The sequence below is a fragment of the Anabas testudineus genome, chromosome 21 (assembly GCF_900324465.2).
Source record: "Anabas testudineus chromosome 21, fAnaTes1.2, whole genome shotgun sequence".
NCBI lineage: Eukaryota > Metazoa > Chordata > Actinopteri > Anabantiformes > Anabantidae > Anabas > Anabas testudineus.
The window spans coordinates 10,984,897-11,129,075 of record NC_046629.1 but is presented as its reverse complement, the minus strand read 5'-3'; the positions used below and the strand labels follow the sequence as shown (position 1 = coordinate 11,129,075).

General features: G+C 39.9%; 6 protein-coding genes across 7 annotated transcripts in view; 2 read left to right on the top strand and 4 right to left on the bottom strand.

Moving 5' to 3' along the window:
- LOC113172810 overlaps positions 1-20,895 on the bottom strand; it is a 22,429-nt gene extending 1,534 nt beyond the window's left edge. The window contains exons 1-7 of the mRNA XM_026375839.1: positions 20,650-20,895; positions 19,684-19,977; positions 18,796-19,059; positions 18,285-18,389; positions 17,751-17,831; positions 16,300-16,398; positions 487-624 (exon numbers count right to left, since the gene is read on the bottom strand). Coding sequence (XP_026231624.1) covers positions 487-624; positions 16,300-16,398; positions 17,751-17,831; positions 18,285-18,389; positions 18,796-19,059; positions 19,684-19,977; positions 20,650-20,698 — 1,030 coding nt within the window. The 5' untranslated portion in view covers positions 20,699-20,895. The remainder of the gene's footprint in view (positions 1-486; positions 625-16,299; positions 16,399-17,750; positions 17,832-18,284; positions 18,390-18,795; positions 19,060-19,683; positions 19,978-20,649) is intronic.
- Positions 20,896-22,074: 1,179 nt separating this feature from the next.
- LOC113172896 (lymphocyte function-associated antigen 3-like) lies at positions 22,075-30,116 on the bottom strand. Of its 2 annotated transcripts, XM_026375959.1 has the most exons (6): positions 29,788-30,116; positions 25,769-26,059; positions 25,005-25,277; positions 24,515-24,613; positions 24,185-24,229; positions 22,075-23,627 (listed from the first exon to the last, which is right to left on the bottom strand). In XM_026375959.1, exons 1-6 carry the CDS (start codon positions 29,834-29,836, stop codon positions 23,509-23,511), a joined length of 876 nt encoding a protein of 291 aa, XP_026231744.1. In that variant the 5' UTR covers positions 29,837-30,116; the 3' UTR covers positions 22,075-23,508. The 2 variants fall into 2 exon arrangements, with proteins under 2 accessions (XP_026231744.1, XP_026231745.1); XM_026375960.1 differs by lacking the exon at positions 24,185-24,229 and having other exon boundaries at positions 29,788-30,115.
- A 1,174-nt stretch (positions 30,117-31,290) lies between these two features.
- Positions 31,291-46,244, bottom strand: LOC113172809 (surface protein-like). Its single transcript, XM_026375838.1, has 11 exons — positions 45,940-46,244; positions 44,923-45,186; positions 44,370-44,507; positions 43,476-43,556; positions 43,314-43,382; positions 42,744-42,920; positions 41,317-41,526; positions 39,948-40,127; positions 39,304-39,486; positions 38,996-39,058; positions 31,291-31,400 (listed from the first exon to the last, which is right to left on the bottom strand). Exons 1-11 carry the CDS (start codon positions 46,172-46,174, stop codon positions 31,291-31,293), a joined length of 1,710 nt encoding a protein of 569 aa, XP_026231623.1. The 5' UTR covers positions 46,175-46,244.
- Positions 46,245-48,090: 1,846 nt separating this feature from the next.
- klhl6 (kelch-like family member 6) lies at positions 48,091-52,784 on the bottom strand. Its single transcript, XM_026377360.1, has 7 exons — positions 52,345-52,784; positions 52,099-52,264; positions 50,536-50,985; positions 50,190-50,427; positions 49,494-49,696; positions 48,774-48,987; positions 48,091-48,593 (listed from the first exon to the last, which is right to left on the bottom strand). Exons 1-7 carry the CDS (start codon positions 52,599-52,601, stop codon positions 48,295-48,297), a joined length of 1,827 nt encoding a protein of 608 aa, XP_026233145.1. The 5' UTR covers positions 52,602-52,784; the 3' UTR covers positions 48,091-48,294.
- Positions 52,785-54,136: 1,352 nt separating this feature from the next.
- Positions 54,137-60,463, top strand: LOC113173585 (immunoglobulin superfamily member 3-like). Its single transcript, XM_026377022.2, has 10 exons — positions 54,137-54,399; positions 54,756-55,130; positions 55,259-55,672; positions 55,834-56,238; positions 56,438-56,809; positions 56,965-57,336; positions 57,427-57,819; positions 57,944-58,360; positions 58,874-59,260; positions 59,385-60,463. Exons 1-10 carry the CDS (start codon positions 54,330-54,332, stop codon positions 59,582-59,584), a joined length of 3,405 nt encoding a protein of 1,134 aa, XP_026232807.1. The 5' UTR covers positions 54,137-54,329; the 3' UTR covers positions 59,585-60,463.
- A 14,782-nt stretch (positions 60,464-75,245) lies between these two features.
- Positions 75,246-141,264, top strand: igsf3 (immunoglobulin superfamily, member 3). Its single transcript, XM_026376081.1, has 9 exons — positions 75,246-76,231; positions 92,921-93,301; positions 114,524-114,943; positions 117,953-118,339; positions 120,555-120,962; positions 123,542-123,967; positions 133,920-134,330; positions 135,897-136,343; positions 136,931-141,264. The coding sequence occupies exons 1-9, from the start codon at positions 76,195-76,197 to the stop codon at positions 137,179-137,181; spliced, it is 3,168 nt and encodes a 1,055-aa protein (XP_026231866.1). The 5' UTR covers positions 75,246-76,194; the 3' UTR covers positions 137,182-141,264.
- Positions 141,265-144,179: the final 2,915 nt, after the last annotated feature.

Genomic DNA, 144,179 nt, shown 5'->3' with positions numbered 1-144,179 from the left:
CGGAAGGTAGAAATTGTTTGAAGAACCATGTATAAGAACCTAACTAGAAAAAAACAAAACTGTAGTACTAGTTCTGGTAATGTGGCTCGTTCAGGAGCAGGAGAGGATTTCAGATCCTCACTACAATCCAATTCACCAGCTGGGTCTGGATCAGGTTTAGGTATCTTCTGTGTGATTTCTGTCAGAGTCATTAGGATTCATGTTCTCATTGCTTTGAGGCAAATTGACAAGTTGCTGACCAGAGCTGACATTAGGTGCTCTGTGAGGAGGAGAAACATTTTCTTCATTTTGAGGTTTCTCCTTATTTGACCCTGAAACATACAGAAATACAAAATATAATGTAAGTAAGAAGAGGAAAAAAAATGGAAGATAAAATGAACTTGATATCTGAGAACAACAGTCTATTAAAGAAAATGTGGGACATTAATAAAAAAGGTGATAAATATTTTAATGAGAACCATTAAATGCAACAACAATCCAACTCACCATCTGGGACTGGTTCAGGTTGAGGTGTCTTCTCAGAGGCTGAAGAATCAGGTTCTTTGTGCTGGTCTGCATCTGCATCTTCTTTGTTAATGCCAGGAACTTTGTTCAATCCTTCAGCAGAAGATGGCTTGTCCAAACCTGAAACACAGAACAATTTACAAAAAATAAATATTTTAGGCAGAGGCTGAAGAATCAGGTTCTTTGTGCTGGTCTGCATCGTCTTTGTTTGCTTTCTTGTCCAAACCTGGACACAGAAACAATAAAAAATAATAAATAAATAAATGATAATAATAATAATAGTAAAAACACTTACACGTTTTAAACAAAAACAACTTCACAGCTTTGTGATTGTTAACCGACTCACTTGGAATTTGAACTCTTTATGAAACATAAACAAGTTGAAGATGTTAAATTGGGTATTGGGAAGTAATAAACAAGAATTTAATTAATTAATTATTCTACCATTTATTTTCTATAATTGATGATGTTAAGTATCCATGACACAGGAAGAAACTAAGAAAAATTACCTGTCAATGTGTCTTGGTCCCTACAAAGAGTGAACAGTAACAACCAGAAATATGAACCTGTTGGGACCTTTAAACTATGAACAGTATCAGTGATCATTTTTGTTAGTCTAACCTTTTCTAGTACATGAAACTTTGTCTTCTGGGTGACAATTTGCATCTCTGTGAAGAAGAGGATCATCTTCTTCATTTTGCGCTCCCCTCTTATTTGATCCTGAAATATAAAATACTGTATTAATTAATTAGTAACAAAAAGAAGAAAAAAAAGACACACATCTGTCCAGACTCATTTTCTATTTCTGACATATCAGTTCACATAGAGGTGAGGGTGAAGGTGAGGTCACTACAACCTTTCATCATTGATACCAACTAAATATTTGTACAAAATTTTAAGAATTTCCTTCAAAGTGATATCATATATCACTGTGTATGACCTGGACCGTCTCCCGACATTGCTATCTGCCTCTTGGATCCCTGCTCTCAGTGTAGCCTATTAGTGTTGACTTGGATTGTTATTTGGACCTTCTTTAGCTTTACGGACATTTGTTCTTGGACGGCCTTACTGTGTATGACCCGGGATTGGTTTTTCACTCGGCACCACGGATTTCTGGAGAACTGTGAACTGTGTATTGCATGAACCCTTCCTGCTTGCTATATAGCTCATCCTACAGAACGCATCACTCCTCCTCTGCTCCCAGTCTGCATGTGCTATTCTGCTGTCGGCCATCTTGGAAGCTCCGCTACATTCACAACCTGCATCTCCTCATATTCTCTTCACCGGTTCGCTATCCCCTTGCCTCTTGACTACCACTCATGAAGATTTCGGTGAGTACTCCAACGTAAACATTACCCAACAACCACCTAGCCCCAATCTAACTCTGGTCTATTCTTCTAGACCACCATACTCGCCTGACGACAGCTCGGCCCACCTGCTGCTTTTGGACAATCATACTCTGCTTTATCTTTATTGTAATAATAAAAGCTTCCTTATCTCAGTTCTCTTGTCCTGTGTGATCTCTGGCTATGGAGTCGGATCCTAGGCATAGGACAGAGATTGAGCATTGAAAACAATATCATACCTTGTGTTGTATCTTGTTGTAACTGTTTTTCCACATCATCTCTGTTTCCTTTTATAAAACAAGCTGGAATCAAGAAAAAAGACAGTCTGTTTAGTATAGTGATTTTTTTGTTCAGTATTACTGCAAATCAAGATTTGTGACAGACCCCAGAAGAACTTTTGACTATAAAGACACTGGTAAATATATATGCTCAGTGTATCAGCTAATTCTCTTCAATACTTAAATAGTGGCAAGATAAAGTAAGTGAATGATGGGTTTTTTTTTGTTGTTTTTTTTTTTTTCTTTCCAGCTTTGCACCTCTGACTCCTGACCTACTGATGGATTTCAGGTCTCCTGGTGTTTTTTAGGTCTCTCATCTGGAAGCATGCCTGTGATTTGCAGGGCTAGTAGCTAATAACAGGTTAGGTGGTGTAAACAATGGGTTTCCATGGTAATTTGTGCCTCCTGCCACATAGCAGTAGATGTTGGGGTAATACAGCAGGACAATAACCTTAAGTATCTACTACAGAATGGCTGTGTAGCCTTCTGGAGTGGCCCAGTCTGAACCCAGAACTCATCGTTTAGAGATGAACCTTAGAGAGCCATTCACACCAGATGTCCTAATATTACTGACCTAAGCAATTCTGGAAAACCTCCTCTTAAGGTCAAATCTACAGATAAAGAAAGTTCTTGCTTTGGCTTGCTGTCAAAGGTGGTTCTACCAGTACTTTATCCACCATGACTCTGTATGTTCAATAGAAACATGAGAGATCATGTTTCTTTTCTCAGCTTATAAATGTTGTGCTTGTTGACATTTGGTGAAGATCAGATCACATTTCATGACTGATTTACAAGGAAAACCAGAAAATCACTTACTTTTTCTTGACACTGTAATTATGGGACCAACGTTCCAGCAGAATATGCCTGTAACAACTACTACAAAGATGACAGCAGAGATCAGGACAGCAATCCATGCTATAGATGAACTTTCATCTGCACAGAAAAACAAATGTGAGTTTTACAGAAACTTCTATATTACAATAAATTAAAACAATGTTCCTGAGATTTTAGTCTAGATTTTAGATTTTAAAACATGAACTCATGATACTACAACCAGAGTATATATTCTTCATTAATTCACTGTAAAACTGTGTTAGATCAGTATTAATATTGATTATTCAAGTTGTTTGTATGTTTTATGTCTCTATGAAATTATCTGCTTCACATTCTATCATCAATGTAGCAGTGGAGGTACTGTTTTCTACTTAAAGCTATTTATTCTCCATTTGAAGCTTTTTGCTTAAGTTGACAAATTCCACATCATTTATTATAAATATACATTAAAGCTGATGCTGACTGAAATCTTACCAGAGTCAGTCTGAAAACAGTCTTTTGCTGTAAATGTAGTTGTTTCACTAGTCAGAGGGTTGTTCACTCTGCAGCTATATTCTTCATTATCATCGCTCAGAGTTATTGTTAACTTTTGACCAGGCCGGACAGTTCCATGTGAGATCCACTCGTACTGTAGGTGTTGAGGTTGTCTGGACTCTGCAGAGCAGCTCAGTGTTGCCTGATTTCCATGTGTAGTAGAGAAGCTGCCATCGTCCCTCTGACATGATATGGTTGGTTTGGCAACCTTGTCTAAATAAATATAGAAACAAAAATAAATGTACATATATGCAAAACTAGAAAAATGTATATATTATTCCCTCATGTTCCATGGATTTATACAATAATGTTGCATATAAAAACACTTCAAATGTGATATAAAGGACATGAAGCGCTTATTAGAACAACAGAGAGTTGAGTTGTAGTACTTAATCTCAGGTTAAGAAAACATCATGGTCAAATTATTGTTACTCATGTCATTTCTGTCATATATATTGCAATAAAGAAAAGTCACAGTAATTCCCTCCTTGGAAATTATTTACCTGATCTCTGCAATTACCATGATTCTTAATGTCAGCATGAAGTGCTGATCCATGAAATCTTCTGACAAGTTGCTGTTCAGTTTGCTGCATTTATTTTCTCTCATTCACAAGTTTTTTTAAAGGCCACTACTAATGTAATTCTCCTGGTGAAAGTTTTTTTTCCAGTTGCTGCAACCAGCAGCAACAGCTATGTACAGCTCTTAGTTTCATCTGGAGATTGAACTTGAAATAATTTGTTACATCAACCTTTAAGTCGTTTTGTCAACCTTGTTGGTAAAGTGCTGTGCATTAATGCATCCAACTGTTATGGAGCAGCAATATTATTCATTTGGAGGTCAGATAACAAATTCACTCTTGTGTAGCTCTGTTTTTGGTCTTAGTTATCCTTAGTTGAAAAGTTAGTAGAAACTTACCTATAACTTCCAACTTATATGTTTTACGATCAAACGCTTTGATTGTGTATGTTTCCGCTGTATATTCTCCACTGTCCTCATATCTGAGGTCTGAGATATTGAGTTCTGCAGAAACACGGTCAAGAGTGACCCTGTTTTTAAACAGGCCGTACACGTGATCCTGTTTTCCATCAAACTCTATCACTTTGTTGTTATTATGCTTCCACAGAATTTCATCCAGGACTCCAGTGACGTTTGGCTTCAGGTTTACCTTGAGTCCTTTGAGTCCATAATAGAGAGATAGTCCAGAAACTAGAAGCAGAAAATGGTGAGGTAAAAAAAAACAAGCAACATAATGTTTGAAAGAGTTTATTACATTTAAACAGCAAAGATGTGACGTAAGACCTCTGCAATATAAACCATAAATATGTTTTGCTGATTCAGACAAGGTTGGTATAGAGCAGAAATGACTGCCATGTACCAGGCAAAATGAGGTGCCTGTGAAAACCAGACTCAAATCTGCACTGGCTGAGGAACAGGGTCTGAGGTCATCCACAGAAAGAACACGGAGGATATCAGTCAGAGACCAATGAGTCACATTCTGAATTAGGACCAGTTATTGAAATGGTCGACCAAGACATCTGAGCAAACTTCATCTGCTGATGATGTGATGCAGTTAAAAACAGCAGTAAATACACTACTAAGCAACATGATTTTTTTAAACCTTCCACAATTAAACACAACAAACAGACTAAAAACTACCATAGACCATCTCTGTGATACAGCCTCAACAAAAATAATATCAGCTTAACATACTTATAAGCTTATAAACCCTGGAAATTATGTATTTGATAGACTGGGACAGCATCAAGGAAAAGAGGAAAGATTTGTTCTTAGGCCTGTTGTTTATTAGGCCCTATTGGTGTAAAGAGACTGTAAGAAAGAGAGACTATTTCAGCATTTAGTAGTAATACTTCTGACATCTGACAATAAAATAAGAAAAACAGTATCAGGTAAAAACAGATTTCCACAGCATGGCCACTAGCTGTTGTAAACCTCAGACACACTTTCACTTTTTAAGACAACACGACCTGCTTCAAACTATTTTTAATAAGTCGTTAAGAGTTAAGTTACGACTTGAAGACTGTTTTATGTAATTAAATCAGTATAATCGGGTAACTCACCTAATGAACAGGAGACAGTAAAATACACCAACAAATCCAGTCGAACCATTTTCGACAGGTGAAACAGAAACAAATCACATCTACGCGGATGCGGCTTTAATCTCACTTCGGTGCTGCAGGTAGATCATTACAGGAACAAATGAATGTTCCTGACCAATAGAAATGTTATTTTGCCATATTTTCCACATTTGTTTCGAAGTAAAAATGACCCGACAGGTAAACCAAAGAAGGAAAAGTGAAAGTAGATCTTAACCCAAGAAGATTATGCAGGTATTCTGTACACCTGAGTTTCCATTGGAGCTAAGAAATACCAGAAACTTTAACAGCAGGGAAACTGGTTGCGCAGGTTCTGACAGTTTTAACGCTAATTGTTGCGCAGCAGGAACTCGAGTTTGGAATAGCTGGAATAGTTTCTCGTTTCCTCTTAACTATAAACTAAAAAAATATATATATATATATATATATATATATATATATATATAAACAAATTAGTTATGCCAGAATCTTTGTTGTAATTAAGAAAGTGTTTAAGGGACGATTTTAGAGCCCCGAGACGAACAAGAAGCACACAAGACTTGTTTCTCTGTGATCATGTATTTATTGTATTTAACTTGTACATTCAGTGAACAACATCTCATTCACCCAGTGCATACACCTTTCCCTCTATGAACCGACCATTTTGTGTCTCTAGCCCCCAATTGTATTTACAGTTCTCTAGGTGCAGAGACTCTAGACACAGGAACTGCTCCAACTACACAATCACATAATCAATAATCAATTTGTTATCTACCTTTAGTCATTTGGCAGAGTTCTTGCCTAAGGACACTTACTGGAGGTGGGAGTCGTACCCCAATCTCCAGCATAGAGGATGGTCATCTTACCACTACAATATCCAGCCACTATACGCTTACAAAGCGTGACAAAAGTCTTGACTGGATCGAGCTAAACAAACCTCTTGTTTGTCTTTACTAGTTGATTTATGTCTTGTTGAGCCCTGAACCCACAAGCTGACAAATATCAAATAACATATAATAACGTTCTATCATAAGATGCATCATTATAAAATCACTTATATTATTTAGTTAGGGGTCAGAGTAGAGGCACACTATATGATGATATTAAAAGCAAGAGCATTCAGGAAATCTTAACAATAGAGTAGTAACTAGTATAAATAAAATGAATACTGTGTACTGTGTGTGTGTGTTAGAAAGTCTGGCAGTCACATCCTACAAGATGAAAAGTATCAGTTCTGTGTCAGGTGCTTTCCATCTTCATCTGTCTTTCATTCTTCCTCTGTGTATAAGATGATCTCTTGTATTTTTTGTATTTGTTTAATAACAACTAGTTATACAAAGTTTAGTAAGAATTTCATATGATATCAGCCACTTAACTCCTAAAAACCCAGACCCATTTCTACTGAAAGGAAAAGTGTTGGTGACACCCAATCAAGACTACAACTTAGTTACACAAGGATAAAAACACAAAAATACTCCACTTGAAAAAGCACAACAAGGCAACAAGACATCCAGTGCTCCATGTTGCATTTTAGGGTTACGACCTGTACAGTCGTGGGTTTTTATAGGTTAAAAAGATAAACATATGACTAGTGTCTTCTTTTAATCTCCAATACTGGATCTCAACTTTAATAAAAAATTGCGCATTGCACTAATTTTGCTAATTTTGATGCTATATTTATCTTTTTAATTTTTATCTCTGTTTTTGTTTCTAGTAGGCAGCTGTAACTGTTCTTATTTCCACCTAATTATCTGCTTCTGTTCTCCTGAACTCATGGTCCTTACTTATTTGCCATTGGACTGTTTTTGTCCTCCATATTCTCAACTCTGCCTACATATTTGTATCGATCTTGTACCTTTGCATTCTGCTGTGTTGTAATTAAAATGTCACCTTCACCATCTAGTCTTTTCAGTACTGAACTGTAAACAGGTCTAACTGATTTGAGTATTTGATGGTCGTTTTCCCCTGAATGTGCTTCCTCCTCTGAACACGGCTCAGGAACCAGCTGGGACTGGTTGAGGTCCAGGTGTCTTCTCAGAGGCTGAAGAATCAGGTTCTTTGTGCTGGTCTGCATCTGCATCTTCTTTGTTAATGCCAGGAACTTTGTTGAAACCCTTAGCAGGAGATGGCTTGTTGAAACCTGAAACACAGAACAATTTACAGAAAATTTATATTAATATAAATTATTATATATATTATAAGTTGTTAAACCACCTAGAAAAGGTTTTGAGTGTAGAAAGTTAAACAATCCAGTAAAGAACAGTGTGTGAAGTTAATAACAAGTAGCACTGAAACTATAACTAGATCAATGAATTAGTTAACTGAACAGTATTTTAAGGGTCAATTAGTCAATCAAATAAATGCCATTAAAATAACTACACAGCTTTTCTCTCTGTTTATGTGATTGTTAACTGAACACTTTTGGAATTTGAACTCAGACAAAAGGAAATTTTATACGTGTCTAGTTGAGAGTTAAAACAGTAGTTTCTGGTATATTACAGATAAAATTGTTAATTTATTTAAAAGTAACATGAATAAAACAAAACATAAACAATACTAAAATAAGAATTTGTTTCAGGTGCTATTTGAGCTAGCTTTTATTGCCTCTAATCAATGTATTTTACTAGTATGATTAAAAATCCATAGTAGGAAACATAAAATTACCTTTCGATGTGTCTTTGAGTGGAGGCTGAGTACCATGGTACTTGTCAAACTGAGCAAAGTTCTTTGATATTCCCTACAAAGAGTGAACAGTAACATATATGAACTTGTAGCATCAAAGAAAGAAGAAAGATAAAATGAACCTGATATTTGAATAGAACAGTCCATTAAACAAAACATGGGACATTAATAAAAAAAAAAGTGATAAATATATAAATGAGAAACATAAAATGCAACAATATTGTAGCGACCCTGAGGTGGGGCACATTGTTTTGTTGGTGTTTGACTGTTCCAGTTCCTGTTATGTGTTATGTGGTTCTTTTAATTGGTTCTTTTGTTTTGTAGTGTGTATAGTTGTGTGATGTCAGGTGTGCTTCCGGGGGTGGGGAAGAGGGGACCCGGGAGAAACAGGCGGGAGATTTAGAGCTTCCGGAGTGACTGAATGGGGGAGCTGAGACCTGTTGTCACTGTGTGTTGGTTCTTCTAAAAATAAAAAGAGTTGTTCACTCTGAGGCTCGTCACAATATTCATTATAATGCATTATCTATATGAACTACAAAAAGAGATTTAGGAGTTTGTGCTTCATGGATATTTTAACTTGTGCTATTATTGTTTGTAGAAAAGGTTTTAATCTTAAAGTCAGTATCTAACTTGGATCTTAGCTCTGTCTGTCACAGTTCCTTTTTTTGTCCCCGTTCTGTTGATCTTGTTTCTGTCTCCCCCCTGTGTTCACCTTGTCTCACTCCCGACTACAGCCACTTCCTAATGCCCTCGTTTGGACCACCTGCACTCTCCACTCTCCTGCACCCTAATTATGGATTTGTTTCACCTGCGTTCACCTTTGGTTTATAGTTCCCCTCAGTCATTGTTCTTGTTGCTAATTTGTCACATGTGCCTCTACATGCTGGCCTGTATCCGATTGTTTTTGGTTTGTCCTATAAAGACCCACCAGAACCCCTCAATTTCAATATTGGGAATGATGCTGCAAGATTAAATATCAATAATGCTAAATACATAGGGTAAACATTATTTTCTAAACTCTTTTAGGTCTAAAATGTCCAGAATTGAAGAAAACTAAAGAAACCAATCTGAACATCTTTAACACAGAATTAAATTTACTGTTCTCCACTATAAAGGTTCAACAAATAAACCAGGAGGCAAAGAGCAGAGAACAACTGGAAGTTAGAGATTGTTTGAAGAACCAAGTGTAAGAAACTAACCAGCTCAATTGTTCAATAATTTAAATTGCCCAAACTGAAAGCAAAATTATGGGGAAACCGATGTAGTACTTGTACTAGTAGTACTACATGTACTGTGTATGTATTTTACTGGTATGATTAAGTATCCATTGTGAGAAACAAAAGGCAATAGGCAGCTCATTCCACTATCGTGGGATAACTGAGCTGAACAGTTTTCCTTGGTGTCGACTGTGTGGTGCTGGTACCACCAGATGACGTTCCCTGGTTGAGCGCAGTGGACGGGAGGGGATGTAGACCTGAATGATTGAACTGAGATAAGATGGAGCTGTGGAGTTTACCGGTCAAATCTACAGATAAAGTAAGGGCTTGCTTTGACTTGCTGTCAAAGGTGGTTCTACCAGTACTTCATCACTCTGTATGTTTATCAGGTTTGTTCAATACGATCATGTCTCTTTTCTTAACTTGTAGCAGTGGAGGTATTGTTTCCTAATTAAAGCCGTTTATTCTCTATTTGAAGCTATTTGCTTAAGTTATCAAATTTCACATTATTTATTATAAATACACATTAAAGCTGATACTGACTGAAATCTTACCAGAGTTACAGTCTTTTGTAGTATATTTAGTTGTTTCACTAGTCAGAGGGTTGCTCACTCTACAGCTATATTCTTCGTTATCATCGCTCAGAGTTATTGTTAACTTTTGACCAGGCTGAACAGTTCCATGTGAGATCCACTCGTACTGTAGGTGTTGAGGTTGTCTGGATTCTGCAGAGCAGCTCAGTGTTGCCCGATTATCATGTGCAATAGAGCTGCTACCATTGTCCCTCTGACACGATATGGTTGGTTTGGCAATTTTATCTAAATAAACATAATAAACAAAAATAAATGTACATAAATGCAAAAAGAATTTTTTTTTTAACCCTTTCATGCATGAATTATGAAAGCCACAGTCAGGATTTTGTTCTTGGTGCTTTTATTACCCTTTGGGCATAAATAAACAAAAACTAAAGTAACTTAAGTAAAGGTTTTTTTTTCCAGTTCTTCACCTGTCCACTGGTTGACCAGTAAGGGGCAGTATAACAGACTAACGCACTAGCGTCCAAAGAAGTGGATTATATGCAACTTCTCAGTCAGAACCCATGCACATACAAGAAAACAGCTTTTAAATAGCTGTCCACTGTAGTGACCACGATGCATGAAAGGGTTAATTATTCCCTCATGTTCCATGGATTTATACAATAATGTTGCATATAAAAACACTTCAAATTTAATATAAAGGACAAGAAGTGCTTATCAGAACAATAGAGAGCGTAGTTGTAGTTTTTGATTTTGGGTTAGGAAACATCATGGTCAAATTATTGCTACTCATGTCATGTCTCAAATCATGTTAGCAGAGGAAAAAAGTCTGATACGAAAGGAGGCAAACACTTCTATACAGTAGGACACTGGATATACCAATTATAGTGCAATGAAAAAAAGTCTCAGCATTTCCCTCCTTGGAAATTATGTATCTGATTTCTGCAATTATCACCATTTTTAATGTCAGCAGATCCTGAACTGGTTGCTGTTTAGTTTGCTGCATTTATTTTCTGTCATTCACAAGTTTTTAAGGTCACTACTAATTCTCCTGTTGGATGTTTTTCTTTCTAGTTGCTGCAACCAGAAGCAACAGCTATATGCACAGCCCTTTGTTTCATCTTGAGATTGAACTTGAAATAAGTTGTTACATAAATCTTTAAGTCGTTTTGACAACCTTGGTGGCAAAGTGCATTAATGCATCCAACATTTATGGAGCAGCATTATCATTAATTGTAAGTGTAAAAAGTTCAAGTTCAAGTTCTCAAAGTTCAAAATTCACTCTTTTGTAGCTCTGTTTTTGGTCTTAGTTCTCTTTAGTTTATAAGACAGTAGAAACTTACCTATAACTTCCAACTTATATGTTTTATGATCAAACACTTTGATTGTGTATGTTTTGACTGCACATTCTCCACTTTGAGTCCATAAAACAGAGATTGTCCAGAAACTAGAAGCAGAAAATGGTAAGGTTAAAAAACAAGCAACATAATGTTTGAAAGAGTTTAGTATATTTAAACACCAAAAGATGTGACATAAGACCTCTTTAACTATGTTTTGCTGATTCAGACGAGGTTGGTTTAGAGCAGAATTTACAAAAAAAGAAGGTGCCTGTGAAAACTAGACTCAAATCTGCAGTGGCTGAAGAAAAAGGTCTGAGGTCATCCACAGAAAGAACAAAAAGGATACCAGTCAGAGACCAATGGGTCACATTCTGAATCAGGACCAGTTATTGAAATGGTCGACTGAGACATCTGAGCAAACTTCATCTGCTGATGATGATGATGTGATGCAGTTAAAAACTGCAGTAAATAGACTGCAACTCAACATGATTTTATTAAACCGTCCACAATTAAACACAACATACCAACAAATAGCCTAAAAAACTACAATAGATAATCTCGGTCATACAGCCTCAACAAAAATAATATCAGGTTAACACACTTCTAAGCTTATAAACCCTGGAAATTATGCATTTGATAGACTGGAATAGCATCAAGGAACAGTGGGATGATTTCAACTTAGGCCTGTTGTTTATTAGGCCATATAGGTGTAAAGAGACTGTTAATGATTTGCAAACTAAGATCAAATGTACATGTTACAATTTCAGTATTCAGGAGCAAAGCTCTGACAATAAAATAGGGAAAACAGTATCAGTTAAAAACAGATTTCCACAGCATGGCCACTAGCTGTTGTAAACCTCGGACAGATTTTTGCTTTTTAATACAACACAACCTGTTTTCCTGCTTCAAACTATTAAGTTACGACTCAAAGACTGTTTTATGTTATTAAATCAGTATAATCGGGTAACTCACAGGAGACAATAAAGTACACGAACAAATCCAGACGAACCATTTTAGACAGGTGAAACAGAAAGAAATCACAGCTACGCAGATGGGACTTTACTCTCACTTCTGCGCTCAAGGTAGATCATTACAGGAACAAATGAATGTTTCTGATCAAATTTGAAAAGGAATGTTGACATTTTCCCATATTTTCCAAGTTAGTTTCGAAGTAAAAATGTCCCGACAGATAAACCAAAGAAGGGAAAGTGAAAGTAGCTCTTAACCCGAGACAATTATAAAGGTGTTCGTTACACCTGAGGCAGGGCAACTGGTTTTTTAATCCCTATATTAGAGACTCAGAGAAACATCTCTAAGTCTAGGTGCAGAGACTTGTTCAGAAAGCCAGCACAAGAATCCGCCAGAGGCAGGAACTGACATGTCTGAACCACTATGATTTAAGTCTGAAAGAGACAACATAAAACTTGTTTTGTAAACCACCAAAACTAAAAAGCACACAAAAATAAAAGATTTGGCAAAACAACCATACAAAATAGTAATAGTTCAAAATATCATCAAACTGTTCCCAAAACAAGAATCCAGAAATCTTGAACTTTCTATGGTTCAAGATCTACAGTAAAACTTAGTTTGACATAAAGATAGAAGTTCAACAACACCTGTCTCGTGTGTTACTGTTTGTAGCACAGCTGTGTAGTTAATTTAAACTGTGTGGAAAACTGATCCTGAGTGTAAACAACTGGGCAACTTTCACTTCCCTCTTAGAGCAACTCATTGCTTATGCAGTAAATAGTTTGTTTCACTCCATGAAGGAAACTTGTCTAAAGTGAAAACATTAGAACAAATAGAATATTTCATCAGAAACTGATGAAACTTAATAAATGAATGTAAATAAATGAGAGTTTTCCACTACTTTCCACTCTGTGTTGCCACTAATTCAAAACCACACTGTGTGTGGTAATAATTCTGTTAAATGTAGAATTCAATTAACTATATAAATTGCTCCTGCATTAACACTAAGCTTTTTTTATTTTCTCAGAATCAACTACACAATCACATGATCATTTCTGTGAACTCATTTATATTTAGTCATTTGGCAGACACTTTTATCCAAAGTGTAAGGAGGTCTTGCCTAAGGTGGAAAAAGGTGGGATTCGAACCGCAGTCTCCTGTATATAGCAGCATGACTAAATATTGGAGGAAGAGGTTTGTTTAACTCGATCCTGACTGGATCAAGTTAAACAAACCTCTTGTTTGTCTTCAATAGTTGATTTAGGTTGAGCCCTGAACCCATAAGTTGACAAATATATTTATATTGCAGATTTATGCATTAGCGTATACTTTTATGTACAATTAAAATTTCAATGTACAGCTCATAGTCACACTACATGATGTTAAAAGCAAGACCATCTAGGAAATCTTACCAAAAGAGTACTAACTAGTATAATATACCCTAGTTAGACGTGGGTAAAGACACATACTTCACTTGAAAAAGCACAACAAGGCATCCAGTACTCCATGTCGCATGCTATGCTACCAGACAGAACACGGTTTTAAAAAAGTTTAAAAATAAGAGTTGGTGACCCCTGTGTCGCTGTGGGTTCTTATGGCTTAAAAAGATAAACAGAGATTAATAGTGTCTTATTTTAATCTCCAATACTGAATCTCAACATCCATATAAATTGCACATTGCACTAATTTATCTTTTTTGATCTCTGTCTGTTTTTGTTTCTACTAGGCAGCTGGAACAAAGTAATAACTTACAATCAATAAAGTATTACTCTATTCTATTCTATTCTGTTCTATTCTATTCTAAAACTGTCCTCATTTCCACCTAATTATCTGCTTCTCTCTTCCTGAACTCATGGTGATTACTTGTCTGCTGTTGAACTGTTTTTTTTTTCTCCATATTCTCAACTCTGCCTACATATTTGTATCGATCTTGTACCTTTGCATTCTGCTGTGTTGTAATTAAAACATCACCTTCACCATCTTTTCTTTTCAGTTTGACAAACTGTAAACAGGCCTATTCAGCAGCTTTCCCAGCCTTTTCTTGTTCTTTATCCTCACTATCACTGTCTGCCTGTTTTTCTTTTGAACTACTCTGGTCCTGATTTTCCTCAGTTTCCCCTTCGTCTTCTCTATTATCTGTCTTTGCTGAGCTGCTGTCTGACTGCACCTCAAACTTGTCTGATTCACTCTGGTCTTTTTCTTGTTCTGACTCAGAATGTGCAGCATCTGGAGAGTCTTCATATGTATTAGTGTTACTGTGGTCTGCTTCTGTGGGACTTGGAGGATGGTCAGAGTCTGAAGACAAACTCTTTTCCGTGTTTGCATCTTGCTGATCATTGTCTGATTCATTTTCATCTTCAGAAACTGATTTATCTATATGATGGTTTTTTTCCACTAAATGTTCTTCCTCCTCTAAACATGACTCAGGAAGAGGAGGAGAGACAACATTTGCAGTAGGAGACTCTGCTTCCCCATCCTCATCTGGTGTCTGCTCCGGGTCTGAAACAGAGTAAAGAAATTTGTATGAACAAAAGCTGCACTGAGCAAAACTGTAGTGGTATATCTTATATAAACAACGTAATCCATTATTTCATGGTCTGTTTTCAAATGATTGCTGCTTTCCTTTGTATTTCCCTGAGTGTTTGTTTTATCTGTGACTGTGGAGAGTGATGAAGTGTTATTTCCAAACTGTTAGCACTGTTCAGCAGCAGGAGATGACTGTAGATCCTCACTACAATCCAACTCACCAGCTGGGACTGATTCAGGTTCAGGTGTCTTTTTAGAGGCTGAAGAATCAGGTTCTTGGTGCTGGTCTGAATCGACTTTGTTGCTGCCAAGAACATTGTTCAAATCCTCAGAATAAGATGGTTTTCTACCCAGAGGAGGGGATGTTGTTTTTGTGTCACTGTCTGCTTTGTTGTCCAAACCTGACACACAGAAAACAGACATTACAATTATTATTAGTAGTAGTATTATTAATACTAATAATAATAATACTTTAAGATATAAAAAAAAGAACTTCACAGCTTTGTGATAGTTAACTTAATTTGACCTCTTCATCAAACAAAAGAAATTTAAAGATGTGTATTTGGAAATAATAAATAGGAATTAAATTACTAATTGAGCTACCAGTTATTTTCTCTAATCACTGTATTTTACTGGTATGATTAAGTATCTATGATAAGAAACAGTAAATTAACTGTCAATGTTTCTTGAACTGAAGGCTAAGAAACCAGTATATAAACTGTAGTACTAGTTCTGGTAATGTGGCTCAAACATTAATGAGAATGCTAGTTCAGGAGTAGGAGATGATTGTAGATCCTCACTACAATCCAACTCACCATCTGGGTCTGGTTCAGGTTCATGTGTCTTCTCAGAGGCTGAAGAATCAGGTTCTTTGTGCTGGTCTGTATCTGCATCTTCTTTGTTAATGCCAGGAACTTTGTTGAAACCCTTAGCAGGAGATGGCTTGTTGAAACCTGAAACACAGAACAATTTACAGAAAATTAATATGTTAAGGTTGTTAAACCACCTAGAAAAGGTTTTGAGTGTAGAAAGTTAAACAATCCAGTAAAGAACAATGTGCAATGTTTATAACAAGTAGCACTCAAACTATAACAAGCTTAATGAATTGGACTGAACACTATTTTAAGGGACAATTGCCATGAAAATAACTACACAGGTTTTCTCTCAGTTCATTTGATTGTTAACTGAACACTTTTGGAATTTGAACTCAGACAAAAGGAAATTTTAAATGTGTCTGCTTGAGAGTTATGATTTAAAACAGTGGTTTCTGGTATTTAACAAATGAAATTGTCAATTTATTTAAAAGTAACAGGAATAATAAAAACATACTAAAATAGTTAAAATTTGTTTCAGGTGCTATTTGAGCTAGCTTTTATTGCCTCTAATCAATGTATTTTACTGGTAAGATTAAGTATCAATTCTAAGAAACATAAAATTACCTTTCGATGTGTCTTTGACTGGAGGCTGAGTACCACAGTTTTTCTTAAACTGAGAAGCATGTTTTTTTTCCAAGTGAGCAACCAGTTCTGTCAAATACTCTACAAAGAGTGAACAGTAACAACCAGAAATATGAACTTGTAGCATCAAAGAAAAAAAGAACAAAAATGTAAAACCTAAGATAAAATTAACTTGAAAATTGAATAGAAGAGTCCATTAAAGAAAACATGGGACATTAACAAAAAAGTGATAAATATACAAATGAGAACCATAAAATGCAACAATATTCATTATAATGCATTATCTATATGAACTACAAAAAGAGATTTAGGAGTTTGTGCTTCATGGATATTTTAACTTTTGCTATTATTGTTTGTAGAAAAGGTTTTAATCTTAAAGTCAGTATCTAACTTGGATCTTAGCTCTGTCTGTCACAGTTCCTTTTTTGTCCCCGTTCTGTTGATCTTGTTTCTGTCTCCCCACTGTGTTCACCTTGTCTCACTCCCGACTACAGCCACTTCCTAATGCCCTCATTTGGACCACCTGCACTCTCCACTCTCCTGCACCCTAATTATGGATTTGTTTCACCTTTTGTTTTATAGTTCAGTGATCATTCTCGTTGCCAGTTTGTCACATGTGCTTCTACATGTTTTTGGTTTGTCGTATGAAGACCTGTCTCCTGGTTAGTTTGTAGGTTTGTTGTCACACTTGGTTTATTTGTACGTTGATTGTTTTCACATGGTTAATTTACATGGACTTTCTCACGGACTCACCATTTTGTTTCACACTGGATCTTGCCCTTAGTTATAGTACTTTGCTTTCTCTGCTTGTAATTTGTTTGCCCAATTTTGCAGTGATTTCAGTTGTTACTTCATATGTTTAGTTGCTAAATTAGTTTGATTGTGTCTGCATAACTGCATTGATTTTTGTTGGTACTTTCTATTTTTGGGCACCAGGATCGATTTTTGGCATTTAATTTACAAGCCAGGATTGCCCTTTGAGGGGCTGGGCTGGGACACACTTGGTGGGTGAGATGGATTTATCCTTTATTGCAACCAAATGTTCTACCACTAAGGCACCAGGACCCCTCAATTTTAATATCAATGTCAAATAGGTTAAAACATTATTTTCTAAACTGTTAAGTCTAAAATGTCCAGAATTGCTAAAAACTAAAGAAACCAATCTGAACATCTTTAACACAGAATTTAATTTTCTTACTATACTATAAAAGTTCAGCAAATAAACCAGGAGACAAAGGGCAGTGAACAACTGGAAGTCAGAGATTGTTTTTGTCTTTACTTGACGGTTGAGTACCACAGTTTTTGTTACTAATTGTTGTTAATCTAAACGTTCTTTGACATACCCTACAAAGAGTGAACGGTAATGACCAGAAATATGAACTTGTATTTTTTATTCTATGAACAGTATCAGTGATCATTTTTGTTAGTCTAACCTGGTTTTGGGTGTGAATCTTTATCTGGTGGGTGTAAAAAATGATTACTTTCTTCAGTTTGAGTTCGCCTCTTATTTGATCCTGAAACATAAAGGCATCATTAGTAACAAAAAGAAGAAATAAAAGATGCATGCAGACACACATGTCTGTCCAGAGTCATATTCTATTCCTGACATATCAGTTCACAAGGTTCGAATGAAGGTGAGGTCACTAAAACCTTTCATCATCAGTACCGTTTTAAAATTTGGTACAAATTTTAAAACGGTACAAAGGGCTTGCTGTCAAAGAAAGGGCTTGCTGTCAAAGATGGTTCTACCAGTACTTTATCCACCATCACTGTATGCTTAATAGTTTTGTTCAATACAAACATGAGAGATCATGTTTCTTTTCTCAGTTTATAAATGTTGTGCTTGTTGACATTTGTGACTTTGATAAAGATCAGATCACAGTGCATGACTGATTTATGCAGAAAACCTTTTTCTTCCCACCAACTTACAGGACCAACTTATCTGGTTAAGGAGTAATTTTTTGTACCTTTTTGCTTTCTCATGCACCATATTATGACTGCAACTATTACTACTATTACAAGGATGACAGCAAAGATCGGGCCAGCAATCCATGCTCTAGATGAACTTTCATCTGCACAGAAAAACAAATGTCAATCTTACAGAAACTTATTACATCACATTAAAACAATATTCCTGAAGATATAAGTCTAGAGTTTAGATTTTAAAACATGAACTCATGATACTACAACCAGAGTATATATTCTGTATTAATTCACTGTGAAACTGTGTTCAGAAAGAGATATATTTGATAGAAATACATTTGTTATATGAGTCTTAACATTGATTATGCAAGTTGTTTGTATGTTTTATGTCTCTATGAATCCTCTGTTTCACATTCTATCATCAATGTAGCAGTGGAGGTATTGTTTCATAATTAAAGCTTTTTATTTTCTATTGGAAGCTTTTTGCTTAAGTTGACAAATTCTAAAACATTTATTATAATTATGCGTTAAAGCTGATACTGACTAAAATCTTACCAGAGTTACAGTCTTTTGTAGTAAATTTAGTTGTTTCACTAGTCAGAGGGTTGCTCACTCTACAGCTATATTCTTCGTTATCATCGTTCAGGGTTATCGTTAACTTTTGACCAGGCTGAACAGTTCCATGTGAGATCCACTCGTACTGTAGGTGTTGAGGTTGTCTAGACTCTGCAGAGCAGCTCAGTGTTGCCTGATTTCCATGTGTAGTAGAGAAGCTGCCATCGTCCTTCTGACATGATATGGTTGGTTTGGCAACCTTGTCTAAATAAATATATATAAACAAAAATAAATTGATATAAATGCAAAACTACAAAAATATATGTATTATTCCCTCATGTTCCATGGATTTATACAATAATGTTGGATGTAAAAACAACAGAGAGTTGAGTTGTAGTACTTAATCTCAGGTTAGGAAAACATCATGGTCAAATTATTGTTACTCATGTCATTTCTGTCATGGATATTGCAATGAAGAAAAGTCACAGTAATTCCCTCTTTGGAAATGATTTATTTGATCTCTGCAATTACCACCATTCTTAATGTTGTTCAGTTTGCTGCATTTATTTTCTCTCATTCACAAGTTTTTTTAAGGCTACTATTAACTCTCCTGTTGGATGTGTTTTTTCCAGTTGCTGCAACCAGAATCAACAGCTATATGCACAGCCCTTTGTTTCATCTTGAGATTGGACTTGCAATAAGTTAAAAAATAATCACTCTTTAAGTTGTTTTGGCAACCTCGTTGGTAAAATATTGTGAATTAATGCATCCAACTGTTATGGAGCAGCCTTGATCATTAATTGTAAAGTTCAAAGTTCTAAATTTACTCTTTTGTAGTTCTGTTTTTGGTCTTTGTTCTCCTTAGTTTAAAAGTTAGTAGAAACTTACCTATAACTTCCAACTTATATGTTTTACGATCAAACGCTTTGTTTGTAAATGTTTCAACTGCATATTCTCCACTGTCCTCATATCTGAGGTCTGAGATATTGAGTTCTGCAGAAACACGGTCAAGAGTGACCCTGTTTTTAAACAGGCCGTACACGTGATCCTGTTTTCCATCAAACTCTATCACTTTATTGCCATTATGCTTCCACAGAATTTCATCCGGGAGTCGACTAGTGACTTGTGGCTTCAGGTTGACCTTAAGTCCTTTGAGTCCATAATATGGAGATTGTCCAGAAACTAGAAGCAGAAAATGATAAAAAAAACAAAAAAAACAACCAACATAGTCAGAGACCAATGGGTCACATTCTAAATCAGGACCAGTTTTTGAAATGGTCGATTGAGACATCTGAGCAAACTTCATCTGCTGATGATGTGATGCAGTTAAAAACTGCAGTAAATAGACTACAACTCAACATGATTTTGTTAAACCTTCCACAATTAAACACAACAAACCAACAAACAGCCTAAAAACTACCATAGACCATCTCTGTGATACAGCTTCAACAAAAATAATATCAGGTTAACACACTTTTAAGCTTATAAACCCTGGAAATTATGTATTTGATAGACTGAACAGTGGGATGATTTGTACTTTGGCCTGTTGTTTATTAGGCCATATAGGTGTAAAGAGACTGTTAATGATTTGCAAACTAAGAGCAATGTATGTCCTACTACTTCAGCATTCAGAAGTAATACTTTAAAGATCTGAACAATAAAATATGGAAATAGTATCAGGTAAAAGCAGATTTCCACAGCATGGCCACTAGCTGTTGTAAACCTCAGACACATTTTCACTTTTTAAGACAACACGACCTGTTTTACTGCTTCAAACTATTTTTAATAAGTCGTTTAGAGTTAAGTTACGACTCGACTTTTATGTTATTAAATCAGCATAATCGGGTAACTCACCTAATGAACAGGAGACAGTAAAATACACCAACAAATCCAGTCGAACCATTTTCGACAGATGAAACAGAAACAAATCACATCTACGCGGATGCGGCTTTACTCTCACTTCGGTGCTGCAGGTAGATCATTACAGGAACAAATGAATGTTCCTGATCAAATTTAAAAATAAATGTTGTTATTTTTCCCATAATTCCGACATTTGTCTCAAAGTAAAAATGTCCCGTCAGGTAAAACAAAGAAGGAAAAGTGAAAATAGATCTTAACCCGAGAGGATTGCGCAGGTGTACTTTGAACCTGAGTTTCTATTGGAGTTAAGAAATACCAGAAACTTTAACAGCAGGGAAACTGGTTCCGCAGGTTCTGGCAGTTTTACTCCAATTGTTGCGCAGCAGGAACTCGAGTTTGGAAAACTGGAATCTTGTCGTCTTTTGTCTATAAAAAATAGCGTATATTCCTCTGCATTTATTTATTTAATTGATACATTCAGTGAGCAACCGTTGATTCACCCAATGCCTACACCTTTCCCTCCGTGAACCGCCATTTTGTGTCTCCAGCGCCCAGTTGCCATGGGCTCGATCTGGATCCACTTGTTCAAGACATAGTTGTATTTTCAAACTTCACGCTGTGCAGCTTCAGAAAGTCTGGACCACCTGGGAGAACTGAGATTTTAGGGCCGGATGCAGGATCCCAATACAGTTCTCTAGGTGCAGAGACTTGTTCAGAAAGCCAGCACAAGCATCCACCAGGCGCAGGAACTACAAGAAACAAGGCCAGCATATGTAAGCACGCTGATGTACGTCAAAGTTTCCTCACCACTGGGGTCAAGACCTCACAAGTTGTATAAGAGGAACAAAATAGGAGATGTCTGAACCACTATGATTTATAAAGTCTTTTGTATAAAGATTTGGCACAAAAATCATAAGTAATAATATAAACTACAACCAAACTGTACCCAAAACACCTGAGAATTCTTAAACTTTCTATTGTTCAAGCTCTACAGTTAAACTTACATAAATAGAAGTTCAACATCACCTGTCTTGTGCGTTACTGTTTGTAGCACAGCTGTGTAGTTAATTTAAACTGTGTGGAAAACTGATACTGAGTGTAAACAACTGGGCAACTTTCACTTCCCTCTTAGAGCAACTCATTGCTTATGCAGTAAATAGTTTGTTTCACTCAATGGGACAAACCTGCCTAAGTGAAAACATCAGAACAATTAGAAGATGTCAACAGAAACTGATGAAACTTAATAAATGAATGTAAATAAATAAGAGTTTTCCACTACTTTCCACTCTGTGTTGCCACTAATTCAAAACCACACTGTGTGTGGTAATAATTCTAAAACTATATTAAATTGCTCCTGCATTAACACTTTGTTTATTTTGGAAACTTTTTTTTATTTTCACAGAATCAACTACACAATCATTTATTTGAACTCATTTATATTTAATAAATGTAAGTATGCTTTCTCTCAGGACACTTACTGGAGGGGGGAATCGAAATGTGGCAATCTTACCACTACACTATCCAGCGGCTATACACTTACACAGCATGACAAAATATTGCAAGTCTTGACTGGATCGAGCTAAACAAACCTCTTGTTTGCCTTTACTAGTTGATTTATGTGTTGTTGAGCCCTGAACCCACAAACAGACAAATATCAAATAACATCACAGCAACATACAAGCAGAAAAAATCTGGTCGTACTAAAAATCAGTGAGCACATAAAACATTTTTCTGGTGACATGGAAGAACATATGATATGTAAAGATGAAAAATACTGATCCCAGACTTTTGAGGAAAATAACATGCAGTATCTTTACAGTACAGTGTTATCATAAGAAAACATCATTATACAATCACTATTATTTAGTCATTAATGAATCTTCAGTGTAAAAGTGAGACCAAAGGTCAGAGTATGGTCACATTAATTTAATGATATTAAAAGCAAGAGCATTCAGGAAATCTTAACAAAAGAGTAGTAACTAGTATAAATATGCTTTCCATCCTCATCTGTCTTAGACACTCTCTCTCTCTCTCTCTGTGTATAAGATATCTCTTGTATTTTTGTAGCCTCTTAACCCATAAGAACCCAGACCCATTTATACTTAAAGGAAAACTATGTGGGATATAAAACAAACAAAATAGACCATGTGGAACACATTTCTTGAAGTGTTACTGACACCCAATCAAGAGGAGTAAACTACTTAGGTTAGGTTAAAAACACATACTTGGCTTGTAAAAACACAACAAGGCAACAAGACATATAGTAGTATATAGTATACTCCATGTTGCATGCTGCACAGTTTTAGAAATGTTGCTATATTTGTTTGTAGCAGGCAGCTGTAACAAAGTAATAATTTACAATCAATAAAGTATTATTCTATTCTATTCTATTCTAAAACTGTCCTCATTTCCACCTAATTATCTGCTTCTCTCTTCCTGAACTCATGGTGATTACTTGTTTGCTTTTGGACTGTTTTTTTCTCCATATTCTAAACTCTTGTACATTTGCATTCTGCTGTGTTGTAATTAAAACATCACCTTCACTATCTTTTCTTTTCAGTTTGACAAACTGTAAACAGGCCTATTCATCAGCTTTTCTTGTTCTTCATCCTCACTATCACTGTCTGCCTGTTTTTCTTTTGAACTACTCTGGTCCTGATTTTCATCAGTTTCACCTTTGTCTTCACTGTTATCTGTCTTTGCTGTGCTGTTGTTTGACTGCACCTCACACTTGTTTGAGTCACTCTGGTCTTTTTCTTGTTCTGACTCAGAATGTTCAGCATTTGTGTCTTGTGTATTAATGTTACTGTGGTCTGCTTCTACGGGACTTGGATGATGGTCAGAGTCTGAAGGCTAATTCGTTCCTGTGTTTGTTTCTTTCTGATCATCCACTAAATGTTTTTTCTCCTGAGAGACCCCATTTGCAGTAGGAGACTTTGCTTCCCCATCCTCATCTGCTCTCTGCTCTGGGTCTGAAACAGAGTGAAGAAATTTATATGAAAGGTGCACTGAGCAATACTATAGTAGTATATCTCATATTAACAACCTCATTCATTATTTCATGGTCTGTTTTCAGATGATTGTTGCTTTTCTTTGTTTTTCCCTGAGTGTTTGTTTTGTCTGTGACTATGGTGAATGATGATCAGACAGTGCTATTTCCAAACCAGGCTGTTCAGGAGCAGAAGAAAATAATTGCAGATGCTTACTACATGGATATTTTAGCTTTAGCTTTTAGCTTTCCATGGAATTTGAACTCTTTATCAAACAAAACAAGTTGAAGATGCCAACTTGGATGTTGGGAAATAATAAATAAGAATTAAATTAATTAATTAATCTACCATTTATTTTCTATAATCAATGTATTTTACTGGTATTATTAAGTATTAATATAAAAATATACCTGTTAATGTGTTTTGGTCCCTACAAACAGTAACAACCAGAAATATGAACTTGTAGGAACCTTTAAACTTTGAACAGTATCAGTGATCATTTTTGTTAGTCTAACCTTCTATTGGATATAAATCTTTACCTTTTGGATCAAGAGGATGATCATTTTCTCTGCTATTATTTGATCCTGAAACATTAAGACATACAAAATATAAAGTACTGTAACTCAGTAGTAACAAAAAGAAGAAATAAAAGATGCATGCAGATACATGTCTGTCCAGATTTATTTTCTATTTCTGACATATCAGTTCACAAGGATCAGATGGAGGTCACTACAACCTTTCATTATTAATACCAATTTAATGTTTGTACCAAATTTGAAGAATTTCCTTCACACTTGGGATGTGTTTGTTTCAGTTTTTTGTAATTATGGGTCCAACTTCTCTGGTTAAGGAATAATTTTTAACTTTACCTTTATTCTTTCTCTTGCACCATAATATGCCTGCAACAACTATTACAAGAATGACAGCAGAGATCAGGACAGCAATCCATGCTCTAGATGAACTCTTATCTGCACAGAAAAACAAATGTCAGTCTTACAGAAACTTATTACATTAAATTAAAACAATATTCCTAAAATTTCAGTCTAGATTTAGATTTTAAAACTCATGATACTACTACCAGAGTATATATTTTATATTAATTCACTGTGAAACTGTTCGGAAAGAGATCTAATACATTTGTTAGATCAGTATTAATATTGATTATTCAAGTTGTTTGTATGTCTTATGTCTCTACGAATCCTCTGCTTCACGTTCATTACTATCATCATTGTAGCAGTGGAGGTATTGTTTCATAATTAAAGCTATTCATTCTCTATTTGAAGCTTTTTGCTTAAGTTGACAAATTCCACATTGTTTATTATAAATATACTTTAAAGCTGATACTGACTGAAATCTTACCAGATTTAGTCTGAAAACAGTCTTTTGTAGTAAATTTAGTTGTTTCACTAGTCAGAGGGTTGCTCACTCTACAGCTATATTCTTCGTTATCATCGTTCAGAGTTATTGTTAACTTTTGACCAGGCTGAACAGTTCCATGTGAGATCCACTCGTACTGTAGGTACTGAGGTTGTCTGGACTCTGCAGAGCAGCTCAGTGTTGCCTGATTTCCATGTGTAGTAGAGAAGCTGCCATTGTCCCTCTGACATGATATGGTTGGTTTGGCAACCTTGTCTAAATAAATATAGAAACAAAAATAAATGTACATATATGCAAAACTAGAAAAATGTATATATTATTTCCTTATATGTTCCATGGATTTATACAATAATGTTAGGAAAACAGGTTAGGAAACATCATGTCCACATTATTGTTACTCATTTCAAATCCTGTTAGCAGAGGAAAAACATCTGCTGGAGTTTGCTGCATTTATTTTCTCTCGTTCACAAGCTTTTAAGGCCACTACTAATTCTCCTGGTGGATGTTTTTTTTAGCTGCTGCAACCAGAAGCAACAGCTATATACACAGCTCTGTGTTTCATCTTGAGATTGAACTTGCAATAAGTTGTTACATCAACCTTTAAGTCGTTTTGTCAACCTTGGTGGTAAAATGTTGTGCATTAATGCATCCAACTGTTATGGAGCAGCATTATCATTCATTTTGGGTTCAAAATCAAAATATTTTTTGGTCTTTGTTTTCTTTAGTTTAAGTTAGTAGAAACTTACCTATAACTTCCAACTTATATGTTTTACGATCAAACACGTTGTTTGTATTTGTTCCCACTTCATATTCTCCACTGTCCTCATATCTGAGGTCTGAGATATTGAGTTCTGCAGAAACACGGTCAAGAGTGACCCTATTTTTAAACAGGCCGTACACCTGTTCCTGTTTTCCATCAAACTCTATCACTTTGTTGTTATTATGCTTCCACAGAATTTCATCCGGTTGACTGGTGATGTGTGGCTTCAGGTTGACCTTGAGTCCTTTGAGTCCATAAAATAGAGATTGTCCAGAAACTAGAAGCAGAAAATAGTAAGGTTAAAAAAACAAGCAACATAATGTATGAAAGAGTTTATTATATTTAAACACCAAAAGAAGTGACATACGTAAGACCTCTGTAATAAAAACTACAACTATGTTTTGCTGATTCAGACGAGGTTGGTTTAGAGCAGAAATGTCTACCATGTACCAGGTAAAATGAGGTGCCTGTGAAAACCAGACTCAAATTTGCACTGCCTGTAGAAAAGGGTCTGAGGTCATCCACAGAAAGAACAAGGAGGATACCAGTCAGAGACCAATGGGTCACATTCTGAATCAGGACCAGTTATTGAAATGGTCGACTGAGACATCTGAGCAAACTTCATCTGCTGATGACGACGAGGTGATGCAGTTAAAAACTGCAGTAAATAGACTACAACTCAACATGATGTAGTTAAACCTTCCACAATTAAACACAACAAACCAACAAACAGACTAAAAACTACCATAGACCATCTCTGTGATACAGCTTCAACAAAAATAATATCAGGTTAACACACTTATAAGCGTATAAACCCTGGAAATGATGCATGTGATAGACTGGGACAGCATCAAGGAACAGTGGGATGATTTGAACTCGCCTGTTGTTCATTAGGCCATATAGGTGTAAAGAGACTGTAAATGATTTGCTAACTAAGATCAGTTGTACTTCCTACTATTTCACCATTCAGGAGCAATACTTTAAAGATCTGACAATAAAATAAGAAAAACAGTATCAGTTAAAAACAGATTTCCACAGCATTGCCACTAGCTGTTGTAAACGTCAGACACATTTTAATTTTTTGAGACATCAAGACCTGTTTTACTGCTCTTCTTCTTCTCTTTCGGCTTTTCCCATCAGGGGTCGCCACAGCGAATCATCCTTCTCCACCTAACTCTATCATGGGCATCTTCTCCCCTCACACTAGCCAACCTCATGTCCTCTGTTAAGACATCCATATATCTCCTCTTTGGTCGTCCTCTTGCCCTCCTGCCTGGCAGCTCCATCTCCAACATCCTTCTACCAATATACTCACTATCCCTCCTCTGAACATGTCCGAACCATCTCAGTCTGGCCTCTCTGACTTTGTCGCTAACACAGGCAACGTGAGCCGTCCCTCTGATGTACTCGTTCCTTATCTTGTCTAACCTGGTCACTCCTAAGGAGAACCTCAACATCTTCATCTCTGCTACCTCCATCTCAGCCTCTTGTCTCTGTCTCACTGCTACCGTCTCTAACCCATAGAGCAGAGCTGGTCTCACCACTGTCTTGTACACCTTTCCTTTGAGTCTTGCTGACACTCTTTTGTCACACAACACTCCTGACACTTTCCTCCACCCGCTCCAACCTGCCTGCACTCGCCTCTTCACCTCTTTTCCACACTCTCCATCACACTGAACTTTTGACCCCAAGTACTTAAACTCCTGCACCTTCTTCACCTCAGCCCCCTGTAACCTAACGCTTCTACCTGGATCCCTCTCGTTCAGACACATGTATTCTGTCTTACTACGACTGACCTTCATGCCTCTTCTTTCCAGAGCAAACCTCCATCTCTCTAGCTGTTCCTCCACCTGCTCTCTACTCTCACTGCAAATCACAATGTCATCCGCAAACATCATTGTCCAGGGAGATTCCTGTCTGACCTCATCTGTCAGCCTGTCCATCAGCATAGCAAACAAGAAGGGACTCAAAGCTGATCCTTGGTGTAGTCCCACCTCCACCTTGAACTCCTCTGTCTGACCTACAGCACATCTCACCACCGTCATACTTCTCTCATACATGTCCTGAACTAGTCTGACGTACTTCTCTGCCACTCCCGACGACCTCATACAGTACCACAGCTCCTCCCTCGGCACCCTGTCATACGCCTTCTCTAAATCTACAAAGACACAATGCAGCTCCTTCTGTCCATCTCTGTACTTTTCCATCAACATTCTCAAAGCAAAAACAGCATCAGTGGTGCTCTTACGGGGCATGAAACCATACTGCTGCTCACAAATCTCCACCTTCTTCCTAAGCCTGGCTTCCACTACTCTTTCCCACAGCTTCATTGTGTGGCTCATCAACTTTATTCCTCTATAGTTGCTGCAGTTCTGCGTGTCACCCTTGTTCTTAAAGATCGGAACAAGAACGCTTCTCCTCCATTCCTCAGGCATCTTCTCACTCTCTAGAATCCTGTTGAACAAACTGGTTAGAAACTCCACTGCTGCCTCTCCTAAGCACTTCCACACCTCCACAGGTATGTCATCAGGACCAACAGCCTTTCCACTCTTCATCCTTTTCAAAGCCTTCCTAACCTCATCCTTTCCAATCTCTTCTATTTCCTGCTCCACAACATCAACATCTTCCTCTCTTCTTTCCCTGTCATTTTCCTCATTCATCAGATCCTCAAAATACTCCTTCCATCTTTTCTGCACACTCTCCTGGGTTGTTAGCACCTTTCCATCTCTGTCCTTAATCACCCTTACCTGTTGCACATCCTTCCCATCTCTATCTCTCTGTCTGGCTAGCCTGTACAAGTCCTTCTCTCCTTCCTTTGTGTCTAACCTGTCATACAGCTCATCATAAGATTTCTGTTTGGCCTTTGCCACCTCCCTCTTCACTCTACGCTGCGCTTCCTTGTACTCCTTTCTACTTTCCTCAGTCCTTTCTACATCCCACTTCCTTCTAGCTAACCTCTTCCTCTGGATGCATTCCTGTACTTCCTCATTCCACCACCAAGTGTCTTTGCCTTCTTTCCTCTTTCCAGATGACACACCTAGCACCTTCCTACCTGTTTCCCTGATAACTTCTGCTGTGGTTTCCCAGTCATCTGGAAGCTCATCCTGACCACCCAGAACCTGTCTCAACTTCTGCCTGAATTCCTCACAAGTTTCTTCATTCTTTAGCTTCCACCACTTGGTCTTCTTCTCTGACTTCCCTCTTTTCTTCTTCCTGACCTCCAGAGTCATCTTGCACACCACCATGCGGTGCTGTCTGGCTACACTCTCTCCTACCACCACTTTGCAGTCACTAACCTCTCTCAAATGACCTCGTCTACATAGGATGTAGTCCACCTGCGTACTCCTACCTCCACTTCTGTATGTCACTCTATGTTCCTCTCGCTTCTGGAAGTAAGTGTTGACTACAGCCATTTCCATCCTCTTAGCAAAGTCCACCACCATCTGTCCTTCCAGATTCCTTTCCTTCACACCAAACCTGCCCATCACCTCCTCATCACCTCTGTTGCCCTCACCAACATGCCCATTGAAGTCTGCTCCAACAACAACTCTCTCTCCTCTGGGGATACTCTCTATCACCTCATCAAACTCACTCCAGAATCTCTCCTTCTCTTCTAACTCACAGCCAACCTGTGGCGCATACCCACTGACTACATTCTGCCTCCCCTCTTTCTTCGACCAACAGTAGTCAAATTTCCACCGGCACCCTGTAGGTTAACAGCACTGGTGGCGGTCGTTGTTAACCCGGGCCTCGACCGATCCGGTATGAAAGTCTTGTGAATGATTCGCATGGTTATTTTGGCAATTTCTACGCCGGATGCCCTTCCTGACGCAACCCTCTCTATTTATCCGGGCTTGGGACCGGCACAGAAGTCACTGGCTTGCAACCCCTATGGCTAGATTACCTGTTTTACTGCTATATGCATTTTTTAATAAGTTCTTAAGAGTTAAGTTGCGACTCGAAGACTGTTTTATGTTATTAAATCAGCATAATCGGGTAACTCACCTAATGAGCAGGAGACAGTAAAATACACGAACAAATCCAGTCGAACCATTTTCGACAGGTGAAACAGAAACAAATCACAGTTTCGTGGATGCAGCTTTACTCTCACATAGGTGCTGCAGGTAGATCATTACAGGAACAAATGAATGTTCCTGATCAAATTAGAAAAGAAATGTTGTTATTTTTCCATATTTTCCACATTTGTTTCGAAGTAAAAATGACCCGACAGGTAGGCTAAACCAAAGAAGGCAAAGTGAAAGTAGATCTTAACCCAAGAAGATTATGCAGGTGTACTTTGCACCTAAGTTTCTATTGGAGCTAAGAAATACCAGAAACTATAACAGCCGGTCAACTGGTTGCACAGGTTCTGGCAGTTTTACTCCAATTGTTGCGCAGCAGGAACTCGAGTTTGGAATAGTTAGAATAGTATCTTGTTCTCTAGGTGCAGAGACTGAAGCAGGAACTGCTACAACTACACAATGATCACATGATCAATTTATCATCTACATTTAGTCATTTGGCAGACGCTTTTATCCAAAGCATAAGGAGTTCTTGCCTAAGGACACTTACTGGAGATGGGATTAGAACCCAAGGGCTGTGATCTTACCACTGCAATGTCCAGCAGCTATACACAGCATGACAAAATATTGCAAGTCTTGACCCGATCGAGCTAAACAAACCTCTTGTTTGTGTTTACTAGTTGATTTATGTAATGTTGAGCCCTGAACCCACAAGCTGACAAATATCAAATAACATCACAGCAACATATAAGTAGAAAAAAGTGTTCGATCATAAGAATGCATCATTATAAAATCACTTATATTATTTAGTTAGGGGTCAGAGTAGAGGCACACTATATGATGATATTAAAAGCAGGAACATTCAGGAAATCTTAACAAAATAGTAGTAACTAGTCTAAATAAAATGAATACACAGACCCATGTCTACTAAAAGAAAAACTATGTGGGATATAAACTAACCAAATAGACCACGTGGAACATATTTCTTAAAGTGTTGGTGACACCCAAACAAGAGGAGTAAACTACACCTTAGTTACACAAAGATAAAAACACATAATCCACTTAAAAAAGCACAACAAGGCAACAAGACATCCAGTACTCTGTGTTGCATTCTATGCTAAAGTACAGTTGTGGGTTTTTATAGGTTAATTAGCCTACCAACTTCTTTGACAATAGAGTGAATAGTAACAACCAGAAATACCCATCCCATCATTTTTTAAAGATATTAAAACACTCAGAAACAGTTTTGAGTGTTAAAATGTATATAATCCAGTAAAGAACTATATGTGGTATTAGCAACAAGTAGCACTGAAACAACAAGGTGATGAATGAAGTAGTTAACTGATAAAAACTGGTCAAAACTGTTTGAATAATTAATGAATAAATCCTCCATATTCTCAACTCTGCCTACATATTTGTATTGATCCTGTACCTTTGCATTCTGCTGTGTTGTAATTAAAACGTCACATTCGCCATTTTTTTCTTTTCAGTTTGACAAACTGTAAACAGGTCTATTCAGCAGTAACTGATTTGTCCATTTGATGGTTGTCTTGCCCTGAATGTGGTTTTCATTTGGAGGTCTCCTCATGTTTGACCCTGAAACATAAAGAAATACAAAGTCTAAAGTACTGTACCTCAGTAGTAACAAAAAGTAGAAATAAAAGATGCATGCAGACACAAATATCTCTCCAGACTCATTTTCTATTCCTGACATATCTCTTCACAAGGATCAGCTGAAGGTGAGGTCACTACAACCTTTCATCATTAATACCAATTTAATATTTGTACCAAATTTGAAGAATTTCTATCAAAGCGTTCTTCATATATCACATTCACATGAATGGCTCTTAAGAACTGGATGGACTACACTGATGGTAGTTTTTCAGTGTTTTGTGAAATCTTACACTTTAAGGACACTAGCAAATCACAGCTGTCACAGTTCGAACCTCCTTGCTGCCTGTCTTTCCCCCATGCCCTTATTTGGGCAACTTCCTGTTTCCTCCTCCCAGCCTGATTACCTTCACTCACCTGACTGCACCTGGTTTCCCCCAGACTACATATACAGACCTGCTCACCTTTCACCCCTGTCAGAAAGTCTATTCTCTACCCCTGAACACTATCCAGCGTTTCATCTAGACTGACATATTTTGGATTTTTCAGACTCTGCCTGCCCTGGACCCTGTCTCTTGCCTGATTCCCCTGGTGCTGTGAGTTCTGCTTACTCCCCGTCATTCACCTTGCTCACAGTACCAGACCTGGACCTGTATCTACCTGATTCCCCTTCCCGAACGTGCACCCCTTCGACCCTGTCTCTGTGTGATTCCACTCACCAGACCTGCCTAACATGAACCTGCTGTTACGTGAGTGTCCTTCCCTGATCTGTTCTCTCCTGTGTTGTTCCTTTCCCTGCTTCAATTCTGTGTGGACCTCCTAGTGTTTTTGACCTGGACTGTATTCTGTTGTGGACCTGCTGGACTTCCCTTTGAACCTTCTCATTGTGTATGACCTGGATTGCCTCTGACCACGAATAATAGCCTGCTGGATTTATTGTTGTTCTGCCCTGTTCATATCCCCTGTGTATTGGACTGTCATTATAATCTGTATTTGGATTTGGACTGTTTCCCCCATCATACATCTGCAAACTGTTATCACTCTCCTGGACTCATTACACTGTTGCCAGCCGCCATTCCCGGCAAACACTTTCTCCATCTTCTCCACATGCTCTCTGTTGGTTGGCCATATTGACCGTGACCTCACACAGCCATTTCCTGTCACCGACTACTTTTGGTTCACCCAGACCTCCACATTCATTCTGCACGGACAAGTTACTTATTTAGTAACTTATAGTTATTCCCTTGTACCTTTTGTTGTAAATTAAAACCTTACACTCTTCCTGTACTCCGTTTTATCTCTGGCCATGGAGTCCTTCATCCAGCTCGTGACAATCAGCTAATTCTCTTCGGTACATAACTAAATAGTGGCAAGATAAAGTAAGTGAATAATTGCCATGTTTTGCTTTTTTTTTTCTTTCCAGCTTTGCACCTCCACCTCCTGACCTACTGATGGATTTCAGGTCTCCTGGTGGTTTTTAGGTCTCTCACCTGTAAGCATGTCTGTGTTTTGCAGTGCTACTTGCTAATAGCAGGTTAGGTGTTGTAAACAATGCTGTTTCCATGGTAATTTGTGCCTCCACCTACATAGCAGTAGATGTTGAGGTAATGCAGCAGGACAATAAGCCTGAATATCTACTACAGAATGGCTGTGTAGCTGAGAGACACTATTTCAGCATTTAGTAGTAATACTACTGACATCTGACAAAAAAATAAGAAAAACATCTCCCCCACGTAAACAAGTTGTTAAGAGTTAAGTTGCAACTCGAAGACTGTTTTATGTAATTAAATCAGTATAATCGGGTAACTTACCTAATGAACAGGAGACAGTACAGTACACGAACAAATCCACACAAACCATTTCAGACAGGTGAAACAGAATATGTCTTTACTCCCACTTTAGCGCTCCAGGTAGGTTATTACAGGAACAAATTAATGTGCTTCATCAAATTTGAAAAGAAATGTTATTTTTCCCATATGTCCCACATTTGTTTCCAAGTAAAACTGTCCCGACAGGTAAACCAAAGAAGTGAAAGTAGCTCTTAACCCAAGAAGATTATACAGGTGTTCGTTACACCTGAGGCAGGGCAACTGGTTTTAATCCCAATATTTGCGCAGCAGGAACACAAGTTAGTATAATAGGCTATAGTATAATAATAGTATCTTGTTGTCTTTTATCTATAAATTAAAAAATATTAAAATTATTAGGGCGTGACTTTCAGATTCAGGATCCCAACACAGTTCTCTAGGTGCAGAGACTTGTTCAGAAAGCCAGAACAAGGGGTCAAGACCTCACAAGTTGGATAAGAGGAACAAAATATGTCTGAACCACTATGATTTATAAAGTCTGAAGAGACCACAAAATCCAAAAAACATAAATTTGTTTTGTAAACCCCCAAAGCTAAATAGCACACAAAAATAAAAGGATATAATCAAACTGTTCCCAAAACTAGAATCCAGAATTCTTAAACTGTGTGGAAAACTGATCCTGAGTGTAAACAACTGGGAAACTTTCACTTTCCTCTTAGAGTAACTCATTGCTTATGTAGCAAATAGTTGTTGTTGTTGATGTTTGATGTTTGACTCAATGGGACAAACCTGCCTAAGTGAAAACATCAGAACAATTAGAAGATTTCATCAAAAACTGATGAAACTTAATAAATTAATGTAAATAAATAAGAGTTTTCCACTACTTTCCACTCTGTGTTGCCACTAATTAAAAACCAAACTGTGTGTGGTAATATTTCAGTTATATGTAGAATTCAATGAACTATATAAATTGCTCCTGCATTAACACTAATTTGAAAGCTTTTTATTTTTACAGAATCAACAACACAATCACACTCATTTACATTTAGTCACTTGGCAGATCCAAAGCGTAAGGAGGTCTTGCCTAAGGTGGAAGAAGGTGGGATTCGAACAGCAGTCTCCTGCATAGAGCAGCATGATAAAATATTGCAGGTCTTGACTGGATCGAGCTAAACAAATTTCTTGTTCGTCTTCAATAGTTGATCTATGTCCTGTTGAGCCCTGAACCCACAAGCTGACAAATATCAAATAACATCACAGCAACATATAAGCAGAAACAATCTGGTCAAACTAAAAATCTTTGAGTACATGGAAGAATATATGATATGTAAAGATGAATAATAAGATTTTGTGTTTTTAAATAACACTGAGTATCTTTACAGTACTGTGTTATAATGAGAATATATCATTATAAAATCACCTATATTATTTATTCATTAATGAATCTTCAAATTGTCATAAGTGAGACCAAAGGTCATAGTATGAGATTTCAGTGATTTGGTGACTTTCTGTTCTACTGTAGTGTCTTGTCCACATCTAAGGAAAAGATCTTTGCTTTTCTTTAGATGCTGTTAAACTAATAGATGAATACTCTATATATTGCAGATTCCTGCATTAGTTTTTACTTTTATGTACAATTAAAATTTCAATATACAACTCATAGTCACACTACATGATGTTAAAAGCAAGACCATCTAGGAAATCTTAATATAAAGGTAATAGCTAGTATAAATAACGAAAACCTAGTTAGACGTGGGTAAAGACATATACTCCACTAGAACAACAAGGCAACAAGGCATCCAGTACTCCATGTCGCATGCTATGCTACCAGACAGAACACGGTTTTAAAAAAGTTTAAAAATGACAGTTGCTGTGGGTTCTTATGGGTTAAAAATATTTTTAGTCTTTTAGTTTCCAATGCTGGATCTCAACATCCATAAAAATTGTACATTGCACTAATTTATCTTTTTTGATCTCTATCTGGTTTTGTTTGTAGTAGGCAGCTGGAACAAAGTAATAACTTACAATCAATAAAGTATTACTCTATTCTATTCTATTCTATTCTATTCTATTCTATTCTAAAACTGTCCTCATTTCCACCTAATTATCTGCTTCTGTTCTCCTGAACTCACAGTGATTATTGTTTGCCATTGCACTGTTTTGTCCTCCATATTCTCAACTCTGCGTATATACTTGTATCGATCTTGTATATTTGCATTCTGCTGTGTTGTAATTAAAACATCCCCTTCACCATCTTTTCTATTTAGTTTCACAAACTGTAAACAGGTCTATTCAGCAGCTTCCAGTGTCTTTTCTTGTTCTTCATCCTCACTATCATTGTCTGCCTGGTTTTCTTTTGAACTACTCTGGTCCCGATTTTCATCAGTTGTCTTTCCAGTGCTGCTGTCTGAGTGCACCTCACACTGTGAGTCATACTGGTCTTTTTCTTGTTCTGACTCAGAATGTGCAGCATTTTCGTCTTGTGTATTAATGTTACTGTGGTCTGCTTCTGTGGAACTTGGAGGATGGTCAGAGTCTGAAGGCAAATTTGTTCCCTTGTTTGTGTCTTTCTGATCATTGTCTTTCTGATTCATTTTCAGCTTCAGAAACTGATTTGACGGTGTAAAGGTCGTTTTCCACTAAATGTTCTTCCTCCTGTGAACATGACTCAGGAAGAGGAGGAGAGACAACATTTGCAGCAGGGGACTTTGCTTCCCCATCCTCATCTGGTGTCTTCTCCGGGTCTGAAACAGAGTAAAGACATTTGTTTGAAAGGTGCACTGAGCAATACTATAGTAGTATATCTCATATTAACAACCTCATTCATTATTTCATGGTCTGTTTTCAGATGATTGTTGCTTTTCTTTGTTTTTCCCTGAGTGTTTGTTTTATCTGTGACTATGGAGAATGATGAAGTGTTATTTCCAAACTGTTAGCATTGTTCAGGAGCAGGAGATGACTGTAGATCCTCACTACAATCCAACTCACCAGCTGGGACTGATTCAGGTTCAGGTGTCTTTTTAGAGGCTGAAGAATCAGGTTCTTTGTGCTGGTCTGTATCGTCTTTGTTGCTGCCAGGAACATTGTTCAAACCCTCAGAATAAGATGGTTTTTTACCCAGAGGAGGAGATGTTGTTTTTGTATCACTGTCTGCTTTGTTGTCCAAACCTGACACACAGAAAACAGACATTACAATAATTATTAGTAGTAGTATTATTAATATTAATAATAATAATACTTTCAGATAAAAAAAAAAAAACAACTTCACAGCTTTATGATTGTTAAATGAACACTTGGAATTAGATTTCTTTATCAAACAAAAGTAATTTGAAGATGGGTCAAATTGGGAAATAATAAATAGGAAATAAACTTATTAATTGAGCTACCAGTTATTTTCTCTAATCACTGTGTTTTGCTGGTATGATTAAGTATCTATGATAAGAAACAGTAAATTAACTGTCAATGTTTCTTGAACTGAAGGCTAAGAAACCAGTAAATAAACTGTAGTACTAGTTCTGGTAACGTGGCTCAGACTTTAATGAGAATGTTAGCACTGTTCAGGAGCAGGAGATGATTACAGATCCTCACCACAATCCAACTCACCAGCTGGGTCTGGTTCAGGTTCAGGTGTCTTCTCAGAGGCTGAAGAATCAGGTTCTTTGTTCTGGTCTGTATCGTCTTTGTTGCTGCCAGGAACATTGTTCAAATCCTCAGAATAAGATTGTTTTCTATCCAGAGGAGGAGATGCTGTTTTTGTATCACTGTCTGATTTCTTGTTAAAATCTAACACACAGAAAAAGGAAATTGCAAATAACAATAATAATAATCACAATCATAATAATAATAACATACTCAATAATACTTTGAGATAATAAACAAAAACAACTTCACAGCTTTGTGACTGTTAACTGAACCTTTGGAATTTGAACTCTTTTGTCAGGGTTCCTGCCTCATTCCCGTCCTGTTGGAGTTTTTTGTCTCCCCCTGGTGTTTCCCTAGTCTCCTTTCTCTCCTGGATTACTGACTGACTCATTTCACCGGTGTGTCCCTTTTGTTTTATAAGCTCCTCTCAGTCTTCTGTTCATTGCTGGTTTGTTGTTCATCACATGCCCACTATTCCCCACATGCTCATCACTCTACACCCTCCATGACTCTGGTTTGTTCGTTCGTCCGTCTGTCAAACAGTCAGTTACGTATCTTCTCGTTTGTTGCAGGATCCCCTGGACTTCTCCTTTTGTTTGTTGGACTTTGTTTCTCTGCTTGTAAGTTTGTATTTAGTCTGCTACTGCAGTGATTTTTGTTTGTTACTTTGTATTTCTTTGTCAGCGAGTTTGTAGTTTGTGCTTAGTAGGGCTTTGTTTGGTTAGTCGGTTCTTCGTGTTTAGTTTATTGCTTCGTATTTTGGCTGTGTTTCTGCAGTGTTTTCAGTTGTCACTTTGTATGTCAGTTTATGGTTTTGTTCGTACTTTTCTACCGCGCTGTTTCGAGTCTCTTTACATTGTTACTTTGTTAAGCGTTTGTTAACTCCTCGTGTCCCCTGTCTTTTTGTTAATAAATATATCCTTTTGTACTTACCCGTTGGTCCCTGCGAGTCTAAACCTTACATCTTTATCAAACAAAGGGAGTTGAAGATGTCAACTTCGGTGTTGGGAAATAATAAGAATTTAATTAATTAAATTAAGTATGTATGGTAAGAAACAGTTAATTAACTGTCGTTGTTTCTTGAACTGAAGTTGAGAAACCAGTAAATAAACTGTAGTACTAGTTCTGGTAATGCGGCTCAAACATTATTGAGAATGTTAGCACTGTTCAAGAGCAGGAGATGATTAAAGAGCCTCACTACAATCCGACTCACCAGCTGGGTCTGGTTCAGGTGTCATCTTAGAGGCTGAAGAATCAGGTTCTTTGTGCTGGTCTGCATCTGCATTGACTTTGTTGCTGCCAGGAACATTGTTCAAACCCTTAGAATAAGATGTTTTTTTACCCCAAGGAGAAGTAGTTTTTGTATGACTGTCTGCTTTCTTGTTCAAACCTAAAAAACAGAACAAAGAATTACATCTGTTTTTAAAAGATATGAAACCACTCAGAAACAGCTTTGGGTGTTAGAACTTAAACAACTATATGTGATATTAGCAAAAAGTAGCTCTAAAACAACAAGGTGATAAATTAGTTAGTTAACTGATGAAAAGTGGTCAACACTGTTTGAATAATAATGAACAAGTCCTGAAAAACAAACATCACAAACATACCTACACAGCTTTGTGATTGTTAACTTAACAGTTATGAATTTTGAACTCTCTCTCTCTCACATTATTTATTTTAAAGTAACAGTCAAAAAAACAACAATTATCATCATATTTTACTGGTATGATTAAGTATCCATGGTAAGACACAAAACAATTACCGTTAGATGTGTCTTGGCTTGATGGCTGAGCAGGACCCCCAAACTGGAGAATACGATCTTGGACACTCATTACAAAGACTGAACAGTAACAACCAGGAATATGAACTTGTAGGAACCTTTAAACTATGAACAGTATCAGCGATCATTTTTGTTAGTCTAACCTTCTTTTGGATATAAATCTTTACCTTGTTGGTAAAGAAGAGGTTTGTTTTCTTCACTTTCAGCTCTCCTCTTATTTGACCCTGAAACATAAAGATATAATACAATATATAAAGTACTGTAACTCATTAGTAACAAAAAGAAGAAATAAAAGTATACTGAACAAAAATAAGATAAAAATAAGATGAGCATTGAAAACAGTATCATACCTTGTGTTGTATCTGGTTGTAACTGTTTTTCCACATCATCTCTGTTTGCTTTTGTAAAACAAGCTGCAATCAAGAAAATAGAAGGTCTGTTTTAGTATAGTGATTTTTGTTTAGTATTACTCCAAATCAAGATTTGTGATTAGTGTGACTATAAGGACACTAGTAAATATATATGCTCAGTGTATCAGCTACTTCTGTTAAGTTCATCAATAAATAGTTGCAAGACAAAGTAAATGAATATGCATATTTTTGCTATTTTGTTTCAGTGCTTCTTTCCAGCTTTGCACCTCCTGATCTAACAAACTCACCAGCTGGGTCTGGTTCAGGTTCTGGTGTCTGATTAGAGGCTGAAGAATCAGTTTCTTTGTGCTGGTCTGCATCTGCATTGACTTTGTTGCTGCCAGGAACATTGTTCAATCCCTTAGGATAAGATGTTTTTTTACCCCAAGGAGAACTAGTTTTTGTATCACTGTCTGCTTTGTTGTCCAAACCTGACACACAGAAAACAGACAGTACAAATATTAATAGTATTAGTATTATTATTAGTATTAGAATTAGTATTAGTATTAATAATAATACTAATATTTGAGATATTAAAGAAAAACAACTTTACAGCTTTGTGACATTAAACTGAACACTTGGAATTTGAATTCTTCATCAAACAAAAGCAATTTGAAGATATCAACTTGGGAAATAACTAATAATAACAAGAATTGAATTACTAATTGAGCTACCAGTTATTTTCTGTAATCACTGTATTTTACTGGTATGATTGAGTATCCATGGTAAGAAATAGTTAATTAACTGGGGATGTGTCTTGAACTGAAGGCTAAGAAACCAGTATATAAACTGTAGTACTAGTTCTGGTAACGTGGCTCAAACATTAATGAGAATGTTCAGCCCTGTTCAGGAGCAGGAGATGATTGTAGATCCTCACTACAATCCAACTCACCAGCTGGGTCTGGTTCAGGTTCAGATGTCTTCTCAGAGGCTGAAGAATCAGGTTCTTTGTTCTGGTCTGTATCGTCTTTGTTGCTGCCAGGAACATTGTTCAAATCCTCAGAATAAGATTGTTTTCTATCCAGAGGAGGAGATGCTGTTTTTGTATCACTGTCTGATTTCTTGCTAAAATCTAACACACAGAAAAAGGAAATTGCAAATAACAATAATAATAATCACAATCATAATAATAATAACATACTCAATAATACTTTGAGATAATAAACAAAAACAACTTCACAGCTTTGTGACTGTTAACTGAACCTTTGGAATTTGAACTCTTTTGTCAGGGTTCCTGCCTCATTCCCGTCCTGTTGGGGTTTTTTGTCTCCCCCTGGTGTTTCCCTAGTCTCCTTTCTCTCCTGGATTACTGACTGACTCATTTCACCGGTGTGTCCCTTTTGTTTTATAAGCTCCTCTCAGTCTTCTGTTCATTGCTGGTTTGTTGTTCATCACATGCCCACTATTCCCCACATGCTCATCACTCTACACCCTCCATGACTCTGGTTTGTTCGTTCGTCCGTCTGTCAAACAGTCAGTTACGTATCTTCTCGTTTGTTGCAGGATCCCCTGGACTTCTCCTTTTGTTTGTTGGACTTTGTTTCCCTGCTTGTAAGTTTGTGTTTAGCCTGCTAGTGCAGTGATTTTTGTTTGCTACTTTGTATTTCTTTGTCAGTGAGTTTGTGCTTAGTAGGGCTTTGTTTGGTTAGTCGGTTCTTCGTGTTTAGTTTATTGCTTCGTATTTTGGCTGTGTTTCTGCAGTGTTTTCAGTTGTCACTTTGTATGTCAGTTTATGGTTTTGTTTGTACTTTTCTACCGCGCTGTTTCGAGTCTCTTTACGTTTTACTTTGTTAAGTGTTTGTTAACTCCTCGTGTCCCCTGCCTTTTCGTTAATAAACATATCCTTTTGTACTTACCCGTTGGTCCCTGCGAGTCGAATCCTTAAATCTTTATCAAACAGAGGAAGTTGAAGATGTCAACTTGGGTGTTGGGAAATGATAAATAAGAGTTAAATTAAATAATTAAGCTACCGGTTATTTTCTGTAATTACTGTATTTTACTGGTATTATTAAGTATCTATGGTGAGAAACAGTAAATTAACTCTCCATGTGCCTTGAACTGAAGGCTGAGTACCAACTTATTTGACAATAGAGTGAAAAGTAACAACCAGAGATAAGAACTTGTAGCACCTTTAAACTATGAACAGTATCACAGTTTAAATATTTTAACGATAACCATAAAATGCATCACTACTCATTAGTGTTCATTATCTATGTGAACTACAAAAAGAGACTTCAGATCCTCACTACAATCCAACTCACCTGCTGGGTCTGGATCAGGATCAGATGTCTTCTCAGAGGCTGAAGGATCAGGCTCTTTGTGTTGGTCTGTATCTGCTTCTGCTTCTGCTTCTGCATCTGCATCGTCTTTATTGCTGCCAGGAACATTGTTCAAACCCTCAGAAGAAGATGGTTTTCTACCCAGAGGAGGTGATGTTGTTTTTGTATCATTTTCTGATTTGCTGTCCAAACCTGACACACAGAAAACAGACATTACAAATACTATCACTACTACTACTAATAATAATAATATCAATATCAATAATAATGATGATAATAATGGTAATAATAATAACTTTGAGTTATAAAAAAAAAACAACTTCACAGCTTTATGATTATAAACCGAACACTTGGATTTTGAACTCTTTATCAAACAAAAGCAATTTGAACATGTCAACTTGGGTGTTGGGAAATAATAAGAAGAAGAAGAATTTAATTAATTAAATTAAGTATGTATGGTATGAAAGAAATTTAAAGATGGGTATTTGGAAATAATAAATAGGGAATTAAATTACTAATTGAGCTACCAGTTATTTTCTCTAATCACTGTGTTTTACTGGTATGATAAGTATCTATGATAAGAAACAGTAAATTAACTGTCAATGTTTCTTGAACTGAAGGCGAGGAACCAGTATATAAACTGTAGTACTAGTTCTGGTAACGTGGCTCAGACATTAATGAGAATGTTAGCACTGTTCAGGAGCAGGAGATGATTGTAGATCCTCACTACAATCCAACTCACCATCTGGGTCTGGTTCAGGTTCATGTGTCTTCTCAGAGGCTGAAGAATCAGGTTCTTTGTGCTGGTCTGTATCTGCATCGACTTTGTTGCTGCCAGGAACATTGTTCAAACCCTCAGAAAAAGATGGTTTTCTGCCCAGTGGAGGTGATGTTGTTTTTGTATCACTGTCTGCTTTCTTGTTAAAATCTGACACACAGAAAACAAGACAGTACAAAAAAAACAACAACAATAAGAAGAAGAAGAAGAAGAAGAATACCTAGAGATATTAAACAAAAACAACTTCACACCTTTGTGATTGTGAACACAGGAATTTAAACTCTTTATCAAACAAAAGCAAGTTGAAGATTTCAGCTTGGGTGTTGGGAAACAATAAATACGATAACCCATGCATGTACATCACATTTTGGGTTCTTGTGTGTTATAGCTGATCACAACTGTTACACAGCCTTTCACAAGTAAGGCAGTAGGCATATGGTGTTTTTTTTTTATGAAATTCTTTGTGAAAAGATGATGGTTAATTTTTATACTTATCAGGTTCACAGTCACTATCACAATTTAAATATTTTAAATATTTTAACAACAACCATAAAATGCATCACTACTCATTAGTGTGCATTATCTATGTGAACAAAAAGAGATTTGAGATCCTCACTACAATCTAACTCACCAGCTGGGTCTGGTTCAGGTTCAGGTGTCTTCTCAGAGGCTGAAGAATCAGGTTCTTTGTGCTGGTCTGTATCTGCATCGTCTTTGTTGCTGCCAGGAACATTGTTCAAACTATCAGAAGAAGATGTTTTTCTACCCCGTGGAGAACTAGTTTTTGTATCTGCTTTTTTATTCAAACCTAAAAAACAGAACAAAAAATTACATCTTTTTTTAAAAGATATCAAATCACTCAGAAAAAGCTTTGAGCTTTAAAAGTTAAACAACTATATGTAATATTAGAAAAAAGTAGCACTAAAACAACAAGGTGATGAATGAATTAGTTATCTGATGAAAACTGGTCAACACTGTTTAAATAATTAATGAATAAGTCCTGAAAAACAAACGTCATTAACATACCTACACGGCTTTGTGATAGTTAAATTTACAGTTTTGAATTTCGAACTCTCTCTTTCTGATATATTACTAATAAAATAATTTATTTTAAAGTAACAGTCAAAAAAATACAATCAACATCATAAATGTATTTTTCTGGTATGATTAAGTAACCATGGAAAGACACAAAAAAAATTACCTGTCCATGTGGCTTGGCTTGACGGCTGAGTAAGACCCCCATACTGGAAAATAAGTCCTTTGACATCCACTAAAAAGAGTGAACAGTAACAACCAGAAATATGAACTTGTAGGAACCTTTAAACTATGAACAGTATCATTGATATTTTTTTGTTAGTCTAACCTTCTATTGGATATAAATCTTTATCTTGTTGGTAAAGAAGAGGTTTGTTTTCTTCACTTTCAGCTCTCCTCATATTTGACTCTGAAACATAAAGAAATACAAAATATAAAGTACTGTAACTCATTAGTAACAAAAAGAAGAAATAAAAGATTAGCTTCTTGTTGAGAATTATCTTCTATGTATAAACCATTTAGAAGTTGACTTCTGATGGTAGTTTATCAATGTTTTGTGAAATCCTACATGTGACAAACAATTAATTGTAAAAATAATTGGTTAGATAAACTAATACTACCTAATACTGAAGAAAAATAAGATAAAGTAATAAACTAATAAAACATTTGTTAATTGCAGCCTTACATCTGAGATTGAGCATTTATAACAGAATCATACCTTCTGTTGTAACTGGTTGTGACGGTTTTTCCACATCATCTCTGTTTCTTTTTGGAAAACAAGCTGTAATCAAGAAAAAAGATGGTGTGTTTTAGTGTAGTGATTTTTGTTTCGTATTACTGCAAATCAAGATTTGTGATAGAACCAGAAGAACGTTTGACTATAAGGACAAAAGTAAATATACACTCTCAGTGTATCAGCTAATTCTCTTCAGCTCATAAATAAATAGTGGCAAGATAAAGTAAGTGCATTTTTTTGCTATTTTGTTGCTTCTTTACAGCTTTGCACCTCCTGATCTACTGATGGATTTCAGGTCTCTTGGTGGTTTTTAGGTCTCTTCACTGGAGGCTTGTCTCTAATATGCAGGAGTGGTTGCTAATAGCAGGTTAGGTGTTGTAAACAGTGCTTTAGAGTTTGGTAAAGATCAGATCACATTTCATGACTGATTTATGCAGAAAACCACAATAGTTCACTTATTTTTTCTTGCCACTGTAATTATGGGACCAACTCCTCTGGTTAAGGAGTAATTTTTAACTGTACCTTTTTGCCTTCCTTTGTAGTATAATATGCCTGCAACTAGTACTATTACAAGGACGACAGCAAAGATCGGGCCAGCAATCCATGCTCTAGATGAACTTTCATCAGCACAGAAAAACAAATGTCAGTCTTACAGAAACTTATTACACTTAAATTAAAACAATAATTCTGGAGATTTCAGTCTAGATTTTAGATTTAAGATTAAAACATGAACTCTGTCGTTTCTCATGACTCACAACAACCAGAGTATATATTCTGTATTAATTCACTTTAAAACTGTGTCTGGAAAGAGATCTAATACATTTGTTAGATCAGTATTAATATTCATTATGCAAGTTGTTTGTATGTCTTATGTTTTTATTAATCCTCTGCTTAACGTTCTATCATCAGTGTAGCAGTGGAGGTATTGTTTCCTAATTAAAGCTATTTATTCTCCATTTGAAGCTTTTTGCTTAAGGTGACAAATTCCACATCATGTATTATAAATATACTTTAAAGCTTATACTGACTAAAATCTTACCAGAGTTACAGTCTTTTGCAGTAAATTTGGTTGTTTCACTAGTCAGAGGGTTGCTCACTCTACAGCTATATTCTTCGTTATCATCGTTCAGAGTTATTGTTAACTTTTGACCAGGCTGAACAGTTCCATGTGAGATCCACTCGTACTGTAGGTACTGAGGTTGTCTGGACTCTGCAGAGCAGCTCAGTGTTGCCTGATTTCCATGTGTAGTAGAGCTGCTGTCATTGTCCCTCTGACACGATATGGTTGGTTTAGGAACCTTATCTAAATAAATATAGAAACAAAAATAAATTGACATAAATGCAAAGCTACAAAATACACTCCCAATTGACTAAATGTACATGGATTTATACAATAATTTTATGTAATGCAAAAACCAGCATGTGGTATAGGGTTTAAAGGGCATGAAGTGCTTAACAGAACAGAGAGTTGAGTTGTAGTACTTGGTTTCAGGTTAGGAAAACATCATGGTCAAATTATTGTTACAACAAAGGAAGAAACTCTGAAATGAAAGGAGGCAAACACTGTCTACTTCTATAAGAGAATTCCATTCTTAAAAATAAAGGTGAACATTGTCCTGGAGAGAAAAGCCTGTGTGTTATAGACCAGTCTTGGCTGAATGTCAAGGTACAAGGTCCTGTACCACCCCTGCACAATCTCACCTCTACAGTTTCTCTCTATTCTTAATGGCAACAGATCCTCAATTGGATTTTCTCCTGAGAGGTCACTGTTCCACTGAAGCTTCTCCTCAAAGTGACTCTGTATGCAGCTGTATTTATTTTCTTTCTTTCATAAGCTTTTTAAGGCCGATACTAAATCTCCTGTTGGCTGTTTCTCTAGTTGCTGCAACCAGCAACCTTCAAAAACAGCTGTATGCTCAGCCAGCTTTCTCTGACTAAACAGCTAAATCTATGCACAACACATCAACATACAGATACAGATAAATACACATATAACTTTTTAGAACATGCATCAGATTCATTTAAGTTCTCAGGTGAAAATTTAGTAGAAACTTACCTATAACCTCCAACTTAAAAGGTGTACGATCAAACACTTTTTTTGTGTATGTTTCTACTTCGTATTCTCCACTGTCCTCATATCTGAGGTTTGAGATACTGAGTTCTGCAGAAACCCAGTCAAGAGTGACCCTGTTTTCATACACATCATACACCTGTTCCTCCTTTCCATCAAACTCTACCACTTTGTTGCCATTATGCTTCCACAGAATTTCGTCAGGGATGTCCATTGACATTTGGCTTCAGGTTGACCTTGAGCCCTTTGAGTCCAAAATTTGTCGATTGTCCAGAAACTAGAAACACAAAATGATGAGCTCAAAATCATCAACAACAACAAAAAAAAAAAAACATGCAACATATTGTATGAAAGAGTTAAGTAGATTTCAGCACCAAAGGATGTGACAGTAACTGCAACTGTAAAATATATAAAGGAAAGAATTACCAGTGAACAGGTTTAGAAATGTTATATAGTCTAAAACATAAAATTCTGCTATAAATGCAATTTGTGTGAGGCTTGTAATATTGTAAAATAATGTGAAAATCTAACATATGATCAACTTGAAGACTATACAGTAGTTACTAATGGTGGGAAACAGGAATATTTTTTACGTACAGTATGCATGTTAATGTTGGCCGGAAAAGTATCAGCTTAAAAAAACAACACACACTTCGTAAAAGGGTGAATCATTTAAAGCAATAGATTCATAAGTGGTTAAAACTAAATCTAAAATACAAATTCATGGCTAATGAGCACATTGCACACAGTTCATTGCAGAGGTCGTTAAAGTGATCTCTCAAATGGACTGTTCACACGTGTAGAATAAAATGACTTATAACTATTCTATAAAACATCAGTAAAATATGTATTAACTATAAATAAAGTAAACTATAGCTTATGAAACCCTTCAGGAAATAATGCACCAACAGGCTGTCCCATTACAGAGCAGTTGGATAAATGTCAAATGTTTATTATAGGTGTAACGTTATTGTAAATAATTTGCATAGCTCAGACCAATAAAGAAAATATGATCAGGTGTAGATTTAGGCATTTTCCTAATTTATACATACATTTCACTTGCTATTAGAAACCATGACCCCTTTTAATCCTTTGAAAAACGTTTGAATAAATCGTTAACTTGACGTGGCCTGAGAAGAAAACATATATTTATATATTATTATTTATTATTTAATCAGCATAAATGAGTAACTCACCAAATGACCAAATGGCTGCAAAGAGCAGCAACAAATCCAGACAGGCCATTTCAGGAAGAAGAAACAGAAAGTAATCACAGGTATGAATCTGCGGTTTGTTTTCACTTCCACGCTGCAGGTAGGTCATTAAAGGAACATATTAATGTCCCGGATCAAATTTATAAAGATAAATGTTGTTGTTTTCATTTTTTTCTAAGCAAAGCTACACCACGTGTAAATAAAGTACAAGTGAAAGTAGACTTTGACACAGGTAAAAGCCTACACCTGAGTTTCCGGTTTAGTTTCTTTCACAATAAAGGATTCTTCTTACGTGTTGTAGCAGTGCAGCAACACCGGAGGCTCCGAGAGCTGGTCAATAATGTTGATAATATCTGGAACAGATCATTTATTATGTCTTACTCTGGTTAGTGTAAAGACAGTCAAATCCATGGAAGTCATCAGTCTGCACCGGAAGTCTTAACTGGTTAGTGTTTGAAATCCCCACAAGGTGAAAGACACGCCCCTCTTAGGTTCTTAGTCAGGGAAATACTTAAAATAGTATCTGTCTGTCTCTCATCTAAAAACTAGGATCTATAAAATTAGTATCTAGTATTTAGGATAGAGTTTTGTTCTTTGTTTTTTGTAATTAAGAAAGTGTAGAAGAAGCAGATAAAATTTGTTCCTCTGCACTCATGTAGTCTTGTATTTAAATTGCGCCATTCAGTGGACAACGTTTGATTTGGTTTTACTGTTTAACTATAAGGTCAAAAAAAGCAATCGACAATTAAAAACGTTTGTTTGTTTGTTTGTTTGTTTGTTTGTTTGTTTGTTTGTTTGTTTGTTTGTTTGTTTGTTTGTTTGTTTGTTTGTTTGTTTGTTTGTTTGTTTGTTTGTTTAAATCCATTTTAAATATCCCAGTGGGTGTGATGTCATGTGTGATGGAGAAAATACAGAAAGACTGTCTGATTTAGCTGATCTTTCAGTCTTTATTTGTGCACTGTTTCAGTGAGTAGTAATTAAATTTCAATCCCTTTTGAAAAACAAAGCAAATTAAACACCCAATAAAAATAAAATTATGTAAGATCAAATGTTTTGTGATCACATGATGTAATTCACATTTGAAAAAGTCTTTCCTTTCATACAGTTTCTCAGTCATAAGTCTGTGTCATTGACACTCTGAAGTAGGTGTGATTCTCTGGATGTGTGTGTAGGACTTCATGAGGGTCACACTGCCGTGGTGCGACACTCCCATAGGTAAAACACACTCCTCTGTCAAAACTGCTCGGGCAACGTCCCAGCACATCACTGTGGAGATGACTTGGTTCTTGTTATCCCGCCCCCCAGTGATGAACAGTTTGTTGTTACAGGCAGCGATGGCGCAGCTTGCCCTCTCCCCCAGACGAGTCACAAGAGACCAGGAGTCAGACAGAGGAGAGTAACAGTACATGGCATGCATGGCGCCACCTGGAAACAGTAACCACATTGAGGTTAGTAATAATGTATACATAATGATATCTGATGATTTAATACAACCTGAAGAGATGACACTGTGATCATTTAATTTTGAGATGAATAAAGAAGTCCTGAAAATGAAAATGTTCAAAAGAACTATAAAAAAAAAAGGTACATTCCACCTTAACTTACCAACTACGTAGATGCAGTTCTTGAATGTAACAGCATTAGTGCATTTGGTTTCAATTGGAATAGGGGCTCGCAGTTGCCAACAGTCTGTCCCAGGCTCCCAGCATTGAACCTTATCTGTTGCCAGCTTTCCATTTGGCCCTCCACCAATTACATAGATCCATTTGTCAAAACCTGCAGCAGCAAAGGAGCTCACACCTACTGCAAGAGGCGTCACCTGCAAGTACAGTAGAGTTTAGTACATAGCTTAGTACTGTTGACATGAAAAGTAATGTGAAAGATATTGTTTGCTTGCAGTGTTTTTTTATGGAGCATTAGATGTAATGTAATGTTCAACTTGAGAACACATAATATGCACAAAATATATAAATATAGTAATAAAATAAAAACAGAATTAGCTGTAAATGTGTCATTCAAATCTGTGAACCCGTTAGCATGTTGCCTATTTACACATTTTACAAATATCTCAATATGAACATTTAGCTAGATTCCTGTTTCTGGTCATTTAATAAATTTAAATTGAATGAGGTTTGAAATGAGGTCCCGCTGTGACTGGAGAATTTGTGATAATTCTTTCATCGTGACAAGCACTTTTTTTTCCACAAACCCTTACTCATTTGTTTATCTGGACATGATAAATAACTGGTTTAAGAAACATTTGTTTCATACAGTCACACAAAAACACAATAATTAATGTCCTATAAAAAAGTGTTTTATGTTCACCTGTGACCAGCGATTGTGAAAAGGATCGTAGGCCTCTACACTAGCGAGTCTCTGAAGTCCATCAAATCCACCCAGTGCGTACACCTTCCCCCCGTGAACCGCCATTTTGTGTCTCCAGCGCCCAGTTGCCAGGGGCTCAATCTGGATCCACTTGTCTAAGGCACCGTTGTATTTCCAAACTTCATGCTGTGTCTCTTTACCTCCTGCAACAATTATTATAGAAAATTGTCACCTGCGTTAGCTACCTACCATAGCTTTCACCCCAAAACATCAATGTGTCACAGTACAGTGGGCAACAACATTCATTAGTCACATTAAAAATGAAAAATCTATCAAACCAGTCTAAACTTTCACAGTGTACATGTTGCAGAACATGAGTAAAGTGTCAGTTCCTGAGTTGGGAAACACCTAAAACCACAGTGACTGTTACAGCAGAAGACGTTTTGTCTTCCTGTTGTTTTTTTCTGTCGTACATAATGGGCTTTAAAACACTACATTAAAATGACTAAAACAGCAACTTGCTTATATGATGAAAATGCTAAATATAAGACTAAGTGGACAAATAAAAAAAATAGGCAGATCCATATTCTTTAGACAGTTGAATAATTTCACTTTTATCTTCACTGTAGAGGATAGTGGGTCATTTGATATTAGAGTAACTGAGCATTTCTATGAATAGTGTTTCACTTCTCTCACCAGATATGTACAGTTCATTACGGAAGGTGACGCAAGCAAATTCCACCCATTTTCTGTTTTGGGACTCATCCTCCATCTCTGTGATCGGCAGCCTGGCAACCTCCAGCCTGCTGCGTCTGAGGGGGTCTAGACAGGTCACAGTGGAAACGAAGCGTTCATCTTTAGTGCAGCCTCCAACGATCAAAAATACCTCTGATAGAAAGTGCTGCACACGAGGTTTGGTGCGTTCAGAGACAACCTGCAAATATACACGTACACAGCACATTAAGCAATAAGGAAGAACGTGATTTTTATACCACAATGCAGAAAGAAACAACAGAAACATACTGTTGACCACAGTACTGACCTCCCTGCCAGAAAGATGAAAGGTACGTGTCTCTTGTAACAGAGGCAACACCTCACTGCAGTGACATATCAGTTCATCCGACTCCACTTTTTCCACAAAGTATGCCGGCTCCAGTAGTGGCAGTCGCACGTGTGAAAGCAACCTGGCCAGTAAAGGATAGCGTTCATCCTGACGTGCTCTCACCCAGTGCATGAGAGCCTCAAATACACACTCTTCACACTTCACATCAAGTTCATCACTCTGCAGGATAGTCTCCAGTGAGTCTGCTGGCAGCTCCAGGAAGTCCTGTTGCTGGACCAGCTGGGAGAACTGAGATGTGATGTAATCCTGAGCCCTGGTTTTTAGGGCCGGCAGGGCGTGACTTTCAGCCAGATTCAGGATCCCGACACAGTTCTCTAGGTGCAGGGACTTGTTCAGAAAGCCAGCACAAGCATCCACCAGGCGCAGGAACTACAAGAAACAAGGCCAGCATATGTAAGCACGCTGATGTACGTCAAAGTTTCCTCACCGCTGGGGTCAAGACCTCACAAGTTGTATAAGAGGAACAAAATAGGAGATGTCTGAACCACTATGACTTATAAAGTTTGAAGAGACAACAAAAAAACCCAAAAAAAAGGATAAATGCAATTTTATGAAATAACAATATAATCGAAAACACAGTCACAAATTAAAATCTATTAGATAAATTTTGATTCTAGCTTAAGATGCACAAGTAGAAGGGGTTGTTATTATTTATTAGCAGTTCATAGTGTTTCTCGTTTCTTTGCTGTTCGAAAACATATATTTCTCAAATTAATTTCCTAATATTTTGCCATACCGCAAAATAAAAGATTTGGCACAACAACCATTAGTAATAACCACCATTAGGTGTGCATCATCAAACTGTTCCCAAAGCCAGAATCCAGAATGCTTAAACTTTCTATTGTTCAAGATCTACAGTAAAACTTAGTTTGTCATAAAGATAGAAGTTCAACAACACCTGTCCCGTGTGTTACTGTTTGTAGCACAGCTGTGTAGTTAATTTAAACTGTGTGGAAATCTGATCCTGAGTGTAAACAACTAGGCAACTTTCACTTCCCTCTTAGAGCAACTCATTGCTTATGCAGCAAATAGTTTGTTTCACTCAATGAGGGAAACCTGTCTAAAGTAAAAACATTAGAACATTCGAAGATTACTTAATAAACTTAATAAATTAATGTAAATAAATAAGAGTTTCCACCACTTTCCACTCTGTGTTGCCACTAATTTAAAACCATGCTGTGTGTGGTAATAATTCTGTTACACTGAAATAGAATTTTCCACTGAATCAACTACACAATCACAAGCTCATTTTGGTGATTACACTTACACAGAATGAGAAAATGTTGCAAGTCATTTAGACTTGACTTGATCTAACTAAACAGACCTCTTGTGTGTCTTTACCGGTTGATGTACGTTTTGAACACAGTAGGTTTTTATGCAGTTATTGCACTATGAATCACTTTTTTATAGTCAGTGGATACAGATGATGTTTGATAAGTAAACTAATTTAGAATTATCTTTAGTTTTTTTGTGTTGTTTTACCTGAAACTGACTGGCGGCCTCTAGTATTCTTTGGACATTTGAGTGTGTGAGGAGGGCCCGACTCGTGTAGGTATACTCCAGGAGAGACCGCATTGTGCCACTGTCCAACCCTTTAATTTCAACACACTCTTCGTGACTCTCCTTCAGACCACTACAAAACATTGCCCTAAGAAGAAAACAAGGTTGATTTAGTAAGAACGGTAGTGACATTACAACAGAGGAATGACCATGCTGGTTTATTTTTACCTAAAGTACTGACTGGCAGCAGCGAGTATAGCTCTGTGGCAAGGAAAGTTGTGTCCCTGAACACTCAGTATCACATCGGTCAGCTCTCTGTTCACTCGCAGAGTCTCCATCCCTCTCTGCAACTCAGCGGGTAGACCTCCATCGTCCCAGTGTAACTCACTTACACCTGTTACGTTTTCTCTCTCCTCATTTGCGCTGGACTCATCTCCAAGTAGTGGCAAAGGATAGTCTGTAGTCTTCTCCAGTGAGTCGCTCATGTTTTACGCCAGGAGCTCTTCAGAAGCTGCCGCTGCTCAGAAGAAAGTGAGCTGCTGCTTTGAGTGCACCTGCACGAGTATAAAGATAGAAAATAACCCCCCTGTGGTTTAAGCTTGCTGCAGTTGTGTCGCTCTGCGATGTGGATTTGTTTTTTCCTGTCCTGCTCATACTTCCTATTCCTGCTGTATGAGGAACATACGCATGTAGCAGCGTTCGTCTCTAGACACTTCCTCTTCTTGTGCTGACTACGTTTCCCCGAAGTTACCAAATTTTCCTCTTTTCTCTCAACCACAATGTCTCCTCCATCACATGTCACCAAACAGAAATAAAATTCAGCTGGTTGGAGGTGTTTTGTTGCAAAAACACTTGGGTTCCCTGTGTTATTAACAAGGACTCCCTTTTTTTTTTTAACTGTCTCGCTCCATCATCTTGGCACCTAGGTGGGACAGAAATGGTTGTAATTGTGACAAGCAAGCATGTGACCAGAAGGTTAGCGGAAAGCCACACACGTGTGTGGAAAGCAGCTTTTGCTCATCTTTCTTTCCACCTGCCACAGGATTACTGATGAAAAAAAGCTTTTACGCTAACATCACATGGCAACATTTATGTTTATTATTGTACATGATCCCTTAGAAATAAAAAATGAAAATCACCACTGTGAAGCTTACACCAATAGGATTATGTTGCTTTACATTGCTTATACCATTTAATAATACATTATTACAAAGATATTGTTTTATTATATACTGTATTATGGTTTGTAATCGTAGTAAAACACTAGAAGTAGTAAAAGTACTGCATGGATTTTACCACTACATAATAACACTTTTACTACAAATAATAATTTGTAGTCCTGTAATGTAAGTGTAAATTTCCCTTGGGGCTCAGGGATGTCTGTCATAAAATCCCTTTAATCATAAGTAAGATACATGTAATTCTGCAGCATTTGCTCTGTGAGAGCAACAACAGGCCAGAAACTGAAAAGTGAAAGAGGTCACAGCTGCACAGATTTTAATGTTTCTCTCTTTCTCCACTGGGTGGCGCTCTTGTGTCATGGATGAACAACACAGATTCAACTCGAAAAATCAAAACTTACTTCCTGTTTTTTTATATTTGGCGAAATATATGTCAAACTTTGACACGAGCTGTTTCCTAGCAACGCAATTAAACCGCAGACCCTTTATGTCCAATTAGTTACTCGGCGATCTGATCATGGAAATATTATTTTGGAAATGATGTAGTCACATTTTAGGCTATTAGAAATAAAAAAAGCGAGGTTGGGCTTAGACTTTGCGCCTGTGGGCAAAAACTTTCGATTGAGGGAGAGTGAGCAGAGGACAGTCACCTGACATCCTTTGATTTGTTGTAGATGTAATATTAACACCTGTCAGCTTGGTAATCGTGAATGATGTCGTGTCATTGACTTTCAGTCGCATCCGATCATCATGTCAAACCACCTGAACTCTAAGTTTTCCGACCACAGACGAACCGTATTCACACCCACTGCGCCTTGAAGGCGGAACAAACGCCGTGCGTTTTTTCTACTCCACCACAACCTTGTAGCCTACATGTTGAAACGATAATACATTTTCAAGCGGTGTAAGTTGTGTGCAGTATGCAGGAAATATGTCAGACTTCCTCATGGTCTGTCTTCAGGAAACAAAGTCAGTCACTAAGGTCACAGGCACTATGGTGCGAACAGCGTGACAGTGTGCAGCTGATTCAGGATGAAGGGCTCCATGTACTCGGTTCCTAAGACCACTTTACTTCTCTGTCTGGCTCTTCTCATGCACTGTGGTAAGTAGGTCTTTATATTCTTGCAGTTTAATTGAATTCAGTGGAGTGATCGTGCTGAGCAGGAGGTTCATTTGAGAAATATGTTCTTCAACAGCAAAGAAAAGAGAAACATAAAGACTGTCATGTTATCATGAGGATGCTTCTAATGCACTTACCAAAGATTTCTGTGATTAAATCAGTATAACAAATATAATTCACACTATAGATACTACACATTATATAGAGAGTTTAGCTCTACATGTGCATGCAACACTGAGACATGCATATTTAAAATATGATGTCAGTGAAGTTACAAAGCATCACTAACATCATATGTGTCATATTCAACATCTGTGTTTTTCATGTATTCCACTCAGGAGAAGCGAGAGTGCTCACTGAGGCCCCGGCTGGACCTCTGTATCGAGTAGTGGGCTCTCCACTCTACATCTCCTGCAACGTGAGTGGGTTCGTCAGCGAGAGCTTACAAAAAGAATTTGAATTCCGTATTGTGAAGCCTGCGAAGCCCGACTTTGAGATCAACATCATCAGCACTAGGGACCAAAGCTTCAGCTATGCCATGTATCTAAGCCGTGTGAACAACAAGAATATTATTGTGAACCGCTTGTCTCCAAACTCCGTCCTCTTTGAGATAAAAAGTCTACAAAAAGATGATGAAGGGGAATACGAGTGTACTGTAATCAACGTAGAAAGTGTTTATATGGGAACCTACAGTGCTAAGACAACTGTTAAAGGTAATCAGTCTCCATTATACTTGTCAGATTTGAAACCTACTATTCAATGCAAATGTTTCGCCGTATTGTAAGTTCACAAAATGAGTGACCCTCATGTCTTTGTCTCTGTTTCTAACGTGGTGCCATAGTGATAGACAATTCCCTCAGTGTTTCATCACATGACGCCACAACAATGAGCTATAATGAGGGTGATGCTCTCACGTTAACATGCCAAGCCTCCAGCAACACCATCCAGCACACCCACCTGTCTTTTGCCTGGTATCTCCGGCGGGACGGCGAGGACAGTGCGGAAATCATTTCCCTGGACAGAGATTTCACACTGAGTGCGGGCCAGGGGTTTGAAAGGCGTTACCAAGATGGACTTATAAGGTTAGATAAAACTGAGGAGGCTACATATTGGCTGAAGGTGGCTCAGCTGCAGCTGTCGGACCATGGTAGGATCTACTGCCAGGCCCAGGAGTGGATCCAAGATCCTGACCGCTCCTGGTACTGTATCACACACAAGAGTGGAGCGGAAATTGCAGTGAATGTCAAAGCCAGAGGTTAGAAGCAATTACTGAATTGATATATAGCACATCTTAATATGAGTCAACAGTGACATTTTTGCTTTTCCTTTTTGCAGTCGTGTCTTCTTGACAGGATGTGTCTATGAGCTGTGTATGTCTGACTGTGCTCTTTTCTTTTTTTATTTCGCCTCGACTAGAGGTGGTGCCAGACACTTCGTCTCTGGTGGTGAGAATCTCAGCACAACAGTCAGTTCTGCATGAGGGGCAGGAGCTGTCGCTATCCTGCAATATAGACACAGAGAAACTGAAGGAAAGGTTTTTCTCTGTAGCCTGGCTCAGGGAAAATGTTGAGCTGGCCCAAATTGGCCCTACGGGCATTCTGTCTGTGGGGTCTGAGTATAGTGGCCGAGAAAAGGTGGGAGAGCTCAAGGCCGCTCGGACTGGGGACAGAGATTACCGTCTCACATTGCAGCCTGTCAGAACTGAGGACCAGGGAGAATATATCTGTAGAGCATGGCCTCAAGAGAGAGGCCAGGATGGTGCCTTTACTCGAGGAGCAGCCCAGGACTCCAGCTCCCAGCTAGTCACCATCTCTGTGACAGGTCAGGGTTTAATTTCCTTTATATAATTCAGAGTAATTTGTATCTATTGTAAAAAATAAATTAAATATTAGTTATATAAAGTTAAATGTCATTATTAATATTAATATAAAAACTCGAATTGTAAATGACATTATGTTAAATATTACTACATTATTTACCACAGTCGTGACCATGTGTCTGTTGCCTTGTCTCGTTACAGAAAGTGGCATTTCAGTTAACATGAAAGGCAGTTTGAGTGTCAATGAAGGTGACAGGTTGAAGCTCATCTGTCAAGTGGATGGAGTTAAAGGTCAGCTCTCTGTCACCTGGCAACACAAACCAGCATCCACATCAACAGCCCAATTCACCAATGTTATCAGTTTAAGTCAGGAGGGTGTTATGGAGAAGGAAGGGGAGTTCAAGAGTCGCAAAGTAACGGCAGCGCGTCCATCACCTGGCAGCTTCACCCTAGAGCTTGATGAGGTCACACCCTCAGATTCAGGTGTCTACCAGTGTACTGTGTCTGAATGGAAAACCAGTAGCAAGACCAGCAGCCATTCACAAACTGCAGCTGTGACAGTGATGTCTACCGGTGAGTATATATATTCAAAATAAACAAATAATGAAATGGCAATATTGAAATATGAAATGTAGTCTGAAACACCATTGTTTTTGTGATCACCAGCATCTACTTACTTCCCCACCACTGCTGATTGTTTCGCTAATTATTTTGAATTTGTGTCACAGATGCATTAGTTAAAGTATCTCTGAAAAGTCGCAACACCAGAGTTACTATTGGAGAAAATGTTGAGTTGATGTGTCAGGTCAGAGGACCCCAAATGCCAGTAACAGTGACCTGGAGCCTCCAGCGTGATGCTACAACTCTAGATAACATCCTGACGATGTACTATGACGGTTCCATCAGCTGGTCCGGAGACCAACGCCGGTACCAACTGAAAGTAGAGAACCAAAAGATGCAGGTCATGCACTATCTGCTTATTAACGGTGCAACCCTGAGAGAGGCAGGAAGCTACCAGTGTAGTGTGTCTGTCTTCCTGCACAACGTGCACAAGAAACTGCCTCCATCCAACCTGCTGGCTGTGGTGGTACAGAGACCAGGTACTGACATGTAGTAAGAACTTTAAGCAATTTAGATATTAACTTTTTGTTTGTCATCACATATGTTATAACTTTTTCTTCCCTTTCTAGTGAGCAAGCTTGCCCTGACCTCCCCTGCCAACCTGAAAGCAAGTATCAGCACTGACATCGAACTAAAGTGCTCAGTTGCCAAAAAATCCTCAGCATCCTCTCGCTATGCAGTCACCTGGAAGTTCCAGCATCAAGCAGAAAATAAAGTAATTGTAAGTTCGGACAAGGATGCAGTGGTGACATTTGGGCCCCAGTTAGACCTAAGGCTCAGACAGCGAATCAGCACAAGAAATTCTCAGGGCCCTAGTTTTGCATTGTTAATTCGGCAAGCTGAAGTCTCGGAAAATGGCTCATACACGTGTGAGGTGGCGGAGTGGCTACAAGATCCTAATGGTGTATGGTATCAGCTCTCATCAACCAACAGAACCACACTGGTAACACTTATTGAACCTGGTAAGTATACTGTACCTCACTGAAAGATTCTCCTCATTTCAGTAACCATGTGACATATAGTACGTTACTGACAGCATTAGCATTAAAATAATTAACAAATTAATGCTTTACTCTCATTCTAAAGCCAATGACCTTCATCTGAGTGAGACAGAGGAGAAGCGGTTGGTTGTCAAGGAGGGAGATGAGGTAGAGCTCAAGTGTAACATCATCTCCATGGTATCCAGTCCTCCTTCTTTCTACAAAGTTGTCTGGCTCTACTCTAGACACAGTTCTTCCATCGTGAACGTCCCTTTAGTGGAACTTGATCACCAGGGCCTGTTGAGGTACCCAGAGAGCCAGGCGCTCAAAGGCCTGCAGGGGCGACTTCATCTGTCCAGACCTAGTCAGAACAGCTTCTACTTAGGAATTCAAAGGGCTCACGAGGGGGATAATGGGACCTACCAGTGCCAGGTGGAGCTATACCAGTTGGATCATGAAGGTCACTGGCAGCAAAAGGCCTCAAAGAAAGCTGGCCCAGTCGCGCTGACTGTAAATGTTACAGGTATGATCACGTCTTTTACAGGAAGCCAAATAAGTGTGTTTGTTTAAAAGTAAATAATGACAACAAATATAAATAGTTTGCAACTGCGTGTATGCACACAGTTATTTACTTTCTTACCACGGTTTAGATGAGAATTTCAGTAACTAATTTCAGTAAGAAACTCATGAAAACTTTACATTATCTGCCCAACCCTGACAGTTTATCAGTTGTACCCTTGTATTTTTTTTTTTTTTTTTGCAACCATTTCATTGACGTGCTACATAACCGCACATGTGCAGTAACTGTTCCCCAGATGAATAACTGCTTCTCTATTGCTGCTGACATGTGTCTGTGGCCCACTAGTGTGGTTTTAAGCCGTTTCTGTCCTATTTGTTCCTCTTTACTGCTTCTTTTAGATTGCAGAGTTTGTAAAGGTTCTTCCTTTTATCTACCAGTGTACATGGGAGTTAAATGTAAAGTAATATTGATTGCTTTGTTAAACTAAAGTAAATTTTTACACGTGCTTTTTCACAGAAAAAAATCTGTCCATTGAAATGGATGAGCTGGAGTTGAATGTGAGCAGAGACTTCACAATCCCCTGTAGCATCAAGACACAATCAAGCGGTGAATCAGAGTTTCAAGTCACATGGTTTTGGAAGAAAGAGAAAGAAAGTAGACAACGCCCCATATTCACATCTTACAGAAACTGCACCTTACAAGACAGGTCTGAGAAGGATTACCAGCTCAGATTTTATCGCCCTTTGCCAAACCTATTCAACCTGACAGTCCTGAGGCCAGTTCCTGAAAACAGTGGTCTCTACTTCTGTGAGGTAGAGGAGTGGCTGCCGTCTTTGTCTCACGGTTGGAGAAAGGTTGCTGTAGAAAAGTCAAAATATCTGGCTGTTAATGTCTATTCAGATGGTAAGCAGCTGTAATTAACACATTTCACTCTACAAATGCCAGCAGTTGAGAAGTTAATCATTGTGTGTATGTGGAAAGACACTGTGTAATATGTTGCAATGTGTGTTCTTTGTTTTGTCTGAAGGAGAAGCAGACTCCAAAACACAATGCAAGTCAGATACCTGGATGTGGATCCTTGCAGCTCTGCTCGTCTGCTTACTGTTGGTTATACTAGTGCTGATGCTGAAGATGTGTTGGCCCAAAATCTCAGGAGGAAAAAAGCCAGTCCCATCGCTGTGGACAGAGCAGCTCCCTCTTGACAACAAACCAAGCGCAGAGGATTGAACCTCATAGATCAGAAGTGGAGAGGAGACCAGAGGAGAGGTGTTGGCAGAGGAAAACTGCTCTGGAGTTTGTTTTTTAATGTTTTATGTTTTCTAATTTAAAAAGTGGCCGTGTACATATTTTTTTTATCCTTTTTTTTTTTCAAGTTCAATAATTCTTGTTTAAGTAAATCCGTTGATAAAAACGGAAATAATTTTGCCTTTTATGAATTAATGAATTTCATTAAACCATTAAAATTAAACAGGCGCTTTTCATTTTACAGCTAAAACTTATTTGCATAATCACCAGCTTCTTACTTGCAATGGACAGTAAGCAGCAGATCAACTCTGTAGCTTTACACATACAAAGCAACATCTGTGACTGACAGATTCCTTTTTATGTAGCAATGTATGAAGTAGCTTGCTGCTGCACTTTGTCCCGATGTGAACAAGCCAAAGAGCAGCATGTTTTAGGAAGTGGCTTAAGCATGAATTGTGGCAAGATTTAAATTGTTTCTCTGTAAGTGAGATGCTGATGATTAAGCGGAAGGTGCTCTGTGGTTGTCTAAGAGACAGTGCCATGAGTGTATGGTTTTGCAAATTCTGCAGAGATGTTAGTTTTGTATGACCAATATTTGTGCAGGCAGCTGACACATATAATATATATAATATATTTTGTATCAATATATCATTATATATATCATACTTGTCTTGCTAAAGTTTGCAAGGTTGTTTGGATGCTGAGAACCTAGTATTTGCATGTGATTCCGGTTGCACAGTTTCACTTATGTGTATTAGTGTGCCTCAAGTATTATAATGTCTTTGTGCATGAACAGTCTGTTTTACTGAAACAGTATCAATTGCATTAAAAGCCTGTTTTTCAAGATGCTCACATTCATGACACTTAAACAGTGTTGCAGCCTTTTTTATACACAAGATCCCTGGGACAATGCACACACAGCTTGAGCATTTGAGGCCCAAGACTCACTCAAGTCAATAACCTAACTCCAGCTGAGCATGTCTCTGTCTTTCTGAAGGCTAGCCTGATGGTAGTATCCATCTAAACAAGCAAGAAGTTGAGATAAATTCAGGTTTAGACCTTTCAGTTCCTCTAAATCACAATAGCATCACGGCTTCCCTGTCAAACATCCCACAGGCTGCGCTGTGCATTCTTGAATCTTTGCCATAATCCAGTTGCAGATGTTCCTACTCAACAAAATTGGATGGTGGACAATAATCAAATCAAAACAAAAGAATAAGAAAGTAGTCTCTCTCTCTATTCCCTCTCTCCACTCCTCTCCCTGCATCAGCCCTATCAATGTTTAACACTCCATCTGTGTTAGAGGCAAGAATAGAATCCATTTCTTCCTTTTACTCGTGAGCAAACACGCGTAGACACCAGAATACAGTACACCCCTACAGAGAAAGGCACTTGTCCGATGAGTGTATACCAGTTATGTACAACTTAAGGTAAAACAATGGTTTCTTGAAAGCTATGAGAGGCTAAAAGTGCACTGAAGAACTTCAGGGCATGCTGTAGTTCCCTCGGCTCCAGAGGGATGATGATGTTCTGTCTTTGGTCTTGAATTATACCAGCTCTTCACAGTCTGATGGACTTGCTCTCTCTTCTACAGCCTTGCTCTTAACTTTGCTGTAATTCCACTGCATTGTGTTTCCATGGCAATGCCCATCAGAGTAAACAAAGAAACACTGAATTTGGGAGGTGATTCAATGCTTGTGTCTGTGCAGCACAGGCTAGATTTAGTGGGGACTAGCTAGTTTGCAAGGTGGTTGGGTCCTTTGCCTTAATAATGTCTAAAAACGAACATGCTAAACTGTTTTGTTCATCGCCGTTTGTTTTGTCAGTTGTTATCACATGCGGTACATTTTGCAAAACTGGATTTACAAGACTTCATCTATAATCTTTCTCTTTCCAAAACTCATATGTGTTAGGAGGCTTTTTGGTTTCCAGTTTTTCAGCATGGAGCTGGATGCTTTAAGCTGGTTATCTCTATTGCTATGATCTCGTTCCAGATCTGATTTGGAATGAGCTTGATGCTCTGTCCTTCATGTGCCATGAATGGACTGGATCTGTGAAAACGGTGTATGATTGTTCCACAATATCTTAGACTACAGCTCCTACAGGAGCATGAATGTTGTTGGAAATGCACCTCCAAGCACTCCAACAAAGCTTATACATTGATTGGTAGTTTTATCACACGTGTATAGACACCTGTGGTTAAAGCACCAGCTACATATTTACAGGAAATGATGAGACACTATTTATCTGAAAGCAAAAGCCACGTCATTTATTCACTCACACACTTGGAAACAGGCCATTTCAGTAAAACAGTGCCAGGACTCATTGTTCATGCCGTTTGTCTGGTTTACTGACACACCTTAGTTTGTTCCATGGTGAGTCTGACTTTTAATTTACTGCCACCAGCTGGTCAAAACTTTTATTTATTGACTGAAATATCTCCACCAGTTAAGATGTCATATTATGCACAGATATTTATACTTCCCCTAAGATGAACTTTTGTGAGCACCTGAATTTTATAATGGGAGCGTGAATATAAGTATAATGTACCGAAGGGATAATATTGTGTCAAATGTAATAATATAACTGGAAGGTAATCAGAAAAATCTGGAAGAAAAGGACCAGCGGGACTGCATCAATACATCCATCCTTGTGTTTCTTTACTTTCTTTCCTTTTATTAATGTTTTGCATTTAAGTAACAGCCCGAGTGATCAAAGTTCTCCCTAGAACACCATCTTGAACAAGAGGGTAATGTGTACTGGCAGAGGTAGGGATGACATGAGGGGAGAGAGACACTTTATACTACCATCTGCACAAATTACGTAACGCCTCTCCTGAAATCTGAAAGTCTTCACTGGAGCACTTTTTGCCTCCTCTCACCTCAGCTCACTGAATCTCTTTACTTATACCCTCAACTCCTCCCTTCTCCCTTGTGGCCCAATCCTGCCTTTGATATTCCCTTTTCTCACAAGGAAAAGGACGCAGGGCCTGACAACTGCCTTCTGCTCCTCGCTCAAACCAAAAGCTACACGGTTTTTACTCTCTCGATCTCTCTCCTACTCTTTTCTCTCTCTACATATCAGTCTTATCATCTGTCAGCACTAGAGAGAGCTATTGTTACTCAATCAGTGAACAGGTTAATACAGAGAGGGCTGAGTCCAAGTGCCTCAGCCCTTCTTATTGCAGAAGCCAATCTGAGAACCTTTAAGACAGTGGATTTCCTTCTCTGTGCTTACCTGTTGAAAAAATAGTTGTCTTGGTCCTGAGAGCCAGGTGAGCAAGTGTTTGTCTGTACAAGTTACGGAAAAGAGGAAAGATGCCTGCAAAGTTGGGAAGAGACCTGCAGGCAAATCGGCTGTAAAGAGCTTGAGCTCTCATAGGATGTGAGGGAGTGATGGTGACACCTTAGACTGCACATTGTCAACTGGAATACGCACTTTGGAGAAACGTCGAGGCAGAGTGAGCGTGAGTGACAGCCACAGTCTCTTCATGCTAACACAGAGGGAGAATTACCTCATTTATACAACCCCACCCCAACACACAAAAATATAGATACACTCTAAACTCTCTAAACTGTTAGGAGCTGTCTGACTTTTCTTGCTGAGACCCAATTGTTTTCCCCAGAGACGGCGCCGAAGGGTAGAAGGAGCTGGAGAGTCCAAAATAAAAACAGCTTAAATGGTGCAATATGAAGTAATAGCCTGTTCTGCTCCCTGTCAAGGGAGCTCTCAACAAACTCCGAGCTCCCCCCTTTTTTTTTTTTTTACTCTCACAGCTGTACTCTCATGTAGTGGAACGGCACAGATGAGCGCTCAAATGCTGTTTTATCTTTGTGCCTCCTGTTATGATAATGTTACCAGTGCGTATGCATTTGCCTTTCATGTTCGGGCGTCAGTTGGTCTGCGTGTGTTTGTGCATATGCAGTCGCTGCCACCTTTTATCATATTTTCAGTACACTTTTCATCTCACCTGAGAGAAGACGAAAAAAATAATAGATAACTGTATATTTCATTATTAAAGCACACATTGGAGCATGTATCGATTAATGTGTCAAAATTAAATCAATATACACTTTTATTTTTTGTGTTGCACAAGTAGGCACATCAGTAAAATAATTATTTATTATTAAACTGATTCTAAATTGATCTTCCTCCACAAATCACTCCATTTAACAATCATCATAAACATTTCCATCCCACTGACAAACAAGATATAGATTTTAATTTTTTATTTTTTTTTGGATCAAATGCTGACAAAATGAAAACACTCACACTGTGCTTCTCTACAGGAGACAGGTTTTTACCAAAGAAATAACACTCGATAAACAACATGTCCACTAATTGATGACGCATATAGCTAAAGTCGTGTTGGCTTACAGCTGATGTGTTGTCATGAGGACAGTGGTAGCATGAAGTCTGAGATGTCAGCCGGCGCATGAGTTTTTAATTCAGCAAAATGATTGCTGACTGAAAGTGTTGATTTGAACTTTCCTGGTGGAGAAAATAGGAAAACAACAGTTAAGCCGGTTCAACGCTGTGTACAGTTGGACGTTATCTGATTTCGACACTGACAGAGCTGCAGCAGAGAAGAGGCCTCTTAACTGAAGGATAACAGCAGAGGAAAATGTCAGCTGCTTCCAAAACATCTGTTCATCGGTATCTCGGAGTAGTGCAACAACTCCAGCTCTGTAGCTATCAGGGAACTCTAGGCCATGCGGGCTTCTAATCAGCCAGTACATCAGCCGCTGGCAATACTCGTCAGATTCTCACATCCAGAATATTTTCCTGGAAGGTAGACAGAGGAGAAATGTCATGGTCAGTTTGAGGTTAACCACATTGCACTGTTTGTACTGACTGTGTGAAGGGTGCATGAGACCACAAAAGAGCTGACTGAGAGAGTTTTGCTCTAAGAGCTAATAGGAAAATCTCATTTAAAACACGTACAGCAGTGACTTGTGGTTATCTTCACTTTGCCACTCACGATTATTTTCTGCCATTATGTAGACCGCAGTGAAACTCTTTAGTGCACAATAATTGTGGTGAAGATTTATTGTATGTTCTTTTTTTTTCCAATACTGCAACCTTCAAACTGTCATGGTAACATCATTAGCACAATAAAAGCAGCTGAACTGAAAATGAATAAAAACTTTCAGTTGCCTTAAGCCAGACTATTCCAGCCTTCGTGGATTACTGTATTTGCCTGCGCGCCCAAATGACACAGGACAGACTAAGATGACGTGCAGCTCAAATCAGACAGATCCATCAAACAAACACAGGCAATCTGATACCATTTGCTGTTTTCTTTGGATTAGTTCTGCACATTTGAGTAGCTGTGCAGTGCCACCAGGACACCGGCGTCCCTCCTGGAGTGAGATAATTGTGTGTTCACAGGCACAAATGTTTTTGTTCTCTGCACCGGCATGTGTACATGTGACAGTTCTTCTGCGCCGTCTAAGCAATTTATTCACGCCATAATGCCAGTTTTGACAGCTGCCTCGCCTGTGACTAAGATATCTACTGTATGCTAGTGAGCCGATGTCTTCATTAGCAGTGGTTTAAACGCTGTCACCCCCCCCTCCTCTTTCTCAGTCGCCAGCAACGACGCTCTGCTGCGCCCATCAGTTCCCATCAGCCTCGCTCTGCATGTGAGGAGCTCCCCCAACTGCTGTTGCACTAATTCAAGTTGCTAATTTGCTGACAAACACTGTTCAATTGGACCAAGTGGCTGGCACATCCCATGTTTACATTAACACATGCACAGCAACTTTCACATGGCCACAGAGGCACACAATTTACATTACAACGTTTTCACTCAGTGTGTGAGTTTTATTTATTTATTTTTGGTATACTGAGCCTATACAGTACTTTATTCTACTCCTCTAACGTCTTTGTGCACTACTATACTGACACTGACTATGTAACCTCACTAAAACACAGGGCTTGATTAGCATCCCCCTTTTAAATCACCCTCTCGCTACCATGGTAACCAACTTCTTGTGAATCTTAACAGAAAAGAAATGTTTTTATAATGTAAATGAAGCAGTTATGACTGACATTAATCTCTAGTATATCTAATACATGATGCTTATTAGTTCATTTACTGTGACACTTGCATCTGTTCCGTGACAGTCGTCTGGTCAAATCAGGTAGCTATGACATGTGAGGCTAAAACGCTTTAAATGTCTCTCTGCCTCTCTCTCTCGCTTTCCGAGCAGCTGGTAGATGTGATCTGAGGCAGGCAGGCCCGTCACACGTTATCAGGGTTACAGTGTGACACAGTAGGCCTTCAGGGCAGAGAGATGGTCTGGTTCACATCTACATGTAGGTATATCATCATTTCCAGTCCAGAGAACAGCCAGGCTCAAAGTCATGATGGAGGTAATGAGAGGTCCCATGATACTTTTATGACACATATTCTTTTATTCATCATCTGCCAGTCTCTGCCTAATTACACACAGTACATCATAGAAGCTGCTCTTTGTTTCATTTCATTTTTGGTTTGCAACCTTTAAATGACAATTTGAGAAGCACCCAGCAGGCACAAACACAATATGCACAACATATGTGCTGCTGCTTACTTCCTTTGAACTACGCTCTACTATTCCAATGCTGATGGGTCGACTACTTACTGTATATACACTGTAATACTGTGAACGCTATTACAAATCAGTCTTTCCTCTTTTCATCTTTCTACTCAAAGGAAAAAAATGTACACTGATTCAAATATAGGGCAGAAAATTGATGGTGCACGGAAAGTTTGAATCACTTTGCACCTCTGGCGACACAGCAATCAGAGATGTGAAAGCATGTGATTTTTTTTATTTTATTTTTTTCAGTTGATTGAAAACATCACTGATTGGCATATGGCCAAGAGTGCAGCATGCTTGACAGTTTCATCCATGGAGAGAATTTCAATAGGAGTTTTCCGTGTTAAATTAATTCAGTGTTTTATTCTTTAGGGACTCAAATTACCCAGGAAACCTGTGCTGTGAACTAAATTCTTTATAGGCAGGTATTTAAAGGCTTTAACTCACTAGTGGTGCTGCTACTGAAGTACAAACATTTTCTTAGCATTTAATAACCTGTTTACAACAGTGATAGGCAAATCTGCTGCAGACACTGCTAACATGAAAGGTTACCCCCTGGCGAACTGAAAGCAGAGGAGAAAGCATGTAGCCTGATACATTTGTCACGCTTTTGTCACCATTTTTCCAAGCAAAAATGTATTTGTAATGAAGCTTATGTGGGTTTTGACCCTAGTTTACGGTCACTTTTCAACAGCTGCTGTCCTTTCAATGAACCATGCACGGTATATTTACACTAGACTTGAGCTGATCAAGGAAAGCTAGGATAAAGCCTTATTATAAGCTAGTTTTAAAATTAGGCTCTTCAAACTGTACTGACAGTGGTCTTCAAACAAGCTGGAAGAGCTGAGATACAGGTTTTACTATAAGAGAACTCACAGGTTTTTCACCCTCAGCATCTCTCTGCCACAGTAGGCCCATTAAGCGTCACGAGGCAGTGTGCAGTAATTGGTGTTTCTGTTGGTAAGCAGCTGCTTTCTCCCAGAGCTATGCCCCACGCTGTGCTGGAGACTGATATCAGAGCAGAAGAGAACACATGATTGAACCTGTACAGTGAGCGACACATCACTCAGATAAACACCTCCGAGGATGAGTAAACTTGAATACTTTACTGACAAGATTCAATTATCTGTTTTGTTGGGATGAGATTTGGTTTGCTTGTTTTTTTGCTCTATGCCCTGCACACCTTCAGTCTACCTCTGTGAAAATGAGCATGAACAATCCCTCCCCTGAAAGGCTAATAGCTATTGCACTTGCAGTCACACACACACAGTTTCCTGGTTTTCTGCATAAATTGGTCATAAAATGTGATGTGATCTTAACCAAAGTCACAAATATCAATAAATATGATGTTTCTGTGTTGATGCAGAATGACTTCAGAGGCACTCTCCCTTTTTGAGTGGACAGCAGAACTCAATAGCGATGCTGTGAAATAACCTGAAGAGTCTAATTCAGGTCTAAACCACGCTACAGGAAACACCTGCTTGAGGTTATTGCTGCTAAAGGTGGCTAAATTAAAACACTGTTGCACTGTTATTTGCAAATAGTTCACTTACTGTTCTGTGTTAATGTATTGAGCACACTTAATAAGATGACACTAACCCAGCTGGAGGATGTTCATACGTTACATTTTTTTCAAAAATGCTGTGTATCATCAAAATTGGCGTCTCAGTTTACACAAACAGCGAGAGGGTGGTTGCCCTTTGATGTGGTAATAAGCTGTTTTAAATTCATTCACAGTCATTTAAAGAACATGTGCTAAGAAGAGCGGAGATACAGGATGGAGCCCCGAGGAAGTGAGAGTACAGTAAGTGCTGGAGTAAGATGGTCCCATAGCAAGATTATCTGCAGCCATGCAAACATGAGTCTATGGGTGATGCGTTAACTGGGTCTACACTTTTTGTTTTATTTATTTATTTTTTTTACTTATTCATGAGTGCATTTACAATATTGGGACTTGTTTGCACGTATAGCTGCCATCAGGATGGAACCCATTTACCAGTTTACAGTATTTTCCAAAAAAACTAAAAAGCGATTTGATATATTTCATATAACACGAATCCACTTTTGATTGAGTGACTCACCAGCCATGCAGTCCAAGTCAATGTGTCAGTGAGAATCAGATTCATTAGTTTCCTGAACTTCCTGTAACATTTACAAATCTTGGAACTAATATCCCCTGAAACATTTAATATGCCTGATCTAATATTATCTTATTTGATGTTGTTGGCTCCAAATATCTTTCTGATTAACTATGACCATACATTTTACTAGTAAAATCACTTTACTAATCTTCCTACAGTAAAAAAACATCACAACAGACACTACTTTGTCTGTAGTGCTCGCAATTTCTTTTCAATTGAGGTTTGTTTTGAAGATTGAATTTTGTGCACAGTCAACAGATGTTCTCAGGGGCCTGTATGTAATTTGATATTTTGCAGCATCTCTGCCTCTACAAAACAATGTTGTTCCAGCTAGAAAGTCTGTCAGCAGGAACAAAGCTCTGTGAATTCTGAAGGACACGACAAGCACATGAATGTATTGCGGTTGAGAAAAAAAAAAAAAGAAAAGCAAATTCAGTTGCATCAATACTGAGAAGGTGTTAGAGAAAGTGTTTTGCATGTGAGTGTTAGCTTGAAATAGGGTTTCCATTAGATGCAGTGTTTGCCATAGCAGGTGCACGTGTGTTCTAGCTTGTGTGTGCGTGTGTGCATCTCTCTTTTGTGTGTGTATGTACACACAGATGAATATGCAACTGTGTTTGTTTAAGTGAGTGAAGTGCATGACTCAGCCTGAGGTAGGAAGGCAGCTCGTGTTTCTTCTGCTTGGCAGGCAGCAGAGATAAGCTCGGACTGACCTGATCATTTAAGAAGCCCTGGGCTCTACCTCTGCCAAACAACACGCACATTCAGCTCAGAAATCTTTATCTGTACACTCACAACCTCCACTCAGCTGGTTTAATTGATGATGGTCTCGATTGTCTTGAATGCATTCAAAATAAAAGGGTAATACATACAATACATACATACATACATACATATACCTTGTGTAAACTCAACACTGTGAAGTCAGAGAATGACATTGGTGCTGACATTGCCATGGCTATTATAAGCTTTTACATTAACAAACCCTTATCTGAGTCACTCACTCTACACCATATTTATTGTGTGACTTATTTCGCATCAGTGCCATCAATACCTCAATGTGACCTTTAACAGGATTTAATACTTGTGTCCTCAAGACTGTGACACTTATCCCATCTCAGATTGCACTGACAGTAATGATGTCATGTTGTTTTCTCGGCGCTGTTGCAGGAAAAAGTTCACTGTTTTTTTTTTTATATTTTATTTTTTCTTGCTCAAGAAATGTGGACGAAAGTTTTGGTCGTGAAGAAACAATGGCTCCTTGCTGGCAACCAAAAGGTTCCTTACTGGTCTGTGGTGTCTGAACGTAGTTAGTTTATAGTAAAGTCATATTATGTCATGTTTGTATGTTTTATCAATACGACGTGACTAAATTGAGTGACACAACAATGGCTATGTAACCATAAAGGAATGGTTCACTATATTGGGAAATACATTTACGTGCTTTCTTGTCAGACTTAGCTGAGAAGACCAATTTTACTCTCATGTTATGCTGATAGATTTTCAGCTAAATCCAGAGGTAGTCACTGTCATTGTGTTTTCGCTTTTGTTTTGTGAGCTGTTCTTGTGTTTGTCACTGCATGTTGTGAAATATTTTTGTATTTTGTGAAATGTTATTGTGTTTTTTTCTTTGTCACTGAGTTTCCTGTTTTTTTTTTTTTTGTGATTGGCACCTTCAGTACATGCCACCGTAGACTTGTCAGTACAGTATATGCTATGTGTTTGTGCAGTCTGAAGGGGGAGTTATAGAGTAAACCTGAAACCCTGGTTGCAAAAGTCCCTTCAAATATTCTGTAATTTTTCCAGACGTTGTTTCCAACATAGTCAAATTAACCTGAGCTACAACCAACAACAGGGATGTTTTATCCCCCAGTTTATTAATTTGATTAATTTAAATGATTTAGTCAAACAATGTAAAAAGTTAAGCCATATAAAGTCAGCGATGACAAACAAACATTAACAAATTAAAATGAATAATAATTTAGAATACCTGCCCCTCTTTTGATCTTGGATAAAGCTGAGATCGAGCCATGTGGTGATGTATTAACTGTGCTTCCCGAAGCCTTTTTTGTCCACATACTTCCTCTTCCAGCCATGAGTCATGTCAGTGAGTGTGTGGCGAGGATGAGTTACCTTGTTCTGCGTACACAAAGCAAGCGCTCCAGTTAAGTGTGACCATGAAAAGCAAATCATGATTTTCAGCTAGGAGTTGATAGATAGCATCTGCTTTGTTGTTGTTACCCAGCAGCAAAAAGGACAAGTCTGTACCTGTGAGGGATGATGATGAAATGTGTGTATGTGTGCTGTGTAATGCGGTTGGTGTTTTGGGGCGTAAAGTAGAACATCTTCACATGGTGTGTAAGCTCACCTTGATGCCCTTGTTGTCATGAGCCATTCCCTGGGAAAACAGCGCATGTGTATGCGTGTGTGTTTGAGTGTCTCACTTTTGTGTCCGGTACAAAACAAATGAATAATGTATGACGTTCAGCTGTGTTTTCAAGTTGGACGACACCCATGTAATCAAGACAAGAAGGAAAGACAAAGGCAGACAGGCAGAAGTGGAGAAATGAATGCAACGCAAATGCGTGAACATTACTTAAATTATTTTTTTAATGAAAATCCCAGGAAATTAGTTCTGCTGCACGCGGTGAAAGAACAAGTGTACACAGCTGTCCATCCTCATGACACCGGAGGATTTTTTTTCGACGTTGCTGCCAGAAACTGTCATAATTGTATCTGACTTGTTCTGTTGTACAGTGTGGCCCGGGTGGCTCTGCTGCTGACAACGCTTGTATATGAACACCTGGTGTAACACAGTGTAATGATACCTAAGCCTAGCCAGGCTGGGTGAAAGGATGCATTGCTACTCAGATGTTCGTGTATTTGTTCACGTCACTGAAAAGCCTTTAATTGTCACATTCAATGAGAATAACCATTGGCACTGAAATAAATACAGGATATTTCCTGCAACCACCTGTCAGTGAGTGATTATGAAAATTACATGGACTTTATTCCGGCGTCGACTCAGCTGTAATTTGACAACAAAGGGGACTTAAATAAACATATACTAATGGTGCTATTACCACCTGGACACGTTCACACCAGTTTCATTATAACTTAACACATAAAACTTGTGTGTCACTTGAAGTTTGTATTCAAGCTCACATGCACGTGAGCAGAAATCCGTAGCAAAGTATCATCTTAAATAAACAATCAAACACACGTATAGGTGCTGATATATGTAATTATCAAGTAATCATGGTAATCAGCTTTCAATTGGAAAGAAAAAAGTTCAAATCTGAGTGACGTGTAGCAGAGAAATGATAAAGGAGAGAAAAAGTCTATCAAAGCTTTGGAGCGGAGAAGGAGACACAGACAAAAAAATTGGTCGCTTGACAGTTATTTCATATTAATATCCTACATTAAGAACCCATATAATGAATAATTAATCTGCTGGAAAATGTAGTGACTTGCTCTCCTGGCAGCCTAATGCAATGTAAAATAAAGCCTTGTGACTGTTGCTCTGAACGTATACAACACTAGTTTGATGCATAATGCTGTGAGTTTGAGGAACTGAACTTCATTTTAGAAAAACACGGTTTAAAACATAAAGGCAAAATTGAATCTTTGACTGCACCAGCCTCAGCTGTATATAATCACAGGTTAGTTGACAATGCAGTGTGTAATCTTCCAAGCCGATGTGAAGTGTGGCATGAGAAATTGGACTGTATTGCTCTGACTGTGTAGTGACTCAGCTCACATTAAATCCTAGATGGAAGAGTGGCACTCTTGAATCTGGTTGGTCCCAGCTGGAGCGTTGCTGTCTGCCTGCTGTCTGTCAGTCTGCTGACAGCGAAAACCCACAGTATATACAATATGTCAGGTCGTTTCCTGTCACTATACAGTCTACAGTCATGTATTAATGGCTACCTAACAAAGACAGAGGTGTCACGTTGTTGTGTTTGTGTGATTGTCAATGTGTCTCTATTTACTGATATATTGTGAAGGACAGTAGCTTCGCACAAGAGTTGTCCAACACGCTTCAGCTCATAGTCTTACTTGTACTAATGTTTAATTCAGAGGAGCCAAATATTACACAATAACTCTAGTTTGACAATGAAATGTTAAACTTTCTCTGTTCTATGTTTATCTTCTTCCCATCTTTAGCCATCTGGATTATTTCCACATCGCTTTGTGCCTTTCTCACTGTCTCTGCTATGTGTCTCTGGTATGTCTCACTTCTCTCAGAGAAGTTTCCTGGAATTAAAACGACCACAAGCAGTTTTAAACGTTTATTAATAAAGAACCTTAGTTTGCTTATGTATAATTGTCTAATAATTCATTTAATGTGACAGGGCTGGGAGTGTGTGCACTCTTTTGACTCTTTACAATTGAGTTTGTTGTATACACTGAAACACACACACAAAAAAAAAATACCTCAGTATTTGTGGAAAATGTCAGGAAATGTCAGATCTGTTTTAGTATACAAGTCAGATATCTGCCTTCCAGAAACCAGAGTCCAGGTGGGTGCATTGCATCAAGCAGGATTACTTCAACTTCGACTTCTCTGAACATTTGTTAATAAATAACAGTAAACAATACTTACAACTATCTGACATATCATATATTCAACTGTAATTTTCATATTCACTACTAAACTAACTTCTAAACAATGTAGGTAAACTACTAGTTTAATTACCTTAAATTAGTCAATTACTCCCCAAAACTGGTGGGATCTTTTTACACTATGTCAACGAGGAACTTCTCTGTGTAATTTGAAGCAACGCTTCATTCCTGTGTCCATGTTTGTGCTGTTGTATGCATTACTATGGGTATGTGTATGGGAATCGCCTCTATACACTCCTCAGCGTAATACATTCATGTGAGACTAGAGAAAGATTCAATAAATCATTCATATGCTTTTGGGATGCACTGTGAAAATGTGTGTATGATGAAATGAGTGAACAAATCTCTGTCTTTTGCCACATGGAGTCTCTCTCAGCTACACTATGTAACTTTGCTGACACCAGCTCAACCCGGAAAGTTGTGGGATACTAAACAATTCCATTTAAAATAGAAATTAGCACGTTAGCACAAGTTTCATACACTGCTCCACAATTACTCTTGTAAGAGTGATGTGATGATCAAGAGTTTTTCCAAGTGATGGACCCTGTTATAAAGTGCACACAATGCAGACTCCTCTGTTTCCATGGAGACCCATTATCATCTCAAGCAGCCACTATACGTGCATACATTCCCCTGAAACCTTTCTTTTTTTTTCATTAACCAAACACTACTTGTGGACAGCTGCCAGAACTAATGTGAGGGGTCAAAGGTGATCTCATTTTCAGTGCTAACATGTTGCCGGGCTCAAAGAACATCACAGCTGCCTTTTAGCTGCCTGCATGTGCTAACTGTGCCATTGGCCGTCAATGCAATAAGAAGTCTGTGGAGAACTGAGCTAATTTTAGGTGCAGCAATATGTAGACCAGGTGTAATGCACATGGCCTACCTAGCCATCTCTGATTCTCTGTGTCATAATTCAGCAGCACAGGACCTAGATAGACCTTTGTTGAAGCTGAACCAATAGCCCTCGTGTTTATATCAATGTCTAATTCCATTCTGGTTTTACTTTTTTTGGCAATGGTGTCTGCTAAAGTATTTATTTTCCTCTATATAAACATGCTAGAGTCTGCTTTCTGTTAATACCATGACACAGGTTTAGACAGGTTTTTTTTTTTCTCCATAACTTTCAGTCAGATGTGTGGTTTGTGTTTATTAATGTACGGCACTCTGTAAATACACATATCTTAGCTCCTCAGACCCACACCTATTCTACCGGTTGTTCAGGAAGTTTTATGTGAGCTACAATCCATGAGAGGAGCAAAGGGAGAAAAATCATTTTGACTGCTTCCAAAAGCTGGTATTCATGTTGTAGTCAGCCTGTGTTCGGAACCTGCAATTCCCAGAAGAGAAAGAGAATACCAGATGGGTCTATTTCAATTACTTTTTTGTATGCACATGCAAGGGCCTGCTCATTTATTTATACATTACACAGGAGAGAGCTTTGAGTTTCACTAAGTTGGAGCTTTTTGGATTCCATATTTCTGTCCTTTTCCAGAAGCTGAGCTCTTTTCGCAGCTTCACACCAAAGCAGTATTAGCTCATTGTGCTATTTTCTGTTTCGCAGCAAACTCCCATTCACCCTGTCTATTTTGAGAAGCTCCTAATAATGCAGCCGAGTTGTGCAAATCAATAAATCGGTGCATATGTCAAAGTGATGCGTGGCTTAGCCGCTTATGATAGGAATCAAAGAGGGAGGAAATTTGCAGCTTTCAACTTCTGAAATGTTGAACTATAATGTGTTGGAAGAAAGTGTTTGTTCTGATATTTCCTAACGTTCCCAGGCAGAGTGTCACCTCATTATGCTGATTGCCTGTAGTGTGTGTATGTGAGGATGAGGCAGGGGGGAAATAGAGGGGTGATATAAAATGTGTCCCCATCACGGAGACTGTTGGGAAAATAATGCATTAGAAGGGGGAGTATAAGAGTAGGCAGTAAAAAAGCCTATATTAAAAAGAGATGTGTTTCTTTTCTCTTTAGTAGACCCTATCATTTTACACTTAATGTGCGTTATATTATAATTTTCTACTATAATGACTCATGTCTGCCTCAAAAGGTGGTTAAACTTTGCCCTGTAGCTTTAGAGATTTAATTACCCTCCACTTCGCTTAACCTATTCAAACCATCAACCTCCTGGCCTAGAATTTAAATTGAGAAATGCAAATTTGGCCTCTGTCGTAGTGGACGGTGTGCCACAGGGCCGGGGCGTGGTTTTTTCCATCCGGGGGGGGGGGGGGGGGGGGGCAGGCACCACGCTGCTGTTAACTTTCCCAACTGCCGGTCAAACAAAAGTGTTTCCAAGCAGGAAACAGGGAAGTAACGCAGGGAGAGAGAGAACTTGCAGAGCCAGATAACCGCATTTATCACATGGCTCCTGACTGAACTCCAGTGTTAGGACTCCTGGGAAAAGTGGCACTTTTAACCCGTCTTATCGCAAAAATAACGTGCGTATTACGGTTCCATGAATTAGGACGCGCCGGGCTGAGGTAGAACAATTGAGGGAGCCAGTGTTTGGAGGTAAAGTGTTCATTGATTCATCTGATTTATTGTGTCAGAGCACAAAGCCTCGTCGGCTTCATCTGGAGCGCCCGCCCATTGGGTTTTCTGCGGAGCGATAGTGGGAGATTGATTGTAGTCTGTGGGATTTGCCCGATCCTGTTTGGACTGCGATTTGCGCTACTATCAGAGGAAGAGGAGAAGAATTAGCGACGACTCGGATCAGCCTGACTCCGCAGCTCTCAGATCTCCTTCTGTCTTTGACCAGGTGGCCAATCCAAATACGCCTGAGCCACGCCGGACTGGTGTCTTTTATTATTATTATTATTATTATTTATTTTTATACCGAGGAGCTTGTGAGTGAGCATCGCTCCGCAGTCTCTGATGCGTACGGGGAGTGGGTTGGGTCGCCCGGGCTCCTGGCATACGCACACGTCGTCCGCGATAAAAGAAGATAGGTGAGGGTGAAAGCGTAGAGAAAGCGACACCCGAGGCTTTTGAGCAGAAGGACGCTTGAGAGGGGAGTCGGACACTGGCAGACCGCCGGGCTCGCCGGCTGTGGACCTTCAAGACACACACACACACAAAAAAAAAAACCCCGGCTGCTTTTTGTCGCCTGGGATTCGTCAGGTCTCCTTTCTGATTCGGGACCTGCGGGTTCACCACGTTGGTGTCAGACCCGATCAGACGTCGCCTCCCTCGTTAGAAAGGAAACCTTGGAAGTGGATCTGCGGGGCAACACACAATGGCAACCGGTGCGCTCCTTGCTTGTGCGCTGCTTGGTAAGTGATCAGAAGAACCAGCCTGTATTTGTGCACGATTCTTCCCCCCCCCCCCCCCCCCTGTGTGAGTCGATTCACGAGGTGACGAGGTGCAAAGCAGCGTCTGCTGTGTCTCAGACATGGCACACCTGTATGAGACGTGTGCATCTTAACGGGTTAGTTGGAGAGAGAGAGAGAGAGAGAGAGAGAGAGAGAGGGAGGGGGGCAACTACTAGTCATCGTGAGTCAGGTGGAAGTAGAGATCACTGTTATAATAACAGATGTCTGGGAACAGCTGTGTGTGTGTGTGTGTGTGTGTGTGAGAGAGAGTGAGTGAGTGTGTTGAACTAGGTTAATGTCATATTTGGACTGTAGTCACAGATTAACCCTAACAGTCTGACCTATAGCGTTTAGCTGATATTGACAACCTGATATTGTCTTTAAACCCTCACACACATGCACAAGCACACATGACAGACACACCTGGATCACACACACCACCAACGAACCCACGTTGTGAAGTCGCCCACTGGGTCTGAAGAGACACCGTGCCATCTCTGCCTTACAGTAAATCAGATCTCAACTCGAAAGCCAGGCGCCGTGTGCAGATCCCACATATTTGTCATCTAACCTGCAAACGATTGGATTCACAGGCAAGTACAAGTACGGAGCATTCCCACCCGATGGCGCACGGTGACACGCACAAAACATTCATACATGGGCACGATTGCTGACACGCACAAACATCCTGCCTGTGAACTGTCCCAAACAAACACCAGATGGCTTTTCTGTTTCTGGACTGGGAGGCCTGTCAGTGCTGTCGGGGGGGCGGGAGTGGGAGTGCAAGATTGGCCCACTGGAGGCCCACTTGGCCAAGAGGATTACCAGTGTGCTCCTTGGTTCACGTCCCCTTTCAGCCCATCAGAAGTCACTTTCACTGGGATGGGCGCCGGGTGATTAGTTTTTCCAATAAGAAACACGAGCTGTATTGTTCACTGTGCAGTAGGGAAGACTGCACACTGTCACAATACTGATCCTATCTGTAATGTAGGCAGGATAAAGGAGGGTTTTGTATTATGTAATTATCATGAATCATTTGGTTAAAAGAAGAAACAGTTTGAGGTGGTGAAGAACACGTCACGTATGAGGACAGAGTAGGTTTTGTTTTTATGCAGCGTGTGCCCGTATGGATCATGTTTACAAATCACAAAGGCCACTCGTGATATTTTCTCATGCTATAATGATGCGTTGCCAGAATTATTAGTCAAATTAAGAAGCCCTGTGATCCTCCTGAGCTAAAGATGAGAACTTTGATGAACAATCTATCTTCAACAATTCTGATAATCAGTTTTATGTTGTTTTTTTTTTTTAACAGGACAGTTGGAAAAACTCTGACTTTAACCTTTCAAATGTAAAATTTTATTCTCTCAATAGTGAACTGAATGTCTTTAAAATCAGATTGTTAGTCACACAAAACAGCATTTTGTCAGATTAGGTTTTGGGAACTTGTACAGTGTTCACTATATAACTATGATAGTGGCCACTTTAGCCACACTGTAAATGATCATAGTACGCTAATACCACATCACAGGATAACGTTTGGGGAATTACCACATCAACGATTTATCCCTCTTCCAGAGGGAAACATCTGTGTGCGCCGAAATGTGATTGTGCCTATTATTTCGTGCGATCAGCTGTCTCATATTGTCACGTGTGTCAGCGGGCACACGTGTTCACCCGAGCATTTCTCTGTAATAAAGAATAAAATAAAGGTGGGTGACAGCTGTGTTAGATGGCAAGTGTAATAGTCACTGTTAAGCCCAGAGGTGCCATTTTCGAAATTTTCTGGCAGGCAGATCTTATATCGAGGTTATTTATGCTGCTGAGTTTGCAACCAGGTGTTAGTGAGTGTGCATCTATGTGCTTATTTGTGCTGCCAGCGTATATGATAAAAAAAAAAAAAAGAGTTGCCTGAAGGAGCAAATGTTTATTAGCTTCACAAACAGGATGACTTCTTTCTCCCCCACAGAGAGTGAGAAAGATGTCATGTGTTTGGTGTAATATTGTGTGTGTGTGTGTGTGTGCTTTAGAGTGTTTGATACCTGAAGTACCCAAGACATCCCAGTTTATAGAACTATATTGACAGTGTTGTGTGTGTGTGTGTGAGGCTGGCTGGTTTAACTGTGAAATGCCTGAGTGGTTTCCATTTACCAGGCTGACAGGAGACCGGCCTGCAGTTGCCTGGGTTCTAATGAGCTGCCACTGGTCCTGTTTATCAGCTGGTCTCAGAGCTGCTTCACACTGAACAAGGGGGAAAACCTAAACATGACAAGACACATTCTGCCCTTTACAGAAATGACTGCATTTGTCACAACGCGATTCTCTATCGGCGTCTTTATTAGCTGTAGTAAAATAACAGTAACACAAAGCACAAGTGCTTTTTAGCCAAACGAGTAAAAAAAAAAAAAAAAGTTTCAAAAACACTGACATGATCCTTCAGCATCTCTTTTCTCCTTCATCTGTTTCTTTTCACTCTCCCCGCGTGTGCATTGTTTATTTTTAGTAAGATTGATACTATTTTTGGTGAAACAATATCCTGTTATCTTAGCCTGTTACAGCGCTATTGATTGAAAAGAAAAGTTTAGACCATCAAGCTCCATGCTTATTCACAGATAGACTGTAAAGCCAAACGTATAATTGTCCCAATCAGAAGACATAAAGATACTTCAGATCTCATCTCCATTTGAGAGATAACTGCTGTGCCGTGTTGAATTTCAGAACTTTTGTACATTGTAGGAAAAGCAGCACTTAAAATCACTTAAGTGTAGATTTTATTCCTCATGTGTCCCTGTGCTGTGACAGTTATCACAAAAGCCCTGAGAACCGGTTAGTGGGAATCGCCTAATTTCCCGTCTCAGATATACTCATTAAAACATGTTCATTCCATAATGACACCACTTAACTACTTTCCATCAATAAGTAGTCATGCAAGGTTTTAAGGAAAACTAAATGGAAGTTAAAAAGGAGAATAGTTGGTGTTTAAAGAAGTTAGATGGATCATTTTGGGTTTTTAATGGCATGTTGAGGTCAGCTCCGAGGCATTTCAAACTTTGTCAGGATTCAAAGTTTGCAGCGCCACTCCCTGATGCCCACCCCAGCCTCTCCTCTATACCCCAAATAAGAATGACAACTGGAAACCCCCCTACCCAAAATGACAGGAGGGTTTTTTTTTTGTCAACTTGTGTGGTGGGGTGAGCCATGCTTCATCCTCCTGTGCATCTTGAGTCAGCTGTTATCACACATGCATGAATCCTTTGCATGTGTTCGTAAGCCACAGCTGACACAGGCCAGAGTGCTGTCTAGACAGTGAAGCATAATGTAATAACTCACTGTCTAGGCGTTTGTACAACTGTTCTATGTATGAGTCCAGGCTGTAAGTGTTTGGACATGTTATCTTGTATACACTTCTGTCCTTCAGGACATTGTTCAAAACAAAATTCAAAACATGTATAGAAGAGGGTTTTAATCAACAGAGAGAGAGCTATGTGGGCGACTTTGTGCGAGTGCAAAAAGGTTTTCAAACCTAGCTGGACAGATGCACACGAAGTCATACGAAATCATTATATTTAATATTTTGTGGAAAATTCTTTCAGTGTCTCCCTGACAATTTTGACACGTTGGCACTGGTTATGCTCTCCCAGGCCTTCAGTGAAGCCACTTTCAGCTTTTGCTTGTTGTGGGGTCTCTGTCTTTTGTCTGCTCTTGAGAAAGTGGGATGCATGCTTAATCGGATTGAGATGAAGCTTCATTTCGAGGCAGTTGGCTGAATCTGGGAGCGCAGAATGCTCCTCTGTGTCTCTGTATTCATCCGGTTGCTTACATCAACAGTCAAATCATTAACGAATGTCAGTGTGCCAGTGCCTTTTGGCAGCCCTGCACGCACAAGTCATAACAGAACTATCACCATCTCTGACAGACAAGGTAATGCTCTGGGTCACGGATTGTGCCTTTTCTCCACAGAGAGATTGCTTCACCAGTCCGTAGAACTCGGTTCTACCAGGTTTCTACCAGTTTTCCTCTGTATGTTTTTGTGAACTGTAACCTGCCTTTTCTGATTATGAGGCTAACCCGGGGTTTCCATCCTGCGGTGGATCCTCTGAGGTTATGGTCATGAACACTTTGACTTGCAGTGCAGGAATAAATGGGATTTTCCTCACTATGAAAATGATTTTTGCTCCTCCACAAGATGTTTACTCGGTTTTTCGGGCTGTTTGTCATTTGCTAGTTTTTCTGTGTATATCTGCTTTTTTATTATTAGAAATGACCCAGGTACCTTTCATATCTCTCTGACAGATTGGTGCTTCTCTTTAGCCTTATTCTAATCTTCGTAGCATGTGCGCTCTTTTGTGCATGACATAACACTGAGATGACTATTTAGAAGCTTTAGTTTGGGCACAATGCTATAACATACCCAAGTCTAATGTATTTTTCTTGTAAACCTTCTCAAATTAAAACTGAGATTTTGCACATTTAGTACCCATCATTTTGTTTCGGTTTGAATATTCTGAACCAGGGAGCCTGAAGAACATCAATACGCTGTGGAAAAGTTTAGCGTGTGTGCACGTGATTGCCCCAACTTTTGTTACTCATTATTTTTGCCTGTTTTTGCCACCAGAAAAAGAGGACCTACTTCTCTGTGATGGGAGAAACATGGGCTTATGCAGCTGTCTGATTATGATACTGTTTGCTCCCCCTTTGTGTTTTTCTTTTTTTTTTTCCTGTGCCTGCAATATTTTGTAGTTGCATGCAGGCTTGTTTGCATCATAAGCATTAGACCCACATCGTTGTGTATACCCATGACAAGACGCCTTTTGTGCTATTGTTTTTCTTCATATCATAACGCTGTTGACTCAAGTGACAAAATAAAAACAGAAGAGCAGAAACAAGATTGTCAACTTGGCTGTCATCCACCAACTGTGGGGTATGTTTCCAGTAAATGTTCATTAAAGTTGGTATGCCTAATGAAAACACAGGCCATTCATAGGTCAGATGTTTGTCTTAAGGATGTCTCATTTGTCATGGATCAGTAGAAATAGATGAGGGGTGGGTGATTGGGCTAGCATGGATGCGATTTTGTGTTCGTGGACAAGTCAAGCTACCCACACTGTAAGTTATTGCCCTGTAATACAGGCTTCGCAGTCAGCTACCACTGCAGTGTCGCTTCAACACCACTGTCCTCTCTTATCAGGTTCCCTCCTCTCTCTTGAAAACTTGAAATGTGTGAAGGAATTAAACAACTTTTCCTCCATTTGAGATCAAGGAAGAGTCAGAAAACATTAGAGATTGAACTGCCCGAACTTAATTGCTAGCTGAGCAATAAATCAAAAACTAAAGTTGGTTGTAATCACAGCTAGATTTCTCATGCAATGTCTGTTTTTTTTTTTTTTTTTTTTTTTTAATGATGATCCTCCTCTGTGACCCAGATCTGAGCTGTAGTCTCTCTCCACTTCACATGGGGAGATGAGTGACTGTGTGAAGTGAAATCAAGTTCTTGAGGGAGACTTTCCTGCCTTCCATGGTGGATCAGGAGAAGTGGCTGTGGCTGGAGACAGCATTTCGCACATTGCAGTTCTTTTCCGACGTTGTGCGGCTGCGCTTCTGCATCTCGTCACGCCTCCGATTGTATCTCGTGTTTTGCGATAACACATCAACCATCAACCCTTTGGCTATTTAGTTTGTAAAGTGTTGTTTTGGACTGATTTGAATACATCTCTGCCTCTCCTCACTCACACACTTTAGAAGGTACTACAGCTGCCTCCCCCTCCTCCTTCAGTGAATAGCCCCTGACCTCCCTCCCCCTGCTCTTTTCCAAACAATACTGTGCCAAGCCCACCTCCTCTTCAAAGAACACTAATTACAAATGCCCTCAAATTAGTCAGACCAGATATTTTCATCTCCTTTACAGTGTTGGATGAAGAATCTGCATGTAACAGCTACCTTGGACGTCTTTCTTGACCACTTAAAAGATGAACCCAACCCCCTTCCCCTCAGGCTTTTGTCTGCTCCTCCCCCCAGTGCTGTTTGAAGTTGGGAGCAATGATGACTTGCTAGTGAGAGGCTTCCACTTTACTTCTACGCACATGCTCATTGGCCTCTAGTTTTGCACGTTGACATTATGCATTTTCTAGCCCCTTGGCCTTAACTTAACCTTATTCTAACCTTAACCCTAAGACTATGTCTTCGCCCTTTGAAGGCGTGAATGGTCCAGAACGCCCCTTCACAATGATACACAAACACACACACACACACACACACACAGAACCACCCACAGCACTCTGATGAGCCACTGTCCTCCAGTGCAGCTACGCTCCACTGCTGCCTGCTTGATCCTGCACCCGAGCAGATCCCACGCTGATGGGATACACACCAGGCACTGTAACTATGGCGACCGCTCCCCACCTGCACACCGCTGATGCATATTCAGTAATCGTTTGCATGTTGAAAGACGCGTGAGCACCCGCGATTCAATGTCTACATGCATGTTAAAATGTTTTCCCTTTTATAAAAAAAACTTTCTTACATAATGACGAAGAGCACTTCACTCACGTTCATTTGCTGTTCTTCTTTTCCACTTTACACCTAAATCCGAAGAGATCCATGTGCGTGTTTGTGTGTCTAATAGCTTATGCATAAATGCATGAATTTACAAGCGCATGTCTTTTACTGCCTGAAAGGCAAAATGACTGACAATGGCAGAAAAAAGTCTGTTTGAAGTAGACTAATTAATAGTTAATTAGTTTCCTTTCCAATCTGCAGCTTAATGCACAAACGTGGGAACTGATAGCAAGCTGCCAGTCACACAAAAACTAACCACTGTACATAAAGTAGATACAGCTGTCAGGCTTAATTGTGCACAAGCACAAGATGGATAATGACCGAAGATAGTGTAGTGTTTTTTTTATAGCCTCGTTTTCTTTTACAGCATTCAGTTGAATCTGCTGTAACAGTTGTTCATGACAGGATAAAAAGGGATGGGGATTTTTTGTCTCTTTTTTTGTTTTGCTTGGGTTAGATTGTAGATCATAGTCCTTTGTCATTCAGAGAGGGTGGGGATGTGTGTGTTTGGAGGGGGATGGGAGGTTGGATAGGACTGTGTTGGGGAGATGAGGTTAGTGGGGTAGCAGGTGTCCATATAGGGTTAATGGATTTCCTAATGGGAATAGATGGAGGCCCTTAATGTACTGGAAGTGTGTGCATGTGCGTGTGCATGGTCTCATAAAAAAACAGTTTGACAACTCGCATCTGTTCTCTATTTTAACCTCTCTGTCTTCCCCTGTGTTTGTAAACAGAAATAAACAGTAGATGGGATAATGTAGTATTTTCTATGAAAAGATAATTGTCATTTTAACTATTAACCTAAACACTTCACAAGTGGCACAGTCTGTTCATCACATACAGACTCAATGTAACCATCTGTCACTGTAAATGTTTACCAATTTAGATTTTACAGGTCTGTATTTACTCTTTGCAGTATGCAAACAAACATCATATGCATATTTATGTAGTTATATTGATATCCTCTGTGTCCAGATGCTGTTGAGTAGCACAGAGCTGTGTTGTGCAGGTTTTAAAAATTGTTCATTTGTCATTTTAGTGATCTGTGTGGCAGAATTTAAAAGAAAGTGGAGAATGGCAGAAAATGATGGAAAGTGTAATTACTTCCAATATACAGTAGTTGGGTTTATTTATGTGAATCTGATGATTGATTGCTCTCATTGAAGCTGAGTGAAATTCTTCTATTCTTGTACTGTGTAGTATGGTATCATACTCTAGCCTTATTATGATAAAACGAAGTGATTTACAGTGTTTGAGTGTGGGTGTGTATGACTTGGCTTGTGACTGTAGCAGTTATGCAAGACAATGAGTCTTCTTCTTCTTTTTTTTTTTTAAGGTGGCCTTTTGGTTCCCTGCTGTAATTTTTAGGCTTTTATTACATTTATACCTCGAGGTGTTGGTGTAACTGTGGCATATGTGACAGTGGCATAGTAACTGAATTATAGCTTTGTACAGGAGCTCCCTGTAGAGTGTTGTTGCATTGCAGCCAAGCTAAGTAGCAGGGTCATGTAATCATTCTCTAATAAAGCTCTAAACTAATCATATTTATATTTCCCCTATCGCCATGTTGAGGGACAGAGCAAAACAGTAAAACGGAGCATTTGAGAAACGGTAGCTTTGCAGTGCGAGTAGGAGGAAAACCATTTGTCTCGTTTCACTGAGAATTTTGATTGAATATGTTTGATCAAAAAGTTATTTAAAGGGATCAAAGGAATCATTGTGTACTGATTATCTGTTTGGAAAGATCACTCAATAGAACTCGAATGCCATTTTTCCTTGTGGTCCAGCAGGAAGGCGAAGCAGCTGAGGGTGTAGGAGGGAGGATAAAGAGGCAGCTGTTCACTAGAGAAGTGTAGATTATGATCTCCTCTGTATTGTTGACACTATTGACAAATACCACAGGCACCAGAAAAGAAAGAGAAAATATGAATCAGCCAACATAGAAAATAACATTTCTGATAAGCATGCATAGCCCTATATAAATACTCTCAGACACCAGATGGACAGTATGGAGCAACACATCGACTCAGAAGTATGAACTAGTCTTGAAACCTCCCCATTGCTTCCATTCTGGTCTCACCAGCTGAGCAACAGTACAGGTGGGGTCTTGACTGTTGTAGCCTAGGAGCTCCATAAATTAAGTCTAGTAAAAAAAAATAGAATGGCATGATCCCAGAATAACACAAAGCACGAGTTCATAGAGTTAAGACTTGAATTTGAGTCACAAAAATGAACTTAATTCATGGTCTTGACTACTGAGTGACTTGAACACACAGACACATTTGTCATGTTTTATAACCAGTGGAAAATGAATGGATTTTCATTTGAATCTGAATAGAAACACTCAGGCGAGACTTGAAACAGGTACTTGTACTGTAGATGCATTTTTGTTACTCTTGGCGTTGACAGGTGAGAGTCTACCTGTTTTATTTTATTGCCCTGTTTCCAGTCTGCTTAGCTCAGCCAAGCTAACCCACTGCTGGCTCTCACCTTATGTTTATTACACTGAATTATCACATTGAATGAAGCGGAGTGCTATCCATCTTCTCACATAATTAAAGAGAGTTAATATCCCGAAATGTCAAACTTGAAAAAAAAAAACGAAAGAGGAACTACACAAGATATTTGCATGTGGACTTATGTTCACATGCAAATATCCTTATAATAATGCAAATCTTTATGTGAGGATAGAGCGAGTCTCAGAGGAAGGCTCTAAACATGCAGTAGATTTAATGCACTATGCATGCATGCAGTGGTATAGTGTGTTCTCAGTAGGTGGGTATATTTAAGCGTGAACTAACCCCTTGACCTTCTATTTCTAACCTGACACTTTTTTCATTTATGTAATTTCTTATTTTAGGCCTACTTATTTACTTTGAAGATAAAATGTAATATATGTCATTTTTTATATTGAATTATTCATGCACAGAAGTTAAGAATAAATATTATATTATAATGCTACTAAATGGTAAAGTGTTTCTAATTTTAACGAACTTTTTTACTTCTGCTTTTGACTAAAACACCCATAATATTTGAAACCTTTTTAAATAAAAAAGCTGTTAAAATGTGAAGCACAGTTATACATTACATTATACATACACTGCCAAATACTTTATAAAATGGTAAAAACTAGTTCCAGTTGAACAATGCTGCTTACAAATTAATGTACAGTATCATGATAATAATAGCAGAACAGACACAGCTCACTTTTATTTTTGATACTTTTATATTGTGCTACAATTTTCAATAACCTATGCATATGCATTACTGTTACAGGAACAGTACTTCATTCGCTAATCCACCCCGTCTTCTTGTGATGCAACACTGTTAAACATTATGTTTGCTTCATTTTCTCCTGGAGATGCTTCTTCTACATCTCCTGTCATCAGTGTAATCGCTGTCAGACAGTTTGTAGTTGTGTGAACTGTGGCGCTCAGGGGTTATGAAGCCATCATCAAGTGAATCATTTGTTCCTCAAGTTTGTCTTTCAGGCAGAGCGTCTCCTGGTACAGATTTAACAGGGTACTTATGTTGCCTGTGGGGAGTCACCGACTAAAGACGGAGAACAAAAGTCTGCTGTGCGCAGTAAACGCCAAAGATTAATGTACAAATACAAACTGTAACATGATTGCCTGTAGTCTGCTAGATGTGCACTGCTATATACCTTTGTATGTGCACTACACCTTCAGATTTGCTTCTTTCTTTGTCATCTGTTTCCTGTCTTCTAAGACACTGAAAAGTTTGATAAGGAACACCCTTACATGCTGCTGGCTTACAAAAAAAAAAAACCCTCAGTGGATTTATCCCTTCATGTTATCCTGACATCTGTACCGGTAACATCAACTGCCTCCCTTTACTTGAGCCATACAAAGATGAAGCAGCGCCACACAGTATATTTACTTCATCTTCCTGCTCTCTGTTCTCTCTTGTTCCTGCTCTGATTAGAGCTGTGTGGGTGTAATGGCCAGTTGTTGTAACTGTTTGTCAGCTGTTGGAGTGGCCTGCTGGCCTGTCTAACTGGACAGCCTGGGCAACCTCTAATGGACTTCAGAACACTTAGTCTCTCTTTCGTGCTGTATTTCTCAGTGTCACACACACACGCAGTGTCACCCCTGTTTTCTAGCTGACAGGCATCTAGCAGCTAGAATGTTTGTTTTCCCTTGAAAACATTAAAATTATTGAGCTGCTTCCTCAGTGCTGAGGAAATATGCAGGCTCTCTTTAACTACATTTAAAAATTCAAGTTATTAAATCAAGAAGTGGACATAAGATTTGTTAGAGATTTACCAAAGTAGCAAAAAGGGTCAGAGGTTGGTAACGACAGCCCTGCTACACTGATTTCTACATTCTGACGCAGATGATGATGATTATCACCACGGGAAGGATAAGGGAATGGAAAAAGAGCGAGAAGAACGAGCCCTGAATTGCAATTGTTGCTGCTGCCTTCAGTCCATCAAAGATGCAGGAGTCTGAGAAATCTTTGTGGAAGGAAGAGTGTGTATTCTCATTAATCCCAAACATGGCCTGTACGTACAATGACCAAGAACCTAAATATCCATTTTCTCGCTCGGTGACAGTGTGACATTTTTACACGTCTACATCGGACCAGCATCAGCAGAGGCAGAAACGTGCTCGTGTCAAATCCATGTGAAGAAGATGAGATGAAATGAAAGAAATAATGACGCACCTATTTGGTTACATAGTTTCAGGAAACAGGAGTGTTTCACAGTGTACCAAGCCCAAACGCTCTCTAAATGGTAACGTTTTCCCTTTACATGAAAATATCTCTTCTTCTTCTGCCACTTTCATCTCTCTCCCGCTAGTTTTCCCTCATCTTGGAATCTCTGTGTCTCTCTCTGGTAATGATGTTAAAAGGGTCAAACGCTTTCGGGGGTCTAGAGGGATGCGGACGGAGTGATTTTTGGAGAATGGTTAACCAATGTTGAGAACTGTGGGTCTGTCTTCATCCCTGTCCGGTGTTTAATTGTCTTTGTCAGACATGCAGGATATGTGGAGCACATACTGTACGTCAGCAGCACATACAGTATATTCACTTAATTCCCTGTATTTTTGTGGTGTTCAGCACCCTGGAGGCAGCTGTCGATTTCTCTTTAGCTTTTTCCCTTTCCTCTTTTTCTTTTTTTTTTTTTTTTTTTACCCCTCTCCTCTCTCCACCTCTCCTCTCTCCTCATCGCTACCTTGCTGTCTGAAAATCTTCACAAGATTTCAGATCTGTGGGATGAGTTTGAACCTCCCTTGGGGAGATAGGACATTGACTGGGTCCATTTTTTTTTAAAGTCTAGCAAGCATGTTCATAATTAATTCATCTTCCCCTTTCTGGAGTTACTTCAGTTCTGCCTCTGTTCAACTTTTCCTAAAAGTTTCTGTAAGAGGTTTTTAAGGTGAAGGGTTTCTGTTCATCTACACCATTAGGGGCTGGCAGAATGTGTCCTCAACCATCAACAACATTTACCAATTTGTTTTATTATTGAAAAACCCTGAAAACATGTTTTTTTTTTCTATGTCATTAAATATGAATGACCAAATAAGTAACAAGTTAAAATTCAGAAAAATAATATTAATTAAGAATCTAGCACAGCAAAACCCAAGGATTGTGTGGCCTGCATGACCAAACGATCCTTTAAACGTTCTCTTGCTTGTCTTTCATTCATGTGTGTGTTTGCGTTCTCTGATCTAATAATGAGATTAATGTGCTCACGCACAGGAGCAAAAAAAAAAAAAAATTGGATGTGCTAATGTGTTCATATTATCAGTGTCACATTCTTGTTGAAAGATAACGGCAAATTATTGCTTCCAGAGACAGTTTGTCTACTTTAAAGACATCATTTCAAATTTAGTTTGCACAGAAACATGTCATTGAACAACACTACCAGCAATTTTTGAGCGAGGCTCACCGTTCTAACTAGTTTGAGAATATCAATTATTTCAGTTTGATTAATAAGTTTGAGAGCTTTCTAACGTTTATTGGGATTTCATAATGATGTCTACTAGAAGCTCTGGTCTGAATATGACTAAGTACAGCAGAGCAGGAAGAGGGAGGGCTGGGTGAAGCTGAGTGGAGTCTAATTCTCATTGTGGCAGCTTAAGTTGCATATTGTAGCTGTAACAAGTGGGGACAACATACAGTAGGAGAGAGACAATTTGCGTGTGAGTAGGTGTCACTAATATCATCACAAAGGATCGATGGCATACGTTATTGAGATAAGGCTGCCTTTTTGGTTTTCTCTTTTGGAGTGTAGTACATGTGTGTTTATGTAATTAGAAATGAAAGCAATGTGAGAAGAGGTGATTGGCAGCTCAAATATTCACATTAGCACACCTCTGCTCTGCTGTGAATGTCTTCTATATTACTTACACCCTGCAGTGTTATTATTATACACCTTTCTAGGTGTATAATTATCATGTGTCATAGAAGAGTGATGATGAGAGTAGTAGGCATGAATGCGAGTGGACTTGCAGCCGTTTCCACTGAGAATAAGATACTGACCACAAATGATTGGATTAGTGTTTAACCCCCTTCCACTTAGCATAATCCTCTTTGCAGCTTTGTGTGTAAGCATTGGTGTGCGTTTGTCATCAGCTCCCATTGCTCTGTATGCTCATGCTGGCCGACAGCAAGGTCAGTTGGAGAGCCTGTCCATGGTTATTCATCATCAACTGACATGGGACGCATGTTTCCTGTGTCCAGTCAACAAACTGTGTGGGAAGCAACTGGCTGCAACGAAGACACGCAGGAGAGGGAAGCCAGAGAAAGTTAGGGTGGCAGCAAGAAAGGCATCTGCGGTACGCGGAGATGGAGATGAGTGTTAATAATAGAAAATCTGAGGCCTTGTTAAGCAAATATGGGCACTCAGCAATCGAGGCAGCACAGCCAGAGGTGAAGAAGTGGGGAAGGTTGTGGGCAAAGGATTATTGTGGAAGGATGGTGGAATAGAGCAATCAGTTGATGGTCTGCAGGGTTTGGTATGTCATTGTCAGCCTTTCCAAACAGCCTGCAGAGTGATGGGCACTTTGAAGTTTCACAGAGCTGCTTAAATCCTGCCTGAAAAGATGCAGAGAACCGCGAGGCACAGAGAACAGACAGGATATACAGAGAGAGACGAAGGACGAAGGGAAGGATTGATGATGGGTGAAACATGGAGGAAGGGAATGAGAGTAATCAGAAGTAAGGAGGCAGCTTGTTTCAGGAGGATGACAGGAGACAGGCAAGCAGAGGAAAGCTCCAACACAGTATGAGTAGTAAGGTTTTTTTGGACGCATGAGTAATATGTTTCCAGCAGTTTCTAGATGAGTAGCTGCAACATGAGAAGCAGTGATGCAGCGGTACAGCTCTGAGCTGATCTGAGCTGGATGTGGGTAGACTGGGTGCCGCCAGATTAGCACACTGACATCACAATGAAGAAAAACGGGGAACTATGGTCTGAGTCACACTGGATGGCTGCTTCTCTTACCTAATGTCAGCCAGTTTCAGTCTCATGGAGACTGACTGTCAGTTTGCCGTTTGCTAACTGTGGAGTGATGTTTACTGACTCTTCTTCTTAAAATGCCAGTGACCGGTTGTAGCCTATAGCTCTCTTGTTGTGCTCCAGTCAAATTCGACCGATTTTACACAAACTCTGCTTGAAAAAAGTTTATTATAATATTAAATTATGGTGTGTTGAAATGTTGCCCATCATGGTCTTTTTAAGGAAATTAAATTAAGAACAAATTATCTAAAATTGACTCTAGTTGTAAGACCCCCCCACTAGTGTGCATGGACTCATTTGCTGTAAAATTAGTGTCATTCTCACAAACAGTTGCAACTTTTATTTCGATCACAGATGAGCTGTATACTATGTTGAGCAATATAGCTGGGAACTAACCCAGGGACTAGTTTGCAGCAGTGTGGTTGGGTAGAAAGTACAGATGCCACCACTAAGATAGGGTTGAAATAACTAAAACTGTATTAGTCATATCATGGGATATTTATCTACATCTACTTGCAGGCATTTGAGGAGTAATACGCATAACATGTATTTAGTTTCTAAAGTGGATTATTTATGCAGTTCCATTTTTATGTACATACAGATAAACAAAAGCAAACAACTAACATGATTAAACTGGCTTGGCTGTATTTGCACAGGAAGCTAGGAGATGTTATATAATCTAATAGGGTTGCATGAAAAATGTAAGCAGTGTGCATGTGGGAAATAACATTACCATACAAACATAATTTTTAAAACACATTTGGTTCGCTAGCTATTTCAGTTTATCATTTCAGGCCTTGTTAGATATTCCTATAGGGTTCAGTGACATTTCAGTGAGCTAAACTTTCTTTTAAAAACTTTCCTTTTCCCTTTTTCACAAATATTTACCAAGTTCACTTTTTAAAGTAGAAGCATTCAAGGGTAAAGTTACATCTTGATTCGTCCTTTGGGGCTACTTTAGCACAAAATCAAAGCATAAAGAATGATTAGTTTAATCAGTTTTTACTTTGCGATGCTGCTGTGACTGAATTCAGGGACCATTTAAAGGAGGGACACTGTATCAGACATTTGTAAAGACTTTATCAGCGTTTCAGAGGGATATATCTCCAAAAGCAAACAACTCCAAGCAGAGCAAGTGAACAAGATATATGATCAATATAGACATATATGCATGTTTGCTCACCCAACTCAGTCATAAATGAACAAAACGCATATGGACCTTCTTTTATTTCCCTTCAGTGTGCCATCTCAGTGAGCACAATCCGCAAAGGTGATTTCATTTTTCAACAACATAACCTTTTATTGTAGCAAAGACACATAGATTCATGCGTGTCTCGCATGAACACACAAACACGGGAGTAAATGGATTCACTAATAACAATGAATGAAAGGTTGGGATGTAGTGGAATGTTACTATGGAGGAAAGAGGATGTTGAAGTTAAAAAGCTGTTCTGGTGAATTATTAATGCCAAGTATTGTGCCCACAGAAACAGCCTCTTACAGACTTTCTTTCTCACACACACACACGTGCACACACGCACACATGCACACACACAAACACAGCTGCAATCTCCAGTTGCTTTTGCACACAGGAAACGGCATACTTGTCGCTCTGTCTGGATTTGGGGGGTATGTGTAAGTGCTTTGTTGTCTCTGGCCCCAATGAGAGAGATGTTTGTAGTTGTTCTCTGAATAGTGAATGCACTGTGTGTGTTTGGTGTGTGTGTGTGTGTGTGTGTGTGTGTGTGTGTGTGTGTGTGTGTGTGTGTCAAGCACGGGGTTGAGGCAAGATTCACATATGTCGGTTGCGTAAATATAGGCTGGAGACCAACGTAAAGATTAGTAATAACCAGTTCTTACAAAGGTTTAACACCTGCTGTAGAGTAAGGCTCTCAGTTTATTTCGATACTATGAACATAGTTCATACTGTAGTTCAGTCCACTAATGACAGGTTTTAGTAAAATGAGAACGGTGTGACAACAAAAGATTTGTCTTTTATTCTCCCGGAAACACAAAATCTGAGAAAGAAATGTTTCAAATCACAATACGGGCAGCACTGGTAAATCAGCATTGGTTTCGCTCTAATGTGTAATCTGTGCACATCCAAAACACCTGTACCTTGTACAGCTTGACACACTTAACATGCCCTGCTGACTTGTGTTTTACCAGCTCCCACTGACCTTTCTCCTGACTCCCAGATGGCCGCCCCTCTCGCTTCAGCGTGTTACAGCTGCAGTGCTGTCCTTGTGGTGAAGGGTTAACACGTGAGTGCGTGTAATAGCAGAGAGTATGATTCGATGATGGCTGTTTAAAAAGAGTTACTGGGAACATTCGAAGTGGTTAGTGGTGTTCAGAACTGTGCGTTTCGTGTGAGTGTGTATATGTGCACACCTTAACCTCAGTAAATGCTCTCCAGAATGCTTAGCTGCACATGTCATGCTGTTTCTGTATTTCCTGGGAGATGTGAGGTGCATAAACTCTGCCACCGCTAAATATTTAATCTGCAGTTTTGTAATCCATGTTCTCTCTTTCCTCTCTCCCTGGCTTCACCCCATCCCCTTTTGTCTTTTTTTTCCCCTCCATCTCTCTCTTCTCACCTATGTCTATAGCTGGTGTTGCAGTGGCTCAGAGAATTGTAACTGTGCAGAGTGGACCGCTGATACGTACCGAGGGCTCCCATGTGACTATCTGGTGCAATGTGACGGGATACAAAGAAGGTGTGGAGCAGGATTTTGAGTGGTCTATGTACCTGCCATCAGCACCTGACCGGGAAATACGCATTGTGAGCACGGCTCAGCAGAACTATGCCTACGCTGTGTACGCCCAGAGAGTGAACAGTAAAGAGATCTATGTGGAGAGGCTGAGCCGTGACTCTGCTGTGCTTCACATCACCAAAGTTCAGGCCAAGGACCAGGGTCTGTTTGAGTGTTACACACCCAACACGGATGGGCGATACCTGGGATCCTACAGCGCACGCACCAACCTCACTGGTGAGTCTCTAAACACATGCACACATGTAAACAGTCAATGTACTGATAAACCACATGTCAATGTTATAGCTGTTAAATACAAGTCCAGCCTCAGTCAGAGGTTTCTGTATAGATGAATTCAACACTGAATTTAAATCCATCTATAACCCACCAAACATAATCAGCCGATAAACCCCATGAATGGTAATCCCCAGCTAATTACCTGTCCAACAATTAATACATCACAAGAGGGCCCAGGGCAAAACTGCTGCTGGTTTCCCCGGTTTCTCACATACTATGTTACATGTTTTGTGTATAAATCCCGCTACCTTTAAGGAACCAGTCAGGTACAGTATCATCCTGCAATAATGGTATCAGTGAAACTGGGAGGGTTTCACATAAACGTGGCCTCATGATCCAGTAACAGTACAGCACTGCTTTGAATTACTAGTACATATTGAGCTTCTTCCTGTAGTGTGTGCACTGTACATTTCATGTCTTGTTGTAAGTAGGAGTGGATTGATACCACTTTTTTCCTCTCCTAAACAAATGAAAATACATTTGTTAAGAAGATACAGTGTGCTTACAGCCATCTAAAAAACACAGTCATAGTCAGTTTAGCATCCTGAAAACCTCTCACTCACTGCAGTTAACATTTAAGCCATAACAAAACAAAAACGGAGTGCCACACTGGTTTACCATGGTGGAACAGCTATTATAAATGGAAATGGAGCAACAGACTATTTGAGTGACACAACAAAGGTCTACTTGTGCATGGTGGAAGCAAAACACCCTAAATACTGTGTTTGCGTAGCTTGTTATCCGGCCACTTAAACCACGTCGGAGGACATTTTTTCAAAGGCTGCTACTGCTGTGAAGTAGAAGAGAGAATTTCACTTCTACCAGAGAAAGGAACTAATCTTCCTCTTCTACACGTAACATGAGGAGTATAGAGGGTACGCTTAAGGCTCTGTGAGCTTGCAATCCGATTGTTGTTATAACTACGACAGCTGTACTTCACTTTGTTTTATAATTTTATTACAGTTCATTTAGATTTTTGTTATTATTTATTGTAATTCCAAGTAAATTAAGGGTATTATTTTAATCACAATCCAATCAATGAGAGTTGGTCCAATCAGAAATGAAAATGTTATAATCAGAACATGTCCAGAAATGTGATTTGTGCACCTCTTGGAAGGAGTGGGAAAGGAAATGAGGGCCAAGTTGAGTCTCACCTGTTCTGGGTGGGAAAAAAACAAGCTTTCCCCTCTATCGCTCCCTGTCTACTCATATATCCATCCAGCCACCCACTCAAACACACAAACACACATACACACACTCAGATACACACTCTTTAACACCAGATACTTACTAGCTAAACATTTAAGTTTCACTGATTCATCACCAAGCGTGTCCAAGTGAACCCATGTGTGGCACTTTGACCTGAAAATATCAATATTTGTTTGCTTTCTTTTTGGTCAGCATCAGGTCAGGTTGTGCTTCTCAAAGTTATTGTGCACTCAACAGATCAATAGCCTTGGTTTTTCATTCAGAACGTGTTATTATTAGGACCTCAGCAGTTGTAATTTCAAGCACGAGTAGTATGATCTGAATGTGGGGCAAGGCTGAGGCACAGGGCAAAGTAAAACAGAACTGCTGATAGCACACAGTATTTATAGATCTGTATGTGAGAGGGACATGGACAGAGTTCATGAGCAGAGGTGTTGAGAGACTTTGTTATCTGAGCCTCTTCCTGTGTGTCTAACATTTTAACCCAGTTTCAGAGGTCGTGGGTACATAGAAGGGTCTCTCTCGTCTTTTCTCTGCCCTCCCTCTGTGATTCAGCAGCAGCAGCAGCAGCATGTCTTTATCAACTGTTGTGGGCAAACAATACCTTGGCCTCCTCCTGCTCCCCCACTCAGCCCTCTACTCTTCCTCATTTCCCTGTTTTTCATACTGCCATCTGTCTGTCTCAATTCATCAGGCCTCGCCTCTTTCTCTTATTTGTAGATACTGCCTTTACATTTAGTCATTTTGGCAAATGGCTCTATCCAAAGTGACTTACTAGGTACAAAAGCAGGCAGGGTAAGCTTTACATTACATTACATTTAGCCATTTGGCAGATGCTTTTATCTAAAACAACTTACAAGGTACCGGGCAAAGGCAGGGTAAGTATAAAGAGGTCTTGCCTAAGGTCTCCTACTAGACCCTTACCCCTACCACAGCCACAACTCGAATGCTGGTCTTCCATATGGAGGGCAGCGATGTTACTACTACACTATCCAGCTGCCTTTAAGGGTATGTGTTCCAAGGGTGATGTTAAAGGACAAACACAGGAGAGTATTATACAGGGAATATGGGAGTAAGGATATGATGAAAAAGGGCAGACAGAAGAAATGTGTCGGTGTACTTGTCTGATAGTGGGGTGTTGGGTTAATTGTAGGGATAAAAGACCACACAACCACGCACATAATCTGTGCCCAGAGTGAAGCATTAAGACTTACTCACAGGAAAGTGTTTCACCCAGTCACCTTTCTGTACAAAGATCAGGGGAGGGTTTTAATATGGAACTTAATACATGATGCCTGAGGAGGAGAACTGTTTCAGAAGTGCACCTGGACACTGTTTACCCTGCTACTGTGATGCTGGGCTTTAATGTGTAGTATTGTCTGTCACACAGAATCGGACACCACCAGCTGTGCATGTGGTTTACTACCTGGAAAAATGATCTCTGCTTCTCTTTGTATGTTGGAGATGTTTTTTTTTTTTTTTTGAAGGGAGTGAACAGCACCGTAGTAAATTAATCAAATGAAAATGTAGCAAGTGAATAGAGAAAATGCTCTGTTCACTGTGTAAGTGCCAATTCGGCCTTTGGCAGTGTGGTAATATTACACATGTGAAAAGAATAATTGGGCATCACGGCACAATTTCTGGATTATGTCCTCTAAATTCTGGAGTGACGCAGAGATGCAGAAAAATAATTTCTCTGTAATACAGGGAAGGGTTTGAGTTGATTTCTTTTGTTATTTTCTTCTTATTTTTGGTTCAGAAGGTAGGATATCTGACTTAGGCTGCTTGATTATGTCAGAAATCATAATTATGATTGTAATTAACATGATTTCTCATTGACTATCGATACATAATATATTTATTGACTTTTAAAAACAGTGTCTTTTTACCTTGTAGACCTAAATAGCTTATAAAAAAAAAAAAAAAAAACTGACCGACCTGGATGACAGTAAATAGTGCTATTTGGACAAGATTTTATAACGGTCACATCTATGTTCTAACATGCAGCTCTCCCACTTAAAGTTTGTTCAGAGTGCTAACCGTAACATTAACAACGAGTTGAGACACAGACATGCCTTTATTCACCTTACAGCAAACTTGGCAAAGGCCTGCTAACCGCTGTACAAAGAATAAGATGAAATCTATGCACTTGAAGGTAGATGGATCCTTTATTAATCAGAATATAGTCTAGCATGTGTAACAAGTGCATCAGCAAAACCAACCAACCAAAAACATAAGAGTCCCACACACTGTGTTACTTAAGCTTTAATAGCTGTTGATTAACGAGTGCTCATTTGGCTCTTATTCTGAGGTAATCAAACTTCCTGACTTATAACAAAGTTTTAACTAAAGACCATGCTTGCCTTCTTTTAGAGCAGCCTTGGAGCCTTGGAGCTATAAAACTTAAGCCTCCAAGGCTGCAAGGCTGGATCTTGTGAAGATCTTGGAGGTCAAAACCTTCCTGTAGTTTTTCTCCGTGTGCTTCTCCATTCTCTGATCTTCATGATTGACTAAGCTAAATTGGTTCCATGTGAGTGTGTGTTTTGTGGGGTTTCTTTCTTTGCACGTGTGTGTTTGACTTCCTCCTACACATCAGATTGCAGAAGAAAAGGACAGCAGCCTGACATGGCCATCATGGTTGTCCTCATCCTACGCACCAGCCTGCGTGTGAAGTCCAACAGCTAGCAGAACAACAAGCCCTTGTGGAGACAAGTATCACACTGCTCTTACTTATGAAGCTCCCATATACCCTCGCTGTCATAGAAAACACCAAAGGAGTCACCGTGCTGGCAGATATGCACATTCTAGCCTACACATTTGGCAGCAGTCATCCGATCCCAGTCTTGTAGTAATGGAGCTGGAGAGCCAAAGCCTTGATACATTTTCAAACGGAAATATTTTCACTCCTTTCTGTTATTCGCCACCACTGGACCAAAAGAAGGGAAGACGGCGTCCATTTTCAGATGTGTGACACTAGAAAAGATTAAGTTTGACGGTGAGTGGATTTGAAGGACAGAAAGTGAGATGGATGGCACGTAAAGGTAGAAATGAGGAAATTGGAAAAGAGAAGAATGGGGACAGAAGCAGCAGTATTGGAAATGGGTAGTGGGGCGATGCTGAATAGAGTGTGTGACCAATAAATAATGAGCTCTTCCTCTCGACTCCAATGTGATTGGTTACACCTCCCTGAGGCATTACCCACAATACATCTGGCGCTATAGGGAGGCGTTTTAAATAGTCGGTGCCTGATGTGACTCCTAAGGTTAATGCAGTTACTAACCGCTACACAAGTTCTGAACACAATTAAGCAGCACAAATTGAGGAGACCGAGAACGAAAGTGAAGGAAAAAGCAAGAGAGGAGACCTAGGAATTTCAATTAAGGATAAAAGAAACTGTTGTACAAATCATTTTCAAAACATGCTGCAGCAAATAATACATTTTTCGCAGTCAGTTGTTTTATTTTCATTGTATTTGTGGCCTACATTTTTTTTTCTTCAATTTTCAGTGGTGGGAAAAAGAATTGTTTCACATGCAGAAGTATCCCTGCTCCAAGCTAGTAATCAGTGAACCAATGCTGACCCAAGGTCAAAATGCAGTAATCTCCTTTTTGTTTTGTATATTTCTGCACGTGTGCAACCTTCATGCATGAGCATTTGCGAAGCGGACAAAGAGCAGGGTTGCTGATTTTTCTTAGCTTAGCTGATGCCGTGCACCGTTAAACATATAAACAAAGCAGCAGTGGCTGAATCATGCTTCTGCTGAGCTCAGACTTGTGAATGTGTATGTGTCTGATTTGTGTCTCTCCCATGCGTTTCTTTTCACAAGGGGGTCTGCGCTGCCAAGTTGCACTTGTCTACTTCACCTAATGAGATAGACCGAATGGGGGGATGTCATCTCCCATTCTATCATTTGCGGTGGTTGACACCGAGACCCGCCTCTCGTTTCCCTCTTCTCCATGCTGTCTCCCCAACTGAATCCTGCTTCCTCCATTAATCCAGATCTCCAGATTTTATTCTGTCTAGTCCCCTCCTCGGCTCTCATCTGATTTTATGGTTTTGTCAATACAGCTGTTAGTTGAGTTTCATCACAGAAGAAAGCCATGAGGGTGATTGAAGCACCCAGCAAAAGAACCAACATTTAAATAAAGACAGGAGCAGGAAAAATGGTTGTAAGATTCCTTTACGTATGGGTGAAGCTGGGTGGGGACAATGAAAAGATGTAGTAAGATTTACTGGAGGGAAATGTGAATACAGGAGAGGGCGTGTAGATAAATAAACAAGAGAAGCTGTATTTCTGTTTCTGTTGGTATTGATTGGGAGCTTAGGCCTGCGTGCGACTGGAGATTTTTATCTCTGTCATCTCTCCTTGCTTCTAGCTTTTGCTGCTCACATTTCTCTTGCCATTTCATAACTTATCAGTTTATTTTATAATTGCATTCCCTTCTCTTTGGTGCATGCGTATATGCACATGCTGGCTTTAAGCTGACGACCAGGCAGGACTCCAAACATATTTTATCACTATGTGTGGTTTGCCATTTCTTCACACATCTCATCTACTTTAGCAGGCAGTGCTGCTACTAGCGTCCAGCATACACAGACACGCGCATACTACATACACATGGGAAACACAGTTGCAGTCACACGCTGTAGCGAGCCGTCAGTCAGGACAGATGTTGCACCCATAATTGAGTCTGAGAGGGACAATGCTGTAGTGCTCCCATTGGAACACAGGCTTTCTACTGAACATCACTGAAGAGAGCTTTAACAACCCAGTGGATCACTGTGGTTGACAATACAACTGCAGAATAGAAAGTGTAGAACTATGAATAAAAAAGTGCTCTTGAATGGGGAAAATCAGACACCTTAATACTCTATAGACCTGTAGGCCAGGCTGTATATGGTACGAACAACACTGCAAAAGTTTAAGACACTAGGGGGTTTTAGATTCCTATCCATCAACATGCAGTACCACTAGGGTGGGACCTGATTGTCCCCAGATTAAATCATTAGCATGACAATGAGTCCGAACAGACAGCCAGGGTAGTAAAGAACTACATTCAGTGACAAGAAGAACCCACAGAGGATGGTCACAAATACAGATTTATTTATTTGTATTATTTACTGCACTGTATGAAGTTAATTCATAAATAAAAAAAATATTCATCACATTTATTTAAAATGTTCTCACTTTAGTTTTAATGCCTAAAACTTTTGCGCACTAACTTGCAGTTTGGGCATTGGAGGGTGGGTTGTAAAAATAAAATGTATTCCAGTTTAGACATTTTTACACCAAACCTAGGGCCTCATAAAGATTGTACTCAAAGCTGGGGCAGTGAAATTGCATTCAATTTAGAAGTGAAGCATTTTGAAGGAGAAGCTACATTATAAATAAATAAATAAACTTTTCAGATGTGTAATTTTTTCACAAAAGGGTCTAAATCCAAACAAGGTACCCAACAGTACCCAGACAGCTGCCTTCTATAACACATACATTCACAAAGTACTTTGGATTTTTGACAAATAAACTGTGTACATTGCTAAAGTACAGGAGATAATGAGATATGAGAAGTTTTAGACCTGATCCAAAATGGACCTGTCACTGATATATATATATATATATAAACACATTTTGAAAAGGGAGCCAAGCATAGTAGGACAGGCCCTGAAAAGACCTGAGGAAAATTAGACCTGATCCCTTTGCTGTTCTTTCATATAGATAAATAACACAAACACATAGAGAGAAAAGGCCAACGATGGCAGCAGAATGATGCACTACCCTTGACAAGCAGGCTTAATGCAGACGCAATAGGCTTCATCCCCCCCCCCCCCCTGCATTTCACAGTTCACACTCTTCACAACCCACAAATAACACATTGTACTGACGATAGCTGGGATTTGCCAGCATTTACTAAGATATTAGATGCATAGCCTAGAGACTCACAACACACAAGTCCATTAGACCGAAAAGAATTTGGATCCATTCCAACTCAGGTCCCAGAGCAGGTGTCAGCTACAGTGGACCTCTGAAGACCTCCAGATGAGGCAGCATCATGTTTTAGCCCAGCCTCTTGCAGGCCAATTAAGAAAATGTTACCATTAAGCCTAGTAGCACACAGACACACTTTCGAAGCGTACACTGTATATAGCAAATTCTGGCTGTTGCCCTGGTGAAAATATAAATGATGTCAGAGATGCTCTGCATTTAGTTCATCGCCCACACTACTGAGATAGGCTAATGAGAAAGGATTTAATATGTAAACAAATGTGCGTGTGTGTGTGTATGTTGGTGTGCGTTGACTGTATATGTTTTTAAATGTTTATATAATAGGCTAAAGATGCACCACTGTTCCACTAGTTGGTTTGATTAGCTTAGCTAAGCGCTAACCCCTCAGGGGCCCGCTGCCTCTTCTGTGTGAGAGCAACAGAGCACAGCCACAGTTTGAATATGATATTCAGCATGAATATGGATGGGAACGGATGTGCTAACGAGTGTTTGTGTTGATGTCATTAAAATGTGTGTTGGTAAAGAGTGGAACTTGCAGTATAATAGCCTCCATGTGGTAGCAAGTGTGGCCGAGGATACTCGGGCTGCTGCAGCATTGTTTGATCTTGACAGGTACTTTGAAGCCTCATCTGAACACAGGGACGGGAGGTTTTCTTGGCTCAAGATGTACATCTGGTAACCCATGCTGACAGAATGAAACACCAGAATCATCACACATTCTTATGTAGAGAGCATCCACAGATATTTGCACCCATGCACTCATTCAAGTATCTATATACAACAGCTGTTACTTTGTTTAATAACTGCACCCAGGAAAATTAGTTTTATTATAAAACCAGCTATTTGTTGGTGCCTAACATAGGTTGTGAATTCGTACATGGTAGCAAGAGCAGGAAACCCTATTAAATAAAGAGCAGAAAGCAGTAGATATGATGTTAAATGTCTGTTGGCTGAGTCTTTATTGCATGCAATGAAAATGCTCTAGTAAACTTCACTGGTATCATCTTACAGCTTCTTTGCATTGGCTGGGGCAATCTGATACCTTTCATTTTTAGTATGTAGTGTTTACTGTGCTGTTGGCACACACTGTTTTGTTTAATTGCTGCAGGTTTTGTGCATGAAATTATAATGGAGCGGAAAACCACACCTACGCACAATGCTAAGAACAGTGACCATGGGTGTGGTCAGTGTCATCAGATATACTGTATCTGTTATCCCGCAGTGTTCTAATGTAAAGCAATGAGTTTCCACCATACGAGATGCAGCTTGGAGTTACTCTTAAGGAAATTACCAGTCGCCTCTTTATTGGTGTGCGTTTCTCTACTGATACCAGTTTAAAGATTAGTATTGCACCCACCTCATTAGCATGCTAATCACCGCCTCAATATTTGCAATGGGAAACTGAGTTTTAGTTAAAACGTCTTATGTACTCGAGTGTGGGCTGTAGAGCCAGCCGCGGGCTGTTGCTGGTGTAGAACTGAAAAGTAAAAGTGCAGCAAAGCCTGGGAGGCTAAACTCATTTTGGTGAAGCAGCACCAAGGCAAGCAAGCTGATGACCCTCAAGCTCCTTCTCAGGGACATATCGCTATCTAAAATCTGTAGTACAGAATCTAATAATGCACACACACTCAGAAAATATCTAAAAGGCTTTAGCAAGGACTTTCGACTTTGTGTACAGACATTCTGCACACATGCATGTGGGCATGCATGCGCACGCACACACACACACACACACACACACACACACACACACACACACACACACACACACACACACACACACACACAAAGGCATGGCTTATCCCTCCCTCTCAGCTGACTGAGGCGTAGACAGCAGACATATGCGGCCACCTGTGCCCCCATGCCAGGGTGGCCACTGTGGGATGTGGGTAGAGAAATGGGTGTATGTGTGTTGTGTGTATGAGGGGGGTGGGGTGGGCATGGCATATGCCTCAGTGTTGGCAGCTCAGACAGACAGTTGCTCCCTCATCTGCTGCCATGCTGGACGGGTGCCTGGTGATTGAGCAGTGCCCACCTCCCTTAGTTGCTATCCACTCAACCCCTGCCTTGCACTGTGCTCTAATCATTGGATACTCTAGAACTTGTGCAATTGTGTGGCTGTGCACAGTACAAAGGGTTTTAGCTATAACTGTATTCCTGGACTTGTGCCGTGTACCTTTTTTTTTAAAGGTAAAAGCATGTGGTACTGGCCGAAAATCAGGGCTTTGTAGATTGATGAAAACACAGTATGGTTTGTGAGGTTTACATGTGCACACACATAGAAATGGTCAGATGGCAGAGACTATAACTGGTTCTATCCTCAGGGAAGTCTTTAATTGGTCACAGTGCTTTACCATCTGGGGCTGGAGCAACGGATAGAGGGAGGGATGAAGAAGGATGGCAGGAGTTCCTGTAAGGGGTATAGAGAGAAAAAATGAGAGAGAGACTCTAAGTGCAGCACAGGGATGAAGCTTATTAGTTTTAATACTTGCACCTCCAGTAATATTAGAATTACAATATACTTGATAAATGCTGTTTACAGTGGGCAAGAGGGAAGGTGCACGCATGCAAGTGATTGTACATGTTGTGTTTGTGTTCCTGCGTGGTGCATTTCTGTGTGCCTGTAGGTAGACAGGTTATTGCAAGGCTGTGTGTGTGTGTGTGTGTGTGTGTGTGTGTGTGTGTGAGTGTGTGCGTGCGTGTAAGTAGTAATGACTCTTGGCTGTATGTTTGTGCTGATGTTGGCAGACGGAGCACAACCCTGCACATGTGCTAACAACCTCCAGGACAGCAGTGATTGAGAAGACAAACAGACACACACACATAGAAGTGTGATGTCTGTATGTAGTTTCTTTTTTTCTCTCTTGCACACAGAGTTTCCGCTTCATGAATACAGGAGCAGGTGTACTGTAAGGTGGAAAATGGCAAAGAAGTTTTTTGATGGATAAAATGGAGAAAGTGGGTCTGAAGCTGGTGAAGATAAGAAAAGAGGAAGGGTGATCCTAAATGTGGCGGATGTGTAGTTGGAAGAAATATTTCATGTGTTTAGGCATGATGAGTAAATCTTTGATGCTCTAAAGGATTTCAGTCAACGATAGCTTTGCACAGAGCTCTTCTCAAACGCTCTTAGGAAGATTTGTCTTTCATACTCCCACCTCTCTTCAGACTACCCCTCCTCTCACGCCTTGCCTTTTAATCTCCCGCTTACTCTCCATCTTCCCAACGTACTCACTCAGGATCATTTCCTGGCTGGGCCTCAGCTAGAGGTAGCGCCATATTGTGTAATTGTGTGTGCATCTCATGTCCTCATGCGTGTTGTTGTTGGAATTAAATCCACCTCTTCTGCCTTTGTGTAAACAGCGGCTCATATTTGAAAGCTGCTTCTTCACCACGGATGCCTCTCTTATCACAACATTCAGCCTTTTAACTCCACGTCACCATTCTCCTGCTACAATAACAAAGCCCACTCCTTCACTCGCTGCCCATTTTTCTTTTCTTCTCCCACTTTCTCCTTTTGTTATAACCCCCCCTCCATGCATGTGCTGTTCAGTGACAAAACCTGGACACATACACGTACATCCAGTGAATCATAGTGAAACCTGAAAGGTGCTGGTATGAGGCTATTTAATTATTTATCTATAGGGCATTTCCTGGAAAAAAACAGGCTGCTTAATTTGGTACTATAACAATGAAAGTAAAGTTGGAGTTTACCTTCATTAGAAAGATTTAAAATCAGCATTTATAATTTATAATTTTATTTATTCCCCCTGGGTAGAAGCTTAGTGAGTTGTAAATCCAACATTGGCATTGCACAAAAGTAGAATTAAAAAATGCAGGATAACTGAAAATGGCTGGCTTGACCTAGTCTGATCAGCACATCCTGGCTTAATCTGTTGCATGTTTACCGAGCCGGGATAAGAACATGCAGCTAAGTCAAGCCAGAGTTAGATAGCTGGGATAAATTACGGCATTCTTAAATAAACCACGTGTGTCGATCACAGAATGACTGATTAAAAATGGAAAAGACCGGTGCAGCATACTTCTCCAGCTGAACAACAGCTTATTATGGAGACATATGAAAAGGTGAAACATGGAAATACGTTCGCTATAATTAAACGGCAAGAAAAAAGCGTGGCAGATGGTAGCGATCTGACTGAATGTTGAAGTATTCCACAAATAGTAAACAACCAGTGCTCCACAGAAACCATCACAACTACAGCCTATAGTTGAAGGAGTTACTTGTCATTTTCACTAATTAACAGTTGTACACTTCTACTTAAATGTGACCAGTAGAAGTGAATTTACTCGAGAGATTTAACGTGAAAATTAACTGCAAACACTTGTACACAGTGTGAAACCATCTAATCTATTCATTGTATTTTATGTTGTTGTTTTGATGTTTTTTTTTACTACATATTGCCCTCATCATGAACTGTATTGAAACCATAATTGTGAACCCACATGAATGATTGTGAAAATGATTGGAAAAAAAAAAAACATAGGCATGTTTAAATTAATGATGAATATATCTGCATTTTAATGCAGTATAACTAAAAGAATGCAACATATCTATTGAACACCATAGAATGTCTGGAAGGTACAATCCTCTCCATAGTCACTTAATTCAGCTTAATTTAACCTGCTGTCATGTAACTAAGGAAAACAGGAAACAGGAAAATCCCTGTTTGGCTGCACAGACTACATCTACATGGTAACTTGGGTTTAATTTATCCTGGTTTTGTACAAGGAAGTCGTGGCTAAATTCAGCTGGGTTAGCTGAAAAACCCCAGCTTAATCCCTTATCTTGATTTTGTGCAACACTCCTCAGGTAGTGTATAGTAAGTTTGTCACAGTTTGCACAACACAACATTGTGTATTGTTTATAGCGAACTTAATGCAAGAATTTCAGCGTAACTTTAGAAATATGGTATGAATTCAGCACAGAACAAGCAAAGAATAGTAAATGATGAAAAAGCAACTCGGACATCTTTATCTGAATGAACAGTGAAATGTGAAATGATAAAACATGATGTAATAATGCAATTGAAATCTTACTGTTAAAGTCACAGAACATATATAGGTCACTAAAACATATTATCCATTACCGGTAAGTATGTTATACTGAAATGTAATGTTAATAAGTAGTACACCCTTTAGGCCTTTGTGTAATTCAGCGAACCAGTACAGCTGAGACATAGTTCTGCAGGATGAGCAGAGGGGAGTACCTCAGTCACTTACACTACTCTGTGTGTGTCAGAGAGCAGCTGTCCCCCCAGGCTTGGCTGTATATGTGTTTTGGTGTTTATGTGGGTGTATGAGAGAGAGAGACTGCATGATTTTGATGTGCCTCTCCTTCTACCTTTAGGTATAATGAGCTGTAGTACCCGGTGGGGTGACTCTGTTTCTCTCTCCCTCTCTTTCCTTCTTCCTCTCACACACAGAAAGCAGATGTTACTACTTTTACTCATTTTATGACCCCCAACGATAAAAAGGGGGTCATTGTCTGACTGACATGTAAAATACAAGCTGGTTAGAGAGGGATCAGCTTTCAATAAAATGTGCCTGCCTGGCTTCTGAGACAGTCATGAGGCATGCCGGAGGAGGAAGGAGGCTGAGAAAAACAGAATAAGTGATAATTGGGTGCTGACAAGCAACTTGTCTAACGAAAAGGAAACTCACCAGATAATGTGGTGGAGAGAGGAGGCGTGGATGGGAGGGGGTTGCATAGATGGAATAAAGCTCAACTGAGGAGAAAATTGTGTGGAGAAAAATGGGACAGAGTCTGAAGAAGAATGGTGGCATAGGAGACAGGAAAGAATGCTTCAGAGACCACCTTTATTAAATGAAGAGGCCTTTTCCTTTCAGTCATTGTGACCTCTGTGCTATAGCACAGGAGACACACACACACACACACTTAGAGTGATGCTCCATTAGCACAGGGCCTCACAGCTCCTAACTGAAAATCTCATAACAGCATCTGTAAGATCTCTAATATCCTCTCATCCTGTTCCTCTATCCCTCCTTATTTCTATTTTATCTCTTTTCACATTTTTACAATATTGGTTATGGTGTGTTATGATAGTACTGTGGGGGAAGCCTCTTTGATCAGATGAGATAGTGGTAAGACATCCAACTAATAGAGTGCTTTATTTAAAAGGCAACGTATAGATAAAACAATTAAGAAAGAGATCTATAGATTTAAAAAAAAAAATTCAATTGAACAGATTAGTTTTCTGAAAATCTTTATACATTCTGTAGTTTAAACTGTGAGGTGACATGATTGAGGTATGTGGTGAATCAGTGGTCTGTGATCCACATACTTAACATTTGTCAATATATATGAGGGTGCCAGTTTGAACATTATTTACAGTTATTTATTTAGAGAAATTGAGTGAACATCGGATTTTTCATTTCCTGGTTTTCTGCATAAATTGGTTATGAAATGTGATATGATCTTTACCAAAGTCGCAAATATCATCAAACACAATATTTCTAAACTGATAATACAAAAATGATCTGTCATGTTTTTATTGAAAACACTGATTAAACAAACAAAATGATGGTGGAAAAAGAAGTGAAACAGTTTTTCAATAACTGGCCGTATCACCTTAGCAGCAATAACTTCAAGCAAGCACTTCTTTTACCTGTGGATTAAACCTGCACATTGTCCAGTAGGAACTTTGGACCATTCTTCCTCACAGAATTGCTTCAGCTCAGACATATTCTAAGGACGTCTGGTGTGAACAGCTCTGAGGTCATAACACAGCATCCTCATTGGGTTAAGGTCTGGGCTCTGACTTAAAAAGTGTAATATCGGATATTAGCTAATGTTTCCAAAAGAGCCAGGTATCAAAGAATGGGGCAATCCAAATGGGCCAATCCATGAGGGAGCTCTATTCACTTTAATTTTATGTTTTGTGATGTGTGCTATGTCATGTGCCAGCAGCATGTGCAGAATGCATTTGCTTATTTTTTATTATATGTGGGAGTATCCAAATCTCGAGATTGGCAGGGGTTGGGCTTAAAGAAGTAGGCAAATTCTTGATGAGGATTAGGACTAACAGTAGCAAATAATTGTCATGCAAAATAATAATATAAAAAAGACAATATATTGACATGCCCATACAACACACAGCATTTTCAATATTTGCATTACATAATACATAAATATGTGAAATCACAGAAACCCACAGATGGAGTGTTGTTCTTACATCTTAAACTCAATTAGTTGCCAAGCTCATCTGATCATGTGCCTGTGTTGTATACACCCCCTGCTGTGGACCCAGATCCCACGCCAACTCAACAACCATCTTCTTTTTTTTCTCACCCCTTTCTTCTTTGTTAAAGAGGGCTCCCACATGTATCTTTTCTGGCTGCGAGATGTGATCCTTATTCTGCCCTTCTTCTCGTTTCTCGTTTTACTATGTATTCTGTCCTTATTATCAGTACAAGCTCTTGGGGATGGTGCATAGACCTCAGTTTGTGAGAGTTTGCTTTATTGGTTGCTCGTGGTGTTTTGTTTGAAGATCTGCTTGTCTCCTGAGAAAGTGCTCACTCTGATTGCTGTTTGCCAGATTTGCGTTATTGTTGGTGCCTGCATGAATTTTGGGTATTAAAGTTGGAGCGACAAGTAAACTACCTATATATAGGCTACAAACGGAATAATAATAATCTCACTGATGTGGTTTTTCCACTTCCTGCACAAGAATCATCAAGCATTTGGGTGTGTGAGTAGGGAGGGTAGTGTCGCCGTTGTGGGCTATATCAGGCAGAAGAGCACTACCATTTGTTATTCATCTTTTCTCTTTTCTTCCCTTTCCTCTTAATCTTCATCCTCATCTTTCCTCTTCCACCTACTTTAACCTGCCCTCTCCCAATTTTCCAGTTGAACCCCTTCATCCCTCATTCTAACTCAACAGCTCTCACAGGCGAAGAACAAAGGAGTGGAGGATGTGAATGGGCAGGATAATGGATAATAAGTATGAGAAACGCAGGTGTAGGCGCAGTTTCTGTATTTATCTCTCTTTCTATTACGTCCTGACCTGATACGCCTGCATATGTTGGATGCATCCTGGGTCAGTAAGTGTTTGGTGATGACGCTGGATTTGCATGAAGTGGAGCAGAGGATCGCCCACTTGCTCTGTTTTCCTCTCAGCACTGCTCTCACTTTCACAGAGTAATTAACAATAATTACCCTACTGGCTTTGCCAAATGTCCATTTGCTTTGCAGCAACACACACAAACTCACAGGCAAACACTTAAGGCTATTACACATTGAAAAGTGGAAACCATGTCGGCTGGGGCTGAACATCTCCAGTACTAGGTGGTAGTAGTACTGTGAAGAATACCATGAACTACAGGCCAAAGGTACAGTAGCAAGAAAATCTGAAAGAAAATTTGTTTGGACATGTGGACTAGAGCTTTGATTGACAAAAAACACTCAAACTTTTTGAGAAGAATACGCTTTATGTGAGCCATGCCTCACCAAAAGAAGCTTTCAGAGGATCTACGATCAAGAATTGTTGATTTACATAAAGCTGGAAAGGGTTACAATGTGATGTCAAAGACTTTAGAAACTCACTATAGTTAGGCAAACAATCTACAAATGGAGACAATTTGGGACTGTGGCTACTCTACCAAGAAGTAGGCGGCCAGTCAAAATGACCCCAAGAGCACAACAAACACTCTTTAATGAGGTAAAGAAACAACCCCGGGTGACAGCCAAAGATTTGGAGGCATCATTAGAACTGGCTACCATCTGTGTTCATGAGTCTACAGTGGGTAAAACATTGAACTAGCAGGGTGTCTATGACAGGACACTACGAAGGAAGCTGCTGCTTACTAAAAAGAACATTGCTGCACACCTGAAGTTTGCCTGAAGGTGTTTTTTTTTTTTTTTGCTGTGGGCTTTAGCTCTTAGTTCCATCTAATGGAAACCGTAATAGTACAAAACAGAACAATATTTTAATGTAATACGACAATAACATGCTTTCCTGTTTTTGCATTGTGATTTGAAAGAACAAGACTGTCCTGCACATTCTCAAACTCAATCACATCAAACATGTTTGAATTGAATTTTATTTGCCAGCTGTTAGTTGAGCTTTTCTGCCCAGCATTCACATCCATCTTCACTAATGCTTTTGTTGATGCATGCAACCCCCCCTGGGGTCGGTTTTCAAATCTTGTGCAACAGGATATTATGGTAGATTAAACACATACAACAAATATATATGATGTCTACATGCTATTGGATATACAGTGTAGCTATTAAGGTCTTCCAACCAGCTCTCATATGAATTTCTGTTAAATCCTCACCAAACTGCCAGCAGGCACAAACTAATTCACATATGTCAGTGAAAAGACTCATTATGAATGTTCCCATTGACACACCTTTGATATCTACTGCTTCATTTTGACTGGCCGGTTGCCAGTGGAAGATGTTTGACATTTTCAAATTAAGACTTGATTTAGCAACCACAAGAATCTCAGAGAAATAAACAGAGGCAGCTTCAAGAGCCATCTCATGCACTGCTGAGGGATGTTAAAGTTTGGGTGCATGCAAAATGTACAGATCAGAGTTCAGAAATTAGCGTCTTTCTCACTTTGGGTGTTGTGTTTGTGAAATCTCTTTTCCTCAGTTTTTACGTCCTCATGTCCCCCACACTTCTATCTCTGTGTGACTGGACTTAAAAGGCCAGCTTGAGGGATGACAACCGTCGCTCACTTCAGAGGGCTGAGAGAGTATGAGAAGATCGGGAATGGAGAGAGATGAAAGCAAAAATTGCAGATGAGGTAGAGCAGGAAGAGAGTAGGTTTAAAGATTTATAAAGGATTGACAGCTTCTGTATCAGTCAAAAAAGCAGAATAACATTTTTCCTTCTATCTGAAAATGTGAAAAATGACCGGGTTCATCTGTAAAATGTTTTTATTTTATATTTATGAATATGTTACAAATAACCAACATTAGCTTAAATCGGCATAAAGTCTGTAGTATATTGTTTAGCTCATTTAGTCAGAGTTAACACATGCTTTTTTGCAGCTTGGTGAAATGACTAAATGTGATTCTAAATATGCTAAAAATGTAGTGAATGGACACATTCCCATCAACGTAGCACTTTTTCTGGCACTTCTGTGCGGGTTAGGGAGAGAAATTAATTAGGTTTATTAAAACTACATAGATATTAATAATATCCGTTGTTTGCACAAAGGAGCAAATTTTAACGCGTGTGCTCGTGTGTATCAATCATGCAGGGGGGCATCGATCATTTAATACTGTTGTGGGTGGTCCTGTAATTGTCAACTAATCCTGTGAGAAGACCAACACTACTGTGATACAGTACCTCTCCTTCATTACTTTGTGACTGCCTGTAACAACATTCATTCTTAATGAAGATGTAAATCTAAGAGAAATACTATATAATTAGAAATTTCCTAAAACAACTGAGCACTGCACCATAGCATTTTTTTTATTTTTTTTATCTTTTTCCATTTTGGTAGGGACTATTTTCAGCTGGATAGTGATACACATTTTGTGTGCCCCAAGTATTTGCTACAGATTTAATATAGATTAAATTAATTTAAGATTTACTTATCAACTACCATGACCATGTTTGTCGTAACCAAGAAATGCACAAAAAATGTGTGAATAACAACTGCATTTTCCACTTATATGCCTACACTATATCGGGTTTTGGCTGCACCTACTGGTAGAATAAATCATTTGGGGCTTGGTTGACTTCAAGGAAAACATCCCCAAATATCCCCAGATTTGTCTTTTAATACTCTTGTAACACTGTTATTAGGCACACAGCAGTTATGGTTAAGATAGGATAAGTCAATACAGTGTCTACACAGCAGTGTGTGTGTGTGTGTGTGTGTGTGTGCACTCGCTTTTGAGTTTGTGCCCAAGAATGCCATCTCATGCTGTTCTTAATCCTTCCCAGATTGAGGTCAGTGGGGCAATTTGGAGGATCTTGGTGTGTTTACAACCTCAGCTTGACCTTTGGAAATGCTGAGATTGGTTGGTGTAATATGATTGGTTCTGTCTCCCAGATACATCTGTATGTAGCAATCTGATTGGTCCAGAGGAATTGAGTTGAAATCCAAGTGGTAAATATCTCTGTAAGAAGCAGGCCAAGGGGCAGGAAGAATCAGCTCCTGATTTTTTTTTTTTTTCTATAGAGGGACTGGAGACAGTTTCAGAATAGAGTTGGTGTTGGAGGGGTGCAGTTGTTATAGTAACTCCTGGCTGTTCTCAAAGACCCTCAGCATCACGTGGGAGGGTTGCTATGGCAACGGCAAGTTGTAGCGTAGGTGTGTTGTTGTGGTAACAGTAAGTCTAGGCTGCCGTTCAGTCAGTGTTGACTGGAGAGCCAGAGTGAGAGAACTTGGCAACACCAGGTCCATCGAGAGAAATCAGAGTTTAGATGCCAAAACCTGTGATGCTCTGAGAGCAATATTAGGCTAAGAGAAACAAAGAGCATGGTAATATGTTTGAATATTTCTGTCACAATAATTTTTCTGAATCATCACTTTAAGTTATAGACCAATAACATGATCATATCATGGCAAAAATAATTCCACAGAAAGTTAGAAAATTATAATAATAAAGAGTTATCACCTAGCAGTTTCATTTATTTTTTTCATTTGCATTTAGTCATTTGTTTGCCTCCCTTGCTGCCAGACTGCCTATCAAGCACTTGATGTACTGGAGAAGTGGACGTAATTGACCAGACATTGTCAGTATTTTTAAAATTACTTTAAACTATCACAAGAAGCAGTTTGTTCTTGCCTGGACTTATTATACATTTCTCCCGAATGCAGCATCTTGTTAAGAGTTCCACAGTGTCCGACCCTACCGATTACTCACTTTATTTCCTGCCACTTCTTTTGATCATTGTTTCTTTTTTTAAGTATCTTGTTAAACTTTAGCAACCAGATGTCAAACTTCTTCCCTCCGCCTCCTCTGTTGCCCTTTTTTATCTTTCTGCCTTTGTTCCCTGTTTGTTTCATTAGTGTTTTTGGTGGTGTCTGTCTAACCCTGCAATCCCCATCTCTCAATGTTACTATTTCTTTCACAGAGACATAGAAATACAGCTTATTCAATTCAATTCAATTCAATTCAAATTTATTTGTACAACACCAAATCACAACAGAAGTCATCTCAAGGCACTTTATAGTGTAAGGTTACCTTACAAAATATAACTGTATACAGAATTATATAAAAAACCCAGTAATCCCACTTGAGCAAGCACTAGGCAACAGTGGAGAAGAAAAACTAAAGCAGAACCAGGCTCATAGTGGGCGGCCATCTGCCTCGACCGCTTGGGGTGAGTGGAAAGAGGAGAAAGAAAAGAACAGCAGGCAATAAAAAACAACAACAAGCAGCAGAAACACTGGGCAGGTTGGTAGAGCCAGTAACTGCACTTTAGAGATATACAGCTTTAAGGCCGAAGGATACGTGCAGAGGAGAACAGAGAGAGGGAGACAGAGGTGGAGGAGGCACAACTACGGGAGGGAGAAATGACAAAGTTAATGGCATACAGCGATGGCATAAATTCTTATGTAGAATGCAATTGCATACATCCAGAATAAGGCATGAATTGAAAGCTGCTGTCCTGCATGTAATGTGTTGAGTTGTAGCAGGTGAGTTGAGAGCACAGACCGTGCATAAAGATTTGTACTTTATAGTAAATCTATGCAGTCCTCAAATACGCTGATCTTCACTGTGACAGTCCCTGAAGAGACAAAATAGCCAAGCATCTTGAGAAAGCATTCCACTAGCATAAGCCCACACAAGCACTTCCTTTTTCTGGCTTCCAAGAAGGACTCACAATTGTTATGGCATGGCAAGAAAGCTTCTCATGCCATTATTCACTCAATTCATTTTATCCCTGTCTGGCTTAAATGGTTTACTGCTGTCCATTGTAAACACTGATGTTTTCTGTTTCTTAGGCGCTGTTTACGTGTAAATATATGCACATATGAGTATATGTTTGTCCCATACGTGACTGCATTGAAGTTGGGTATTATATACACGATATAGAGATGAATGCATGAGGTTTTAAAATCTTCATCTGTATGAAGTAGTCACTACAGTATGTAGTCAGATTTAGGTCCTCACAGCATGAGTAATGTAACACCTTATATACACTGACACAAACATGTATAAATGATATACAGCGGCACTCTGGTTTACATCCAAAAATACTTCTTAAGCTAAACTATACATGTTTATTTCTGTCGATATGTGGAGTGTTTCCAGCCTGTTTTCTGAAGTTATCACATCTTCGTGTTTGTTGCTTCCGTGCACTTTACTGCCCCCCTTTTTCTCATCTCCACTGTTTTCAACCATCTGGCTTGATGTCCGTCCTCTATTCTCACTTCAATTGTAGACAGAAGGGCTGAATCTTATTACAGCGGTTTAAATTGGATATCTGTACAGTATATTTAGCATGTGGGATCAAAAATATTTGAAATGCTTTTTTAGAAAGAGTACAGGTTTAAGTTACAAGTGTAGAACTGTTATGTTTACTTCAGCTAAACCATATAGGATATTATAAGAGAGAAGTTCCTGAGGGGTGTCTGGAGGCATCTGGCTGTGTGTGATAGAGAAAATGCCCTCAACTCAGAGTGGCATGTGGAAGTCATGTATAAATGAGGAAACAGAGGGCAGTCTCCTCCGAACAAATTCCTGCTTGCATTAACACCTTTTCCTCACCGTGGGGAGTCCATCGGATTTTGAATCACCTCCAGCTTCTTCTATAACACGTCTGTTTTCTTGTGGCTATTTGTCTACCTTTAACAACAAAATCATTACATGATATTTGAGGATTTTATATATATGTGGTGTTTAAGGGACAACACTTGTTTCCAAAATGACTTATTCTAAGCTGCTCTTACATCCCCATTGCTAACTTTCTCTCCCTATTCTTTCTTTATTGTTGCAGTCATTGCTGACTCGTTGATAGTAACAGCTCCAGCCCAGACTCTGTCCAAGGTGGAAGGCGACACACTACAGCTTACCTGTGAAGTTTCTCGGACCACAATACAGCACACTCACTTGTCAGTTGGATGGTACCTTCGATCGCCAGAGGATGCAGCTGCCCCGCCTCAGGAGCTGGTCACATTGTCGAGGGACTTCGTTCTGCGCTCCGGGGGACCGTATCGGCAGAGGATGGCAGCGGGGGACCTCAGGCTGGATAAAACCAGTACTACTTCCTACAGGTTGACCATTCACAAGCTTCAGCCCATGGACCAGGGCCTGCTCTACTGCCAGGCTGCTGAGTGGATTCAGGACGCAGATGAGAGCTGGTTTGCCATGACCCGCAAGCAGAGTGATAAGACTCAGCTCCGCATTCAGCCCACTGGTGAGTAAAGGGAAGCAAGGAGAGAGGGTAGAGTAGTTGGTCTACTCTTAGCCCCCAGCCTTTTGACAAGCACACATGCACGTGGACTGGATTCCTCTGATTGCTGATCAGTATCACACATTAAGCTCATTAGCTTACTAAAAAGGGCTTAACTAAACCTCCACAGACTCCTCGCTTTTGTGTTTGTGTCTGTTTGATGGGTCCCATTACAAGCACATCCAAGAATAATTTAACCATCTCCAAACAGTGTGGGTGTTTGACACGGGAGACCTGTGTCTTCTGCTTATACGATCTCTCCCGGCAAGTAGTGCCCCAGAGATCAGAAGCCAAAAATGGGATTTTCAATCATTCCTCGCCAATAATCACACCAGTCTAGTTAGTGCCTGAGCACATTAATGGCAGAAATCATGCTGGTTTAATGCGGTTGTCAGCTGTTAACGATTGGATTGTCTAATTGGGAGGAAGGAAGTCACTGACTGAGGGAGGGAGGGGGAAGGCAGGGAGACATGGGGTTTAGTAAATTACCAGGGGCACATGATGGAAGTAAATAGGAGAAGCAAAGATTTGATTGTTGAGGTGGTTGATAGAGGAATATAATAAGTTGTCAACATTGAGAACTGATGGACCAGAAACAAAGATGGCTTTATTTTCACATGTACTCATAATATCCCATCCGGCTCAAACCCATGACAGCAGCAGTGCTGTATTCCACATACATAAAGAATTTATTTGTACTCGCCAAAGAAAGGGCCATGGAGATGGGTGATAAACTGCTCTGACATTAGCTCAATTACCAAGGCAGCACACTGTGTCTCGTGCCAGTAAATCACTTCAGAGTGAGATCGTTTTGCCTTTCTCCATTAAGCATCAGATCCACCCTGGACCAATACAACTTGATGGTGCCCCAGATAGTGCTTGGTGGATGAGAAGGAGATTGGGAACTTAGATGTAAAGCAGATTTGTCAGATGAGTTCCTGCTACTTCAGGGAGGAGACAAAAGGCACAAAGAGCTCCACTCTCAGCACCCTTCGTCACTCTCTGTCTTCTTTGTAATCTATTATGGATGGAGGTGTTGTTGCGTGACACAGAGAATACAGCAGAGTTGTGCTGTGATTTGCAACCGAGGTGTGGGTGCTCGAACTTGAGTGTGGGTGTGAATGTATTTTGATTTGTCTTTGTGTACTTAGTTATTTCATCACAAGGGCAAAAGCTGCATACCTTTAGGCTGAACTCGGGTATGTTGCACCTGTTCAAGAGCATATCTGACAGAAGGAGCGAGAGAGAGAAATTTAGAAAGTAGAGTGAGCAGCTCCTCCATTAGACTCCTATTATAAAAGATGGAGTGGATCTCAAGACAGCCCCATCACTAGCTAATCACCCACAGACAGAGTCAGCGAGAGAAGCAGCGGACAGAATCCTAATGCACCTTTCACTATCTGTTTTCGCCATCTCTCTCTGTCTTTCTCTTTTCTCTCACCCCTTCCCTTGTTCTCCACTTTCACATCACTTCAAATTTCCTGCAAACATGTCTCATATCATTTTTTTTTCTCAGTCTCAGTTTTTTTTTTTTCTTCAAACACTAACACATTCATGACCTATGTGGTTATCTATCCCCATCTCTCCTCTCAAATGAACTCTTCCAATAAAACATGGTCCTAATAGATCCCCATGCTGAGTTGTGACAAGTCCTTGTCAAAGCAGGTCATGGCCCTTTTAACTTTGCTGCCCTTCCTTCACAATTAGTCACAGTGAAAGTTTATAATAGAAGATGTTGTCCTGTCAGCAGGACTGTTCTTCTTTTTGGGCATCTGTAGGTTATTCTTCTGAAGCGTATGCCATTAAGTGCATGTATGGGTTTTCCAGAAAGTAAGCAGGTAATGATTATTTTATTATTGACTAATGTGTTTTTTAGATGTTTTTATTAATATAAAGATATTTTAAATGTTTTATGTGAATATTTAGTTTGTGCGAGGACTCGTTTGTTTTTCTATGTGAAAACTGCATCGCTTTTCATCCCATCATAATGTCTCCCCTGCATAATGAGCTTTATACAACAGCAGGCTTTGAACTTTCCTACATGCATGTGTTTCTCAGGAAGTCAGTTTAAAGTCTTTGTAATTACAGCTCAGGGCTACCGCCACCACCTCGCTGAGAGGCGAAGCAGCCGTTTCTGATACATGCCATGGCCATCATCTGGAAACTAATGCAACAAATAAAAGCCATACACACACGGGAACATAAGGGCACATGCGCAGACAGCAAGTGTAATTTAGCCAAGTGGAAGGTCTAGCACCAGCCTTGTTTACTCTGTCAGTTCTGACTTGCAGGAGGAGGAAGAGGGGAGCGCCTGACTCTGTTGAAGAGAATTTTAATTAGATGTGTTTTTTTATTGCAGAGGTGAAACCAAGGGGGGCGAGAGAGCAGAGCTCTCTGAAAGATCAGCATTTTACTCAAGTGATGCACCGTTTGACCTCAGCCTTCTCTGGTTTCTACTCTCTCTGGCACTAACTGATGCTATTTTATTGCCCCCACCCAACTCTGACCAATTTAAACCCCACCTTCACCACCCACTCTCTTAATCTTCTCACTCTCTTTTTCTTTTTTAGCATGCAGGTTCAGTATCTCGGGCTGTGGAAATTAAGAAAACAGAGCACTATTATGCATTTTAATTGTTGCCCACATTCAGACATCATAAACAAGTTGTTGTGAACATAACAAATATCACCTACTTCAAGAGATCTCTCCAACACCTACGCTTGTTTCATTCTGTTCCTTTGCTTAATTAATAATAATTGAATAATTTCATTATTAAATCCATGTTCAGGTTTCATAAAACTACCTTCTCTTAAATAGCCACAATTATATGTTATATATATTTTTTCCCTTTCCGTGAATTATCATTATGTTTTTTAAATACAGTACATAACTCTTTTGTTTTCACCCTCCTGACCACATTCGTTAATTATCTGTTTAATGTTCCCTCTGTTTTTACCCATCTCTTTCATTCAGATCGGGACTTCAGCATCCAGGTGAGCACGGAGCGACGGTCCTTCACGGCCGGTGAGCCGCTGGAGCTTCGCTGCACCATTGAGGCCCAGAACGTCCCTGAGCGTTTCTTCTCAGTGTCGTGGGTCTTCAGCAGCTCACCGGTGGCCGTGGTGGGCCCTAGTGCCGTGCCTGTCCTGGGCCCCGATTACGTTGCCCGTGAGGCGGCTGGTCAAATGACCATACGTAAAGAGAGCACCAACGTGCACCTGCTCAAGCTGCAGCACCTACGCCCTGAAGATGCTGGGAAATACATCTGCCGAGTGACAGAGCGGGAGAAGACACCCACAGGAGACTTCATCGACCGCAGCAAGAGGTCTCGCAATGTCCAGATTACAGTCCAGCCACTTAGTGAGTAATTGTCTGTTTTGTCTCTACCTTATTTATCTTATCTTTAGTTGTCATTTACTCGAAGAATTATGAATTTTTCATAATAACAGTGTTATCTTAATAATACCAGCGAGGAAAGTCATGTTGTGCTCCTGTCCATCCTTCTTTTTTTTTCTGTTTCTCCTTCTCCCTGTCTCTCCAAGGTGGCCTATAACAGATAGTCACACAGCCTCTATTGTTAGCTCTTGGTAAGAGGAGAAAGGATAATGCTGCTCTTATTCCTGATGTATTTTCTGTTTGAGTGGATTGCTAAGGATTGGTAATGCAGCATTATGGTCCTTGCCATTTGCTTGGTTAAGCTGGGAGGAGGGTAACACTAGAGTAGGATAATGGAAAGCAGACGAGTCCAGACTCAAGGAGGCTGAGCTAACAGCCATGAAATGGCAAAGAAAGGGCCCTATCTCTCCAGGGCCCTCTAAGTGGTTCCCTAGGCAAAATCAATGTGTTCTGCTGGGCCAGACCTCCTCAGCTGGTTTAAGCAGGGCAGGCTGATGGGGTTGTGTCAGGCTTACAGCTGATCAATGTAAATTTACAGGCAAACCTTTAAAACCTTGCCTTGAATCCTCTCATCTGTCACTAAGATTTTTTCTCTGTTAATGCCAGAAGGAAAACACCCCTCCATGAGTTCAGGTTATAATCTCCTCCTTATCATGTCTCTGTACCACCATATCTCTTAGGACAGGAATAATGTATGGAGTTAACTCCCACCAGTAGAAAAAAAGGCTAATAACCACAGAGTAGCATTTCCTCTCAAGCAGCCAATGCTACCTTCTCCTGACCGCTCAGCATCCCTTAGTCCTGTCTCAGCCAAAAACAATGGCCTCAAGCCTGCAGCAGTCTCCAGGGGACCTCTCTGTGTGGGAGGTTTTGTTTTTCAAACAAAAAGACCTTAATGGCCTATAAAAGATGTTTATGGGGTTTACACAGTCTAATAGCCACCGTTATTATTAGAAGAACTTCCATGAAGCACAGTAATAGTCATTATTTCACGGACAGCCAGCTCTTCCATATATGCCTTCTCTCAGGTAAACAGGAGGTTTACAGAGAAGAGGTAAAGTTGAGAACAAATGAGTGTTGATAGATGAGTTTACATTTGCAATGAGAAAGGACAGAAAAGCCTGCATATAATACAGGATGTCTATCTCTTATAGGAAGGACTAGATCAAGGGTTGGGGAAAAGAAAGGGAATGAATTGTAATGAAGGAAAAATACTTCTTGTAGCTCAACAATCAAAGAAAGTGCAACTAGTGGGCAAATGTGAAAATTCAAAAAGTAAAGTTCACAGAGAAGGAAAAAGAAGAGAAAGTTTGAGAAACTAGACAATTTCAAGGGAAGTAGGATGTATGTATCTGCATTTATAACAGTATAACAATCTCCTTGTCTCGTCTCAGACTGGCAAAATGATAGGATACCAGTGTTTAGCTGTAGAAAAAAACTATGAAGCTGTTAAAATGAAACACAGAAGAAAGGATGAAGAGTTTTCCTTTTGTTCATTCGAGTGTGATAGAAGTCAGAAACGAGTTTATTCCATATTCACAGAGAGCTTGTGCTTATTAAGAGGGCTGCTGAAGCCGAGAGTGAAGCAGCAGAGCTTTGCCTGAAGCGGGGGGGGGGGCCACACCCCATAGAGACAGCAGTGTTGGCCCTGCAGCAATAAGAGAGCTTTTGGGTCAGCCAGGGCTCTATAATGCTTGATGGACACTGAAGTAGTGAGAGTCAAGATAAAGCAAAAAAAAAAAAAAAAAAAAAAAACAACAGAAGAGCCAGTAAAGACTTTTATCCTCATCCTCCTCTGAAGTGCAGCTGAACCCTATGATCTGATCCTTCTCTCCTGTGACCATGTGGGGTCATTCAACAATCTGGACAGGGTTTGGAAAGAGAAACTCAGCCCACACATAGAAATGCACCGGGGCATCTTACTAGCTTTCACTCTGGCGACCACTTACCCTCACAGGTGTTCTTACCTACACACTGTGTTATACTCCCAAGAACAGGCTCAGCGTTTCGTTTTATTGTCCCCGCTGCACTGTCCTTGCTGAAAGTTTAAGACAGCAAGTCTTTTTTCTATGCATGAGAAAGAGTTAGAAATTTTTGAGGAACCTTTTTTTTAAGTTACCACCTCAGAAATATCCCTCTCATGCCTTCTTGTCTCTCTCTCTTATCTCTTCCCTATCAGAAAGCAACATCACGGTGTTACTGTCCAGTAACTCCTCAGAAGTTCTAGAGGGTGATGTGATCCAGCTGATCTGCTCTGTCCAGTCCGTCACAGGCCCAGTGTCTGTTGTCTGGCAGTGGACGGACAAGGAGGCAACTGGACCTCCCCAGGAGGTGGCCTCTGTGGATCGTGATGGCACTGTATGGCACAGCCCCACCTATAAGGAGCGCTCCAGTTACGGGGAAATACGTGTGGAGAAGGTGCGAGCCGACACGTTTTCTCTGTCCCTGTACAATTCCTTACCTGGGGATGAGGGCGAGTACCGCTGCACAGCCACTGAGTGGTTTCACGCTGATACGGAACCAGAGTTAGACTGGGAGAAGATAGGAGAGATGTCAGCCACAAAGACTGTCGCCGTCAAAACTGTCGGTAAGTTATTTCAGCCAAATTTAACCTCCAATATTGTGTGTATTCTAATGCATCAAAGTCAGTAAGGCATGTAAACACTCTGACACATTGGCACACATGCACATCATGCGAAAGAGAGGCATATGGTTTGTGATTTGCTAAAGACCGACGAATGGCTCAGGCAGAACATGCAATTCACATAGTAGAATACACCATGGTTTATTCATGCACCGCCCAGGGGAAAGAGCTATTATGACACAAAAACACACACTCAGTCTCACACTCGCGCACAACCACCTGCCACATGTTGAGACCTTGACACTCATCATACAGTAGTTATGCGCACACGCGCACACACACACACACACACACTCACGCATACGGATTAGTCAGAATTATTAGGACGGAAATGCAGCAGCAATGTGTTTCACAGTCTGTGGGTCTCCTCTGTCAGTGCTTAGTTAAACTGAACATCCTCGGTACAGGCTGAAGAAGCCACTGGAGCAGAGCAGTGAGGAGCTGGCAGGCCAGGAGCACTGGGCTCAAGACACATACACACAACCAAAGGATTAGCTCCCTGCAGCAGCGGTGCTGCAGAGAAGAGATGTCAGTTTTTAAGTGGCCATTTGTTAAATTCAGGCAACAACAGAAACATTAGTTTGAGAAACAAGGGCCGTATTATGCAAATGATGGAAAAGAAGTCCAAAGCTGTTCGTCTCTCTTCAGTCACACTCCTCAACATGTTCTCTCCCTCTCCCCATGCTTGTTGATCAAAAGATTTTCTAAATGCACGCTCTTGTGTGACGGTCAATGTGTGTGTTTTACTTTGTCTCCGATTTGTTTTTGGTCCTCATTTTTCTCACTTCAGCTTCTAGCTGCAGATTTAATGGACCTACACTTTGCCATTCAGATAGAGTGCATGTTTTTTTCTGTGTAATTCTTCTTCTCTTACACAACTCTTGCATTACCTTTTTAGCTTTTGTACCGAATGATAAATAAAAAGGGAAAATGTGTGCTCCAGTTTCCCACTGAGGTCAGATTGGGCTACACATCAACCTATTTTATGAGTTAACCAGACTTTAGACTGAAACTCAAGATACAGTATTTCAGATCAGTGTACCTTAATTTAGTTTATAGCTTCCTCATTTATGAATTCCGTCATGTTGATTTGACCTGGATGCGATGGGACAGGGATGTTTTTTGTTGCAGCAGTGAAGACAGACGTGCTTGGTAGAGTGTCTTTTTTCCAGCTGATTGGTTTAGGGACCCTCAGGGTGTCTGCAGTAGCAAGTGTGTGCAAGTGAGATGCCTACTGTATATATAAATATACATACCCACACACAACCCAATGTATAGTAGATTCTTACAGACACACTCTCCCACTCAATCACGCACTTTGTTCAGTGAATAAAACAAACATATTCATGTTTATTCATACAAACAAAAAGAGTTGCATGAGAAAGTGGATTGGCATGAAATCCTCTTCTCTGTCACAGAGGCAGATAAGACAGCAAAAGAAATGGATGTATAGAGGGGAGGGGGGGAGGGGGGGGGGGGGGGCACAGGGGATGAAGGAAAGAGAAGGGAGACTGTCTAATAGAGAATTATGGTCCCAGACGGCTGTCCCGGCAGTAGCCAAGCCTCAACAGAAAGCCATTGATTACACACTCTGAAGGACACAAGGGATGATGGCTGTCAGAGGAAGAGCGAGGGTGAGGGACAGTGAGAAAAAGACAAGCTGTTGACAAGAACACAATGCAGAAATGTGCAGTCTTAAGGAAATAAATTCATGGATCTGGCAAAATAAGACTTCATCAACACCTCTCCATTCCACCTTCCAGTTTCTTTTTTGCCTGTGTATGATGGTCTTGCTCATATTCTCACTCAATCCTTCACATTCATTGAAATGCCCCAAAATAGACACAGCAGGGCCAGGTTATTAAAGGGCCGTGGATAAAAGGGATTTTTTTCTTCTTTATTTAGCTTCCTCTCTCCCCTCCTTGCCTTCCAATGAAGGTGTATCTTGGCAATAATATATGGAGTTTTTAGCTTAATGAGGATAGTTTAGACTTGGCAAGGAGCTGGGCATAGATCGAACATCAGCGCTTAGAGGAAATCTCTCCCCTGGGTTTTCTTTGTTGCATCACCATTAATTTTGAGCTGCGCTCTCTCAGTCAAGCCCACATACTCATACTTGCACACAAAGAAAATGTAGTACGTACACACATACATATAATCTAAATGTCTTTAGGCAGCGAGACCTTAATGGTGGAGGAAAATGCTTGTGAAGATTGAGAACTGCTTTGCCAGTAAGACAGCACACTTTAAGTAAATACCATCTGTATTTATTCCAGCAAAAGGCTTTGTTCCTCTCAGTGGCCATGCTTAAGGTAGACTTAAAAGGAAAGTTCCTTCCTGCAAATAATTATGCACCCCACATCATTTGCTGAGCTTTAAGCTTTTAGAGAACAGACTCAATCACACACCCAGACTGTGTTGTGTTATTACATGCAATCAGCAGTACTTTGTTTGAAGGATTCATCATTAGTCAAATAAAAAAGGCCTTTAACAGTGTGTATCTCTCTTCTTTCACCATCTAGAATCCTCTTTCATGGTGTCTGCCTCATCACGGACACCATCCGTGACCTTTGGAGAATCATTTGACCTCCTGTGCCTGGTCAAACCCCGTCACAATCCCCGCGTCCCCACTTCTGTCACCTGGCGCTTCATGCCCGCTGGAACAGGAGCTGACGACAAGGGTCAGGGAGAATTCAAAGACCTGGTAACTTTCACCCGTGAAGGCACACTGCAGTGGGGGGAGCAGTTGCTGGGGCTAGGTACCCGCACCACTGTCGATCGCTCCCACTCCAACACCAACTTCCGGCTGTCAGTGACCCGGGCGGGGCGTCGCGAGGCGGGCAAGTACCAGTGCACCGCCAACCTCTGGAGGAGAAACTACGACAACAGCTGGAGCAAAGTAGCCAACCGCACGTCCAACTTGCTTGGCATCAGTGTTCTACAGCCAGGTAAAGCTGCATGGCTGCTTTCCAGGCAGACACACACTTAATTGGAACGGACACTGAACAGCACACAAACAGGGATAAAAACAAGTACACACAGTCTGTCACATTCACACACACACACACACACACACATACACACACACACACACACAAAGTGAATTCAGCAAAGCTTAGAGGATTTCTTCCTGCCCTAATTGCTCTTAGTCTCTGGTTTAGCCACTAATTGGAGAGTGTGTGTCTGTGTGTGTCTGTGTGTGTCTGTGTGTGCAGAGCAGGGTGGAGTCTCCTAATGGAGCGCAGTGAAAGGATTGCTAAATATCCCACAGGAAGAGAAAACTGAAAGAAGTAGAAGTGAGGGAAGCAGAGGACAGAAACAGACAGAGTGACAAAGTGTGATGAAGAGAGCAATAGATCCGTCCTTGAACCTTGTTCCTCAATGGAGACATTAACCTGGCCCTCTGTACTCTGCACGAAAAAAGCCATTCAGACGCAGTGCAATTAGTAGTTGAATACAAATAGCAAACACACAGAGACACATAAACCTGTGCTGGCCCAATTTAGCCCAGTCTGGTGTGCCTCCACAGTATGATACTTCATTTATTCAGGTGAATGAGCCTGAGGCAAATACTCCTGCTGATAAAAACTAAGCATTGCTGTTCATATTACAAAGCAATCTAGTAAAACATTGAGGCGCCAAACTACCAATGGGATCCAGATTTGCTGGCATTGGCGTAAAGAATTATAAGCAAGGTGTCTAGGTGGTATGAGATGTATAGCTTAAACTTGTAATAGTATTAGCAATCACACAGAAATGCCAAATGTGTGCATGTAACGACGAGATGTGTCTGAGCGAGATGGTTTTTCCTGGTTGTAAGTCTCTTCCATGTTCAGGTGAGGAAAAATAAGATGCTGTATTAAATTCAGAGGCAGGCCGTAATGATCAGTAACACTTTCAAAGTGGTTCAGTGGTAGTCATATGTGTGGGATACTGTAGATACTCTGATCCCTGCTGCTATTGATTCAGATAGAGTCAGTGCTTTAGTTGAGCTTGACTGAGCATGCTCCTACCTTAACTATTCATGCAGAACACTCAGTGTCCCCGGGCCCCCATGGAGTTATTTAGAAATCGACTCATCATCCCAAATGCTCAAATTTACCTTACCCTCATGTGCAGTTCACTTTGTTTATCCATAACCAGAAAAGTCTGAGCATGCACAGAAAGCCACACACACACACACACGCACATATCCACATATTCATTTTGCAGGGGTATAAATCCTGGGTCCTCCTCCCTCTCCCCTCTCTTGCTGTGTCTCCATGACAAAGTGATCAGTTACCTTGGTAATGCCATCAGTAACCGTGACGATGTGATCAGTTGCTGGGTGAAAGCCAATCAGTTGCCGTAACGGCGGGATCATTCTGTGTGTAAGGGCAGCATCTCACAGGAGAGGACAAGTGAGTTATTCCTTTATCTCACTGAGGCCCAGCTCAGCCCCGGTCATGTTGCGTTCGTCTCCTCCACCTCCTGTATTATTTTTTTTTTTCCGCCGGTTGTGCAGTCAGACCTTCATTTAGACTGATGATTCATTTATCAGAATGTAGGCTGTCTCTCTCTGCCTCACGCTTCTCCTCCCCATCTGCTTTTTCCTCTCTGTTTTCCTAAATGTTAACCACTTCTGGCTAAATGAGTGGCTGGCATTTTCATTCCTCTCTCAAAGAAGTGGGAAGATGTTGTTGAGCAAACACTATCTGACCACTTACATAATTAAGGTACCCGCTCACATCCATACATGTAAGTGTGTGCATGTGTAAGTTCTTGCATGAATGCGCCTACGTCCGTGTTTCTTGGGATGCGCCTCTGAGAGCTTTCATATGCTTGTGCTTATATGGGGAAGCTTCTGATACCGAGCACCAGAACAGCTGAATTGTTTCTCTCAGCTGTCTGATGGTCCATTACACAACCATCTTGTAGTCAGAAGTAAGATGTGCGTGTGTGTTGCTAACATAAGAAGGTTTTTAAACTCAGAATGACTATCTTCATTAAGTAATTGTAGAACTTTAAAAGCGGAGAGTGAAATGTAGCATCAGAAATAGCAGCCGTGATCCAACTTCCATCTGTCTTGGATCAGCAGACAAAACGTTGGACGTAGATAAAAGCTAACCAAACTGACACGGGAGCAGTCAGATGGTCAGCATATGATGTTTTGTCAGACTAGTGTGCAGCCCAGTTTAGGCCTGCTTGTTGTTTTAGATTGCACGAACAGCATCTTGCCTCCATGCAAGTCCCCTGGGTCATATGGGAGGAGTTTACAATCACATGTATGCGTACACACGCTCACAGAATATTTTTATGGTAATTGTGAGGGCAACCCTGGGCAGCAGTTGGCTTGAATTATCCACTATGGGCTTCGTGCAGAGACCAACTGCACACTTAGGATCACAAACATAATCATGCTCATGTTTAAACACAAGCGTGCAGTACATGGATGCACACTGGGGGGTTACCTCCCAGAGTAAAAGTGTAATTATCTTATGGTAGAACACGATTCAATATTAACCCTCGCAGCAGAGGCTCCCTCACAAACACACAAAAATAACATAAACACACAGTATACACTCCGCATACAGTGTCTAATATTACAGCAGTAATATTAGATTTCACCTGATTGAGTTTTCTCTTTGTCTCTTTGTGAAATGCGATAATGGCAAACACATGTTCTGCATTGCAGATCACCAGGGAAGCCTCAGTCTCTACGACACAATCTAATATCATCTACTCATAACTCAAACTACACAAAAGCCTGCACACACACACACACGCACGCACGTTTCAGATCTCTGGCATACAAGCACACAAACTGAAAACACGCAAAACTAATTATGCAGAATCTTCCCTAATGGAACCGGAGTTTAGATTAATGATGGTTTTGGGAGTTCAATACATTTTTCTCATCATTTGTGTGAGTGTGTGCCTGGCATGAGGAGTGGGATATTAAGACCGTCTGGTTATTGGCTGAGCTAGAACGATGACGGTGATGATGGAGGTGGGGGTGGGGGGGGATTGTCCCACTTAGAGTTTCTCTTCATCTCTCCTCACACACCTACGCTTTGCTTGGCTACCTTGAATTCACGTAATCAAACATCACGACACAGGATGGATTTTGTTTTTTTATTTTTTTGTTTTTTGCTTATTATCTTGCGCTCTTGTTTTGCTCTCTTGTGGATTAGCGAGGATGGGATATTTCCCTCTTACTTTCTCCCGTTTCATCTTCGTCCTGCCTCACATACACTCTCTGTCTTTCTGTGATAGTTCTTGAGAGCATCTTTCTATTTAATATGGGCTGGCACGAGCAGATGCTGAACGTGCTCAGCTTTCATGCCAATGAAGTACTTGCCACCCAGCTGTTATTGATAGCACTGGCGTCACTGTGGTGATTGGAGATTCCTGCTTATCGGGGCATGGAAAGGAGCTGTCTATCTTCATTAAGGCCTGGCCTATCACCCCGCTGCTCCTTTTTTCTTTCGACATTTTATTCTCACTCTCCCCATAAGTCTCTTTTAATGTCTTACTTCCACTTCACTCTCACTTAGCTGCATGTTTCCCTCCACACACGCCCCCAGCTTCTTTCTCACTCTTGTGATTTTTCAATATTTTATAATTCCCTCCTTCCCCTCCTCCTCCTCATGATTCTCTCCATTATGTTTACATTTTTCTTCAAATAGCGTCTTCACCATTGTCAGTATTTCATGAATAATAAGGACAAGGCAGCTGTGCTTGTTTGCACACAATAGCAGCTTTATCACAGTGTTATAGTTGGAGACAGGGTTGTAAATTTCTTTTGTGCCCTGTTTTCGGCTGCAGCGCGTACAGTTTGAGTTTGCCCACGAGCTCACCTGAGGCAGAACTCTGTGTATGCAAATGCCTGTGTGTCTGCAACACACCACCTGCCCTGTATATGTTGCATATGGAAACAATCAGGGTGCACTCACAGTCTGTCTAATGCATGCACCCATGAGCACAAAGGACAATAATAGGTGATAAATTGAAAAGCCTTTGAGGGGTGCACTGAAACAGAAGATAATTTCATAAAAGGTTTTTGATTAATCACGTCTTTTTCAGACAGTCAAGGTCAGGCTCCTTCCTACATGCCTTCCTCCTCACAGGAGCAAACCCTTACACTCTCTCAAGAACACAGGCACATTTTTCTGTCGAATCCAATCCAATCTAGCTTCATTTCCTCGTCCGTCCCAGTCTGCAGGCACAATGAGATTCTCTGTGTTGTGTCTCTCCATCTCTCTTAAGCACCAGCATGCACATGCACGCTTGTGTGTTCCGTTGCTGCTGTAATTGAAGTCGTAACTCAGAGCTAGCTACAGTGCTGCTGCTCCCCATGTAAATCAGGGGCTAATAGTAGGAGCAGAGCTGGAGAGGTTCAGCAGTGCCGCCTCCTGAATACACACATACACACTCGCCCCTCTTCTCTAGCCTGCGCTAACTGAAAAAACACTGTTCTCTATGGTTTAATGAGCATAATGTGTTTTATGCTTATTGGCAGACCCCTTTCAAACACACACAGGCGTGCACACAGTTTGATATGTCTTTATGCTCTCCCCTCCATGCCAGCTTGTTGGGAGCTATTAATCTCTAAGAGTTCCCCTGCCCTGACCCCCTGTCTCACCCCCTTCTTGTGCATCCCTTTTCCTGTATCCAGCAATCACACAGGAAGGAAGGAAGAGGGAAAGCGCAGTCAGTACATCAGTGTTGTACCATTGGTTTAAAATAGATATTATAATAATGGAGTAAGTGTGTGTGTGTGTGTGTGTGTGTGTGGCCAGAGCATGCATGTCTTTATTTCTTTGTGTGGACAAATTCCTCTTAAGTTCGAAGAGTCTTTTCAGGATTGAGACTATGTTTTAGGGTTAGAATTAGGTTTTGGTTAGGATAAAGTTCAGGGTTAGGCCTTTAGTTGTGATGGTTCCTGTTAAATGCACAGATCCCTATAATTAGCCCAGTCTTACTGATATTGTGGAGGAGGAGGGTGGTAATATCCTTCTGACACAATGGGATCATAGATACATCGCAGTCATTAGCATCGAAATTAGGCTCCCAGTTTGGCAGAGGACCCACTTACAGTCAGGGAAACCCCATCCCTCATTACTTCTGACTAGCAGACCGCTCTGATCTATGCCCCCTGTGACAGAGTCCAGATGGGAGGGGAGGTGTGCAGCATTTTTATGTGTGTGTTTGCGGGTTTGAATGTGTAGATACAGAAGTTGGCAAGGACCGAAAAGCCAAAGCGAGCTGCTGTGCAGAGGATCAGGGCGTGTCTAAAACTCTCAGTCCTGACATGCTCGGAGCGCTGGCTGTGGATCAGCTCAGGGCTGTGCTAATGCTAATGCTAAAGGCGGAGCAGGCAGCCATTAAGACCGTAAGTCCTCTGGAGTGGAGCTGGAGAGACTGCCTGCTGCTTTCCGAAATCCCCCCCGGAGCATGTTCTCACTTTCTGTCTTTTACATCTCTCATCTTTTCCAGGCTCTCTCTCTCTCTCTCTCCCCTCCCTCCGCATGCTCACTCTCACTCCTCCGCTCTCTGTTGGTAGGTTCTTGTGAATATCTGTTCAGTTTGGTGCTGGAGCCCTTATCTAGCTTGTATTTCTCTTATGCTGTCTTCTTTACAAAGTATCATCCCTATCTCTGTTCCTGTTTTTTTTATTTTTTATTCCTTCCACTTCCTGTCTCCTTCTCTATCCGTCTCTTGCGCGCCCAGTGGTCATTAATTACATGTATCTAAAATGAGCCAAACATTAGGCCGAAAACCCACCGACACCTCAGGTGATCGCGCTTCAGTTTGATCTCATTAATATTCACGAACCCACAGGTGAGGCTGCTGAATATTCATCTCAATGTCAAGTGATTAGGTAAAATGATCAGAAGAGACATACTGCAGATCATAGTAACACATAAGGGATGAGAAAGGTGATAATTAGTCCTGACAATCATTGAGATGAAGGGGAAATAAGAGAGGTGAAGCAGATATGTCAGCTAAAACATTTAGGTTCTGTCTTGTATTAAAAAACTTCACCTGCAGCAGTGGCATGAAACATAGATAAAAGAAATGAATTGGATTTCCTCTGTAGCCAAAGAATAAAGGATAACATTCTTTGATTTACAGTCTTGGGATGTATTCTCCTCCTCTGAACACTTGGCCAGGCATTTTCCTAGCTCCTTTGAAGTTATCCTAAAATTTTGTTACAAGCTTTGGTTAGTGCACGCCGACATGCCACAGTAGCATCCTTAGCTGTACAGTTCTCCTCCCCCTGGACTTAAACTTGTTTTCATCTGCTCTGCTTCATAAACAGCGGTTGTGTGGTGCAGCTTTTGGGGGTTGGAGTGCACTTTGCTGTCTTTCTTCCTTATCAAAACTGGGCTACTGTTAGTGGCCTTTGTGTACTTACTTCCACTGATAAATAAAAGGAATAAAGACAGCTTTGTCTCAAGCCTGCAGTTTTCTGTAGCTATTAAACCAGACAAATTGGGCACACATGGGGAAAGGGCCAATTTGTCTGTGCTGTGCAGTTTTTGTGTACTTTAATGACGGTACATGTTCAGCAAAATGCTGAAACACAAGCATCTCCAGTGGAGCTAAGATATTTGTGAGGCAACAGGCACTCTGTCTGGACATGGCTCATATCATCACATCTCCATTCCACCAAATAAACAATTTTCCTTTTTTATTGGACTTTTAATTACACTATATTTAATTATGCCTCGTGTAAACAAAAGGATTTGGCCTTGTATAAGCAAATCTCGTCTTTCATACTAGATCTGTGAGGTCCTTAAAAGTACATCTCAGCCACGCCATGCTGTTCGTGGAGAAAGGGTTGCCCTGGAGACCACCGAAGCAGGAGAAGCGTGTGAGAAGCTACCAACATTTTTAACATCAAGGTTAACCTCAGCATTATTGAGTTTTGCTTTCTACCTGATTACACAGTCTTTCCCCTTCTCCCCAGGAAAACAAACAGACAAAAACAACAAAGGAGGAGGAACAATAAGTTAAAGTCTGGTGCATATAAAATGAGAACATGCACTTTTATTCTCTCTCAGTCCAGATTTGACTGGCATATGAACTAATGCAAAGCAGAGAGAACAAGTGTTTCCAATTATGGAATTGTCTTATTTTGTGGATGCACCCTTGAGGCTCATTACAGAAACACAGTAGCAAGGAACACGTGATCGCACTCAAAATAGGTATTGACAGCACTGCTGACACACAACAACACAGAGCTAGTATTGCTGTTGGGGGACTGTACACACATGATGAGCGGCCTTGTTAACATCGTAGGATTGATCTGGCTCCATATGCTGGGTCTTTTTCTACAACATTATGAATCTGCCCTCTGAACGTTTACACAACAACTAATAAAAAAAAATACTATTCATACATCATATAGAATTTTTAGTATGTTTACTGCTGCTTGTGTCAGCAGATGCGCTGATGTAAGTGTCGTAGGATGGCTGTAGTTGAAGGGAGAAACCTTGCTCTCTGTGGGAATGGACACGTGTCAGAGGATGTGACAGGCTGGTCTGTGAAGTTGCAGATTTCATGCTGAGACATTTCATAACACGAGAGAATTCTGGAGGGAGTGGAGACTTTAAGGTTGTTTTGGGACAAAAAAGACAGTTTTTCTTCTTCTCTTCTGCGTTTCTCCCCAGTGTGCCTCCACTTTATTTGTCCCTGTTTCTTTGCTTGAGTGAGTGGTTAGTTATAATAACATGTAATAGCTCGTGATGCTGCCTAATAAGGCTTGAATAATTAGCCTATTTTAGCTTTGAAAAAGCATTTCTGTAAACACTGATGTACGGCAACAGGCTTCCAGCCCCCATATTTTCTCCTGGCTCCGGATTCAAACTTCAAATGGGAACGGCAGAGAATTACTTTGTCCCGTGCCAATCCAATCCTGCATGGTTCCACTTCAGGAGGTTCAGAGGTAATTCTGCAAAATAAAAAAAGAAAAAGATTGCCAGGATTCTGCAAGGCTCTGCAGTAATTCCGGATGGGGAGATTGTCAGGCTTCCTACCAAGTCTCTAGTGGGTGCCTAGGCAATGATGATGACTAATTTGAGATGCTGGCTTGGAATTGCACTACACAACAGGGTGGTCTGGTGATGCCTTTCAGCCATGCATCTTCTGAATGCAACCAATTGTGTACACACTGTATATAAGTTGCAAATGTGCAGAATCACTAACAGCGATCATGTGAGCATGTTCACCAATCTGTGGATAAGGGTGAGGGTTTCTGGACAGATGGCCGAGACCCCAGGCAGTGAGTCAGTCTTAGCAGGAGCAAAGAGGGTACATAGAATTCAAATCCAGAGGGTTTTTTTTTTAAGCATGCAAGCTTTATAAGGGTCAGATTTGTGTCAGTAAGTGGAAAAATATCACTTTAGCAAGTATTAAGACTTAACTTATTAAGAAAACATCCACCTATCCATTATGTAGACTGAGTTTTTCTACAGAGAGCCACAGACTGGTCCCAGGTTATCACAGGCCTGACACACAGAGAAACAATCAGCTGCACTCAAATTCACACCTATGGATAGGTTCGAGTCACAAGTCAGCCTGCATGTCTTTGGATTAAGGGTGTAAACTGCTTCAGGGAGTCTCCCATATACTGTAGTGTCATGTGTGTATTCACAAATCGCCTGTGTTAGTCATAGATTTCTAGCAGATATCAGTCCCCTGATCCAGAAATGGGCATGTCATTCTGTAGGGAAGAAGTGTAAACATACACAGCACTTGCATTCCTGCTGCTAAGATCAATTAAAGGAAATTGTTTCCCTGAAACCCAACAGTCAAGGTTCAGGTCTGTGTCAATATCTGTGAAAAAGGCAAAAAATCAGCTTAGAAATACACATTTATTTGCAAGTATTCAAGCTGTGTGGTGTTTCTTTGAGTGCAGGTAAATACTCCTGTGATTCTGTTTCTGATTCTGATTGTTGGAGACATTTTTCTCACTAACAATAATGTCAGTTGTTTAAAGATCTCCTGAGGTAGCTGTCGCAAATTATTTCATAGAATGTCAAACGTAAATTACGGCAGATCTTACGGCATGAAAAATGTATTTCTGCGTGTGTTTTGCTTGAGCATTGGAAGGTGTGAGTTCTTTTTTTGCTTTGCGTCTATGTTTTTATACATCGTGTGTCAGGGCTGTGTGTGTGTGTGTGTGTGTGTATGTGTGTGTGTGTGTGTATATGTGTGTTTTCCACATTCCCTGTGTTGAACTAATCCTTTCCCCAAGCATTTGACAGCAGGGCTCTGGTCGCGGTCGCACCTGATGTACCTGCAGCTAATCCTATCCCACAACCAATGTCACTGTAACCAATCCTGTCACAGCACTCAGGGCAGCCTCAGCTCCTTCCTGACATCTCAGTCACACCTCTCTATCATCCCCTCCCTCTCTCTGCTCTTTTCCCATCCTTGCTCGGCTTGATAAATACATTCCTTGTTCCTTCTCTTTCTGTCAGACTGGCAGGCCCCCTGCCCTGCTTTTGTCTTGTATCTTACCTAATAATATCCATAGCTCTGCTTTATAGTCTACCCCCCTCTCCATCACCCTTGTCTCTTCTGCTGTTCTGCATCTTATATTACATTTCTGCCTTGATACCAAAAAACCTCTCATCCCTACAGCTTTGATTTGCCTGACATTTCCTCCTCCTTTGCCTTTCCCTCATATTTCTTTCTTTCCTCTTTGTCACCTGCTGTACTCACCCACGCACCACTGTCTTTACATGCCCTGCTGCCACCAGAAATAAACCCAGCTACAGGTCCTGTGTCACAAAACAGAAATTGCATTGTGTACCTGTCACCGATGCTCACATATTCCAGCACCCAAAGGAATGATTGTCTGCTTGTTCCTTTTCCCTTCTGAACGCCCTCTCCTTTAATTCTTTGCAGAGAGTAAGCTGCAAGTGCAAAAGTCCAACCAGTCTCTGGTGTACCTGGAGGACAGCCGTGTCAGGATCAATTGTTCAATCACCTCCCAGACCAGCCAGGATTCACAGCATGCGGTGCTGTGGTACGTAAGGCGAGCAACGGGGTCGGAAGCTGATGAACTCCTGCTGAGAATTGAACGCTCAGGGGCCTTTGAGTATGGTGCCTATGCAGACGAGGAGAGACTGCGACGTCGTGTGCAGGCCGAGAGGCTTTCGCCCCGTCTCTACGTGCTGACGCTGAACAGGGCAGAGAGCAGCGATTCTGGGACGTACTACTGCCTGGTGGAGGAGTGGCTGAGCGACCCAGATGGAGCCTGGTATCGACTCTCCCGGGAGTCCTCAGGGTTCACGCAGGTTTTGGTCAGACAGCCAGGTAAGCAAGCTGTCAAAACCGCTGTTCTTTCCACAAAATGCTTATTTATTACCAGTGCAGGGATCTAGCAGATGCCACTTTAGCACCACATATTGTCCAGCTTTAGACCAGTTGAGCATTGTTAAGCCAGCCCCTACTCCAAATTGCTGTCCCCTCACCTTGCCTCGCTCATGATGCTCTGCTTAAGGCTTCAAGACTGCCTTACTCTGATGACCTTACACCTGCCCCAGGCACAGCTAAGGTGGCAAAAAATGGGTTGAAATCATGCTGGCTGTCATATGCCACGCCAGAGGGCAAATCCTGGCCCATATGTATAACGTAATCTTCTTTCTCTGATGTACCTGCTGCCACCCAGACTCTGACATGCCACCATGTAACCTATAATCTCAAGTACCTTATTCCTCATATCCTGTTCTCTCCTTGGCAGAGTTTTTCCCTAACTCTTACCACAACATTTTCTCCAGTCCTCTCCAAATGAAACTCTGTGCCCCAAAATGCAAATTGATAACAACCCATCCTTCATTGGCATTCTCTTTTTTCTGTAACACTAGTTGAAGGTGACTTCTTTTCAAGCAGAAAAATATAGCAGTTCTTCTGCCAGGTGTGCTGTTTATAATTCAGACATGATATGACATCTGTCCATCTAGGGCGTAACAATCAAAACATTTAGTCATAAACCAGCATGGAAAAAAATACCTATTTTTATTATAGACAATGTACCAAACCTACAATTATGGGTGTGGTACAATTATGAGGCTGCAGGGCAGACATTGAAGACATCCCTATGTGCACCTAACCTGAATTCCTGATTCCTGTCATTCTGTGATTCACTTGATTCAAAAGTTAACACAATCTCAATTATTAAGAAATTAGGAAATCATAAGGAAAATCATAACCACATGGATTTTTACTTTTTTGTTGTTGTTTTTTGGTTTTTTTTTACAATTTATTATTCAATAGTAGAATGGGCTGTATAAACATCATGGATATTCATTAATGTGCTAAAAAATGCATTCAGCTAGGAAGTCAGCCAGAAATCTGCCTGTCATGAGGGGAGATGTGAGCCAGCATTTTCCTTTTTTTCTGCTCTGCTGCTGTTCTCTCGGCTTCTTGTTTTAACAAGAAGGCCGTTCAAACTGTGTGTGTGTGTGTGTGTGTGTGTGTGTGTGTGTGTGTGTGTGTGTGTGTGTGTGTGTGTGAGCAAGCAAGCCAGGCCTTTACTGCCATTTTTTTAAACTGCGGTGGAACTGGGTCATTGTACCAGCCCTGAAGGGCAGTAGCATACCCGTACAGACAGACACACTAGCCTTGGGGTAGGATCTAACCTTGTTAAAAAACTGAAAAACTGGTGATAGCTGTGGGCAGCACTGAGGGGTGTATTTATTTTTCTCTTATGTTGTCACATTTTGAAAGTTTTGTGTCCCTGCATGCATAATTATTTGCTGTTTTTGTGGTGTTTAAAGGCATTATGAAAAAAACAGCCCTGTTACCTGGAGTGCCTTTTGTGACTTATGCTCTATTACTAAACTACAATACCCCAATTATTCCCTCTCTTTCCCTCTGCAGAGGTTCGGCTGCAGGTAGAGGAGATGGAGTCAAATGTGACTGTGGAAGAGTCTGGTTCTATCCGACTGGGCTGTAGCATACCTTCCCAGTCATCCCGAGACTCCCGCTTTTCTGTGTCTTGGTATGTGGAGCGCTCTGAAGATGAGGATGATGAAGACCAGCCGGGTGATGAAGGAAGAGAGCGGGAGTGTGTGTTTTCTATCGGCCATGATGCTGTTTTTGGAAATGGAAACTGCAGCCCCAGAGAAGAGGCGGGGCCAAATTCTCGCCTACAATTTGAGAGGATGACCTCCGATCAGTACAGCCTGACCATTCAAGGGGTGCGGCCAACAGACGCAGGCAGATACTACTGTCATGTGGAGGAGTGGCTCCTCAATCCGCGCAATGCATGGTACCGCCTGGCCACCAACAACTCTGGGTTCACTATCGTCAATGTGCTGCAACAAGGTGAGTCCTCAATTAACTAAATCCTCCTCTGAATGCAGATGAAAATAACCAGAGGTATGCTTAAATCAATTGCTGTCTTCTTATATTATACTAGAAATGTAAGACCAGGCTGTTGAGATAGTGGAATAGGATGTAATTAACTTCTGCTCTCTTTCAATGCTTTGTCTCACACTATATTCTTTCATATTAACCCATCCTAATATGTTCTCATTGTTGCAGAACATCTAACAAGAGAATATTAATAGTTCAATTAGGGTTTAAGCTTTCTACCACTCTATATGCCATCCCTGTCCTGGATGGCCTGGCTTCTCCAGTCACACTTTTTTTTTTTTTTTTTTTTTCCGTTGGACAACAAAAGTCAAAAGCAGAGCCGGAGATGGGTTCAATACTGAAATCTAAAGAATTCAAATGGATTAATTCAACAGGGTCAACAACTAGATGAAGGTCAATTATAGTTGTAAGAAGTGTGTTCCTACAAGAGTACAGTTCAATCAAAAGGTTTTTGTTTTTCCTTTGTTAATCAATTTTCAGGACTATACCAAGGATATCTTTTTTAAAAAAACAAAATGTCTGTTCACTGTCCACAGTGTCCACCCTCCAGTCAGTGGTCTGCTCCAACGACTCCCTCTTCTACTTTGTCTTCTTTTACCCCTTCCCCATCTTCGGCATCCTGCTCATCGCCGTGCTGCTGGTGCGCTTCAAGAGCCGCAACAACAGCAAGAGCCAAGAAGGCAAGAACGGCGCCCCCCTCCTGTGGATTAAAGAACCTCACCTCAGTTACTCTCCCACCTGTTTGGACCCACCTGCCCTTAGCCTGCACCCCGGCTCTGTTGACTAAACGGGGTCTTCCTTTCCCGTCTCGCACATGTCACAGATCCAGCCAACACAATGCCAGGGAGCAGATCTAGACTCCACCTTCAGACCTTACCGTCTTTCACTGCTGTGTTGAATTAGTCAATGAGTTGATCAGTTTTGAAATTCCTACCCTGGTGGCTGCCTGTTTTATGTTAACTGTGTGGGTGTGTGTGTGTGGACTAGAATGAGTTTGCTGTGTTAGCAAAATTAAGTGTATGAGTGTTAAATGAAGGGCAAGAGAGTATTATGAGCCTCTCTCATTTTTGTTTCCTGTAAAACTTAATCTCATAGCTGCATTTTGATTTTTATTATTTTAAATATTTGTCTATTTTTCAAAGGAAAAAAAAAAAAAACTGCGCACAGGAGATCATTGGCCAATTGGGGAAGAACATTTAAGAGAAGGAACTCTATAATCGACTCCAGCACTGAACGGATGCCAAAAAAGTCTCCACACTGATCCAAGAGCGGCCACAGCCTGGCCCACTATGTTGGTTGCCATAGTGATGCTCTGTGCCCACTGACTCCGTAGCTGATGACTTGGTTTCCAGCCTGTATAGAGACAAAGGCAAGGACACACAAGTCTGTGTCCTTAGTGAGGATGTGTGTATGTGTGTTGGCCCACCTGCTTCCACAATGAATTTGCCTTGGCAGAGAGAAACCAGTCCCGGTGCACCACTTAAACACTGCCAGACACTCTGGCCTTAGTGGGAGACTGCTCCGCTCTTCTCTTCTGTTCTCCTCCTCTTCACAAAGAGACAGTGAAAGAAGGAGAAGGAGTGAGGTCGGCAATGATGAAGAATAAATGAACCGCGCTCCCCTGCTGAGGTTATATGAACTTTGACACAAGGGATGTTTTTCAGTGCCAAGCCCTCCATGTTTCTACACTGTCCTGTGCAACCAGTTTTGAAGTTTAAAGAGAGTCCCCTTACTCCCTGCTGTGGGTTCATGGGCCTTGTGGACAAAAGGACAACTTTTACACTCATGTTAAATCAGTTGAATAGTCCTTAGATTGCACAGTGGGGGTCACTGACTGAAACTAAATTCTTGCACATTTATTTAAGTTGCCCAGTATGACTACTCCAGCCTGTCTTCGAAATATATGAGAAGCTCAAAGAATGCATATTAGTCCAAAAAAGTATTTTGATTTGTTCAGAACCACACTGGAGATGTGTAGGTGTTTGGAGAAACACTGTAAAATTGGAATCTGCACATCATAAGAAATCAAATCAATGGGCCTGGGCAAACTTTTGTGTTTATTTTAAAGATTTTTCTATTTATTGTTTTATACTACTTTGCATAGCTTTGTAAGATTTTCTTTTTGCTTTGAAAATTCTCTAAAAATGTGCTGCTTGTGTTGCCGGGCAACTGCACCAAGCAGATTATGTCAATAGCCTGTGTGTTGGCAGTGTGGTAGAAGTAGAAATGCTAGATTTGTCCTGCGCATTGCAGTCTGTAGCATTTCATACCAGATTGTCAAGTTTGGTCAGTGTCAAAACACTGTATATCTATACCTATAATGAAATTAACTGTGGCTGTACATGTACAATAGTTTAACAGACAAGTCACAAAAATGGATTCACTTAATGCTTTTTGCTCGAGTCGCGTTTATTTAGTGAAATGTGATGTAACACCTAGTTAGGATGTTTGATCAAAGACGACTGAAACTGAACTGTTAAAACGTCTTCTAATCATGGATTCTAGCCGAAGGCGTCCTCCTCAGTTCCCCATCACGTAAGGCACAAGGGTTGAAATTCTGTGTCACCTTCCCTGGAATGCAACAGGAGAGGTGTGAAATCCTCTACCCAACCCGGGTCTAACCCTTTCACTGCCAGACTGGATATGAAAACTTGACATTGTTGTCCCAGTTGTGTCAACATGTATATTGCATGACAATATTTCAGGAGGAATTTTGATGTTTTGTAAACTTTGAACTTTTTGAGCATTGTATTTGTGTGACAGAGCAGTGCCCAACCCTGCCCCTGACTTCCTGAGCCAGAGTCAACACGAAGCCCACCCCCTCGTCATTTTCAGTGTTTGACTGCCAATGATGCCCTTTGAACCTGTTAATTAATCTGATGAATGGGTGTTGTGAAGATTGTGTTTGATATTATTGCTCACATTTGTCTTTTTAATGCTTTGCTTTTATGCTGCACTTCATTAAACAGATTTATGGAAGAAAAAAAAGCCAAAAATGACATAGCTAATGAGAACAAGCCAATAGATTTCAACTTTCTTCACTTGTTTTCAATTTAACCAACCCATTTCAGGTAGATTACACTATTCCAGGCGGAGAAGTGCTGGTGATCGTGATGCATGTGCTGCAGTTTCACCTACAACTAAACTGATCAGTGTCTTCAAAGAAAAGAACGATCGATTTGCTGTCTGTCTATTCATTATTAACCTTGTTTACAAGTGTTCTCATAAAAGAGATACTGATATGGAGAAATAATCTTTGGAAAAGAATTTAGTTTTTGTGCAGTCCTCTGTACAAGGTATCTTGGATACAAGGTTCTAGATAAAAACATCATACAATGAAAGGAGAAGTAGCCCACGTGTCGAATGTTACAAGCTTCCAAGTAGGTAATGGGGCAACATTTTGACTGTCAGAGAGACAAACACTCATGTAAGAGGAAAAGGAGAAGTTCACCTAGAGTTGGATCACGATACAAAAAATACAAAAAAACTCATATACTGCAAAATACATATTTTTGACAAGTGCAAAAATGGAGGAAAGTGTACACTGTTAATGTGAATGATTAAGATAACATTTCACCTTTCTTCTTCTTTTTTTTTTTTTTTTCTTTCTTGCCCGAGAAAGACCGTAGTGGTCGCAACATTGCCTCATTACATGTTACATTATGTGGTGTGGGAGCCATCTCTGTTTTTCAGAGACAAACAGTCTTTAGCCTCTTGTTGCTCTTTGATATCAAATATCAAAACAGCAGGAAAGCTATTCTGTGCATTCTGAGGCCCTAGAGTCACTCAGGATAATTGATGAAGGTGCTGCAAAGGTTTAATACAGTCCCCTCCAAAAGTATTGGAACGGTAAGGTCAGTTCCTCTATTTTTGTCGTAAACTGAAAACATTTGGGTTTGACATCACTAGATGCAGATGAGACAAAGACCAACGTTTCAGCTTTCATTCCCAGGTGTTTGCATCTGGATCCGATACACAACTTAGAACATAGCACCTTTTGTTTGAACTATTTTTCATGTGAGCAAAAGTATTGGAAATCATAGACTCAATATAGATTTAAGTGAATAAGACTTAATATTTTGTTACAAATCCTTTGCTCGTGATAACTGCATCAAGCCTGTGACTCAGTGACTTCACCAAACTTTCATTTTTTGATGTTAAACCCCGGTATTTTTAGTCTACAGCAAAAAAGGGAACTGGCCTCACTGTTCCAATACTTTTGGAGGGGACTGTATGATTTAACAGTACTGGCTTTGAACTGGCAGGATAGGAATGGGATATCAGTTTTGCATAAGCTGGAGCTTGTTTGTTGGTTGAACGATTGCCTTTCAGAAATCTTGAATTGTCACAGACACACAGGGTGGATAAATGGTGGCACAAAACAGCTGCTTCAGCGTCACTGTGTGAATCACTTAATTCTTCCAAAATTCAGTACATACTTGAGCCAGGAAGTGGATAGCGTGGTGGTATAGTGTGATGTCACAGTGTGAAGTCACAGTGTGATGTCACAGTGCCACGTACAGTCAAACTCTGGTGGTTTTTGTTGTTTGTTTTTTTGTTTTTGTTTTATAGAGGGTATATGAATATCATCCATAGCTGCCTCCCAAGATTCCTCCAGATATTCTGACAGTGTTGAAGCTGTGTTTTGAGGGCTGCATGTATTGGCTGTTTATTGGCTCCAGATTTAGGTGTAAAATAGTTTGTGGTGATGTTTTCAGTTCAGCCAGTGAAACTTTATTTTCAGTGATGTATTTTTATATGACCATGTTTTCTTTTTTCTTTTGTTATTCAATCAAATAGCTGCCATCGTGACCATTCAAAAAGGCACTTTGCTATTGTCAGTTTATTGCAATAAAATACATTCAGTGCATCTTCCTGTTTTCCTTACAACCATGTGCATTTAACAGTATGTGGAGATGGGTTATTAAAACAACATATTGATCCAAGTTCCCCACAACAACTGTGATGTACTTAAGTACTTCCAGCATGCTTCACACCCATCTAGTTCAGCTTCTGTTCAGCAGAGTCTTTTGGGTTGGCATGAGATTCTGACCCTTGAGACACTCAAAGTGAAGGTTTATTTACTCTGTGTGTTCACTCCAGTCTCTCTGTGCATGTGTGTCTATTTTAGCAAAGAGGAGAGAGGGTTTAGGTCAGCATGTCACTGGATGAATGATGCTTACAGGGCCTCCTGGCCTATTTTTAACCTGTGAATTTATATGAACTTATCAATGCGCATATACCCAGTGATGCTGAGGAGGAATGTCAGAACCCATACTATAAATCAAGGTAACGCGTAGCATTCACTGCAAGAAAAATCAGAGTTTGGTGTTGGCTTGGTGTTCATTGTCTCAGTTTTGGGATGCATGCAGTTTCCCCTGTGACAGCTTTTGGTCGACTCTTGACAAAACATTCTGCCTCGACTGAAACAGGTCCCACACTCAAAGATCTATTGATGCTGCTAGGCACTGATAGCAAGCACACTGATACTGCTGATGTTATTGTCAGCCAGCCTCACTGCAACTTCACAGGATGCAAAAACACCAAATACTTCCCCCTTTGAGCACCGTCTCCCTGTCCCACTTTCTCCCTGATTGTTTTGTTCTCCGTCTGTTTTCTACAATGCAAACCCTATGAGCAAAAATCAGTTTTTCCATAAAAGTAAGCAACACTAACAAATCCATAGTCCTCGCTGAGGATGCAGACACCAGAGGGCACACATTGGCAGACAATGCTTAATGATCCAGAGTGGCAGGGCAGCATGCAGGCAAATGGATTATGATTTATTACCGGTGAGAGAGGTAGTGCTGAAGAAAGTGCAAAGACAGGACATGGATTCCCCTGCTTTCACTGGGGTGAGCTGGGGATCGATTTTAACAAAGACAAAGCAAAGAAATCCATGAAGACTGGTACACAGCACTAGTACATGAATGTCAATAGAAAAGGGATATATTTGCTTCTGTTCAAAAGTATTTTGACTAAACACACAATGAGCACCAACTATAGTACATACGCTGGCTAGATAGGTTGTTCTGTACTTAGAAGTGAAGCCGTAAGTGAGGCAGAGCTACCAAATTTCCAGGTTGTTGAGTGACTCTCCTGTTGAGGCCTGTGCAGGCTGTGTTGAGCTCACCTTCATGTGGCATGACTCAGTGATGTGAGGTGTGAGTCAATAAAAATAAAAAAAATCTTGTAAATACACAAACTGTAACATTCATATTTCAAGTAGTGCGTTGGTTTCCCTCTGTGGTTCACATAGAGGGGTTATGTAAGTGAGCAATACAAGTAGGAGAAGAACAGATGTACCACCTTCGCAGCAGAAAGTGACACTTGCTATTGCTATTTGCTGCTCATGTGTCACTAGCAATCGGTAATCTCTAAGACACTGCTCTCTGTAAATTCGGTCGAAGAAAAAAAAATTGGATTAAGGGTCTGTTAGTTAAAGCTGTTTATTCAGTAAGAAGAAATAAGAAATGTCAAGAGTTTGCCGATGAGTGTCATGAACGTGATTCACATGCAGCTCAAAACACACAAGACACCTACTGACATCCAAACCAAAAAAATACTGTGGGTCCCACATCATTCATAATGGATTAAAACACAAATTTACAAACACACACACACTGGAATATTCTCCTTTCATCCATAATTGATGGACACTAAAATTTGTGTGTACTTCCACTGGCTCCGACTACGATGAAGTAAAAAGATTCCAAGGTTGCTATTGAGGCAGTTATTCCCCTGGGAGCTCTGCATTTAGTCTCTCCTCTCTGGGGCCCTGCAGAAGCCTGAAGATTCAGATGCAGAGCTAATTAACTGTTCCAGGCATTCGTTTTTTTTATTTGTTTTATTGAGAATTTAAATGAACATTTGATACCTGATCAGTGGGTTGACCTTGCAAAGTTAAAGACTATTTAGTCTTGACCTTTCCTACTAAAAACTACTGTTTAGCTTAGTCAAAGCATAGTGAAGCAGGACTACAGTATGTGAGGGTGCGTTTACTAATGATAGCTGAGCAAATAACACTTCTGTGGAAGGAGTAAATAGAAGGAAATAGTCCTGAAGCTCTTCTGAACCTGAGGCTGTCAAATGCTCACGATGACAAGGTTAAGTCTTCATTTGCAAAGTAAGCTGTAAATACAGTGAAGTAAAGATACGCATGATGTTTAGCAGTTATGTTCATCGAGCTTAGCGAGTAAACTACTAAATGCAAAGTACAACAGAGGCTGATGGGAATACACTTTGCAGGTGTTTGATCATAAACCAAAGTATTTAACTAATTAACACTTGGCGTTTCATACAATGGGTTCGATCTAACAAAATGAAGCATTTTGAAGACTTTCATTTCCTGAAATCCATCCCCGACGGGCCAAGCAGAGTAGTAGCTACAATATATGGAAAGAAATCCATATACATAAATTAATAATTACAATCTGTATGAAAAGATGGGCTGAAAATACCACCACAGCACTACACCTTCAGGCACTACAATACAGACAGTGGAAACTGAAATGTAACAGGGGCAAACAGCTGTTTTAACTCGCTTCCGTAAATCATTTATCTATCAAAGGTACAGTAAGATATATACTATACAGCAGCCCACCTCGCTGCAAGGCAAAGGCATATTTTGTAATGTTATTTTAATTGTTAATATGACTATATGTTCTCAATAAAATGAGGCTTGTATGCATAAATAAAAGTGTGTAACAACAACACCAGGGTAATCAGCAATGTGCATCTAGCTCTCCTGTGGGATACCAAGTAATTATGAATGAGCAGGAGCAT

Excerpts from the sequence above, each read along its gene's own strand:
- igsf3 (XM_026376081.1), top strand. The coding sequence starts at position 76,195 with ATGGCAACCGGTGCGCTCCTTGCTTGTGCGCTGCTTG. Across the intron at positions 118,340-120,554 it reads GATTACAGTCCAGCCACTTA|AAAGCAACATCACGGTGTTA; the intron begins GTGAGTAATTGT and ends CTTCCCTATCAG. Across the intron at positions 136,344-136,930 it reads CGTCAATGTGCTGCAACAAG|TGTCCACCCTCCAGTCAGTG; the intron begins GTGAGTCCTCAA and ends CACTGTCCACAG.
- klhl6 (XM_026377360.1), bottom strand. The coding sequence starts at position 52,601 with ATGAGCGACTCACTGGAGAAGACTACAGACTATCCTTTGCCACTACTT. Across the intron at positions 49,697-50,189 it reads TAATGAACTGTACATATCTG|GAGGTAAAGAGACACAGCAT; the intron begins GTGAGAGAAGTG and ends TAATTGTTGCAG. Across the intron at positions 48,594-48,773 it reads GAACTGCATCTACGTAGTTG|GTGGCGCCATGCATGCCATG; the intron begins GTAAGTTAAGGT and ends TACTGTTTCCAG.
- LOC113173585 (XM_026377022.2), top strand. The coding sequence starts at position 54,330 with ATGAAGGGCTCCATGTACTCGGTTCCTAAGACCACTTTACTTCTCTGT. Across the intron at positions 55,131-55,258 it reads TGCTAAGACAACTGTTAAAG|TGATAGACAATTCCCTCAGT; the intron begins GTAATCAGTCTC and ends GTGGTGCCATAG. Across the intron at positions 56,239-56,437 it reads AGTCACCATCTCTGTGACAG|AAAGTGGCATTTCAGTTAAC; the intron begins GTCAGGGTTTAA and ends GTCTCGTTACAG.
- LOC113172809 (XM_026375838.1), bottom strand. The coding sequence starts at position 46,174 with ATGTCAATGGACATCCCTGACGAAATTCTGTGGAAGCATAATGGCAAC. Across the intron at positions 43,557-44,369 it reads CTCCTTAACCAGAGGAGTTG|AGTCAAATATGAGGAGAGCT; the intron begins GTCCCATAATTA and ends TTTATGTTTCAG. Across the intron at positions 39,059-39,303 it reads ACCTGAACCAGACCCAGCTG|CTTGTTTTACAAAAGCAAAC; the intron begins GTGAGTTTGTTA and ends TCTTGATTGCAG.
- LOC113172896 (XM_026375959.1), bottom strand. The coding sequence starts at position 29,836 with ATGGTTCGACTGGATTTGTTCGTGTATTTTACTGTCTCCTGCTCATTA. Across the intron at positions 26,060-29,787 it reads TACTGTCTCCTGCTCATTAG|TTTCTGGACAATCTCTATTT; the intron begins GTGAGTTACCCG and ends TTCTGCTTCTAG. Across the intron at positions 23,628-24,184 it reads TCATCCTCTTGATCCAAAAG|ACCCAGAGCAGAGAGCAGAT; the intron begins GTAAAGATTTAT and ends ACTCTGTTTCAG.